This window comes from Anomalospiza imberbis, chromosome 1 (genome assembly GCF_031753505.1).
Source record: "Anomalospiza imberbis isolate Cuckoo-Finch-1a 21T00152 chromosome 1, ASM3175350v1, whole genome shotgun sequence".
Lineage (NCBI taxonomy): Eukaryota > Metazoa > Chordata > Aves > Passeriformes > Viduidae > Anomalospiza > Anomalospiza imberbis.
In genome coordinates this window covers 48,324,494-48,468,672 of record NC_089681.1, presented here as the reverse complement: position 1 = coordinate 48,468,672, position 144,179 = coordinate 48,324,494, and the positions used below count along the sequence as shown (strand labels likewise).

At 40.4% G+C, this 144,179-nt stretch overlaps 2 protein-coding genes and 1 long non-coding RNA gene across 4 annotated transcripts; 2 read left to right on the top strand and 1 right to left on the bottom strand.

Moving 5' to 3' along the window:
- The first annotated feature begins 27,958 nt into the window (after positions 1-27,958).
- On the top strand, positions 27,959-30,660 carry LOC137474475 (uncharacterized). The gene is made up of 2 exons (XR_010999371.1): positions 27,959-29,208; positions 29,945-30,660. It is a non-coding gene; the product is annotated as an uncharacterized lncRNA (long non-coding RNA).
- Positions 30,661-31,222: 562 nt separating this feature from the next.
- Positions 31,223-36,585, bottom strand: ADCYAP1 (adenylate cyclase activating polypeptide 1). Of its 2 annotated transcripts, none has more exons than XM_068191071.1 (5): positions 36,432-36,585; positions 35,010-35,117; positions 33,003-33,137; positions 32,416-32,511; positions 31,223-31,527 (listed from the first exon to the last, which is right to left on the bottom strand). In XM_068191071.1, exons 2-5 carry the CDS (start codon positions 35,108-35,110, stop codon positions 31,341-31,343), a joined length of 519 nt encoding a protein of 172 aa, XP_068047172.1. In that variant the 5' UTR covers positions 35,111-35,117; positions 36,432-36,585; the 3' UTR covers positions 31,223-31,340. The 2 variants fall into 2 exon arrangements, with proteins under 2 accessions (XP_068047172.1, XP_068047162.1); XM_068191061.1 differs by lacking the exon at positions 36,432-36,585 and adding an exon at positions 35,458-36,276.
- Positions 36,586-78,278: 41,693 nt separating this feature from the next.
- Positions 78,279-128,118, top strand: YES1 (YES proto-oncogene 1, Src family tyrosine kinase). The gene is made up of 12 exons (XM_068191048.1): positions 78,279-78,687; positions 111,861-112,133; positions 116,363-116,462; positions 117,161-117,259; positions 120,330-120,433; positions 120,619-120,768; positions 120,989-121,144; positions 121,417-121,596; positions 123,819-123,895; positions 124,225-124,378; positions 124,918-125,049; positions 125,812-128,118. Exons 2-12 carry the CDS (start codon positions 111,869-111,871, stop codon positions 126,018-126,020), a joined length of 1,626 nt encoding a protein of 541 aa, XP_068047149.1. The 5' UTR covers positions 78,279-78,687; positions 111,861-111,868; the 3' UTR covers positions 126,021-128,118.
- The last annotated feature ends 16,061 nt before the right edge of the window (positions 128,119-144,179 follow it).

Genomic DNA, 144,179 nt, shown 5'->3' with positions numbered 1-144,179 from the left:
TTCCAAAGTTAGGGATGATTTCAATCATGGGACTCCCAGGGCTCAATGAAATAAAACAAACAGATGTTTCAAGTATTGAAATGAGTGTAACAGCATAAATGTGTGATAATACTGACAAAGTCTAGCTTAATCTAAATATTAGTGGTCAAATTTTTATACTACATATTACCAGATTGTTTTTCTCAAAGTCTAGTTGAAAAATCAAATTCTGAAATTTACCTGTTTTATTTGTTAGATCCCAGAATTATGCAGGGTGAACAAATACCTTTAGGGCACATCTTTATTTATGCTTTTTACTCAAAACTGACTCTTTGCCTAGCACATCATACATGTCATTTTAGATCACAAAGTTTAAGGGGAAGATCCTTCTTTTTGTTTTCCCTCTGTTCAGTGCCCAACAAAATTGTCGAATATTTGTAGGTGTTTCCTAAGAGCCAGTATTTAGGTAAAGAAGACTCAGGGCTTGAAGATAGCAGCTAACCTAAACTTTATTTTGGCATTTATTCTAGTTATATTGTTGACATTGGAGGCCATACATTTGGGTGTCTAAACACCTCTAACACCTCCAAGGCTTGTGTGAAGGAAGCCCACCAGTGACCAAGGGCTCTGTCCTTGTCAGTCCAACCAGGTACAAGACATAATATTAGTGAAAATTACTTGGCACAGGTTTATTATTACAAAAATACCATCAAATTTGAAAAAGAAAATAATATATACTTGGGAAAACCACTCATTTGCATATGTATTCAAATGCTCAGTGGGGCTTGCAAAGTCTCAGTTTTGAATGATGGACCCTTGGAATAGCACTAATGAAAACACTTCTGTTCTATATTTTCTGTGTACTTTAATTTCATTTATGAAAATGAAGGCTTGATTGTGTCTCTTCCTCTGCCATTTGGTAGCCTGCCATCAAAACTCTAAGTGACATGACACACAATAGATTTATGCACCATGAAGCAGACACAGTAGGGGTCTGGCGTATTTGTGTTTTATTTCCAGTTGAACAATACACAGGGGGCTGTCACACTAACAAGGTATATAATGATTGACTTGCTCAGCCACTCTGAGACCTTTACTCTGATACAACTGAAATCTCAATAAACAGGAAATTTATATTTGAACAGCTGTTTATTTTGAAATGCTATGCTCTAGCCGCTTCTTTTTCTGAACAGTGCATATGGTTCATTCCTATTTAATTGACAAAAAGTAAAATCATTTGTTGAAATTGAGTTGTACAAATTAAAGCTTTTAAAGTGAGGGTTTGCTTTGTTCTTTTCACACTTTATCATGTCATTTGCCCTTTGATATTCACAGTTTGCAGACAATCCATAGCAATGTAACTCTCTTTTGTTGAAGGCATCATAAAAAAAAACATGAATATGGTCATCCTGTTGTCGAAAATCTGCAGAATAATTTATCAATCACATTATTTTATGAGCACAATAAACCTCAGGCTCACAGCCCCATAATGGTACCTATGGTCCTCTACTTCATACAAGAACCATGAGAAGAGAAAGTCTCTGCAATGATCGCCCCTAAAGCTTCGTTGGTTGTATTTCTTCTTGCAGCCCTCTCCAAACTGCTCTAGAACCGCCTGAGGGGTGTGTAAGCTCAGGCTCATCAGTACAAACAACAATCATCAGTAAACAATCATCAGAAAAAATTAGAAATAAGCAATTACACATTTTAAGTAAAGCACTAATTTCATCTTTTAGCCGCAAAAATTTTGATCCAGCTAAATAATTTTTGTACTCAAATTCTGAGGCATAAAGTCCTATTTTGTAAGTATTAGTTCTTATGCAGTATAATTTTAATTCCTTAGACAGTAGGGGTAGGCTTTTTGCTATTGGATCATGCCACAGTTTGGCTGAGTTTGGAAGGCACTAAATGTTTTTTGTATATTGAGGGCTTTGATCCACTTTAAAGTTGATGTCCTAGGCTAGAAATGATGAAGGATATCCATTATCAGAGCTATCATGGTCTTTTTGGAAAAGGCATCTTACAAAACTTCAGCCCATGGTGTGGCCAATGCCCACACTGCAAAAGATTTAACTCCATCTGTACATGTGCTCTTTGCAATTTCAGTAAATATAGTGGGCTTTAAAACTTGAAAATTCTGGCATTTTACTGTGCCCACACATTTTAGCCAAACAATGGGACTCTTTGAAAAATGACAACTCAACTACTGAACATTTCACAAGTACGGAAGCACAGGGCAAAATCCTCAGCCATGACAAATCCCTGATTTATATCAGCTGAAGCTCTGGCAGCACACGTCTCTGAGTAAAGCTACCACACTAGACAAAGTGCAGAGATACTTGCCACTCTTGCGCCATAAAAAGAGGCCCAGCAGTCAGCTTCTCACCTCCTAAAATTCTTTGAATTCAAACAGGCTGCTGGACAAAGACTTCAGGTTTGTTTGTCCCTGAGCAGTGATCTTTGTGTTGTGTCTTTGAATTGACATTAGAATACACAGGTAATAAATCATTTCTGTCATGTGAGATGCAGAACGTTCATTGAAATTCACTGGCAGCAATAGAAAAAATTTACTTGCAACAGGCGAACTGGATTAAGCCTTGTGGGTGAGGTCTCCTGGGTGTAGACACGCAGGTCTGTATCACCCAACACTCAGCAGGAAAAGACAGACCATTGTCTGGTTCTATACCAACAAAAACTGGAGAGAGGAAGGCATGAAGAAAATTGGAAAAGGTAAAACTTCGTACATAAACTTTCCTTTTTTGAGTCTGCCAGACTTTCCTGGGTTGACAAGGAAGTGAGTTTTCTTGGGAAGTTATAGTCAAACCAATCAGTGGTCAGATTTGAATATTGACACCTGATGTGACCACTGAAGAACATGGACACACCTCTGAGAACACAGGAGGTTAAAAGCAGAGAACGCCCGGGAGACCCCTCTCTTTTGTTTGGGTCAGTGAAGAGTTTAGACCTCCCCTGCCCAGCCACAGGCTGGGTGGGGGAGAGGAAGCCATGCGGCCTAGGAAAGGTATGCCAGGGTGTGAAGGGACTGCAACTGGGCCGGCCCCTGCAGATGGAAGGGTGGAGAAAATCTGAGATGTTTTTGTCCCCCCACCTCCCCCCAGAGGGAGAGAGAGAGAGAGCCTGGGCCACCTGAAAATTTCATATCATGTGCCAGCAGTATGCTGGAAGAGGAGAAAGTGAAGGGGGTGGAGGATGCCCAGTCATGGGAGTTCTGGGCAGCCGAGATTTCAGTTGTCCTGGGAGCCCGAGACTTTTAACCCTTTCTTAGGCAAAGAAAGCTTTGCAAAACACTACTACTACTCCTCCTCAATTTGAAAGAGAAGAGACACAGTCTGGGACCTGAGATGTCTGAAGAAGATGGAGAAGAAATCCTAGGTGGGAGGAGATGATGGAGGGGCCTTTGGCTGGACTTTTCTTCTATAGCCATAGACTGAATCAGTTGTCCCCAACACAGAGACTGCATTTAAGGGTATGCAATTACTTGAGCCAAGAGAGTGCAGGAGTGAGAGTGGCCTGCTTCAGTGAGTGATGTTATGTACAGGAGTGGAGTGAACAGAGAAAAGTTGAGGAGGGTGAGGTGGTGCCCTCACTCTTCAGGGAAGAAGAAGATCTCTGTTCTTGAGACCCTTGGCCCCAGGGGAGGAGAAAATGGGGGGACTGTTGTCCCAAAACGAGAAACTGTTGTTCTTTGGTCCTTGGTGAAGCATCCTCAAAGGAGCCCTATGAGCAGTCTCGGTCCATGCACGGTGGTGAGAGCACTGTACATGGAAGGAGGATGTCACAATGGCAGATTTTTCTTCAGGCACTGCCACGGGTGACATGGAAACATTAGAGGTTTCAACTGTGTTTCCAGTGGAAGACTATGGTACAAGAGAGACTCCTCTGTCCCCTGATAAACTGAGAATTGATTATTTGAGGGGTGGTAACTTGACCAAGGGTCCAAGTTTTTGTCTCACTGTGCTTTGGTGGAAATTGGGTGGGAGGAGAAGGAATGCTTTGGAAGGTTTTCATTCTGTTTGCTGTGTGTTCCCTTTATTATATTTGTAGGTTAATAAAGTTTTTTTTTTCTTTATTTCTAAGCTTGAGCCTGCTCTGCTCTGTTTCTGGTCACATCTCACAGTAGCCACTTGAGAAAAATATATTTTTATGGGTGCACTGGCAGTGTGCCAGCACCCCATGACACAGACCTTTAGCTCATTGATTATTGTCCTAGTAGTGGATATTTCTATTATAGGGGGGACACTCAGCACAGGATATAAAACTCCTCTAACAGCAAGTAATTTTTCCTTGGATGGCACTGACCCTGCCTGTAAGCTGTTTTTTGCTTACTTAATTGTTTGTCTTACCATAACATAGTTCACATTTTTGATAACAAAATGTAATTTTTTGTTTAAAGGCAGTGCTTAATATCTTCTCTGTATCAGCCACATATGAAAAAGCCTGTTCTTCAGACAGGCTGCAGGTAAACAAGGTGCTTTTCCTTAAACACATTTTGCCACACATGAGCAATACACAGACAACCTATGACAGTTGTGAATTAGCAGCAGAAATCCCCTCACATTTTGTTGGGAGGACAACCCACTAATTTCACTAACTTTTTTGCTGTTGTTTTGTTTTAACATTTCACTATCTTTGAAGGTGGCCAGTGGAGGGAGTTGGCAGCACATTCCCCCTTTCCGTGATGAACATGCCCTTGCAATTCTCCCAGTCCGTAACAGAGGTTGTAATATTCAGCAACGTTCTGCACAGGCAGCTTTGCTGCCTGAGGCACAAAATTAGGTTTGGTTTGTCTTGCAGTAAAGCATGTATTTGTGATCCAGTATTCACCTCAAAGACCATAGCCAAACTAGGAGCAGCGGATTCAGGAGCTGTCATGATTAAATCATTCACAAAGGCAAAAGAAATAGAAACAAGCTTATTGCTTGCTGAAGGAGCAACAAGAAATAAGTAGCTGTAGATTGGAATGTCCTAAGGTCTCTTTGTCAGTACTGGTAAATAAAACTGTGACCAAGTGCTGACTCCCTTTGCCTACACTTCAGTTCCCTCAAACAAGACAGCCTCAGAGAGGTGCATCTTCCTCCTGTGCTCTTGTCCATCTCTCTCTTGGCACCTGTGACTGCCCTGCTCTCAGCTCTGCAGCTCTCCTGAGGCTGTGCCTACTGTCCTCACACCTGAGGTGTGGTCCAGCTCCTGTGGGGCTGGGAGGCAGTGGGGACCCCTGCCCTAGAGAGAAAGAGAGCTGTGGGATGCTCAGCACACACCCCTCACATTTCTGGGGCATCACGAAGAGAATGGCTGGATAATGCAGAGCCTCAAGGTATGGGCTGGAGTACAGACCAGTGCTGCTCCATGTTTTCATGTTCTTCAACCATATTCACAGGAACAGCTGTGCTGTATTTTATAAGTGTGCTGAAAGGTTTAGCCCACTGAGAGAGACACATAAGGCTTCTCTGTGGCTTTTCCTGTTATCTACACAAAAAGCCAAAAAAGAGCTATTTTCTGTAGTTTATCACCTGGAACAAAAAATAGGCTGCAAGTCTGTACTCAGGTTTATCAGATGAATGTAATATTTGCTCTCATCAAAACTCAGGAATACTCATCCTCACCTTCCTGTGTGCCCCTGTCTTAAAACTAGGAAAAACACCTTCCAGATGTCTTCCCAGAGCTGTGGAGAAGGGATCAGGGGATTCAGGATATTTTCTTTTTTTTCTGTACTTGTATTGCCAAAGCTAGTGTCAAGGAAAATCACTCTGTGTGTTTGCAATTTCTTTGGACAGATATATGAAGTCTGACTTGCCTGACTTGCCTTTGCGTTCTGAACAAATTGTTCCCTATGTCACTTTCCATTATGAATATCTTGGGATGTTTGTTTGGTTTCTCCCTGGCTCGAAAATTTAAAAAGTAATATAAAAGGAAAAGCATACTTGTTCAAGCCATCCTTTAATCAACACCACACAAAAAATTGCTTCCCTAAGTAATTTAAATAGCAGCACTGCAATTCTTATATACCTTTAGATACTGAATTTAATCAAATAAAATCTGGTTAGCATGGGAAAATACTTCCAAAATAGTCTTTAATGACTGGGGACTTACCAGAATATCTTTGGGAATACACAAGTGCAACAAAGCACATTATTTCAAGAAACACAGTCTTAGGAGAGCCACCCAAACTCAGAGCTTGTTCAAATACTAAGAAATGCTGCACAATCTTGTCATCTTCAGGGAAAATCAGCCTTCAGGTCCTGCTCTGAGTAACACCCCTGTTTCAGTAGGGTGCAGCCACACACATTCAGATCCCACTGAAGTCAACAGCACTGAAATTATACTGGCCTATGGGTATATGACTCAGTGCTTTCCTGAACAGGTGTGAGTTTCATTTATGTTTAAAACTTTTGCCTGAGAGAGGGTTTGAATTAACACTGTCACCTCAGTCAGCAGCCACTGTGAAACAAACTGCAGCATCAGTTTTTAAGAATTCCCTGTTCCTGTATACTCCTCTTAAATGTACAAGAAATAAAGAAGTAGTGTTTAAATCTGCTGACATAAAGCATTCACCTTTATATTATACTTTGGGAAAGCATTAAACATATCTTTCATCCAAGGTCTCCATTGATTTTCCTTTAAAAATTCTTAGTTCTATAATTATTAATTTTCCTTGTTACTTTTATATTTGTGCCCTGTTGAATTCCAAATATCTGAATCAATACATCTTTATCTTTCAGCCACAGCAGACATGTAATGGAGCAAAGGTCCTGCCACTAAAACTTGTCTCTGCCTGTCAAGGTATCTGCTCCACTCTTGCATTACTGGTACAGTGGCTGAAATGTTTCTAGCTATCAAACTAATTCAGACATCTTTGAACTATCCCTATTCAGTAATTAAGTGTTATTGTGCTACTTTACAAATGGGAAGTGAAGGTCAAGGATCCTATGGAATGCACTGGATGTCTCAATGATTTACCCCAGCCTTCAAAGAAAAACAGTAGAGGGCAGGGACTTAGGGTCCTATTTCTGGCAGGAGTCGAACCTCTTCACCTCAACTGCTCAGGGAAGTGAGCAGTGTATTTATATTTAGTCCACACTAATCTAAATTTACCTCACAGCCTCCTAACAATGAGAACCTACATACAGTATAAGAGTCTGTCACAAAGGTTATCTGAAACCTCATTCACTTTTTCATAGATAAAGCTCTCCTAGTGGATGCGGCTTTGACATAACGCAGGCAGGAATTTCAGACATGCTTTCCCAAGTGTTAGTAAAAGATGCTTGAAACTTTGCTGCCAGAAGCAAGACAGGCTTGCAACTGCTTCAGAGTTGCAAATCAGAAGCAATCTCATTACCCCTGGTGTCACTGTTCTCCTTCCTACCAGTGGGATGACAGAGGTGCAAAATCAGTGTGAGTCCTGACACAGACCCATCCCTTATTTTAGTAACCCTCAAAAATGGATTGTAATGCAGTTGCAGATGAACTCTCCTGTGATGCAGTACATACAAAAGTATAAAGCCAACAAGTTTTATAGGCTGAAAAAATTACAAGAAGGCTGAGGTTCTCAAATGACAATGTTTCGTCCAGACTGAGACGTGTCCAGAGCTCCAGAAAATTATGAGCTCCTCTCTTATGAATAAAAACATTTACATCAAAATTCACAGACAGAAGATTCCAAAGTCAAAATCATTTCCAAATGTCTTGATCACAATATAACTTCTTGCTCTGTTCTCTCCTTAAGCCTGAGGACTGTAACTATTTTTGTGTGCATGCACGGACAGATTTGTGTTTGGATATAATGCCCAATTCTGTCCACTCTAGCTAGCATACACCAAGTAATAATTGCAGTAGAACAGTTAGAACAGCCTTGCCCTTTGTATTTTAGAAATACTTTTTTTGCTGATGTACTTAGACAGTTGGCCACTTTGCTTCAAGTCATTGCCTGAGGGTCTTTTTTATACCATGAGACTATTGATCAATGATAGTATTGGCCATGCTAATGCACTTAGCAGGGAGGAGCGTGCAAAAATTCCTTTCCTCCAAACTATTCAGACAGAAGAAAAACTAAATATAAACTGAACTTTTTAAGGCTCCATTGAATGTTTGTCCAAGTGTGAGGAAAAAATTCAGGTCAATTCACCTATCCCTCAAGCACTCTTTAGAGTTCATTAAAATTGAAAAAAAAAATAACCTTCTAATAGATATGACCATCACTTAGAAAGGACAAAAGTGTCCTTATAAGCTAATAAGACAGTAAAACATCACATAGGGAATTACTGATTCTCTGTTTTTCTTAGCTTGTTTCCTAGAGATGGCTAGCCATAGGAAATAAATAGAAAAAATGGCATTAATCTGTTGTTACATTTTACCCACAAGCCTATTTACTCTAAAATTTTCTTACTGCAGGAGCTGTAAAATGAAGAAGTTTATGGCTTGTATGGAGCTCAACAAGGATGATGATTCATCTCTAGAACAAATATTTGAACATTATAAAAAAAAAAAAAGGAAGATTCAAGAAATTATGCCTGCCTTAATATAGATCCTTTTGTGAAGAGTACTGTCCCTTCCTCCATCACTGACTGACTCAGCTCACCTTTTTACTCTGAGCAATCATTAGACCACTGGCTCCTTTTCCAAGTTTTCCTCGCACACGTAATATATAGTGTTGTAAGTCTTCTTCACATTGGTTAATTAAATTTTTCTTGGTCTATAGTCTGGCACTGAGACCTGCAGGCATGGGCTACCCTGTCCATGCTTTTAAACTCTCCTAGTCTCCAAGAGGCCAAACTGCCTTTGGGGAGTTACTAGCTCCTGAATCACTCTGAGTTGGCTGAGAGCTGTTATTTTCTGTGGGTCACAAGTGTGCCATTCGTAGGCTGTTGCAGAAATAACAGTACAGACAACCAGGTGCCTGTGCCCTGGGGCCCTCCCTGTCAGCACTTAATTTCCTGGCATAAATGTAGCTGTTTGCTCAGTCTATCATTGCCCAAGTTCATCATCTTTTCATACCTCTGAAAATCAGAGAAGTTTTTCAACAGCTAACTCTGTAGTCTACAGCGACTCAACCTCTTTGTGTTTCTGCTGACATTCCCTAAAAGTTTAAAGCTATTAAGGATTTTTTGAGTAAGAAAAACATTGTAAAAGAGACATCATAGCTCACAGATCTGACACCATGCTTTACATTTTCCAAGCTTTCTGTCCATGAAGAAGGGGCTAGCAGTACTATACATGGGATTTATTTCTCAGTTGCACTTATATTGCATTATCAAACAATCCCTCCAGAAATAAGGATCACACCCACAAAAAGTTTTAACTACTGTTGTGGGAAAGCTGGAAGAGTAAACATCAAGATAAGGAACCTTATATAAACCTCTAATAAAGATGAAAAACAGTTTTGGAAAGAAATTGCAAGAATATGAGAAAACTTTAGATTACTAAGAGCATCCTTTCCAATGGAAGTGAAATCTCATTCTTTTAATGGAGGAAAAAAAACTCTTTTAATTAGAAAATAACAGTGACACTCATCATAAATAAAGTGCCTGGCTTAGCAAGTAATTTGTTGCTGCTGCATCATCAGATCAATAAAGATTCAAAATAAGAATGTGCTTCAGACTTTTCCAGGATCACAGCAAACATTTCTAACCTGCTGAGAAATCGTGTAACTCCTACTCCTAACTAGCTATATTTGAGATGGTTGCATATAGATAGGTGCAGATAAAGATAGAGAGATATAGAGGATATAGATACAGATATAGATTATATAGCTGTGCATGTGTGTATCTCAGATGCTACATATTTATTCTGCTTTTTTTTCTACATGCAATTCTACAAATAAAAATTTAAAAGCAAAAGTATATAGCTGATTCAGTGTTGACCTTCATCACTATTATTCTGGCATTCATAAGAACTCTATTCAGAGTTTTCTTCAGTACATGTTTTCCTGTTAACTCACAGTACCTATTGATGCACGAAGCACTTCATAATTTCTTACTCATTGACTCTATTTAAGTTAATGCATTGTTTAGTAAGCTTAATATTTTTAAGTTCCAAGGATCTTCTAAATATAAATTTGTATACTATAGGCTCCACACTAACGAGATGGAATCCTGGGGAAAATATTAATGGGACCCACAGAAAATAATGTACTATGAGTGGACAATTTGAATTTTGAAAGGAAATACAAAAAAAAATAATGAGTAACATTAATCCTAACATTAAAAAGCAAGCCTCTGTCATCAAGCATTATAATGGCCACAGCATTATCAGAAGTATCAGAAGTTACAACTTTGTTACAGAACTCTATCCTAGTTATAAATGTTCCAAATTACAATCTTTTACACTCTTTCTAACAATTTTGAACTCATATCTCTGTCTTTCCAGCTGTCATAAAATCACAGAACATTTTTCCTCGCCTATGCTCCATATCTTGGTTAAAGTACACCTAATTCCTTTTGCCATGAATCAGCTTTGCATTTCCATTTGATTTGCTGGCCAGCTTTGAAGATTTATCTCTCTGCCTTGACAAATTACTATTAAACATGTCTCCTCAGTTTACCTTGTTCCCGTGTCCAGATCACAAGCACAGATACCCCTTTCTTCTGCTCTTCAGTGACTCCTGCTCCCTCTCTCCTCTCTTATCACATGCTCATGAAGTTCTCCAGACCTTGTGTCTCCCCACTCACACTTTTTTTTTTTTCCCCACCTTCCCACTGCAAGGTATGTCCCCCTCCTGTTTCCTCTCTTCCTCCTCTCCCCAGCCTGGGCAACATCCTCCACTCGGAATTCTTTCCCCTCTCCTCCCTTTCTCCTTCAGTTCCTTAGTTCTGCTACATCCCTACTAAAAAAAAAAAACCCTCTATGCTTCTATACTTAACTGAATCCCATGTTTTTGAGCTGACGTCTTACCACCATCCTCTATTAGTCCTTCAGTCATCTTTTCCTTTTCCTTTTCCTTTTCCTTTTCCTTTTCCTTTTCCTTTTCCTTTTCCTTTTCCTTTTCCTTTTCCTTTTCCTTTTCCTTTTCCTTTTCCTTTTCCCTGCTTCCCAACCATACATTTCTCCCTGTCAAGAGAATTGTCAGGTTTTTCAAAACTCCTTCCCTTCTGCAGAACATGCAGGACATATATACTGCAATATTAATTCTAAGCAGACAAGCATCTTATCTGCTTCTTTCAAGCTTGTCTTTTAATCTCACTGGCACTCTTCCACTCCCTCTTTAGTATCTCTATTTCTCAATTTCCTCAAGATGCTCCACCTCACATATAAATGTTCTTTTAAAAATAAACTATCTTTGACTCCACTCTCCTCCCTACCAACCATCCCACCCACCTTTTTTGTCTGCAAATGTATTCTGGAGCTCTTCCAATTAAACTCAGTCTTGAGCCTTCTTTTTTTTTTTTTTTCCCCTAACTTCTTCTCTTTGCCCTCCAGTGAAGAAGATACATTTTCACCAAAGTGCTTCACAAATCATTCCTCCCGAAACCCAGAACTGACACCCCTTTTCACCCTCTCCAATTTGCTTGCGAGACTCTTCTTGTAAAGCTGCTCTCCATGGACTTTGACTCATCTGTGTCTTGATTCTTCTCTTTTCCCTCTAACCACATTCAAATGTACATTTTAAAGGAATTTTCTCATTCTTCCCTCCAGTTTTCCACAGAAGCCTTCTACACCTGGACTCTGTATCTGTTTCTTTTCATGTTGTCTCCAGATAATTCATTTACAGACAATTATGCAAATAATCAAATTCCAGATAATCTCATCTTCAAAATAAATAAATAATGTACCTGCTCCATGTTTCAGCCATCTGCTTAAGAGTGGCACAGTCAGAGTAAGGCTCTTCATCTTTCCCTCTGTCATGTTCCCCTTTCTTGTCACTATGGAAATTCCACTATCTTGCCTCTTCTGCAGTTCCTCCGGTCCATAGCCTTGCACAGCCTTTAGCTGAATTCCCAATTCTTACTCCATCTTTTTACTTTGCAGTTACACATTATACACTTTTATTCTCATTCATAACGTAAAACCCTCCTCCAGGCTCTCACCATCTCCCATCTCAAGTAGCATCATCTTCTACAAATTTGTCAAATATAACATAGCTACCTATTTCCATTCATAACATTATGGTGAAGAAAAGTTTCCTACCCTTTTGCTCCAAGCATGTGATTTCACTTTTCACAGCCTTCCCCCTCTTCATTCACACCAAACATCAGCTTCTTGTCTTTATTCTTCACAGCTTGTCTCCACAGTATTTATCATCTTTCATATACTAAAAGTGACAGTAACATTTAACACAGGTTCCCACAGCACACTTAGCAGGAACATGCATTCAGGGCCAAAAGCAGAGGAGAGATGAATTAACATCCTTTGCATGAAGCCAGCAAGATGTGCCCAAGTACCAACAGAGACACTTATCCTGTCTTTTCTGGTAAGGAAGGGAATTTACTCATCTGTGGCCTGGGGAGCAAAAGTTTAATTCATGCAGGATAAAGCAGGAAGAGGCAACACTTCTGAGTCAGCCCCTCAGAAGGCAGTAGTGAATGGTGAAGACCGAGTTCAGAAGCAGAGGCATAGAGCCCCTAGGCTGACTTTGGCAGCCTTGTTCTGTACCCAGTCATAAAATATCCATTAGAAGAATCCCTAAAAATCTAAAGGTGGATATGACAGCAGCTCAAAGATGTGCTGGTAGCAGACAGCTCAGATGCAGAGCTCTATGGCGGACTACTCCAAACAATCTCCAAATATTTGAACACATCACCTCTGTACAGATAGCAGGCAATTTTTATCCAGAGTCAGAGCTGAGTCAATGCCTACAACAGAAAAAGTCTTGCAAAAAATTTTCTCCAAAGCAGCTAGTATATGAGCCTCCTAGACTTTCTTTCGAACTGTCCTCTTAAAAGTATTCACAACAGGCAGCCACCATGCATGAGGCAGCTGAAAGAAAAAGGCTCTTTACATCCCAACCCATTAGAGCCAAACTGTGCTGTGCACACAGCCTATCCATTCACTCATCCCTCCTTTCTCAGATCAGTGCTGTTCATCTGCCTGGGCTTCAATGTCTGCTGCATATCTGGGGAAAGTTCAGGGTCCAGTTTTGAGAGCACCTTTATCTCATCTGAACATGAACCTTTTATACCAATAAATGACAGCATTTGGTACTTAAGCTACTTAATCTGTAGATGCATGCAGATACAAAAATTATGAAAGCTAAATACTGTCATTTGACCTTGAACATTTTCTAGCATCAATTCTGAATTGGTTCTCCATTCATTTGCCCATTAATAGCAAATTGTCTAGGCATCTGGCTTAAAAAGCCTCATAGTCAGAAACAGGCATTTTGTCCAAATAGGGACTGAGCACACCTCGGAGGTTTTCCCTGCTTCAATTGTGATGGAAATGGTTTTCATTGAATTTATTTCTTTCTGCTATGTATAATTTTTCCATATGAAAGAATAGACAAAGACTAGGATTGTCCTTATGATATCCAAAAGATTGTGCTTTTCAAACCACTCTGCTCCTGTAAGCCCCCCATCCAATGAGACAGTCAGATCAAGATGCTTATAAATTTATAATTGTCAAAAATAAGTGAATAAATATCCCTGACTATGCCTTCATAGAAAGCTTAGGCCCATTTCCAACTTCCAAAGGAGCACCCTGTTGACAGCTCCCATAGCCCAGGGTGCAGCCTGCGGCTCTGGCCAGCTGTGCCCACAAATAAAGCCAGGCACCACGGCTCCCGCAGGGTGGACCAGACCAGACCCTGCCTCCCCGCTTCTGCCGGGTGATGAGTGAGGCCGCCTGCGAACAGCAGGACTTCCCGCCAGCTGAATCCCCCTTCTGCAACAATATCACACACACTCCTGTTTTCCAAAGTCTTACTGGTGGAAACACTGCAGTTTTAGTTCTCTCTTCTAATCTACAGGATGACCAGGAAGATTTATCAGCTGTTTAATACAGAGAGGAAAAAGGGCAGGGGCAGTGGCAGTCAACGTTAGGCAAGAGCACATCCCCCTACCAGCGTAATGCCTTCAGAAACAAAATGGAGAGCCTCCCTGCAAAGATCCCTACAGCAATTTAGTCTGAAGGAATATGCCTCCCTCAGGACTCTTCTTAAGGCTGCCAGAGTTATGAGGGCCATGTGCTGCCTCATCATTAATATAGTGTGTTTAATTAGCACACAAACATACATGTTTGTGTTCTTTCTTTTGAAATAACCCAAAACTACATGCATTGTGCAAACTCCCTTCATTAAAATGACATAGTAAATCATATCTTCTTTCAGGCAGAAATTTGTGAGGGTAACATGTTGCAGAAAAAAAGGTCAAGAACAAGAAAGAGAGGAAAATAAATAGGAAACTAAAATAAAGAGATAGTGAAGAAGGGAAGGAGTTAATGGAAGTCTTTATAGGGCACAAAAGAGTAAAGGAAGGTTTCAAAGTGTTAGCAGGGCTAGCATTTGTATTACACAACTGAATGCCACATCAGGAATCGATATGCTCTGAAATGTAGTAGAATTTAAGGTCATTGTTTTGTGTAATCATGGTCCTTTTGGTGATGTCCCCATTGGGATTTGTAGGGTGATAGTTTCTTATGGAGGGTTGACAACTTTTCTTCTTAACAAACAAGAAGGCTTCCTCAGGTCAATAGCAAGATAATGGGAAAGGAATATTTCCAGGTCCGAGGTTCATTAAAGCCTGAATTCTGTACCAAAGAGTTTTGCATAGCTTTCCTCACGTGAGGAGATCGTGCTCAGATGGATCAGCAGAGAGGTTCCCACTAGCCATCCACGCAGTAAATGTGGAGATGCTGCAGCATGAGGTCTTCAGTTGGCCCTTCCTTCCTGGCTTGATAGAGCCTGAATTTATTTGCTTAAGGGCATGGTTCAAGGTCTGCTGATAATGCCAGCATTTCTCTGAGGAGTTTTATCAGACAGGCAAGTTATCACTGAGGGTCTGATTGTGGTTTTATTTATCCTTTATATTGAAACTTGCTTTACATCTTTTGTCTGCAGCTGCATACGTGACCTCAGAGACCTTTTAAAATTAAGAACACCTTATTAATGCGAGTGTGGGTTCCTCATCTGTTTTTTCTGTTTATGCAGTTCCTAGCAAAGTGGGGGGTTTGAGTGTGGCTGAGCTCCTAGTTGCTATGGCAATACAAGTAATAAATAAATAGTAAAAATAATACATTGGAATAAAATATTCTGATTTTGTAAGCTGATCTCCAGAATTATAATAACGGCACTTACTTACAATTTAGCATTCCTGAGCAGCTGGGGTGTCCCAAAAACACTTGTTAACTATCATGCCCTGTACACACCAGAAAATGGTCATGTGGCTCTCTCATGTAATGCTGCAGCATTTTGGCAGTGCTGGTCATGACTGCATGTTGCCAGAGGTGTGTCTGGGAGGAGATGTATGTGTGTGTGGACATGCTAGTGCACATGCCAGAGCCAGGCATGTCCAAACTTGTGAGCTTGCACAAATGAAGGACACCAGTAGCTTCATGGGCTTCTCTTTCTCTACAATACCATGACACGTACACTCTCATTCAGATGAGAACTTTTTAACTCCTCCAGCTGTGCAAAAAAAGCCACAAAATACCTGTAATTTACATTTACACTCCCATTAAAGAATATTTTTATTTATTATATAACAATAATTAAGCTCACATGGCCAAGATGCAACACGAAGCTGTAGATTAAGAGTTATATTTGAAAGAACTGCAGAATTGATTTTTCCTGAATAATCTCCAAATTATAAGACTCTTCAATGTATTATTTTTTTGGAATGTGTAATAACATGCATTCCCATTGTAGATGGACATCAGTTTTAGAAATCAAAGCCATGCAGAAAAATAGCTGCTTTTCCTCCTGTTTTTCAGGGATAATAATAAATCTTGGTAAAATCTGAAGTGCCTTCAGATTTGTTTTTTTATTGAAACAAAATTATATTTAATCATATACGAATGATACATTAAGTTCATACAGAGATAAATAGGTATGTTCATATGCATGTGTATTGATTACATACAAACTACTGCTAGGTGTATTTAGAAAATAAGAAAGTATAAACCTTCATTATTGCAGTGACAGATATATCTTATAATATCCAGTAGCTCCAGTGGTCATTGAAATGTTTAAGTACATTTTGCCTGTTGACATATTTCTAAAATAGATGAAAAATTAAATGTTAAAAATAGAAAGAGTAAACTTTGCTGGCATGCAAAGAGAGCAAAAGTTAAATCTACAGCACTCAGAGATAGTATAAAGACCTGATGAAGTTGTGCAGATTTAAAATAAGCTCATGTTTCTAAAGACAAACCTTGAAAAATTAGGTTCATAATTCATTGCATATTCCTTGCAACATATTACACTACATAAGACTAAGGACCAGCAGTAACACAGACATGGGAATTGCAGTTGCTTACTACTGCAAGTTTTTAAAAAAGTGACTTACCCTGAAATAGTTAATAGTTACAGAAAACATTTCTGAAGCATTAAAGTACAGCAGTAACAATTTATTTTATTTTTTTATAGCAGGCCTCAGCAGGGAAGAATGGGAAATTAAAAAAAAAAAAAAAAAAAAAAAAAAACACACACCTACCTTTTCCCAAATCCTCTGGTTGTCTGGTTGCAGAAGACACTCCTCCACCTCACATCTTCTTAACAGCAGCACAGCAGAGAGTAATATGACTTTATATCATAACAAACATTCTTTGAAAGAAGACATTACTTGTGAGAAAAGTTAGATTGCAGTTCAACTACAGCCAAAGAGACACTGCTCTTTTGAAGACAGCACGTTATGAAAGATCACTCTGACTTTGCCATGGGAAAACAAGTGGCCAAAGATGCAACAGGGGAGAGCAGTAGGACGCAACCCCCATTTCTCCAGCTCACAGTTTAATAACTGGCTTCTGCCTGATTCTGTACCCTACAGGGGTGACATCCCTCACAAGCACACCTAACAGACAACACCCTGAACAGTAAGGAGTTGAGGTAACATCTGGTTTATGGATCCTGCCAAACAGCCCAACATTTGTTCATGTCAGGACATTAGGCAGTCAGGTGGAAATGTCTGCCCATAGAAAACGTCTGCCCACAGAAAACTGATGTGTGTTGCCAGGACAAGGAGATACACCAGTGAACTTCAAACATCTGTACAGCTAGGGGGGAGGTACATGAACACAGTGCTGTCTCAGGCACCAGGCCATCTCTTCCTCTTGATGTCTCCAGCCCTCAATGTCAAACCCTAGGGTACATCTACCACCAAGGAACAAAGTAAATTTATCATGACAACTGCAATGATCCGAGGGCATCCAGTCCCTGCTTTACCTCAGATCAAAGAGACAAGTGCTTGTTAGCAGCAGTAACCTGATGCACACTTATAGTGCCAACTTTTGCCCAAAATAGTCTTTCTGTGTATTGAAAATCCAAAACCAAGGGGGAAAATGAAGGCATACAGTGTAGCAAAAGAAAAGCCTAATACATCTTTTCTATATCTTTATCCTCCTAAAGCTCCAAAAACACTCAGTGCTGTTTAGGGAGTCAAATTTTGAGAAGGTAAATAATGACAAATTTAATATGCAAACCTATGTCATTTAAACATTTAAGCCTAAAAAATTAATATTTGGACTAGGATCTGCACAGTCTGTTCAGAGTTAGAATAATCAATACAAGTGGGTTCCTGCATCAGCTTTACATAGAGAATAACCCAAATTGTCAGGCTAAGCTGGGTTACTCTTAATCTTTCTGATTGAACGGAGCATGGCTTACCAAAGGGCTACCCACCCTCCCTCTACACCTTTGGCAAAAGCATTGGGACCACCCCTGAAGAACGGATCCACCGAGAACATTTCTAGGTTTCCCTGTTGAGACTTTATTAAAGGGAATAGCATTTGAGTTCAGTATCATTCTACATCAATATCCACATTAAAGCACTGTCTGCAAGTGCTCATCTGCTGCACTGGCAAGTGGCTTCCAGCCCCCTCCAGGCAGCAGCACAAGAGGGAAGCCTCACTGAGCTTCCCCTGTCTTCTACTGAACATGAACTTTAAGCTGTGCAAAAATGAGGGTTTGTGAAAAAATCTGTTGAAACTTTACCACAACTGGAAAGACAGATTTCCTTCACAGACTCTTCCATGTGCAGAGTGAGGAAAGCAGAGGGCCTCGCTGCTCCAAGGCTGATGGAGGCATACAAGTAACTGTGGGCACTGTGGAAAGGTATCTGATTTGGAGCTCACAGTCATTACCACAATTACTTGCAGCAGAACTGGAACTCATAACTCTCTCTTTACTAAAACTCTTGAGAAAATGCTTCTTAAAAAACAATCTGATGACTTTTTGCTGACTTGGAAACATAACCTCAACACCCAACTTCACCTCGGTATATCTGTCACTTTTGAATTATCTGATAGTAATTGCACCCTCTTTTCCACCAAGATGAAACACTCACTATAGAATGACAAACACTCTCTGATCAGCTTGACTTTTCCTATGTAGTTGGCACAAGTCACTCAACAAAGTGATAGATCTGTCAACACAAGACAATTTGATATGTGTGCGTCCCTATCAGAATGGACCCCAGTGCTGAAGCTCAGCTCCTTGCCAATACAAACCATTACCTGAAGTTTTCCCTGACCGTGTTGTCTATGTGCTGGCACCAACCAACTTTGCTGGCTGAGTTGAGTCCTCTTTCCTGTAGACATCTTCTTATTCTGCAGCACTATTCCCCTTTTTGAGCTACATGCAGACCTCCTGCTGAATTCATGGACTCACCTTTGCTCATGACCATGAGAGGCTCTTTGCTGTGCAACCTGCCCTGGTGGCAGCAGAGGTGGTATGTTGTGGAAGCATCACCAACATGGAATTATTTCTTGTCATGGGGGTAAAGAACACAGTCTGTTATTTTTTTTCTTTATAAACCCATCTGGACATCTTCAGCTCACCAGTTTTTTTTTTCTGATTAAGGCAGCCAGACTAACAAAGTCCTGCTGGCTTATGTCTTTCACCATGATGCAGAGTATCTTAATTCCAAGTGGTCAGAGAAAGACAGCCGCATTTCCTGCCCCTTTTGTATTCCTACAGCAATGAGCCTGGGCTGATTTCTCTGCATGTAGAAAGTCATTGAAAGCCAGAGAGAATATGTACTTGAAAGGGTTTCAGCCATGAAATGCAGCAAGCCCCAGCAGCATCCCTCTGTGAGACTCAAAGGAATATGTCATTTTTTGGGTATTGTGAATCTTGGCAGGTGTTTTAAGGGTATCTCTTTTTGCCCACATGTTACACTATAATCTCTGTACAATTGGGTGTGTATATAGATAAAAAATATTAAAAATTTCAAAAGAAAAGCAATTCCAGTTTTTGACCAAGCTGGTGAAAGTCTCAGACTGGGTGAAAAAATATGTGATTTCATCAGTATTTCACAGTAATCATTACAAGTTGTTGGACAAGATGCGGAAACACCCAAAACTGGTGTTCAAATATGTGGCTTTGTATTACAAAAGCATACTGAAGCACTGGTGGATTTTCTTGTGGTTTAGTTGCTAAAATTCACTCCTAGGTTTCAAACTCGGGCCTTGGAGCTATATGGAAAGCACAACAAAGCTATCATACAGTGCTTTCTCATGGTGCTCATTCTAAAGGCATTGTTAGAGAAAGAGAAGTCAGAATGCTCCTGAGACACAAAAAGCTGTACCACATATAAATGCAAAGTTTATAAATAGATTGAAAGTCATAGCAAGAAATTTTTAAAAATTCCTAAATTGTAGGGTAGGAAGAATGGACAGAATGGGGTAGGAAGAATGGACAGAAAAAAAAATAATTCAAATAAGATTTGTGTATTTTAATGAGCTGTGATTTTTTTTTCTGTCATCTCCAGCAGCCAGCATGTATCCTGTCTCAGAATATACAAGTAATGATACTTTGAATATAGATACTCAGACATGTCTTCAGAGGGTGGTTATGCATGTAACAATCTAATTTATCAAAGCACGAGAATTTATAGTGCCTAATTAAAATGGGATATTCATTGCTAAAATATTTTTTTTTAATGGACTTTAAAATGTAGCCACAAAATCAATGGATATGCCCCTGGTCTGTTAGACACCCATATAAAGGCAGCTTATGAGTAGCAAATACTTAATTTACTGATGGCCAGATGCTCATTTTGGCAAAGATGGCACTTCTGCATGCCCAGATTTGGAGACATTTTTGAAACTGTTGATGACCATCAGAAACAGGCTGCTGGGCTAGCCTTTGGCCTGGTCCATATGGAAGTTCTTATGGTCTTGCTAGTAGAGCAGAGCAAGAAAGCAATCCGTTCTTATTTCTCACAATTCAAAGGTGGAGGAACAAAGTTCTTCTCGTTTGGTGCCTTCTCAAGGCCTCTGCACACAGAGGCAGCAGAGCCTTTGGACACCCCCTGTTCCTGCCTCATACTCCCAGCTTGTGCCTGCCTGTCCCCAAGCACAGGCATGGTATTCATTGCCATTTAAAAAGTACTTTTCCACTTGTCGTCTACCTATAGCAGGGGAATCTAACAAAGTCCTGCTGACTTTTGTCTTCACTGTGTGTGCATCCTAATTCCAGGCAGAAGCATTTCACTGAGGAGTCAGAGGACGCATTATCCCTTTTTAACAGTACACAACCCCAGTCATAATGTATGCCCACAGGAAGAAATGTTTCCCGTGCAGGGAATGACTCAGACTAGGTCAAAGCAGCAATATAAGGAGTGTGGAGAAAAGTGAACAGTAACTGCAACTTATAAAAGGTAGCATTTATCTTAACAGAGTGACAACTGCATTTATCTTAACAGAGTGACAAGTTACAAGGGAGTATTGTGATCTTCTGACTCTGAATCCCACCCTTTAGGAACCACTGATCTGGAATATGAAAAGACTGTACAGGCTGAAAAAATCTTTTCTAATGTGACAGGGTCAGATTGTGCTGAAGCTCACTCAAGTCAAGTGGGCAGGCATTTTCCTTCTTGTTTTGGCCCCATTGACATTAACACTATCATTATTAGTAAAATAAATCTGAATGCAATGCAAATGCAATTGTGGTCCTTTTGCATACTAATGATTGATAACCAATAGATTTTAGTAGATTCAATAGATCCCAATGTTTTTATTTTTTCTGAGTGACTGGCTGTACTGGGAAATAACAACAGTATGAGGTCACCCTGGTAGACTCTCATAATGAAGTGAGGTGCAACAACTATCAGTCATGAAGCTGACTCTGTTTATAAGATTAAACAATGACTAAGCTTTAAAAAAATGCATAAACAGCGGTGTAATAAGTCTGTCATTGAAATATAAGGAATAAAATGAAACTGGTAAAAAACATAACTACATTTTATTATAGCAAGTGAAACACAGCTAGAAAACTGCTTCCTTTCAGTCTAATTGTTCCACCTGCCTGCATACAGCATGCTACACAAAGTCCTGGGCTTAATCACCTCTTAGCTGTGTCATGGCTCTTTCCTGATGGAAAGCACAGCAATGCACCAAATCAACTAGAGACACCAGAAATTATTAAACATGCGTAACCTTTGAGAGTCAGGCCAGCCTTTCTTAGTTTTTGTGTATTCATCAGCCCAAGAAAAAAAAATAGATAAAATCTACAGGAGCTGTACAAAAGCAGATTAACCATTTGATTTGTATCAGAGATGAGTTGTGCCTTGTAATATCTATCAGTTGGACTGTGCTGGGGACAGATGACAAAAGACTGGAGGGGAACCCATGAAACTCTAACCAATGTGGCACAAGAAGTGCATCCTGGGTCTGACACAGAGGAAAAAGACCCATAACCTGGGAACAGCCTGGCTGCAGCTCATTTACGAAGAGAAAGCATTGGTCTTCCCTTGTTGAGGCCATGAGTCTGGTTTCAGAGGTGTCTCTCAGAGGACAAATGAGCTGGATTCCTCCGGCTATGGTGTGCCATAACCTGCATGATACCCTTGGGCTGGCAGGAAACTCATTGGCCCACAGAAGGTCTTGGGTGAAAAGAGGCATGAAGAGAGTGACTGTGTGTAGTTTTATATTGGTCAGATGTGAACAGAGGTTGTGCTGACAGTGGGTCGAGTTGGACTGACTTTACTCAGCTTCTTTTTTTTTGTTTTTTTTTTTTTTTTGCTTGAGACTGGGTAACACTGCTTTGCTCAGGTATCACTTGAATAGACTTCACATTTTTCATTTATGCTTTTTAATCTCAGCACTCCTGAAACTGAAATGTCTCAAGGTACTATTTACAAGGTCATCAGCTAACCTGACTATAAAAACTGAGAGAGCTCATTAAATTAAACTCTCTGATTTACTATAAAAGTCTAAAGAACCAAGTGTACATTAAAAAATCAAGTAAGAAAAGAACAGAAATTAGGAAGAAAATTTCCCCGTTTTTAAGCACTGAGAACGAGAAAAGCAGAGATGTAAAGGGAAAAACTTAGAGCCAGAAGATCCAAACTTCCCCTTGATTCTAAACTTAGATCAGCCACTGGCCCACCGTGCAGATGACTCAGTGCACTTCCTTGAACTTAAATCATTCCTCTTACAAAACTTGTTAAAGAAAGACGTCAGTGTAAATTAGATGTTGTGTCTAAGTTTAGCTATGGCCAATACATAAATATCAGAAATATAATGTGTTCTCATCCTTGTCTGCTTAAGAAAGATGTGTATATACATGCAAATATGCATATATATATATATATATATATATATATATATATGCATAGCAAGGGAGAGAAAGACTTCTTTGGGCTATTTTTACAGTTTCATTTGCTTATATTGTTATTTTGCTGGTGACATAAGAGTTCATAGCTGATTAGAAGTTTAACTGTTTTCAGAGCAGCCTGACTGCCACAACGCCCAAGCACTCTTCATTATTTCAAACTGTCAGGAAAGTTTCAATCCCATCCAAGCAGTGAGAGCTGAGAGAGTACACATTCAGTATATAACATACATGATGGCTGATTTCTTGTGACACTAATCTTCACTCCTGGGGGAAAGGCAGTCATTTATTCATAACTCTACCACTCAAAAGTAACCATTCTTCTCACCATGGAGATAAATGTCAAAACAGAGACCATCCATAGGCTGAGTCTAATCTAATCTGTCCAAAATGAATATATATTTAGATCTGTTGTCAAATCTTGAATAGCAAACCCTTTAGCCTAGGCAGCTATTTCCTCAGTCTGCCCTCTCCATCTATAAATATGCATATCAGAATGGATATATGCTATCAGAGAAGCATATTAATCCTGCTAACGTGGACAGGATATGATGCTGACCAATCCTTCTGATACGAGCAAAGAGTCAGACGACAAAGCACAAGACTTTCAGAAATGTGTAACAGAGGGAAAAATATATTAAGTTTTGTTAAAATATCTCTATCATTCAACATGCACCTGAATTCAGCAGGTCCTCCACTCCCAAGTGGCTGGTCCAACAAATGAGAAGAACAGGGTCCTACCTGGATGTCTGCGGAAGATGGCAATGGAAATTTCCTTTCTCATAAAACTGTTAATTCTGATTGTCCCTCTCCTTTCTCCAGTTCACATTTTCATTTTAGGGATGTCAGCTGGAAGGTGTTTATTTATGCTACATCCTTTCCCATCAAATTATACCTATGGAGTTCCTCATATACTCCTGAAAATGGTTGTCACAATTCTTAAGAATGAGAAGGAAGAGCCCAGAAACTACAGGCCTGTCAAACTTGCTTTGGTGACCAGTAAAATCATGGAAAAGGTTATTCTGGAAGGTATGGAAAAATACCTGAAGGACAATGCAGTCATCAGTCAGCCAGCATGGCTTCACGAGGGAAAAGTCCTGCTTGTCAAATCTGATTTCCCTGTATGACGGGGTAACCTACTGAGCTGATCTAGGAAAGCTGGTAGATGTAATCTTTTTGGACCTCAGCAAAGATTTTTGTATTGTCTGACACAGAATCCTTCTGGATAAAATGTCCAGCAAACAGTTGGACAACCATGTTACATGATGAGTGAGTAAGTGGCTTACAGGTTGGGCACAAAGGGTTACAGCGACTGGAGTGATACCAGACTGGCAACCTGTCACTAGTGGAGTTCTGCAGGGCTCCATCCTTGGCCCTGTGCTCTTCAACATCTTCATAAATTACTTGGAAGCAGGACTGGAAGGGATACTAAGTTTGCCAGTGATACTAAGTTAGGAGGAGCTGACTCCATCAAAGGCGGGGAAGCCCTGCAGAGAGAGGTCAACAAATTAGAGACATGGGCAGTCACCAACTGTGTGAAGTTTAGCAAGGGAAAGTGCCAGATATTCTGCACCTGCAGATGAGATGGGAAACCCTGGTTGTGTGTATAGACGGTTGGAAAGCAGTGCTGCAAAAAGGGACCTGGGGGTCCCGGTCGATGGCAAGTTAAATCTGAGTCAGCAGTGCCCTGGCAGCCAGGAGGGCCAAGCATGTCCTGGGGGGCATCAGGCACAGCACCACCAGCCCGGCAAGGGAGGGGATTGTCCTGCTCTGCTCTGCACTGGGGCAGCCTCAACTTGAGTGCTGGGGGCAGTTTCAGGCACTACAAGATAAAAATAACATTACGCTTTTAGAGAGTGTCCAAAGGAGAGGCATAAGGATGGTGATGGATTTGGAGGAAAAGCCACACAGGGTGTAGCTTAGGTCACTTTGCTTGTCCAGCCTGGAGAGGAGGAGACTGAGGGGAGACCTCATTGTAGTCTTCAACATTCTCACGAGAAGAAGCAGAGGGGCAGGTACTGATCTCTTCTCTCTGGTGACCAGTTTCAGGACACAAGGAAATGTCATGAAGCTGAGTCAGGGGAGATTTAGGTTGGATATCAAGAAAAGGTTCTTTACCTAGAGTGGTCAAGTACTGGGACAGGTTCCTCAGAGAAGTGGTCACAGCACCAACCCTGAGAAAGGTCAAGAAGAGTATGGAAAATGCTCTCAGACATGGTGTGATTTTTGAGGTGTCCTGCACAAGGCCAGGAGTTGGACGTGATGATCCTGATGGGTCCCTTCCAACACAGGATATTCTGTGATATCCTGCTACTGAGACACTGGACAACACCATAGAAAAACCAGAAGTGACTGTCATTTTTCTGTCCCACTCATCTATTTCATACTACCATGCATCTCCATGAAGTTCTTTTTGAAGTGGAATGTCTGAAGCTCATCTCAGAGCCTGAAGAGAAAAAAAACTTCTTGCTGTGGTCCTCACAAAGGAATTATGCTGTTTTAGAGAACCATACCTCTATCTCTTGTAGATACTTCATTATTGAAGTTGCACAACAAATACTATTGCATAAATGGTAAACGTAGGTTACACTGCTTGTAAACTGTCCTATTTCTGGTGCTCAAATATCCTTGTTCAAAACTAAATTCCATTTTTACATTTGGAGGAATATTATCAGCAACCAATTAACTAATTATTTCAAAAGATGAATTAGGTTTCCCACTTATTCTACCTTAGCAGTTCAACCAAATTATCATTTACATATCATTAACTACTTTTCTTGTCTGTGTGTTCCAAGTGAGTAACTGAGCCATGGTTGTACCAAAAAGTACTTTCAAATGTCCCACATAGGTTTATAGTGAATGGGACCTCAGTTATGCCAGTATGGGATTGCTCTAGGAACCCAAGTGCTAAAGGAGATCTGGCCAGCAACCTGCTATGAGTCACTCTGACTTGCTCTGGATTTGCTCTTACAAGTGGGCCAAATCCTTGTCTGGAATAGTTAGACAGATCTGCACTGCAGCAGGATTGAGCCCATGTGTCACAATGCTCAAATACACAAGCATTGCTAGAAAGGGTCTACTTTCCAAAGGTGGCAGAAATGGGTGCCAGGTGACAGCTGAGATGGCACATAATGGTTTTTGTGCAGGAAAAAAATGGATGTTTTGCAAAGTAATAGCTCAGGTAAAATAACTGGAAAAAAAAAAGTGCTTTAATACAACATAAAACAATATTACAAAATAGGAATCAAGAACCATGGTGTCACTTCCAGGCCATGGCTTCTGTACATGTGAAGTAATCATCTGGAAAAGATGCTAGCTGTGGGAGAAGATTATGAACAGGTCATGATCTCACAGCATGGCAAAATGGCCGAGAGAGCAAATGCAACCCTTGTTAGCAAATGCAATCCTTGTTAGCAATGAGCAGCACCTGCAGAAGGAGGAGTTAAAGAAGTTGCTACTTTTTGTCACATCCTGAAGGTGGTCCTTGTTATTAATGGTATTGTAACCATTTCTAGTCTCAACACTTTAGCAAGGATGTTAATAAATACAAATGGTTCATAGATAGTGACACCTGAGGAAAATCTCCCTCATGCTGGGCACTTAAAGATCAACCTCACAGCTTCAAAGAAAGGGCATAGAGGAGAGCAAAACACTGCCCAAGACTACTTATGTGGAGAGGGAAATCTACAGGCATTAGAGATTCTTCAGCAGGCTGCAAATCTCTTGAACTCAAAAATGAGACAAAGAACAGAGTGCTAAACTGCCACGTTTGGAGCAACTTATCCAGTTAATTTGCCATCCCTGCTAGCCTTGGAATCGATATTGCTGTCATACAGAATAGCTCTTTCAGACATTAAATGCTGAATGAATGAGTCCATGAAATCCTATGCCCTGTATTATCTAAAACAGAGTAGATGACCATGAGTCTGCTTGAGTCTTAAAAATCCATGAGTGTAGTTCAGAGGACATGTAGCTCTAGAGGCTAAGTATGAGGCCCTTACATTTTTCAGGAGGAGTTTTCCCTGAAGGTTTTTCCTGAAGACTAAATTATTAATCCTATAACTGAAAAGTAAGCTTCAAAGGTATGAAGGAGCAAGTTCCCCAAAAGATCAGATTTGCTCCTGTTTTCCCATTTTCCTTAATTCTAGGTGAAAACAAGTATAGAAAATAGACAAACTTTATGTTTTGAAGAAAACTGAAAGGTTCTGCAGGCACGTGGAGAGGAGATCAGCACCCTCACAAGCAAATCTTGTGAAAGGCCGATACTGGCTGCATCTGAGTTTACAACAGGGCTCTAAAGAAATTAGCTTTTCATGTTTTGATGACCTATGTAGCTCTGTAACAGATGTGGTGTGGTACCGCATTTCCAAGGGATGGAATCTACAGCAGCTGCCTTTACTGTCTAACTGGATTTTATCACTTTGACTGAATGTCAGGAGGTTTTTACAATATGAGGCTCCAGAACCATGTCTTGCCTAGTCATTCTTGTTTCCTCAGCCCGTTTTATCCATTTCTGCTCCTAGCTGTATAGCAGCATACAGAACTCCAGTAATCCCCACAAAACTCATACTGTAAGACTCAGTACTGCACATTTTCCAAGAGTAACATTTACGATGGCACTTTAATTCACTGGGAATTGAGCCGAGCTTTTCCATGAAATTGTATTTGATTTGGTAAAAAGGAACTTCAGTAGAGTGAGGCTAGGACTATCTCTATTTGATTTACAGCAGAATTTCCATCTTTTGCACATCTTCAATAAATACCAGGACTTGATGAAGACCTTACTTTTCAGGTGGACCGATCCTAAGTTTCATCCTTTGGCTACCAATATGAAGAAGGTATCCAGATTGGTAGTCTTAATCACATTTTCAGTTTTGATGGGCAGGAAATGCAGTGTAGTTATGTGTGAACCCAGAATAAGCTTAAGAGCAGTTGTTTGCTGCATGCTTTTTTTGGGAAACAGTGGCTGGATTTTGTTATGTTGTAAGTCTGGGAAATCATTCACATCTCCCCCTCCCCTCAACAGGTATGTTCTGGGAGGCATGGGGGGTTGGCATTCTTCTCTGACCTGGTCTGCATTTAATCAACACTTTTATCTCACTTTGTAGTAACTCCTAACACATACCATTGACATCATCAGCTAAGTTCTCCCAGTGTTTTCCAGTTTGTCAGAAAAATACTGTCGTTGAAAACAGTTTAGAAGGTGAATTCTAGGCAATGAAGGTGAATGAAGGCAAAGAGGATATGGCCAGCCTGTCTCAAATCCTGGACTTGGATTTTGAAAAATAAATTGCTAGGAAATTGTAATTTAAATTCCTGTGCTTTGTTTTTGAATTGTACAGTCTCAGAAAGAAATAGAATTTAGTTTAAACTAAATTGCTGTTACTTTTCAACATCCTTGAGTAAAGTCCCGGAGATAAAAATAATTAACAAAAGCAGCTATTGCTAAGCTAAAGTGAAGATTTGGGTTCTGACCTCCACTTTGTACCAACAAACTACCCTGAGCCTTTTTGCTGTAGCCATGTACTATCCTCAAAAACTCAAGGAATTCTTTGTCGTGTTGCAGTGTAATTTTTTAGGACAGCTAGTACATCTTCAATCCGAAGAAAGATGCTGCCGTTGCCCAAGCCAGGTGATGCTTGAAAGCACATTATGGCATACAGAATGTTCATTAAAAGCGGATTAGGAGAAGATCTCATCAAACATACCAATTCCGCTTGAAATAAACGGCTTCTAAGCACAGGAATTGTTAGAGGAATGGACCATAGGCGCCGACTAGTTTGGTCTGCATATTTTATAGAGTGTTTTGAGCTGATGTGTGTGGGACTAGGCTCCTTACTCCAGCAGTTCTGATTAGTTTACTCGAACAGAGTAGAGGTGATAAAATGTGGAAACTTAATGAAAAAGATATCCCAGGCATGAAACACTGTAGAAGAATTCTGCCATATAATGAACTAATTAAAAAACAAATTAAATGAAGTGCAGCTTTCACTGTTAGGCTCTAGATTTCTCTCCCCCAAACATTAGACAAAATTGCATTGTTTACAAAAATTTATTAATACAAACTTTACACACTTTATATAACAGTTATCAAAGTCCTAGTTATAGATATCATGTGTGTAATAATATTTTGTTTAAGTTCTTTTTATATTCATTTGCACACAAAATAAGTTCTCCAAGACTAACATCTACCTACTATGACTGTATGTCAAATCTGATCAAATTTTGGTAAGGCTGTTGGCGTTTCTGGAAAAAAAAAAAAGAAATCGTACAAAGGATAATAACCTAGGTGATCACTTCATAATGCTTGCGACTAGCCACTGAACTCTAACTGATAAGGTTATAAACAAAACGTCAAGAGAGCCCTATGTCATTATACCACAGCCGACACAAACACAGCGCACTCTGCCCATGGCCAAAGAACAGAAGGACGACTAAAACGCAAGCCGATGTGTTGCAGCATCGTAGGGCCACTAAATGCCATCCGTGAACTCGTGGCGATTTACAAGGTGAAGAGAAGGCACGAAAGCTGCACACTGCGCCCCGCGTCCCTGCGCCCCGGGAGCGCGCCCGGGCGGGCCGGCAGCGCGGGCGGGGCGGCCGGAGCCGCCGGGGCAGCGCGGGCGGGCGGTGCCGGCAGCGAGCGCAGCCCGGACGGGCGGTGCCGGCAGCGTCTGCCCGCCCCGACGGGCTCTGCCCGGCCCGCTCCGCTCCTCCTGGCCGGGGAAGGAAGGTTTTACCCGCGAGGGTTTGTTGGGGGATTTGGGGGGTTGCTTTCCGACGTCTTGGATGCGGGGCTCGTTTTGTCTTTGGAAAGACTCCTGTAAGGTTTGTGTGGTGAGCTGGAAGGAAGCGGGTACCTACGTGTCCTCCTTCGCTCCCGGCCCGGGCGGGGGACGGGACCAGCCCCCGGGCAGACGGTAAGATAGGAGTCCGTACATAGAGAGATGAGGTGAAAATGGTTTATCTCGTTAGAAACCGGACCACAGGTGAACACTACACATTCTTTTATGACAAAAGTTTGTTTTATGAAATAAATTTTACTAAGCAATAAGCCAGAATGTAGAAAAATACATTTTACCTCCAAACTCAATAAACAAGGAACAAAAACTTTCGTAGTAGTGCATAATTCTTTAGTGGTAGCTACAACAGGGGTTCCTAAACTTGTACAATAAGAGCTTGCATAAAACAGAACAAAGGAGTGAGAGAGCGTTCACAATCTTTTTTTTTTTTTTTTCCAAAAAGAACATAACCCAAAAAGGTGACTCAGGTGGGTTAAACAGAGCTCGGAAAAGTTCGAAGAGAGGATGAGAGGCAGGAGGTCCTACAAGAAAAAGCAATCAAAGAAAAGAGCAACTCCGACCGAAAAATGCAAAGGCGAGAACCCTGCTCATTATTACACATGATGAGAAGCATGGACAGCACTGGAGAGTAACACACTGTACTTTGCATCCAGGTCCAGTACCGAGCTGCCCGGGGCAGTTGGGTAGCGGATCGGAGGTGGGATCGCCTCGTCTTACCTCGACCCTTACGGAACCGGCTCCGGTACAGGCTCCGGCCCGGGGCGCGCCGGGGGCCGCCCCCCGCTCACTTCCCCACTCTTTCCAAACGGGTCCTGTCTCTGCTTTGGCTTTGTTCTGCAACTCTGCCCAGACAGCCAGAAGAGCAGTGCACGGGGCTTACTACTCACTGCCCTTGCTGCTGGTTCGGGATTTTGGGGTTGGGGTTTTGAGTTTGGCTATTTTTGGTTTTGTTTTGATTTTTTTTTTTTTTTTTTTTTTGTTATTATTATTTTAGTTTTGGGGTTTTTAACTATTTCTCCCTCCAACAGGCAACAGAGATGCACAATTTGGATCGAGCTGTTGTTTTCACAAGATAATTATCCTCTAAGCTCATTGTTTGAGGGTACACTAATAGAGATACAACCGGAATCAAAGAAAGCAGGAGAGAAAAAAAAATAATCGAAATCTAGAAGAAAGGGGACGCTGCCCCTCCAGAGAGGCTAGTGGCAAAGGAGCCTTGAGACTCACCAGGGGAAGAATCTACTTCACCAATTCTCCCAAATCAATTTCCTCATAATCCCCCTGGGAGCAGGTCATCCTTCTCTATGTACAGTAGCAAATGGTGAAAATTAATGTCTTCGACCCTGTCTCGGATAAAAATACTATCCTTTTAATTTCTGTTACAAAAATAGGAGTAATATTCAAAACAATGATTGTCTCTTTTTTTCTATTTATTTTATATAAAAACATAAACAGCTCAGGCGAATTCTTGTTGTTGTGCAGGCTTTTCATGAAGAATTGTTCTTTACTATTCTTAGTAGTATTTATATATATATATTTATATATTATATATAACTTAATGATTGGTCCACAAAGTAGATCTGTGCGTTTCTCTAGTGCTTTTTGTACAAAAGAAAAACAATATTATTATCAAAATATTCATTTAATGGCTTTACTTCATACATAAATACATGTTTAGATAACACAGGAGCGGTGATTGTTCAGTCAGTTTGGAAATGACTTTTGTTTTTGTTTAGATTTTGTTGTTGTTGTTGGGTTTATCTCTCTCTCTCTCTCTCTCTCTCTCTCTCTCTCTCTTAGGACTTTGTATACACAGGAGTGGCTGGTTACTCACATCGCTACAAATACGCTACTCGGCGTCCTTTGTTTTTAACTCTTTGTTTATACCTTTTCCCCAGGACGGCTGCTAGGTATTTCTTGACAGCCATTTGTTTCCGGTAGCGGCTGTAGCTGTCCGTGAAGATGCCGTCTATGTGCCGCTTGGTCAGCGGTTCCGCATCGTCCCCCAGGCCGCCGCTGGCACCGCTGCAAGCACCGAGAAGCACAGCTGCATCAGGCGGGGCCGCTCCGCCCCCCTCCGCGCCCCACCGCGCCGCCCCCTGCCCTGCGCAGCCCCGCGCCGGTCGCGGCCCCGGCGCAACACGTTGCGCGGAAGATGCGCGGGGAGACAAAGGCCGCGCCGAAACCCGGTGCCGACGCTGTGGGCGCAAGTGGCGGCGGCGGGAGAGACAATATCTCCCCTCCATGAATTATTCATTGCCGCCGCGAAAGCTGCTCTCCTTGGGGCTTCATTAACGTGTTACCTTCTGCCGAAGGGCAGCCGGTGGCACCGGGCTCGCCCCTGCCCCGCCGGCGGCGGGGAGCCCCGGGGAGCCCCGCCCGGCGGCTGGGGGTGCGCAGGGCTTCAACCGAGCCTCCGCTGCTGCAGCTGAGCCCTCGATCATCGCTCTCGATAAGCTGCTCCCCCCAGCAAACCGTAAGGACTGCCCAACTTGCTAATTTTAAATCGGTTGATTATAAAAATTTATGGAGACAGCTATCGATATAGATATAGATATATAGCTAGATACACACGCATGTGTGTGAATATATCTATATCTATCTATATCTATATCTATATCTATATCTATATATCTATATATATATACATACATATATATCCGTATGCCCGAGCATAGTAACCCAAACCAACCTCTGCGAACACCCGCGCTGACAACCAGGCTCACGCTGCACCGGGAGCGGCCAGGGGCAGCCGGTGCTTGGGGAGCCGGACTCCACCAGACTCATCGTGGGCGCAACGCACTCCCGACCCCGGCCGGGGCAGCTTTGTTCCCCCCAGCCGCGGCCCTTCCAGCGCCTCCGCTGCAGCAGCACCAGCGCCCACCGCGAAAAAGAACAAGCAGAGAGCCTTACCCGACCCGCTTGGCCATCAGGGAGTGCAGATATTTCCTGGCAGATAACTGGCCCAGGAGTTTCCTGTAGGCTTTGTTGAAGATCCCATCGGCGTGCCTGGGCAGAGGGAAGAGCCCGCGGGTGAGCGGCGAGGCCCGGGAGCCGGCTGCGGCGGGTTGCGAGAGCCCGGGCGGCAGCGGTGACCATCCCTCTCCGCCAGCGAGCGGAGGGCGGCATCTCCCCGCGTCCCCCGGGACCCCTCGTCCCCACCCAGATCCCTCCCCGCCGCGCTCGCTCGGTTCCGCGCCGGCTGGGCATTTCTGCTCCGTTTGCGGGAGCATCGCTAGCCCTCCTCGGCGCGGGCGGCTCCCCCTCTCCCTCCCCCGCGCTGCTGGAGGTAAGGCGGCTTTTCCGTTTCTTCTGAGCTTTACACTGGGCACCGGGACCTGGGCAGTATTGTCGTTTGTTTGGGTTCGGGATTTCTATTTTGGTGTTGTTGCTGTTTGCCTGTCAGGTATCATTTCTATTTTTTCCCCCAATCGGTTCTGCCAGACCCGTTTTTCTCCCTACTCCAAAATCACGCCTGAAACCCCGCGAGTTGCAGTCACCTCTTTTCCGGTGGGTAATACAAGGTGTACATCTCGCCGATCATGGAGGACGGATTCGCTATACCGAGGGGCTCTTGGTCGTAGGCGAAGTCCTGCAGGGTGTTCCCGTCCTCGTCATAGACTTCATCCTCCAGCCTGGCAACGAGAGCAGCAAGGAGAAGGAGTCAGCCGGGCTCCACTCCCCGCTGCCGGCTTCCGGCTGCTTCGGTGGCCGCCCCTTGGCGTAGCCGACCCGGGAGCCCCGGGAGCCCCGTCCGACTGCCCCATCCCCTCCCTGCACCCGCCCGCTCCTCATCCCCGCCCTCTCCTCTGCGGGGCAGGACCGCGGGGGAGGGAACACACCCGCCGTCAGGCGTGCTCCAAGAAACCCCCCAAACATGCCCCCCTCCCCCCGCCCTCCGCGGCCCACGCCCCGGCCCGAGAAACATCCCCTCTCTGCCACAGCCGTGGCTGGTGCTTCCCAAGCGGAGCGCACGCCCAGGCGCGCAGGCTGCCGCGCACACACGCGTTTGTGTGCCAGGGGCTGGGCTGGAGCCGAGCAGCCTCCGCGGCCGAGACGGGGCGGTGAGCGGCAGCCCCACCGCCGGGGACCGCGCCCCGCTCCTCCCCGCAGCGCCCGCCGGGACGGGGGGGCTTCGCCTGTTGTTTTTCGTTGAATGGTGCCTCTGCCCTTTGAGATCTCGCCAGTTTTGTGTGTGTCCCAGCCCCCCAGCCCCCGCTCTCTGCCTCCCTCTCTGCAGTACGATGTAGGTCATTGCACGTTACAGGCAGCTATTTTTGTCTGTGAGCTTTAGCGGAGGTATTAATAATAGATGCCGCTAAAGTGTTTCACTCCTGCTAATTCAGGCGCTTGAATGAAGAAAGCCGACTTGCTGCCGGCTAATGGCCTCTCAGGCCACCGAGCCCGCTGCCCCCTAGCCGCACTGCCCAGGAAGATGACGGGGGCTGCTCCGAGCTAGCTCCGACAGGCTCCCGGTTACTGCAAGGACACCTCGGAGCCCCAAAAAAGACCCCCACCTCGGGCAACCTTGCGCTTCCGGAATCACACCCCCCGCGCCCCTTCATCTCCGCTCACCGCACGGCAGTGACCCCCGCAGGGCACCCCGGAACAGAGCCAAGCGCCGGTGGAGCAGGACGACAGCACCGAGCCCAAAACTCCCCCCAAGCCAAGCAGCACCGGTCGCCCGAGCAGAAGACAAGCAGGGTGAGAACAGGCTGCCATCGGCCGTCCCGGACCGGGTACCCTGAGCCCCCAGCCGCAGACCAGCGTAGGAAACTCCCTTGTGCTGGTGCTTCTGGGGGTCCTCCACTCTTGCCCCAAACACAGAAGAATTCAAACGCCCACGGCTCCCAGCTGGAAAGGGACAGCACAGGCATCAGCCTGCGCTGGAGCCCAGCAAGACAACTTCGAACATAGAAAACCAAACAACCTTGTGCCAGCCCCTTTCCCTCTTGAGAAGGGCTGTCATACACAGACAGGTAAACAGGGTAAGAGACCGAATCCCCACCAGCTCCAATACCAGCTTGACAGCTCTCACATGCTCGCAGGCAACGGCGCACCCGTTCCCGCGCCCCGCTCCCCCTGAGCCGGACAGGCGATGCTTGGCCCTTACCCTGGGCGAGCTGCGGGTAACCAGAGGTTGCCAAGGGCCTCGCAGGACAGGGGGCAGAAGGGAGAGAAGCTTTTGGGCCCCGTCGACATGCAACCGGGACCTCGGCCCGCTGCCGCCGACACGCAGAAGAACAGGTGCCCCACTCCCGGGGACTCCACCACAAGAGGCCGTGGGTTACAGTGCCGGGGTCCCGAGGAGAGGAGCTGGGGGATGCCAGTGCAGCTGGTGGAGGGGGTGGACACACAACCCAAGTGGAGGGGATTTCCTTTGGTAACTCTACTCCACATCCCCTCTCATTTTCCTCCCTGGTAAGATTCCTCTGCCCTTAGCTAAGCTGGGACTGAGGGGGGCTGAAATGGTCCCGACGGAGCTCCCGGACAGCTGACGGACCTACCTGAGCGCCGGGTACTGAAGTCCGGCCGCAGGTGAGCAGTAGACGCTGCAGTGCATTATTATGCCATAGACCAGGAGTGCTAAGATCGCTTTGCTACACATTGCCACTCTGTACGGGAGGGAAAGGAAACTGATGTAAAAACAAACAAACAAACAAACAAAACAAAACAAAAAACCCGAAAACAAATAAACAAAAAATTCACTAACAAAACCACAAAGAAACCACCCCACGGCTCACCAAACCCCTGGTCTCTGCTGCCGGAAAATGAGGCAGAGCGGCCCCGGGAGACAAGCGCCCTGGGCAGCCGGGTGCCAGCGCGGAGCGGCTCGGAGAGGAGCAGAGCGGTGCCCGGCGCAGAGAACTGCGGCCGCCGCCCGCCCCGTCGGTGCCCGCCCGCCTGCCCCGGGACCGCTGCGGGAAGGCCCGGCGAGCCACCTCGTGTCCTTACCATTAAACTCTAGACACCCGGCACTGAGAGCGTTTGGCTGCGAAACTAAAACGGCAGGTCTTGAGGGGAAAAAAAAATAAAGACCCAAAATGGGCAGGGGGAGAGAAATCGACCTCTCGCCCAAGTTGCGTCCAAAAGGAGTTAAAACCCTCGTGACATCGCCTCTCCTGTGGGCAAAGGACCGGCAGGATGCAGAAGATGCAGAAGCGGCAGCAGTTAGTTGTTTGCTGGTTTTAGGGCTATCCACTCCAAAAAGAAAAAGAGAGAGAGGAAGCGGGGAAAAAAGATAAAGGAAAAAAGTTTGCAGGTAGCAGCACAGATCTGGAGTGGAGTCTACAAGGTAATTGAGTAAGAGGGATGGAGCGAGATGTCGCCGGAGAACCGAGCGCTGGGGAAGAGGGAAGAGAGCGAGCGAGTCCGGGAGAGAGCGGAGGCGGGAGCTGCGGGCTGGCTGCGTGCGATGTTGTCTTCCCCAGATCTCTCCCCTCACTGAGCGCCTTCAGCCTTCTCTTCTCCTGCTCGGTGGCTCCAAACTTGACCAGCCTTCCGCAGCCTTCCGTCTGATACGCAATTAGCAAGAAAATCTTTGCAAACACCCCGCTTCAGCAAGAGCCCTCTTCGTAAACATTCGCCTGCTTGTCACCTTAGAGGACGGGCAATATTGTTTGTTGCCCCCGTAGTGGTGTCCGGATTTTTATTCATGAATCAAATGCCTTTTTTTTTTTCCTCAGTCACGTAATAATCGGGTATCAGAAAAGACGTCACCACCCCAATTCCTCAAGGAACACAGTTCTGTGTCGTCCTCAAAGATGAGCTTATCAGGAGTCATAAAGCTTCTCATAAACACCAACTCACACTTCCTCCCCCCCCCCCCCAAAAAAAAAAAGGAAAAATAAAACCTAACAATCAAACAAACACTCAGAAAAGCCCCACCGCGCAAACATAAAAGCGTGTTCGCCACAGTAAAGTTTTACCTGACGTGGGAAGGGAAGCGGAGGAGAGCAGTTAGGGGTGGGGCGGGGGTCCCCGGGCTTGTTGGGTTCCCCCACGGCTTTGCTCCGGGTCTTTCCGCGGAGCCAGCTCACCCCACACACAGCCCGGGGCCGCCGCTGGGCGCAGGCCCCCGCGGAGCCGCCCGGCTCTGAGCGCGCAGGCGGAGCAGCCCCGGTGCGGAAACCCCCACTTCCGCGGAGATTTAAGAATATAAGTGCTTAATTTTTTTTGTCCCCAGGCCCCCCTTTAATTTTTTCTTTTTTTTTTTTTCTTTGCTCTCTTTTCTTTGTCTTTTCATTTTCCTTTTTTTTTTTTTTTTTTTGAGGATTGCTAATATTGTTCCCATTACACAAGGCTCCCCCCCGGGGGAAGCCAGCAGCGCCATGACCGCTCTGCGTGTATTGAAGCCGCGGGGCGTAAGGGACAAGCCCCGCGGCCCCGCCGTAGGGAGGGTCCCACGCTCTGCCGGCTCTGCCCGGGGAGGAGGGGGCAGCTTTTCCCCTCACTCCCGTGGCCCTTCCCTTTCGTTTCTCCGCCTTGTGCAGAGACAGATGTGCGGCTCGCAGCGCTTGGCAGAGAGGGAGGGAAGAGCATCGCCATGAGGGAAAAAAAAAAGAAAAAGAAAAAAAAAAAAAAAAAAAAAGTTGATTTGCCGGAGGGACCGGGAAGGAAATCCCTTCTCTGGGGACTTCCCCGCCGCCGGAATAATTTTCCCCCGAAGTGATGCGCCGGGCGCGGGCCATCGGCGGTCTCCCAGCCGCTACAATTGCTGCTCGTCTCCGCAGTCCCCTCCCTCCGCGACCGAAAATGTGCCCTTCATTTCCGAGAATTACCCAAAGAAATACAGGCTTCAGGAGCCATTACTAGACATTTTAATTATTGGGATCATAACCAGAGCGTTCCGGAAGCAGCAATAATATAGTTCTCCTGTTTCCTATTTGAATGGGTTTGGTGTAACATGCTTGGATGAGTTATTTGAGCCCAAATCGATTTCTCAAAAACAACAACAACAAAAAACACACCATACAATTACATTCCTATTACAGTCATTTAAGGTTTCAATATTTTCCGGAGATAAAGGAAATTTGACGTGAATAAATGATTCCCGTAGAAATGGCCAACGATGCGATCCCGGGCGAGGGTGCAGAATAGGGACGGAGCAGGACGCTATCCCCGTTGTCATTCTGTGCCGGGCCTTTCGGGCCGGGATGGAGGGGGAACGGGGCAGGGCAGGGCGCCCGGCGGGGCTGCCGGGGAAGCGGTCACCCCGCCGCTCCCGCTGGGGAAAGCGTCACCCCACCGCTTCCCATAGTAAAAGGGGCACCAGGCGACTCCCGGTAGGAAAAGGGCCACCCCGCGGCTCCCGCTGGAGCAGGGGCACCCCGCGGCTCCCCGCGCCGGGCCCGCAGCGCGCTGGGGCTTCCCCGCCACTCCCCGCGCCCGCGGGCGCGCACGGTCCGTGAGCGGAGAGCGCCACCGCGCGGGCGGCTGCGCACCTGCGGCGCACTGCGGGCGGGCCGGGGCTGCCCCGTGCCCCGGCTGGGCCGGGCTGGGCTGGGGAGAAACCCCCGCCGCCCCGCCGGGCTCCGGCGCCCGGCTGTGAGAGACGCCAGAGGGAAAGGGCGGCCCGCTGCTCCCCTTCACCGGGACTTGGGGGCTGGTGGGGTTTGTGGTGGGGGTTTTTTGGTTTCCTTTGTCATGACTCGGCGGGAGCGGGTGCAAACGTGGGCTTTTCTAGATACCCGTGCGGCCAGGACTGTGTGAATCACGTCAGTATGAAGGCTTGACCGTACACTCTGCCTAAAGAACAGGAAAAAGCATTCCTTCTCTCCAAAGAGACAAGACACACACAGGTAATACATTTTAAAAGCTGTGGCTGTTTTCACTTTAGAAAAGCTACTTTCAGCTACTTTTGATAGATACAGCCACATTTCCTCTTCTCCATCCCCACTCCCCTAGATCCTTCCAGAAAGTATGAAGATGCCTGAAATAACAGGTATTAGCAGCACAGAGGTAGAGATACCCATAAAACAAACCTGAAGCTACAGACCCCATATGGAGACCCTATGCCACCCTGGTGGTATCATGCATGCAGCAGCAATGTCAGGATGGTTTGCAAAAAATGCATCTTCGAAGCTCTCATTTATGGTGAGTGAGTAACTCACACTCAGTTTGTACCAATAAAGGTTTCATAGCATCTCAGTCTACGTCACAGGCTGTGTGTGCAAAATGAATATGATTATGACGTGACTGCAGTTTAGGCTGAGGAAGGAAAGGTTTTAATCTGGTCTCTGCATACAAGTAAGTTTCTCAATAACTGTCATCTCAAGGCTGAGAGGGATTTAAGGTATATAATACTTGCCTCTAGGGCAAATTCCTGAGGCAGCATCTAAAGAAAAGCAGGGAGTTTTTTATTGGCAGAATTTCTTTCATCTTCCCTGTACCAACTTAAATTAGACCTTTTAATTTATCCAACTATTCTATTTTAAATATCTATTTTATTAACTAGAGCATTATAATTCTGTAGAAGTTTCTAGGGGAGCTTACATCCTGTGAGCCTTGCCAAGTCTGACTGCAGCTGACTGCAACTGGCTGCTGGAAACCTTGCTGCTATAGTTCTAATTCAAACGAACATATTTAATCGTGTACCATAATGGGCATCTTTTTGACTCCTCAGAAACCCCCTTTTTATATTTATGCATATTTTATAAAATATATTATGAGTAATTTATCACACTGTCAGGAAACTCTATTGGTCCCTAAAGCCAGATATCTTATACGCACTGGTTGGATGTCCAACCACCATATTCATATTTTTTCAGTATGTCCCAACCTAGCTGCATGTTTTTAAAAGTACCTGGAAAAATCTATGTACATGGAATACATAATTTTATCATGAAAGGACACATGTATTTCTGCCAATATAAAAATGGATTAATTATTCTTTCTCAAGAAAGAAGAGAGCCAAACCAGCTGTCTCTCTCTCTCTCTCTGACACACACACACAGACATGCACACACACATTGTGGCTTTATCATCTATCTTGTAACTCTGTGCCAGGCCTCCTTTCTTACTGGGGTGGCTTGGGGAACCTATTGCTAACTAGTATGCCAAGGAATACTTGTCTGCACCAGTTTCATAAACCTAACACCAGCCTTCACCTTTTCTTGCCTTTCCTGGCTCCTTCTCCTCCCCAAGGGCCAGCTCCTGGGAAGGATGAACTTGTCAGATTTACCCATGGGAGATTAACCTATCCATTAAATCATTCAGCTGTAGCTGTGGTCATCTGAAAAAGGCTGATTAGGGATAGCCTAATATGCCTGACAGCAGAACAGAAGATATTATAGCTCAAGCATGGCTTGGAGGGCATTTCAGCACTTCCAGCTGAGATGTGGAACCTGCAGCAGAGGTGGGAAAGCCCTACTTTCCTCCTGTAGGCTAGATGTCAATCCACTCAGGGACAGAAAGAGCTGAAGTATTTCATTCACAGAGTTGTTTTTCTTTTATTAAACCATTCCCTCTCATGCTTTCTTTAGGTAAAAGCAGCAAAATGCTTAGGCATGCTGTAGAAAGCACAAACATCTGTGTGCTTTCTCATGTCCATAGGGACAAAGCTGCAGACCAGACAAGCTTGGTCACACAGGGATGTACTGGGCAGAATGTACAAAGTACAAAAAAAACCCAGAGAACACCAGCTAGGGACAATATTGGGACTACAAGTCTCTCAAGAGATTATAGGGGTAAGCCTCACTCAGTGGCCAGGACCCTTGCCAGCCTTTTTGTGTAAGACCACCAAGCATTAGCAAAGTCTCTGTGATAAAAATCTTCAAGATAATTCCTTGCTACCTTTTATAACCTTACTTCCAAGCAAACAGTCAAAAAAAAGGGATTTTTTTTTGGTTTTTGTTTTTTTTTTTCCTTCTCTGAAGTGAGGAGGCAGAACAGTACTTGCCAGGGCAGCAGTGTAGGAGCACCAGCACTTCAGTCACTGTGCTCTTGCTGCTGCTTAGAACTCATGGTGAGAGACAAGGCCAGTGGATTGCCTGAGTCTTGCATAATTGCCCACACAGAAGCTCAGTGTTCAATCTCTCCCCCTGGGTGTCCTCCTCCCCCTATTCAGTAAATGAAGGCAGATGACTACGACAATACAGAGGCAGAGTCATTCCCATCCAAACACAAAGGCAAGAAAATCACTTTCTATATACATGAATGACCAAACAGTGGACTTGGTTTCACAAGGAGGTACCACCACGCTATGCCTGTGACAGAAAATTTCCTTGGATGAGCAATAGATTTATTTATAATCTCTCATATTTCAACCAAATAAAGTTGTATGCTGCAAGAGAAGAAAAGAATTGTCCTTGATGCTTTCTGACAGTGGTTCTTTGATCAATCATTTATGTATGAAAACTAGAAAAATAAATTATGAAAGGCAAAAAACAACAACAAATAAAGGTCTTCTTTTAAGAATTAATATTCCAAAGGTCTAATTTACACAAAAGCCAGCAACCTATAAAATGCCACTAAAGACCTCACTAGTCCACAGGGCAAAATAAAAGGCTTTAGCACTGGCAGCAGATCTATCCCCACTCTCATTTCTCTTTGGTCCAGTGCTCAGGGGTAGGGTAAACCTTTAAGCAGATTGAATATACAAAGTTTCACAAGTGCTGCCAAGATACAATAATTTATACTGGACAAATAAAAGCCACAGTATTTTTGTGTTCGAGGTTGCTTTAGATGCAGCCGTAGCCCAAGGTGAATGACAAGTTCTGGGTTTGTACCCAAATGTGACAGAATTTTGGGTACACCTTTAGAAACAGTGGGACTGCCATGTGCCTCTGTCCAGAACCAAAAATCCATCCATAGTTCTGAGGTATTGCTAATGGCATGGCTAAAGTTATTCATAGTTTACATTTACCAGAAATAGTTGGAACAAATTAATAATGAATTAGAACATTTCTTATCATCACAGGGAGCGAGAGGGAATAAATAGAACCATCCATATTTTCTTATTACAAAACAGTGTGCAGCCAATTACCAAACACTAATTTGGAGTTGCTTATGCTGGAAAACTGTTGAAGGGTCTCTGGCTCCTGACAGTGCAGCTTAATTCAGTCTGACGGGAGCAAGGCTGCACAGAAGCAGTCCAGGGCGGGCAGGTGAGGACCATCCCAACAGGGGTGAATCCCAGCCTGCCAGAGCCAGGCACCGCTCAATAATTCCAATTAACCACGCTAAAGATGATAGAGATGGGTCACGCAGAGCCCGGTAAATATCAATCAGAACCACATATTTTGATGAGAGAATAACACAGTCTTTCTCATTAAAGAAAAAAGATATTTGGTTGGGTGTAGAAGCCTGTCCTTGGTGGCTTGCTCACCCTGCAGTGCAGCTTCTGCCTTGTGAGGCTGCAGGCCCTGCTGGCCACAGCCAAAATTGCCCTGAGCATGGGAGCCCTTCACGTGGCTTAGCTCCCTGTTTTGTGCATGGTGAGCAGCAGGGAGAGCAACCACATCCCTGAGCAGCACAGGAGGGCCTGTGCTCCACCAGATGCACAGCTCCAGAAATGAGGGGTACGGTGTATGGTGGGACTGGGGAGCTCAGTTTTCTGGCTTGTGTGCCACGAGTTGGCTGGACAGCAGACTCTGGGGTCACCAGCCAGACATAGGAGCCAGGAAACAGCACATAATCTTTGTCTCCTGTCATAACTTAAATAAAGTACTCGAGTCTACTTAGCCTAGAGGAAAATGCGTGATTCTTATATTTAAAGTTTTTATATTTAAAGAGAGCACAAAGAATTTCTTGTGTGTGGCCTTATGGTCTGATCCATCTCTATCTTCTAATAAAATGCATTTCTGCAACAGCCGAGGCAATTAATCACTTAAACAGAATTGGATTACAATCTCCATTACTAGAAAATCTTTAAAGTCAGGCTTGCTATCTTTCTAAAAGATCTCAAGCTATCGAGCCATTCTTTGCCCTGCTTTATGCAAAGGTCAGACTGGATGTTCGTAATGGCCTCTTCTAATGTCAAAAATTGGTCTCTGACCCTTGTAATGCCACTCACTGATTTCAGACAGAACTGCACTGGATTTATTGACCCTTCTCATTAGGAATGAAGATCGTCTGCAGAAACTCCTATGTGATTTTGTTACTCCAGGTACATGTCTATTGAGCTCATTATGTAAATACTGATATCTTTTGTCAGTTTGGAATTTCATAGGATTTTGCAGAGTACAGCACAAACCAGAAATTGCTAGGACATTGGAAAACTGAACTCTCTCTTTTGACCCCCAAATCTGTGTTCAGTCTCCAGAGGTAACTGCACATGTTGATAGCAACATCATAATGATAAACTATGATACTCTGTAGACATGTTTAAATCCTGAAACTTAAATATGGTATCTTTCACTGTAGTGAAAATCCATTTCCTGGGGATTTCTTGCTTCCAAGTGCAAGTGTAGTACTGACATTGATACATATTTTCAAGAAAAAAAAAAGAAACAGAAGTAATTTGGGATGATGATCTGACATATTCAACTCTACAGCAAATGCAATTTTGGTCTAAATAACACTTGAGATTGCTCTAAAGTGTGTATTGGTTATACCTGTCTGTAAAGAATGTTTTACCTTTGCATAAATAACTTCAGTTATTTTCTCTGATGAAATGTCTGAGTGTAACATTAATTTGCTCTGAAACCCAACAGACAACAAGTTTGAGCAAAGAAATGCAGACATAACATCTTATCCTCTAATGCTAACACTTAAAGGTGTTTTGGCTTTTGGGTTTGGTCCTGGTTTGATTTTTTTTAGTAAGGACTCCACAAGGAGATACCTTTATATGTTTCACATACCTTTCTGGAATTAAAAAAAAAATATCCCATTCAAACATCTCCTCTATGGAAAATAAAGAACTCTGGTTTAAATACACCTCCTGACCCTTATCTCCTCAGATCAGTTCAACGAGTTCTGTTCTAAGACAGAGATAACTTCTGATGTACTGTTCATTTCCACATAGCCTCTCTTTTTTCTCCTCTCCTTCCTAATGTAGAATACTTTCATATAATTATCACAGAGGTAGAATGAGGTAAACCTTGTTTACTATATGATAAATACGGGAATAGGAGAATAAAATTCTGTTTATGAAAGGGGAAAATATTTGTTCAGTATTGAGAAAATGATGCTAAAACCCTCACATCACAGATTTAGAAAAAAATATCTTTTATTTTAGATGAAAACAAGCTGCATGCAATCTGGGTATAAGCCCACAATTAATGTGGGTTCTTTATACTTACAAAATATGCTACAATTATGCATTAGGTTTCATCTCAATGCATTACCACTAATCTCACAATATTCTTATGTCATATTATTCTTGTAAGAATTATAAATCATAATTCTTATAAGTCATAAATATACTGAATCTGTTTTATGCAGTAAAATATTAAATACAGCAAACTCAGTGACTTTGTTGGGACCACATAGCTAAAAAACATGAATAGTTCTAAAACAAATACCTGACCCCACTGATGTCAACGACAAAGATCCTGATTGCTTTAGTGGGGTCAGATGGTCACTTTTGGTAATCTGAATCCCAATTTTTTGCCTGTGTTGGAGTTTTACCACTTGGGAATAATACCTCTTGTGTCTCCAAACACTTAGTGCCACTAATCTATAAAGTAACTATCTGCCAGTGAGTTCTGTCATGGATTCAAGAGAGATTAGTATTTAGCCCCTAGGAAGAGTGATTTTAGTTGAAGAAATTCCTGTCCCAGCCCCCAAACTTGTAGTCACCACGAGATGGCCTCCACCAGTGCATGTAGAAATCAGAAACTCTTAGATGGCAAAGAAGATGTCTCCAAGAAAAAAAAATGTACAGTCATTGACATGAAACACTAGTGAATTCGTGTATTTGTTACTAGTTTGAAGATGATTAATAACTTTGAGCTAAACTAAAAAGATTTAAAACAACATTACTCATCCTCTGAGAACAGGGCAATCAAAGGAGACTTTGCAGCTGATTACAAATTGTCCTTCGAAAGAAATCTTTCCCCATCTTCCAGTGTTGATTAGTGAATAATACTGCTAGTCATTACACTCAATACAGTTGGTGTTCTTCCTTGATTTTCGTGGGGGAAGAAGAGACAGTAAGGAGAGCTGAATCACAAGTTTTCCTCATATTTTTTCTTAATGAACAATGGTGCACACAGCTGCTCTGGAAAACAGCGACAGGTAAATTCAGCACTGTCACTGAAGTGCACTAAAAAGATAGCAAAAGTTCCCAAGCATTGGCTCACAGATAAAAAGTATAAACTTGGTCTTAGGATGTGAAGAAAGACATAATGTCCAATGATTCCTCTTGTTTTCAACATCTACATTTAGTTTAAGTAGCTAAACCTATAGTAAATACTTTTTCAGGATTGCTCCTCACCATTTGTGTAGATTCCACAGGATGGGAAAAAAACTACCCCAGAATGCATGATCCATGGTTATAAAATTCAGGGATGTTAACTGGGAAAAGTGCTGCAAAACACTACATCCTGGAGGTATCGTGCGCTGTGCTACATTAGTCCTAAATGAGCCTGCAACAAAAGGGAAGCTGCACTTGAAGAAGAAAACATATTCTCTGCACCAGTTAGGTAATAAAAAACTGAAAGGTCACAGAGATATTAAATTCCAATTTTTTTAACTACTAAGAAATGGAGAAAGGTGAGGGGATGGTGAGGGTCTCCATTTAGGTGGTGTTTTGGAAGAAGCAAGGTGGATTGAAGTCAGGCACAGCTTTTCAGTTCCCCAGAGGTCTGTGAGCAGAGCACTTACAGTTGTTTTAGTTCACAGTTGCTGCCTTACTTTTGCTGAGCACTGCATATCTGCAACTCCCAGTGAACTATTACATGTCACTAATATCCTTACATGGCCTAGAGTCCTATTTATAAAAGCAGCAAGTTTTAAATATATGAATACAACAAATAGGAGCTCTCAATGTTTGTCTTCCTTGGGACTGGGCTGTTAATGGCACCTGCAGAATACTGGCTGTAGGAACTATTTTACAATATCTTAAACCTTTAAATTATCTTCCAGGTAAAATGTTAAGGCAGGGTATAAGGAAAAGTTTTAGGGGTGACACCTTCACACTATTTTCCCAACGGGACTAGCAGAAGCTGTACCTCTGATAGAAGTTCGTTAAACATTTTTTGCACAAGGCACCTGAAAGTAAATTATAAGGAAACCCCTGTCTGTGAATGAAGCAGAATTGCAGAGAAATCAGTGAAGTTCACACAGATATATTGCAAAGAAAATCTGTAGTGCACTTTTTAATAACTCGGCACCAGATTCTCTCTCTTTCTATCACATCCTCATCACTCAATTTTGCTTGAGCAAAAGCCACAGCAGCATGAGATGCATCCATCCATCCTGTCCTGTCCTTTCCACCCCCAGAAAGCCGTAAGTGTCACAGATGCATCATATACGACAAAGGTATCACAAATATACCAAGGAGGGGTTCGTCTGTGAGAAAACCCAATTTTATTCCCACCATAGCGTCACCAAGGTGCCAGTGCAGAAGATTGCGACAGACTCCTGTGTAAGTGATTTTCTCATTTTCCTGGCTGTTAGATCTGTTACAGACTAGGCTGAGAGCAGCAGGACTAGAAGAATTGAATTGGGAATATTTGCTGTTTGTTTGATCTCTCACGACGCTGTTGCATAAGACCTGTTGTAGCCACATGAGTGCTGGGAGCATGGGGTGCACTTGGGGATCTGACCATCTTAGCCAAGGGCTTGACATTTTATGTGTTTGAGAGGCATCTTCTGATGCCAGGGACTATATAAGACAAAAAGCGATGGCTGTCCTGAGGGGATCTCAGCGACAACAGGAAGGGAGGATTTGTGCGGGAGTGGGTGTACGCACAGGCTGGTTTTCCTTTAGCTAGACTCAGAAGCAGCACCCCAAGGACGTGGCAAGCCTGGCTTTTGCTTGAGCAGTCCTCAGAGGCCGTCCCAGGAGCAGCTCCCGGGCCGGGGCAGCTCAGCGCAGGGCGGGAGAGCGCGGCCGGGCGCCGCTCGGCGCGGGCATGGCGCGGGGAAGCGCGAACGCCTCGAGCCGCCTCGCGGCTGCTGGACTGCGGCTGGCACCGGGAACGCCGCCCCGCCTGCGCCCAGCCGCGCTCTTCCCACAGCAGCGCTTTGGCCTCCTGCGAGCTCTGGGGACGTCCGTCTCTCGCTCTCGGGCGGCTGTGAGCCCTCTCCCCGAGTATGAACTGCAGGCGCATTAAGGGGCCTGAGTCATGCCGAGGTGCGCTGGGAAGCAGCAAAGAGTCCCCAAGGCGGGCAGGGGCAGGCGTGAGTGCCGATGCCACCGGCTGCGCCTGCGAGCCCGATGGAAAATCGCCTCCCGGGCTGGGTACACGATGTTCTTCTAAGTGCGCTCTGTGACCGGCCATGGTGAGAAAAACATTTTCTTGTTCTCTCCCAGTGCATTATGAAAACCCACTAAAAGGTGCTTTTCGCACCACAAAACCTTTTAAAAGGATTCTGTCAACACAAAAGCAACATTGCCAGCAGTTGCCTTTAAAAGTACTTGAGTCTTCAAACTCTGAAATATGTTTCTTTTTTTTTTTTTTTTTTTAATTTTCCAGACTTGATCTACTACCAGGCTTCAGAGAAATGTTTTCTGTAATTGCATTACAGTAAGAAAATGCATTGTGAGATTAATGCACATAACTGTTATTAAAACAAATTGTAAACGTATTCTCCACAAAATGGATATTAAAACACATGGATCTTTGCCTCAGTAAGAAAACAAAATTGTTGTAGAGAAAATTCATCAGACATACTGAGAGGACTACGAGACCCATTTGCATGTGGTGCACATGGCCCAGATCATGTCACCAAGTAGTCACAGTTTTCTTCTGTATGTGTCTTCTCTTCTCCTTTCATGTGCATCATCACCCTGGCACTCCTTCATTCATGTGTATCACCATCCTGGCACTGGACAATAGGAAGCACAAGTCTGGTTTTGCTAACAGAGATTTTCCTCTACTTCTGACGATATTAAGAGAAAAATTGCCACACATAAAGCAACATGCCCGTCTCACACACTTCAAGTACACTGCTGCCATTTCTGTCTCTGGGAAAATGTATGGATGGGCCATCACTTTCACCCTTTCCTTTCTCAGCAATTAGAGAAGGAATTTATGATCAAATAGGATGGACACTCAGAGTTCTGTGTCACGCAACTTCTTCTTTGGATTTCATTCTGATCACATCATTGCTGTAAAACTTGTGTAAATGCTTCCTATAGAGCAATTTCGAAACAGAAATTTGCAAGTGAAATCAGTCAATTAGTTTATAAATTATGAATCTTCCATATTTTTGGAAACAACATATAGCTTTGGCCACTGCAGCTTGCAGTTAAGGAAGAAAAAAACTAGAAAATCTTAGTGTTGGTACTGCTGAGACAGAATTGTGTCCTGCAGTTGCTTTTTGTGCTGAGAGAAACAAGTATTACAGTAAGGAAGTATTCACTGTTTTGGAATAGTACCAAAGAGCAACTTATTTTTAATTTTAAAGGGTTTTTATTTGTTCATTCAATAGGAAGCATCAAAGATGCTAACAGCTAAAATTAATCTCTGCACCAAAATATCCTGCTTCCAGAAATAATCATGTAAGTGATAAAACTACTGGTCATTTGTTGCTTTGCAAAACTTTTTCAATTTCTAAGAAGATGGTAATCCACAGCTTGCATCAATACCTTGGCCAGCAGAGATTAGCCAACCTGGCTGGACAGCTAGTAAGAATGAAATTTCAGCTGTTCATAACCAATTCCCTGAAGACAGGGAGCTCAGGTTGGCTGCCAACCCTGACACCTGCCAGTAAGAGTTATATTGCAGTGCTATGCAGTAACAGATCCCAAAAGAGCTTCAATATTTTGACCTTATATCAGGAACTCAGAGGCGGTCACTGAAGAATATCCTTCAGTAAGGACAATTTCTGGTTATAAAAAATGCAAAATGCATAATACAAAATTCAGCTGTGGTGATTTCTTGTTTGTTTTTTTCTTTTCTTTTTTTTTTCTTTTAGGATTAAAACAACATGTCCAAAGAATAAACACAACTGACCTCACCTATGTCAATATTGAAGACCTATACAAAGACTGCAGTGTACTAAACTGTGAAGACTACAAAAGATCCATATGGAACATTCTGCATCTGCATCCATAATTCTGGATCCTGTAGAAATATCTAAAAGATGGAGGTGACTAATCTGGCCTCTTTAATTACTAGAAAAAGAAAACAATTGGAAAATAACCACCTTCCAGGTCTCACTTCGTGCAGTGACCTGGATAAGAAACTCTATTGGCACCAGCAATCAAGCTTTCCTGTATTATCTTCCCAGGGGGTTGATTACACTGTCCTAAATATTGGGTGAGTGCCTGAGGTCCAGAAATCTTTACACTGAAGTTATTTCTCAATAATCCAAACACAATTAGAAAAGCAGAAACATACCGTGGTAGTCAGTATCCAGTATGGCATTACAGTAACAACAATTCAGAATTGCCAGTCAGAAGGTGTAGCAAAACAAGGATATAACATGCCAACTGCTGACTTTAGGATTTTCAAGGCACCTTTCCCAACAGGAGCAAAAAAGTAGTTCAGAAAACTGGAAAGTATCTGTTTTTCCCAAACTGACAATTTTTGTAGTTAAATGAAAAAAAAAATTCATAGGATCATAGAGTCACTGAAGTTGGAAGACCCCTAAGATCATTGAGTCTAGCTCTGAACCCAGCACTGTCAATTCCACCACTAAACCACATCCCCAAGTACAACATCCATACCCCTTTTGAACATTTAAGGGATGACAGTGCCACCACTTCCCTGGACAGCCTTTTCCAATGTCTTTTCAGTGAATAATTATTTCTAATATCTGTTCTAAACCTCCCTTGGAACAACTTGAGGCCATTTCCTCTCATCCTGGTGCTTTGCAGGACCTGGCACTTCGCCTTGTTGAATCTCATACAATTGGCTTCAAGTACCATTCTCCAGAACCCATTCTCTTCTAATCTACTTTTAAGAAAAAGTTCTAGTTTTATCTGGCACACATGATCTAATCAAAGGATGCTTGAAAAGTAAACTTCTGAAGCCAGCAAAAGCCTTTAAGCATTCTAAATAAGTGATGGGTTCATCTCACTCACATATCTAACTTACATTAAACCAAACAAAGAACAGAATTTTTTTTTTTTCAATATTACCTCATTATACTGACAGAAAGCTCCTCAATGTTCCCCTCACATTTCTGTTCCTACTATGGTCAAATCACAATGTGCTGGCTAGTACAGGCAGTGCACTATATCAGGCACTGTATGCACTTGTTGAAAAAGGTTCTTACCCAGAGGCTTCACAATCTGAAAATAGAGGACAGGAATGAATAAGAAACTGTAAGCACAAGAGAGACTGCTTCCCTGTGATTATACAGGAAAAGTGGTCTCAAAGTGGGAAATAAACTCCACATCTGCTGTTCCCTTTCAGCACATTACTAAGAAGTACACAACTAGGTTTTTCTCTTCCTTTTTTTCATGGTTTGGGCATCAATAAGCCTTGGTCTCACTGGCAAATTCCAGCTAAAGATCACAGGGAATGTGTTCTGTTGAGTGCAAGTCCCCAGCCAAATTTGTGCCTGCTACCGAATCCTCAATATTACTGTGCCGATAATTTCTTCTCTTGTGGTTTTCACACTTGAAAGAGAGGTCAAATTGTATGGACAATTTTTTGTCTTCAGTGTGATAAGGAAGCATGCCTGCTGCTTGGACTCCTGCAGGGAATTCACATCCAGCACTATAATTTTCAATTCTTTAGCCCAAGTACTGTTGATGTTTCATTTTATAGCAGGCAGAAGAGCATGAAGTGGTTTTTTTTTTTTTGCTCTCAGAGGCCTTAAGGAGGAAAAATAATTAAGAAATGTAAGGGGAAAAAACAGTAAAATTCACATGACAATTGCATACACCCTTACTGCATCACCCATACACAGCAGTGGAGGTCAGCTGGTATTAAAGATGACATATTCTTATTTGCTTTATATGCTTTATATGCTTTATATGCTTTATATGCTAATTGCACACACTTGCTTATTATAAGGTCTGGAAAAAATACCCTTCTGTAACAAATTCAAATCTCAATCACATAGCTTGAGTTGGAAATTTTTCTCAGGAAACTTTGCTTAAAGTGCATGGAAGAAGTGCATACTTGCACATTTTATTGGATTCATGTTATTATAAGGATAAAGCTGAAGTGAGCATTTCTTCTGTTGAACTGGAATCTGAATTGAGTTGCTTTTTAGAAGCAGAGGTTTCACTTCACTTCTACTGAAAGCATCAACCCTGAGGTGATGAAATCACCCTGAATGCCACATGGAGAGAATGCCATTCAGTAAGCAGTGATCTAGTTGAAAAGATCAAGAAAGTAATTTGTGGCCTTTTACATCTTTAATGCAGCCCAGAGTTTAGTCATTTTGGACAGAGATAGATTAGATGTGTCTGGGTGAGTAACCTGAGGGCAATTCATTAATTAGGGAGAACATGCAGCTGCATATGGGCAAAATAGGAAGGAAACACATTTGTAGATGCCTGAATGACAGCATGAACAATTCCTTCTCAGTTTTCTTGTTTAAACTGTCATAAAAACTTGATTTTATTCTACAAGTTGATAATTTCTTTTTGGAGATTCTAGAAGTGCCTGGGTAAGTACATGTGAATGGATTCCATACAACTGAAATCCTGTTTCAAATTGCTTTAATGCAGCTCCTTATGGTTCATTTCAGATCTGCAGTGTCTGGTGTTTTGTTCAAATCAAATACTCTGTTTAAATGACACATGAAACTAGATTTGGGAGCTGAGTGGCTAAATGGTGATAAGCAAAATAAAAGATCAAACCCAGCAGTGAAAAAGAGGTCATGAAATGAAACAACTTTTATGAATCTGTAAATATCTGGTGCAGTCTTTCAAATTGCAAACTTCTGATTAATAGGAATGCATACCAAAGTCCTATTTAACCAATACTGCCAAAATAATGAACATCATTATACTTGCCACCATTGCCCTGTTCTCCTGGGAAAATTATTGTTTAGATACTACAGATTAAGGCAATTTGAAATCAGATATCCTTAAACATGATGGAAGAAGAGGAAGAAGTGATAGTGCAGTACTTTCTAATTTAAAAGAATATTTTCCTCTGTACATTATACTTCAAGGATCAGACATATCACTTTCATTTGCATTTAATTTCATTACTGACAGAATATACTGAGAGAGGAGAAAAACAGTTAAGCAAACAGAATTGCAAAATTCTCTGTTTAACACAAGAAATGAGGATTCAACATTTTGCTCCAAACACTTTATAAATGAAGAGGTCCCAGTTCCTACATTTAGACCATCTGGAATATGTTTTAAGGTTCTAAAATAATAAAAATAAAATATTTTAATATGCTGAGTTTTCTATTTCTATTTTATTTCTTGAAATTTTAGCCAAAGTATATTAATTGAAAAGAATAGAGAAAATTCCTCAGACATCAAGTGCAACAAGTAAAGCAGGCAAAGCAAAGAGCTTGGTGCTATTGTACTATTATTTCCTAAAGGGATCATGAGTACCTCTAGTTGAGATACTTCTTCAATGCCTCACCAGCTCAATTCAATTCCCATTCCTCCCCAGCCAAAAACGCTTGCAATGAAGATGGATGGTGAAATATAGAAATTAAGCAAATAGTGGGATTGGTGAGAAAAGGAGTCACAGCTGAAGGCTGGGTGTTTTGAAGGTCAGGCTCAGATGTGTTGACAGGGAGGGTAGGAGTTTATGCAATAGACTCATCTGCCCTGTTTGGTGAAAGGTCAGTGCTACTAACTCCTGTATCAGAAATCAGTCAGATGTAATAGAGGCTTAGACTGTCAGAGTTATAGGTGGTTTCTGTGAGTGGCAACAGACTTTTAAAAATGGAATTCAGGACTTATTTTGACTATTTTTAAGAATATTGCAAGTCAACTTTCTTTTATGGCTATATATCATATTTTAGGAGTCTGAGGTCAAAGAAAAAGTGCATGTGAATAGACTCTCAGAAATATCCATTTCTCACTTGGGCCTCAGAAGAGGTTCCAGGTGCTCACACACTTGGAAGTGGGTTCTGGTTTTATTTGAATATCTGGGCTAAAAGTACCGCAAAGGTGAGTGTTTAAGGGCTTGACAATCATTATCCCTTTGCAGGTGGGTGCTGAGTCTTTTTGATAATCCGTCTCTTAGTAAGTAGTCTCTTAGAACATTAATATGTTCTAAACAGTATGTCAGGAAAGATAAATAATAACACATTATTAGAGAAATAATTTGGCATGGCCATGCACTAAAAGCATCTGTGACTCTCTTAAGCTTCTGAACTGTCAAGGGTTAGCATTCCTATTTTTTAACCGTTTTATATTAATTGCATTATAAAAGCCTAAAATACATCACAGTAGTGTCAGTTAATATTGAAATGGAAGCCACATACTAAAAATATGTATAAATAATCACAAACCAGAAATGCCTAAGACAAAATGAGACACTACTAACAAATTACTTCTGTATGTGTCTGATGAGAAAGGGCACAAGAAAATGAATTATGTAAGTTGTGCACATACATACAGGAAAACAGGTGCTTACAAACTTTAGGACAGAAAACCAAGTATAAAATTCTTCAGCTACCATAGTTACTTTGGTACAGTTTGAATGGACTTCAAGTGAATAGTTTTGAACATTTTAGAGTGATAAATAAAATCCTTGGCAGAATGTAAAACTGTGATAGCTTAAAAGAGGAATTCTTTGAGGAAAAATGTGAGAGGCAGAACAGATGTTCCACTTTCCAGATGAGATGTCTTCAGCAAACCCATGTATCCACCGTAGCTGAATTGAAGAGTTGTTCATCCTACATTTTCACAAGGTGAAGTGAACACTTGTTTACTGATGGAAGGGAGTTACTTCTTCTTTTTCAATAAATATTTCATTATATAACTACAAAGAGAGACAAATGAAACCTCCAAACACCAGCTAATAGGTCCAAAGCTTAATGGTTCTTTACAAGGCAAAGGACACATGACAGTTCTTTCCCACATTTTCGTAAAACGATTAAGTACCACCATTCCGAGAAAAAAGAAAAATTGTTCTGGTAAATTACTTTTGTGACATCGGAAAAAAATAGACTTCTTTGCAGACACATAATAGTCACTAATGGCAAGATATTTATTTACGAGTAAATATAAACAGTCATTTTGGGGTTTAGTCAAGGCATACTTCATTTCAACTAAAAAAGCCAGAGAGGAGAGAAGAAAATTGTCATTGTCAGATGACAGTGTATCATGTCTAACCTTGATTTGTGACTTCAGAAATTTAAGAACCAGATTTTGAGAGAGGCTCTGCTTTCACCCAGGGGCTGCATCTCTGTAGTCATGAATGAATTTCGTCAGCCCACATTTTATTTGGGAATGAAGGACTGTGACTCACATCCACAGCAGTGAGCAGGAGGAACTGTGGCTCTGCTTTTAGTAGTTCTGATCCACATTTTTAACTTTTTTGTTTCACACCAGAGGAAAAAACTCCTTTGTTTAGTTTCACTTATTCCATATAATTTAGCTAAATATTGAACCAAATAACTTTTGAGTTGACTAAACCTCAATTTGGGCAAAGAAACAGATACAGTTCTGAGTTTGGCTTGAAGATATTCAGGAACATAAACTTGTCTCTTTGTCACAGCTTGTCCCAAAGATCTTAGCAAAACCTTGAAGGAAATCTGACACAACCTAAAGCTTATCCAGGCAACAGAGAGAAACATGATGGAATTCACTCCTAACTACCTGAAGAAGTCCTCATTTGGCATTAGTTTAGCAGTTCTTCATGCAGATACGTGGAGAGGTGACAACATATGAGTAACACACAGACAACTTAGAGAGGAAGGCAAGTGTCAAGTCTTCAGGTGTGCACAGAACTTATGCTGCCCAGCCCTTGCATCTGCTGCTCTGGCACTTTGCATGCTACTGGAACATGACCCATTTCAGACAAAATATGCTTATAAAGATGCTTATTTTATCAGCATGACATTTTTCAGCTCTACATATCTTGTGACACTTAGAAAGAACTTCTGAACAAGTCACCCTCATGTTTTTCAAAGTTGGATTGATTCACTGATAGCTGTGCACTGAGAAGGGCCAGGTTTCTGCTCTGTGGAAGTCAACTCTGCCTTGCAAAACTCAGATAAGAAGAGTGCACTAGTCATGGCGCTTCTGCCAAAGGATTGAATCAAACTGGTTAGTCTCAAAAGAACCTCATATCCACCAGATTTTTGGGCCCTATGTGCAGCTGGTTGAGAAGGATGGAAAGGAAGACAAGTTTGAAAATTCAGGTAGTGTCATAGCCCTGTGGCTCTGCCAGCCCTGCCTGTCCCTCTCCATCACTCCAGGGCTCCCCCTACCCTGCCCACAGCCCAGAACTTCATGTCAGCTTGTAATGGCCATCAGCCCCCTGCCCCAAAACCACAGCAGGGCCATCTCCAGCTCCCAGCTGCCCTGCTTCAACCTACAGGTCCACGTCTTGGCTTGTCCCCAGCCCCAGGGAGGTGCCCAATGCCCCTGGCTGTGGTGTGGGATGAGCCCCAGCTGCCAGAACATTCCCTGACAGACCCAGCACAGAGCTCTCATGGTTCCCAGGGAGTCCCCAGGGAGCCCTTGGCCCTGGCAGTGCCCTGATGGGATGGGAGATAAATTTTACTCCAGTCAGATGAGATGGATTTTCCCACAGTTTTCCCTGAAGAAAGTTACTATACAACTCTAGATATCTCCTTGAGCTGTTTCTGTGCTGCCACTTTAACAGTGTGCCCCAGCAGCAGCACAACATCTGCTGCAGATGGAGCCCATCCAAGCCCAGTCCTGCTCCTCCCACCCTTTCAGATCCTCCTGACCAAGTTCATTTTGAGCTTTTCCTGGTTTTTTTTTTGTTTTTTTTTTTTTTTTTTTTTTTTTTTTTTTTTTTTTTGCAAGTCTTCTTGAACAATCTGAACACACAGGGATCTTGAGGCTGCATCAGTGAGAAGTAGCAATGCAGTTCAGGGAGTGTCTCTGGTCCCGACAGGTGCTTCTGTAAGGGCTGAAGTGTGTCCTAGCTGGAAAGCCCTTCATGGTGCTGGTGGCACCAGGGCACTGTCAGTGTGTTGATGTGAGGTTACTGCAGGGCCTTATTTCTGGCTTTATTGAAAACAATGGAACACCTGTCCTATGAGGAAAGTCTGAGAAAATTGGAATTGTTCCACTTGGAGAAAAGAAGGCTCTGGAGAGACCTTATTGTGGCCTTTCAGTAGGGACTCCAAGAGAGCTGTGGAGAATCTTTTTACAAGGCTATGTAGTGATAGAACAAGGAGGAGTGGCTTTAAACTTGAAGGGGGTATGTTTAGATTTAGATATTAGGAAGACATTCTTTACTGTGAGGGTGGTGAGGAACTGGAAAGAGTTGTCCAAAGAAAATGGGGATGCCCCATCCCTGGAAGTGTTCAAGGCCAGGTCGGATGGGGCCCTGAACAATCTGGTCTATTGGAAGACCATGGCAGGGATTTGGAACTATGACTTTTGAAGCCCCTTCCAAACCAAACCATTCCATGATTTGCAAGAGGAGTGTGGGGCAAGATGTGAGCTGCTGTTCAGTGAAACAGGAGTCCTGTTGACCAGCTGGAAAAAGACCAAAAATAAACAATTTTGTTTTTCAGCAAAGATTAACTATGTTATATATGTGGTGGATTTTCTCATTGTGAAGACAATAAATCTCAGGACCAAGGGGTAGAGAAATTCTGAGTAACCTCTTTCATTCAAGGCATTCATTAATTATTTGACAAATATCTTTGCCAGTGGCCTAGATACACTTGATGCCTTTCAGCAAAAAAAATTAGATTAGAATATTTATTTAAATGCTTAACACATTTGATTTCTATGATTCCTATTTCTACTGCTGCTAGGAGCAAGAGATTTTTGTACTTTAGAGTTAAGAACAGTATTTTATCCATATTTTTTATGTATCATCTAACCACATGTGTCTTTTGCAGCATGAACCTCTGGTAGTCGAGAAAAAAACAGAAAAAAATGGAACAAAAACGTGTTTTGCTCCTGCCACTCTCAAAAAAAAAGATTGTCTTCGATACCTTTGCATTAAAACAAAATTGTAGAAAGCGAAGCAGGAGGTTTTGCCAGTGGTTACCTGCAGGAAAATAAAAACAAAATAAAATCCAGAATGAGAATTTGACTTATTCTTCCATTTAAAAAGAAAACTAAAAGGAAGAAGAAATCATCTCTTCTAAAAGTGCTAATACCAGAAGCATTGTAATAGCTGAAAAATATCTTCTTCACATTTTCTATGCAAATAATCTTTATCCACTTTTAGATAATGACATTTGGGTAGAGAAGAATAGATTTCCTTTGGGAACACTTTTATTTCATGTGGCATTCAGTTCCTGAAAACAGCAATTGATCTGTGGAGGTCAAATATACTTAAGATATGATTAATATTACCAGAAATTAGTCTCTCAATAGTCTATTTTTCAGACACAACACCAATAATCAGCTGGCTTCTTTTCCATGCATACATAACACACACCATATTGCTGTTACTTTGCAGAGCTCGTATTTAGCATTTATCCCATTTTGGGATTCACTCTTTTGTTGGTATTATCAGACATAAGCCCATTAACCTAATTTTCACCAGCATTAGTACAATTTACATGGCCCAAGGCCCACAGTTTTAGCAGTATTTTGCTATATTAGCAATGGGTCTCTTGTGAGAAAACTCCTGTGCAGAAATTTTACTGTGCTTATGTGACAGCTGTTCACCATATGTTTGAAAGGAACTATCAGGTGTGTTTCTAATTAAAGTGTTTAAAGAATCATCAACAGAAAATGGCAGCTGACAATATCTAGGTTTTCCCCTATTCTAAGCCAAAGTTTTGGTGAGAGAAATTTATTTCAGAAACAATTGCAGACATTAACAGCAGTTTTCTGACATGTAAGTTTGATACGCTGCTCTGATTTTCTAGGGGCACTCTGGCATTTGCTTGTACAGACACAGGAGGAAATAAATACACAATACCTTACAGATGCTATAACTTTCTGTGGGTTTTTGGTTTTTTTTCTTTTGTTATAACTGTTCTGCTTAGAATACTTGTATGAAAAAGCATACAGCCCCACATTTGAGGTGTCGTTTTGCAATGCAGGACACTCAAATGGAAGTCTCTGGGACTGCAGGATCTAGGATTTCTAGATGTAAAAGCATAACAACTGCTGTATTGTCCCAGATCAGTGGTCCACCAAAACTGCTTGCCTACCTCCAACAGCAGCTGCTAACAGATGCTTAGGAAAGACCACAAGAACAGCACATGCCTGCATTGACTCTTTTCCCCCAGGCACTTACAGCTTGTGCCTGTTTGTGGCTTAAGGAATTAAGTGAATCCTCATTCTGATGTTCTGTCCTTGTTTGACTTTTCCCTATGAATGTGTCTAATTGCATTTTGAACAGTTTTATACCTTTGACCTGCACCAGCTACGTGAAACGAGTTTCACAGCTCAACTGGGAGTTGTGCCAAAACCAAGTGTCTATTGAGGGCTTGACTTTAGGGTTTCTGTCCCCTCCCTGCCCATGCTGCCCTGCTGAAATCTTACTTCAAACATGACTAGAATTTCAAAGTTCAACACCTAATAAATAAGAACTTCTGCCCATTTCATCCCTTTGCTGTGACACTCTGGTATACTGGACAATTTGAAATTGCAGTCTGTGGATGACAACTATGTGTTTCATCTACGTATTATCATTACTGACTTGTCCCTCAAACATAACCAGAGGCCACGGTGAAGTTTGGAGACTGAGTACTGCAAAAGCTGGGTACTGCAAAAGGGTACCTGCAGGAGCCTGAAGACAAACATGCTCAGAACTTATTGCCAGGCAGCTTTAACTTAAACTACAGCTTTGCAAGTGAGACAGATGTGAAATACCAGAGCACAATATGTCCAAGCATTCCACACTGATTGTGGCTACACTCACCTTATCAGGCAAGAGGAAGAGATAAGATAATTGTTTGATCAGGCTTAGCATTCTCAGATAATACTGAGTCAGCAATGCCTGTTTATAAGCAAAATTCATTCAATAGTGTAGATTCTGGACTAGTTCTGGACTAGTCAGCTGTGCAAATGGCAAAGAACTGCATCTGAGTTTTTAGGTCAGAGCAATACATGGCGCCTGCTCTTTGCTGGCAAGTCTGACACCCTGGAACATATCCAGGCGTCTCTGAGACACAGGAATTCCCCACCTGCAATTTATAAAATGTCCTTGGAAAGCCCAGAGTTGATGTGAATCTACCCACTGTTGTTCAGGTAAGGATGAGGGTTGAATAATATTTTTCAGATGTATTAGACTATCCATTTCAATGTCAATGCTGGCTAGAAAGGAAATCATGGCCAAGAGGCACATGGAACGAAAGTAATAAAAAGTCCTCAGGCCATATCTCACCCTCTCCTGAAGACCCTAGCACAAGGAACATTTCAGAAGACATGGATTTTGGTTTGTACAGGTTTTTCTCTTATGCCAACCATTCCCAGATATTTCAGCAGGCAAGAAAGGCAAATGCAGCAGAGATTTAAAAGAGCCTGTATAGGTTCTGGGTGGCTGGGGAGCAGCCTTACTGAAGGGTCCTGGTACACAACAAAGGCTGAACATGAGTCAGCAGAGCATGGCTGCAGCAACAAAGTCAAACTGGATCCTGGGCTGCAGCCACAGGGGCATTACTGGCAGTGATGAAGATAAGACCATTCCACTCAGGGTTGGTCAGGTTGCATCTAAACTGTTGTGTCCAGTTCTGGTTACTACACTTCAAGAAAGAAGCAGACTGGTGAGAATTCAAATAAAGGCTGCAAAGATGATCAAAGGGCTGGAGAACCTGCTCCATGAGGAAAGGCTGAAAGAGTTAGATCTTTCATCCATGGAGAAGAGAAGGCTTACGGGGATCTCGTCACGGTGTTCTAGTACTTAGAGAGCAGATACAAGGAGTACAGAGACTCTTTCTTCACAAGGAGACACATGGAAAAGACAAAGGGTGCAAGTTGTACTAGGAGATGTTTCATCTTGATATAAGAAAGAAATTTTCTACAGTGAGAATAATAACTCAGTGGAACAACCTTTTTGGAAAATGGTCCCATCACTGAAGGTTTTCAAATTGTGAGTAGTCAGGTTGTGAGGCAATGTTATTGAGGCTCCCTTTCCCAAGAAAACTTGGGCCCTTTGAGGTCCCTTCCAGCCTGGGCTGTTCCATGGTCCTGTGATTCTATGATTTAAATTAGGGCAGGGGTACACTGCACATAGGGTCACTTCAAGTTCCAAGGAGATTAGAAGGACCAGACTGTGTTTGTGCCATTTCCCCAGTCCTGCTCCAAGAGGACATATTGCCTGAGATGCACTGGCCCCCACATTTCACATTTGTAGCTGACATTTCGTTGCCTAAGTGCTGCTTTGTTTTGATGCAGAGTGTGCAGAGCTGTTACACCTGGGCTAAGCATTAATTGTACAAAATTTTCAAGGAAGGGGACAAAATTTACCTCTGGAAGGCAAGTGAACTGGTTAATTGAGCTTGTTAGGTAAACAATGTCAGAACAGAGAATTCACTTTCCTTATCATTGACACATTTGCAAAATAGCATTATTTTCTCAGTAATTTCATTCAATAAAGGGGAAAGGAAAGGGAGAGGAGTTATGAAAATTTTGCACAATGTTGTTTTGTCACTTGTAGAAACATTCTGAAGTGTTTTATTCTCTTTATTTTTCTTCCTCAAAAGGACTGTTCATTTAATTTTATATTTTATCAAAAAATATTAAATTTCCACATCTCAAAACAAAGTATCCAGGTCAACCTGACACTAATCCTTTATGAAATACCCTTCTGCATAGAACTTGTGGAGTTACTGGTGCCATAGCTAATGGGGATGAGTGGGCAGTCTTTTGCCAAATAGAATTTCTATCTTCAAGTCTCTGCTAATAAACTGTGACTCCATGGGGTCTGAAAGATCATGTTCTTTTTCATTGCACTCTTCCAAGAATAATTTCCTCACCATGGATAACAGCAGCTTGAAGACAAGTGATTGCTATACAGCCTCAATACCAGATTGCTTGGCCTGACACAACTTCTACTGAATGATTTCGGAGTTGGTTTCTAGGAGTTACCTTTTGCTGCTATTGTTGTCCCCAGCTCACATAGCATAGAGCACGTCTGCTGTCTCACAAGGTTTTTAATAGCAAAGTATGGTGGTAAGTTTTGAACTGCATCCATCGTTTTATTACTGGTAGGTATGATGTCTTCCATCACCCTTTCACAATCCATTCATTTTTCTCCTTCATTTGTTCTAGCTTGTGTCATATCTGATGCTCTATTTGAGGCACGTACTGTCATTTTCCAAATGCATGGGCATGGCACCAACCACAGTAAAAGTTCAGGCCAGCTGATAAATGTTGTTACATAATTGCTCAATAATTGTAATTATCATCAGAGACAGATGCTTGTTACTAATAATAAAAACATCTACCCTTCTCTTTCTGCTTCCCTGTTGTGTTCCTTTTTTCTTACTTGCTTTTCTTTATGCTTTTTTCAATCCACTTTTTTTTTTTTCTGAACAGACACTTTCAGATAAAAGGCTTCCTCAATGAAACTCTCCCTCTGCATTGATCTGGTAAGAATGCTGACAGCATCCTAATTCCACAGACTGTCATAAGTGAGGTTCAGGTGACTGGCTAAATGATGTCCATTTCCATAGTGACACAGAAATATTACTGTGCTGGAGTTAAAGACGAATGTGCTCTCGCTTGTTGTGCTTTTCCTCATTTCCCATGCTCTGCAGTAAACTGCATTAGTGTTCCTTCCTGGAGAGAGGTGGCTGCGAGCAAGGAGACACACTGCTAGAAGGCCTCGGCTAAGAAACATCTGCCTGAGCCAGCTGCAGCAGATTTCATAGGTCACTCACATACACGGCTGACAACGTCCCACATGTCACCTCCACAGCCTCACATCTTTGATCTGTCCTAGCTCAGCCAGGCTGCCCTAGCTCAAAAGGCCCCTTCAGACAGACGGATGACTCCTACTTCCCTTATTCCCTGTAGGTGAAAGGAAAACTAAACGCTTGTGGGACAGTGGAAGTCTATCACGGCTCAGCCCTTGCAGACTTCACTCTGCATGCTCCGTGATTTTGTTTCGTGACCACAAGATGTCTCCTGTAATCCACGGAAATAGCAAAAGGCTGGCAGATGCACTACAACAGGCAGACAGGCTAAAGAAGCGTAGGGAAAAAAGGGAGCAGCCTCCAGGAGACGCCTGAGAGGAGCTTCCCGATGCACGTCCCATCTCCCACCCAAGAGAAGAGCATCCCAGAGAAAAATGATCAGCTTTGAAAAAAGAAGGAAAATTTGATTAAACTTCTCCTTGAAGTAACAGACTAACTGGAACAACCTGTAAACATTCCCAGTTTATAAACACCCTATGTGCAAGCAGAGACCAAACGACTGACAAAGTGCTGAGAAATGGCTGTGAAATACAATGTGCACAGAAACAAGAGCTTCCTTCAACCCCGTTATTTCCAGAATAGAAGCTTCAAGAACCATCCTTAATTTGTTTGGGCAAACATAGCAAGTCTCAGGCTTTACTTTTCACAGACTTTTTTTTTTCAGGCTTGTCCAATATTGGTTGTTGTCTCAGTCCACAGTGGAGCAGCACGGTGTGCAGCCTGCAGTCATTGGTTCCCTTCATTTCCAGGCAGGCCTGCAGCATGTGGCAGGCTATGGTTAATGCATTCCTTCATCCATACTCTAATGTCACACTAAAGAGCAGACTCGCCCTTGCACTGCTCTGCTTCTAGTTTTGGTTCTCCCTTTAGGAATGTAATTGCCTATAACATGGAATGTAACTGGATTTTTCAGTTGGAAGTTAGAGCTAGTCAGGATGCTTGAGAAAATATATTTCTAAAACTTCCCACTAAAAAGGAAAGGGGGAAAACCGTCATGTATTTAGAAATTCAGCAAACTGTTAAAAAAACCAAAAAGCCAAACCACCTGACATTTTCTCTACCAACATTTTTTCAGCTTGAAGTTTGGGGAATTTTTAAAAGAAACTAGACAAGTCTTTAGAAATCTCCTAACAAATATTTTTGCCCTCATCAATTATCATTTGCTGGAAGAAACTCATACTGAAACAAGTGCTTATAATTGAAAGTATCTGTCATATTAAATGATACACTCTTGTAAGTATGTAATTTAATTTATAATTTCTAATTGCAACTTGTAAGGCACAAATGCATGAAAAACAAAATTAAGTAATATTAATTGCTATATTCAGACTGAGAGGAGAACTCCCATGACTTAAGCAAATCACAGAAATGGAGGAAACCCTGCTCTTGGGATTACCAGTTGTGTAGTAGACCAACAGACCTGCACAGACTTTCAAATCAGGTTTCCCACCTGAAATCAGCGTCAGGGTGGTTGTCACAGCACTTCCTTGAGCAGCAAAGGAACTGCTGCTGCAAAGGAAGTTCCTACCTCTGCAGGAAAGGAACCCTAAGGAACCAGCAGATATTGGGGATGGTGGCCTGCAGTCTAGCTCCCAAAGGCTGTGCTTAAAGATAGAGCCACTACAGACAGACAGCAGGCTAACTCGTTACCCCTCCTTGTAGGCACTGGAACCATGCATTAGAACACCTGTCCCAGCAATTGGCTTTTTTTAAACTCCACATTTAAAGATTCCAAAGGCCCCCTTTATTTTATGCACTTCTCTGCTATTTAACTCTTTTAAAAGAAGCACATGTGATATATGTAATGGTATATTTGAAGGCAAAAGTGTCAGTTGCAATAAGAAGGGTGGAACTTAACCTCAGTGCTTTTTCCATGTTCATTTTTATTAAAGGGTATTCTCTTTTCAGCAGCATTTTCTCTCATGAGCAGCTCCACTGAGGTCAGTGAGACTGCTTTTCAGGCTGTATGATTTACCTCTTGATGAATATAACCCAAAAAAGACAAGTAGAAAATCCTCCTGGCTTTTGAATAAGGTTTTATAAGATATCTAAATGATACCAGAGGCTGTCCTGAGGTATAATACATAAACTGACTTGTGGTTTTCATCTGAAATTGAATAAATACCTCCAAAGTATATTATTAAATATTCTAGTATGAAAGATCTCTCTGAGCACTTTTGTAAATTTATATTCTTGAAATATTGATTCAATAATTTTGAAGAACCACTATGGCTTTCTACAAATACCAAATCAAGCTACCCACAAAATTTGTTGTATGAGTGCATAGGCTACTGCATTCCTCTATGCAATGTGCATTATGGAATTTATTATTTATGTATGTTACTCCTTATCCATCATGAATAATCTGAGATGAGCTCAGTTGATTAGAGCATGGTGCTGATAACACCAGGGTTGCATATTTGATCCCCATATGGGCCATTCACTCATTGGACCAGGTGACCCTTGTGGGTCCCTTCCAAACCAGAATATTCTGTGATTCTGTGATTGTTAAAAAAAGATGCAACTAAAAATACTTAGAAAAATGGGTGAATGGTTTACTTTCAAATTAACTGTAGAAAAGGTATAAATAAATTGGAATTATGACTATCTGAGTTCTATGATGGTAACTATTGTACTTAATTAGAATTTGAGTGATAGCCACCATCTTTGGTAAAATTGATAACTAGGCCTTGAGCTGAAGTATTATTTTTCTGAAACCTTCTCACAGTGATACCTCATTTCCTACAGCCATACATTTAACCACATATATGTGTGTCTCTGTGTGTCTGTATGTGCATTTCCTGCATGGGACACTGAGAACACCAGTTAATGTTTGATTTGTACATACACTTTTTATATAGGTGTGTTCGTTTTTCTGCTGGTCGTAGCCAGCATACCTGACACCTGAGTAAAACCTTTGAACTCTCAAGTGTCATTTATTGGTGAAGTCAAAGAATGTTTACTCAGCACTAGCTCTAAGTTTGTCAAAATTGGCTTTGAACAACATAATCTATTCTTCCCCAAAAATACCATAGCTGAACTTTTATTAGGAGGCCCCTGCCTCCTTTGCCAGAGTCAATATAGCCAGAAGCAAGCACTACCAAAAAAATCTTGAACTAGTCTAATACTTCTCATCTTAGCATCTACACTTACCAGGTTCATCAATAAACTAAACCTCATCATAATACTACAGGTCTTAGAAGTTTTCCTGAATTCTTCAGATTCTTGTGAACCAAACTCTACCATTAACCCAACCACAGAGCTGACAGGTATCCCTGCATCAACAACCCAAACAGTGAATTAATTTCCCTGACCAGGGTCATCTGCACATCTGACTGAACACATCTCTTCAATCCAGCAGTCATTTAACCCCTCAGCCATCTTAAACCCTGAATTAGGATCAAACTCTAACCCTCATTTTAATCAGAACTCAGAGTTTAATCTGCAGTTGTGACAAGCATCTTTATCCCCTGCTACCTCTCTGGATCAGCCCTTCCCATCTGAACCTCTAGCTGCAGCTCCAGCCTTCACTGAAAGGACCCACATCCCATCCTGTCTGGTTACCCTGAATTGTCCCCTACCAGCCCTAGTCCCCATTCTAACTTTAATGTTTTTGTAGGAATACACAACAATCACAGCTTTTTCCAGCTTTCTTTTGCAAAACACAAATCTTTGCCCCAGTCCTAACACTAGGCTCAGAAGTGAACCTTCTCAGTTCATCCCTGTCACCTCCAGCCATGTCCCATTTCTGTGACGGCAAGGAATGAAGAAATTCAACAATATCCTGCAGCATCCATGTGGAGAAGGGCTGAGGTTACTGTAGGAAAGAAGATTGTTTAGGTGTAAGGAGTCAGTGATTTTGGGCCCATGGTACAGGGCACAACTACAATAGTCTCACCAGCAACGCTGAGACTAATGAAGGACATACATTCTAGTCTCTGCAAAGTGCATGGTGTTAGGTAAGAACTTCTGATGTGAGGAATGAGTCATGCCTGCAAGATTAGGTAGGCTGCATCTAGCAGAGAATGTTTAATACTCAATTTAATGCTTCAGAAGAAATGAGCTGGGGGGTGGGGGGGTTGCTGATTGTTGTGATTTGCAAAGTTTAGTACTAGGAGCACCCAATTATCTTAACTGGATGTGGTGGTTGGACACCAGCTGCCATCTAAGTCCCACACAGCTGCTTGCTCACTTCCCCACAGTGGGCTGGGGGAAAGAATTGGAAGAGTAAAAGTTAGAAAACTCATAGGTTGAGAAAAAAGACAATTTCATAGGTAAAGCAAAAGTCTCACACATGAGCAAAGCAAATCATTCACCATTCCCCATGGGTAGGGAGGTGTCCAGCCAACTCCAAGAAAGCCAAGCTCTATCACACTTAACAGTGACTTGGGAACACAAACTCCATCACTCTGAGTGCTCCCCTGCTTCCTTCTTCTTCCTCTAGCTCTGTATGCTGAGCATGTTTGCCATATGATATGGAATATTCCTCTGGATACGTGGGGTCACCTGTACCGGCCGTGTTCCCTCCCAGCTCCTTGTGCACCCCCAGCCTGCTCACTGGTGGGGTGTGAGGAGCAGAAAATGCCTTGACTCTGATTTAAGCACTGCTCAGCAACAGCTAAGATATTTCTGTGTTATCAACACTGTTTTAGGTACACTTGAAGTGTGGGATAAGGGGCCAGTGCCAGGAATGTGGGGCTGTATTTGTTACAGATGCTCAGGATTATAAAGCAAGGGATCAATGCCAGGAGTTGGAAATGGCTTTATATTATTTGCTAGCCATTCAGGAACTGTTTTAGGTAGTACTTTGTAATGTAGTTTGCAGATCCTTGGTTTTCAGCAATGAGTTTCTTTTTAAATAAGACTGAATATACTCCTTTCCCCAAGGAAGACTGGGAAATCATCTGAAGTCATGTAGAGACATGAGGCATGGCTACAGTGGTGAATTCTGGGTACGTGAGCTTGAAAGAAACTTGGATTACAGAGCACAAGGTGATGTGCCAGGATTTCAGCAGGGAAGCAACCTCCGTGGCAGGCACCCAGGGAAACAGGCAGGCTGGTTCAAGAGCAAGGCAGTGCAGTGTGGGATCATAGCTGAAGTGCTCAGAGTGATACAATTCACTTGAAAGAGGGATGCAGCTGCATAAACTTCACATCCATACTTGCCCTAGAGAACGAGCAAGCTCCTGTGGTTGAAGTGTGCTAAGAGGATTCCTCCTGAGTTTGGCGGCACAAAGTGTGTACACAGAGGTCCAAAAAGCAGCTTTTTCATACGTGAGGATGCTTGTTAATTCTTTTTCCCACCAACCTGTGTGTACTTCCATGCCCTGTGGAAAGATGCAACAAAATTATAATGTCAACAATCATGAGGGTATTTCACCAGTGTCTTTCACTTTGTGATAGCCCACAGAGACCAAAGTCAGCCAGGCCGTGTGAGCCACTCCCTCTGGAGACCTGCAACCACAGCTGCTCCTCCTGGGTCAGCTGGCACAGTGTCAGGCTTACCACTGTTCTGCCAGAAATACACAAAGTGCAGCAGATAACCAACAGAGAGAGTAAAATGAAGCTTTATCTTCGTCTGGAGTAAAGTACTATATTACTGACTGCAGAAACATGTACCCTCCCAGGATGGTAAAGGGTCCTTTAAAGCACAGAGCAAAAGTGCAGCAGAGAAACAACCAGAAATACAAATTTCAAACATTGTGGAACTTCAAAAAGTGCAGAAGTTCTGTCACAGGTAGGAGGACAATGTCAGCATCAGACCAGGACTTCTGAAACTCAGCTTCAGACCATCATATTGAATTGGGTTACCCTGCCCAAAGGTGTCGGTTGGTTGTATTCCACCATTCAGTGAGACATGCTGGCAGTGCAAGAACATGTTCAGACATAAAAATGCAAATCAACTCACCTCATTAAATTCTACATAGGAGATACATACATGCTGTATGACAGTTACTTTCTTTGTTTTTTGTTTTGCTTTGTTTTTTAACTAGCCATTTGCAGAGAGCGAGACTAATTCTTCCATCTTTTCAACTGACACCAAAGCAGACTGTGGTTAAACTCTTTGCTCTGAGAAAGAGTAGCTGTGCTGTAGCCCCTAAAATGTAGTGCTTACATTGGACTTTAATGCATTTGAATACCTTGTTACCTTGTGTATTAGAAATGATACAAAAATTTTCAGTATAATTTTTTTTTTAATTACTCGTGGAAAGTGATAATTTCACAAATACCTTGTTACTTTTGAGGCATTTTTACTCTTTTGTCAGTGAGTGTCTCTGCTTATGAAGGATATTTTTTAACTGTTTTTCCTTCATTTTATTTTAGTTAGAAAGTCCTTGTGTTCACACTAACGGTGAAAAACAAACAAAAAAAAAGTTTGATGCTTCTTTTTCAGGGAAACTTATTTTCTGTAAATAATTTTTCTTTTTTTTAACTAAGGTAAATATTGTATGATACTCTGTGCAAACCCATATAATGCAGAGTAGGAGGTGGATATGCCAATATACTTGCTTCATCAGTTAAAGGAGTTCTGGCTTCCCCTGCCCCTATTCCTCACAGAGCACAGTACAAATGCATTCATGAGTTTAAAGGCATTTCTTTTATCCAAAGTGTCCGCAGCAGTTGCATGAAAAAAATGACATGTTGAGATTTACAAGAGTTCAAACTAAAACCTTCTTTGTGCAACCTAACCTACTCCCTTCACAAGTGTATTTGTCTTCAAAACCATGCACTATTTCCATTAGCACACACAGACAGACTGACATCTGTACTCATGGATTTGTACAAACAGAGGAAGAATATAAACTATTGTTCAGGTCCATGCTGGATACTTATATTTAATTATTTTCCTCAGACTTACTTGTAAATGTACAATTTCTACGCATATAGCCATACCAACTTTTTCTCTTGAAAAATATAATATGACAGAGATTCCCACAAAAGCCACGTGCAGGAAGGTCTCCCAGGGTGCCTTTGAAGGTCTTCCCCACAGAAGTTTGTCTTCAAAGGTTTTCTGAGTTCAGGCATTCCAAAGTTGCAGTTTATTCTTTTGAAGTTCTCCATGAAGCTTTGTTGTTGTGTGGCCTTAGGACACTTCTGCTCTTTGTTTTCTTTTGACTAGTTCAGAAAAAAATTAACCAGGTGGTACCAGGAAACCGAAATAATCCAATCAGCAGCTTCCACAAGAGGGTGCAGTTGCATTTTGTTAAATCCAGAGCCAACCACAGTTAATAAACTGCAGCAACAGCTGCCAGGCTTCCTACAGAAATGACTAATGAAACAATTATAGAAAAAAAAAAACATCAAATGTGGTGAAAAATGAGAAAAATTATATTGAAACACAAGTAATGTATTCATAAACATCAGTGTCAGGTGATGCTGAATAAAAATCCTGGCCTTTCAAACCTCTGTGGGATCCATTTGTAATTTGATTTCTTTGAGCTGGTGCCACAAGCTTCCTAAGGGGAAGCCCCCAGCTATAAAATCCACTTCTCTGTTTTAATTTGACTACCCAGATATTCCCAGAAACATCATGAAGCAAATAGAGCATGTACTGATTTTACCAGGATAAATCTGCAGTGATCCTGGGCCCTTCAATAGCTCACCCTGAATTCCACACCACTGTGCTGTGGTGAAGCTCAGAGTTGTCAGTGACCATTTTGCATATTGGACTAGCAAAGGTTGTTTATCTTACCATGTTCTTTTGTTATGAAAGCCCCTAACAAACCTGCTGTAAGGACCAGTGTCTGACTGTGAAAACTGCACACACAAAGAACATTAAAAAATTACACACTCCTGCAAGAACCAGGTGAAAGTTCACATAACTTCACTGACCATGTGCCAACAGGCGTAATGCCAAAAATCATTTTCAAATGCCCATCAGGCTTTGTTTGTTGCTCTGCTCTCCTTGCTTGTTGGTCCCTTAAGCCTTTTCTACCTAAAACTCTGCAATCCCCATCTCTAAAAGTCTTCTATCCCTATGGGACGCTTCTGCCTGGCACAAGAAATAGGGTCCAATTGTGGGTGAAATTTGAGTAGTAGTGATAGATATTCAGAGTTTTGAATTCTTTGAATTCTGTGAATAGATATTCAGAGTGCTTGAATATCTGGCTGGTCGGTTGGTCACTCCTGTTCTTAAACTTGGTGAATCACTTGTTTCTATTCAGAAAAGCTTGTGATTAACTTGGGTAATGGGGAATAACAGGCTCTGTCTCCTACCCACTCTTGACAAGATGAAGCTTGCCCTGACATAGAAGCCAGCACACAATTTGTCACATTTAAAGCACAGGTTCCCTTAACAAATAAGCGTTGAGATAGCCATGAGTTCTAGCAAGTCAATGACTCATGGCCACTTTTATAAGGATATAAAATGTCCTGGCAGGTTACCCTAACTACATGCATCCTAAAAATTCAGTAAGACTATGGCAACCCTTATATTTCCTTAAAACACTTTGCTGTCATTAAAAACAGGTTTGTGCCCATTTTTTAAAACAAATTTAAGAGTATGCCTCTGAACATTAAAAAATTATTAATTTAGCTACATATTTTTAAAGCTAAAAGTATGTTTTTAAACATACAAATTTTTGCTTGGTGGACTTAGACTTTTTTTTTAAAAAAGCAGTGTTCATTTTTTTAAAAATGCCCAGTCCTAGGAAAACAGTTGTGAAATCTCAGATGTGATTTTTCATGTCAAAGGCCCAAGCCTTCCACCAGAGCTCTTTCATATTTTTACAGTTCTCAAGCAACTCTGTGAAACATAATATTTCAAATGTGTTGAACACACCAAGTTATGCCACATGGATTTCATAAGGTTATGTTTTTTGTCTAGGAAATAAACTTACCTTCAAATGAAATTCTTATTGCTAGGTTGGAGCAGTCGTAAGATTCTCCTGAGAGGACATTTTCAAATGCACTTGGTTTTGGATTGACTATTTCTCTCTATTGCTGGTCCAGAATTTTCTGTTCATAGTTTTTAATAGAAAAGTGTTTTCTGTAATATTTTTTCCACAGGAAAAAGTTGGTTGTGTCAAAACAATGTCATGTCCCTTTGGGAAAATAAAAAGAGAATCCAAAATGTTTTGAACTGTCAAAAAAAATCTAAATGTTTGGCTTCACAATGGTTTGTCATTACTCATCATGAGTTTGTCATGGTTTAGGTCCCTTATTTCCCCCCATCATCTGGGGTTTCTGAATGGATTGCATTTTCCATCAAGAACAATAATATCCCTTCTAGCTGTTATGATAATGCATCAAAGATGTCCAAGCCCACAATTTAAAACCAAAATACTTTGGAATGTTCTGTGTTTTGTTTTTCTTCCCAATTAGAAAACAAAAGCAAAAATGTGGGACAATTTTGAACACACAGTCTAATTTTCAAAAGGCTCCATTTTGAAGGAAAGAGGAGTAGGAAATTCTTGTGCTTTGGAAAATCCCACTTTAACCAAAAGTGAAAGGAAAAATAAGCAGAAGGAAGCAGCAGAATGTAATCCTTAATGTCATATATCTTTGTTTAGCTGGTATTTTTTCTTCTTTCATTTATCTACATTTTTCTGCATACTATTAACTAGCATCGTCCATTATGAGAATTAAATGTATCTTTTTATCCCATCATTTACAACTTATTCCATAAGAAATGAAATACCAACATGCAATGGTATCTGGCTTCAAGAACCTGTTTAATGAATCATATGAAACAAAAGAAAATAGTGGAATATGACGTTACTTTGGGGAATATAAAAAAAGCAAGTATTTTTACATTCCCTCCAAAGTTTTACAGTTATCTGAAACAACAGGATAATTACCTGCATATTCAAAGAAACAGAGGAGGGGAAAGGACTATTTGCCAGCTGCCTTTCTTAGAATAATTCAAAATTTATATAAACATATGTTGGTAGAATCTCTCCTTTCTAAATAAATTTGTCATTTCTGTAGCTTGCAGTTCTGAATTCATGGCATATACTTAGTTCTTCTAAACATTTATAGCAGTCTTTTCTTTTTTCTTTTAAAGAATATGAACAAAAACGTTCTGGGCGGCTGTGATGTACCATCACCAGCTTCAGCACTCATGAAGGCAGGCTCAGGTTTGGTTCTGTTCTGCTCCTTTTTTTCTCCTGAAAGCCAGATGCCCAAAAAAGCACAGTGATAAATAATCAGGACAAATCAGGAGCCTGCAGAACAAAGAGTAACTCAAAAGCAGTTTTCCTTCTTTATTCCTGTATATATTTTTCTTATAGATATAGGGGTGGAGAAGGTTAGAGCTGCTAACATTTTCCCACAATAGTTGTTGCATGGTGGGAGGTATGTTCCAGCTCTTTGTTCCTATCTAATTGTAAAGAAATGCTGGCTTAGCCTTGGAAGCCTTTGAACACAGCATCTCCAACCTCCTTGGCTTGTAAGAGGAAATGCAATAGAGTTTTTGGAGAACTCACCTTAGATCTACCAAGCCTCTACATGAGAAGTGAGACTGTACAGAGGCTTACTTGCCTTTGGGTCAGGTATGGATGTACTATGAACACCTACTGCAAAATGCATATCCCTGACATCTGCGTGGGAAACTTGAGACATTTCAAAGGGCTGTGTCCAGTTTGGAAGCAGAAGTGTTGCTCTGCAACTTAGCTGGCAAAGTTGCTTCCTTCTAACATGAGAAAGCAGCAAATTTTCACTTTGCAAATGCCAGAGTAGTGAGGCAGGCAATTGCCAAGAACAATCTTTGCCTAGAAAAAGTGAAACTTGGGTGGTTATAGGCAACTGAAAACTCTCACACTCAATAATTAACAACAATGAAAAGAAACAAACTTCTTTTAATAAACCTAGTCTTCTTCAATTTCTTCATGTCTTTTTCAGATGTTAAGAATCAAGCATTCTACAAGTGCAGCCTCTTGAGTAGCTGTTTCCTCAGCTGGCTGCATGACTCCCTCATTCATCCCCAACAGAGATTCTCAGGGAGGAATGGAAGAGACTGTGGCTGCTTCAAGGGAACACAGCAGATAGTGAAAAGCAAACCAAAAGGTATTTACCTGAAGTGAGGTGGGAACTGAAAAACATCCATGCAGAACCTTACAACAGTTAAACATCAGGAAAACAGAGCCCTCTAGTCTTCCCTATTCCTCACCACTGCTCTCTCTTCATCTATTAATGCAATCACATTGGATTTTCCTAAATTCTGAAATTTCAGAAAATTCAGACTGTTCTGGTTGTAGGTGGGATAAGAAGTCACTGGTGTCCCTATGTTATTACCTCTTTCCTCATGCCAGTGAGCACAACAATGTATATATATCATTCCCTAGTAAAATTGCCTCAACATGTTCTTGGTTTGTAGAAAATTATCAGGAAATGTTAACTAAGATCATGTTGGCAGAGCTGAAAAACTATAGGAAAAAAACTACAGTTGTAGTTACGCCAGCAGACCTGAGGGGACTGTAACCTCCACCTGAAGGAATGGTGATGAGAAAATTAAAGTCATGAGGAAAACAACAGAAATAGAGGGCATGCTGAAAAAACAAGCCGACATATCTGACTGATGTCCAGTTTTCTCAGATCTCTAAATGGTGCACAGCAGTTATGTCCACCTCTAATGGTGAAAAGCCCCATCCTGATCCAAGCTCCATTCTAAGGATTTGTTTGACATCACAGATTGAGGGGATGATTTTGCGCCTGGAACTATTCCCAAAGTAATAAATTTCATCACATTAATCTCTAAATCAAGGAGGAAGGCTTTCTCATCCTCAAGGTTGTGACTAACAATTATCCTCAAAACAATAGGGCAGGAAAAACAACCTGTCACAAAAGATCTGTTAAGCAACAAAGTATAATAAAGGGCACTCACACAGCCTGAGGGATTTGTTCATCTTTAAGAAAGGTGGTAGCTGAGAGGAAAAGACCATACAGAGTTCTGAGAAAGGTTTAACTACTGATGATAGGAGAGTAAGATTTCCTTTTTTTTTTTTCATTCTATTTCACTTGGCTTTGTTGGTTGAATGAAGTCATATATAAAAGCACCACAACAGCATGTATGTTCAACAGTAAAAATTCAGGATGCCCTGGAAAAGAGGAAATTTTGATGCAGAATCCCCTTCCAGTGCTCCCTAAATGCCATTTTAACTTGGATTCTGCAGCTACTAACATTATTAAGCATTACTCCTAGAATAATGTCTTAGGTAGTCACTTAAAGAAAAAAAAATACATATAATCAGTATGTAAATGTGCAAGTCTCCCAAAGTCAGCAGAAATTGCTTCTTTAAACTAGCTATCAAATGAGGTCAGAAGTCTCTTAAAGGCTATGAATGACTCTGGCAGTGATGTCAAAACCAACCCCAGTTCAGGTCAGCTTTACTGCACAAACTTCTTTTCCTCCTACTCTTTGTCCTTTTCCAATCTCCCTAAGAGTACATAACCTGCTTTGTGAGGAGGAAGGCATACATTCCAAATCTCTCAGAAGAGCACAGTGGCACAGGTAAATATATTATTTTTTTCTGAACATGTATGATTTCACAGGTTTCAGATTTTTCAACTATTAAATGTAAATGAAAAAATTTTTTTTAAAGTGTGTAATCTTCCCAATTAAATCATGCAAGAACCAAAGACACAGGATGTGAAGTTGCTGTCAAAGCAGGGTTGAGGGTTAAGTGTTCATCATATATAGCACTGCCCTTGAAACAAAAACAGTAGTTATTTTAAGTAACCATAAGTAATACTCATGTGCAATTCAAAGGAGATCGGATATAAAGAGATAAAGATTAGAGTACAGCAATAGGGCTTTCATTATACAATGTAATCCAGCGTGTCTGATGTAACTGGATGTGACACAAATGTAAATAGCAACAGGTTTGGGAATACAGCGGTTTCGAAGTCTGACATGCTTTTAAGCATAACTTTTAGTAAGTTCAAAAACAATCTTTAAAACAATGTTTTTCAAAAAGAACCCTCCACATACTTGCTAGAAGTACAATAAGCATAAATAATTAGACATGTTTTGCAAGATCAAACAGAAGTGCTACTTGAGAAAGAACGGAATACTTAATCTCACAAATAAATGTGGGCACCAAACATAAAGATCCTGGCCATTTGGAGACGCAGATGCATTTTTAGGCAAAATGGGACAAGTTTAACATGAGGCTTAAATAGGACGCTTGCTTCAGAATAGGAAATAATTACAGATCAACCACATAGTGACTTAGCATTCTATTTCCTTACTGAACTACTATACTGGTATGTAATTTGCATTATATCCAAGGAAGATGTTTCACTTTTAAACATCAATGATTTTATTAATAGCTTCTGGAATATTAAATAGAAATTAACATCACAAAAACTACTCACTTATTCAACTAACGCTTAGAATATTCAGATTCAAAAGAAATGTATTTGGGATTAAAAAGAAATACCTATGTTTTGCTAAACACCATGTTCTTAAAATAGTGATCCAAGAGCTTCAAAGTAAGCAAGTGATTAATACTATTTCCAAGATGAACTGCTTTTTTGTAATATGATCACATAGTACAATGAACAATGGGAACTTTGCACATGAATTTTAGGAGGTGCTGCTATAAAATACCATTGTTTTCCACACTTTCCAAGAGCAAGAGCTAGGATGAGGCCTTGACTACCTCAGTTATTTCTCAAAAATAAGGAATTAATTTAGGTCCAGAAATTTTTTTATTCCTTTCAAAAGAAAAAAATTGTTTGTCCATGAACCACTGTAATGGTTTTTTATTTATTCTGAATTGTTAGAAAGCAATCCCCCCAAGTGTTTTCAAGAATGTGTTGATGTTTTCAGGTTACTACCGTGTGTACCATAGATGTACTGGCAAAGCTCTTCAGAGAGTCGATCTGTCCATCTCCTTCAATATCTCAGGATGCAAGTCCTGTATGCCCCAATTACAAACCACTGAACCCACATCAGTGTTTGAAATATTTTAGTCTGCCTGTCTCCATCTCTATTCCTCTCTTCCTCCTTCTTCCTGCTCTTACACCTGTATTCCCCCATATCACCCTAAAAATACTTTATTTGGCATAATATGTACTTGATCCTATCATACATTTTTGGGTTTCTTCAAATTACTCAAACACATTAAGGATTGTGTAAGTATAAATGACCACTTTAGAAAGAAATTCAAATATATGAGAATTTTCAAAGATAGTACATGGAGAATGCCTTCCTAAACATAAGCTATTTGCATAAATCTTCAAGATTAAGTTAACACCAACTAACCATGCAACAAAGAATTAGTGAATGCTGAGCCTGTCTGGGGGGGTATTTGGCAAACTGTGTTCAGCAAATGGCAGCAATGAAACCCTGCATCAGTAGCTTCTTACACTATATTCCAGCCATGCTAAAGCATTCAAGGGCAGCTGCTCCCTCCTCCTTCCCTCACAAGGTCAAAAATATTAATTTAAAACAAAAGAATGAAAGAGAGGGGAAATTCCTAGAAGTGGGCACTGGCCTTGCCTGACTAGTAGCCAAGACTTGTGGCAGTTTTGGCTGATCCACTCAGTCTTCTGAGTGAATACCAAGCAGTGTCAGTCCAGCTGCACTGCAACACATTTGAGAGACCTCTCAGGAGCGGCCGTGGAAAGGGAGCTTTACCCAGGTATCATGTGGCAGACATTTTGCAGGCTGCCTGACTGGCAGGCAAAATGTGGCAATGACACTCCAACTCCCATCCTGTGCAGGATTAATCAGGCTGAACTACAACAGTTTGATCATTTTAAGTCACCTGTTCAACATTTCCTTATAAAAGGAATGCTCTGAGGAACACTCAGACTATCAGTGACAAGTGCATGACAATTTAAGAAGCAGCCAATTTTTCCACTGCAGTGAAAGCATGTCTAGCCTCCAAGACTCCTGACTCAAACCCTCATCTATTCTTTCACACCCATATGGTGTGAGTCTGAGCTTTCTCTCAACTATGGGACTGGTCAGCTCGTCTTCTCCCCAACTGCTCTGCTATTTTAATCACACTGTGCTTGAAATTAAGCGTGACAGTCTCTCCACTACTGAGCGAGTCAATCACTGGTGCAGCCCCAGTAGTGTCTGTGGCAGCCAATAGCACACATACATGTAAGACAGCAAAGGACACAGCTCATAGCTCAGCCTTTCAGAACCTCACCAAATCATTTCTTACGTTGATCTTTGGGAGAGAAAGCAACAGGAGAGGTGTGATGAACTAAGAATCCCAACAAACCTTTCAGTACCACACAGGCGTCGCCAGGTGCCATGAGAAAGGACTACTGTATAATCCCATCCATCAACACCGAACCTGAAACCCAGACGTCAAATTGCAACGACAGCTGGCAAGAGCTAGTATGTCTCTAATGATGAAGCTTTAGCCCAATGCTGCAAAATTGCTTAAGTGAGTAATTTTGAAACATCGTGAAGATGATAACACAACTAGGTCTCGTATTTTTCAGATATGCAAGTTTTACCATTGTGCTGTAAAATTAACCAATCAGCAACACTTGCCTGTGTATACAAAACCCCACAAATGATACTGGAATTCAAACTTCGCTCTCACTCAAGACTACCATAAGCCCAGTTGGAGTTTTGAAGCCATGACCAACCTAGAGCTTCAACCAGTCTGCAAACTGTTAAGCAGTTCATTGCCAAGGTCAATTTGTAAAATTTACAATTGCTGTTTAAATTAAAAATCAATTCTGTATAATGTGAGTTAGATTTCTGACTGAAAAGGATATGATGAATTCCACCACTCTAAGAGGGCTACATGAGAACAATTTATGGTATTGAGTCTCCAAATATAGAACACTTTTGGTTTTTTTGTATTTTGCTAACTGTTTAAGTGTATCTATGGTCCTCTAAAAGTAAATACACGTATTTGCTTTATCTGAATTTAAAAAACACAAATGGCTTTACTCTGCAGCATTGCCTGCAAAATAAACTGGGCATCCTGACTCAATTCTTTTTCTTAAGAACAATCTATATTAGGTTATCATTAGTGATCAACACAACTACTGTTTTCTGATCAGCCTTTAAAGAAAATAAAGCGGGGAGAGATGTAAATTTGATTACTAGAGAGCTGGGAACAATAAAAGATAATGCTGAATGAGAACTGCCGACTTGCCCACGTAAACTTCGGCTCTTTAGGTTCATTTTTTTCATGTTCTTTCACTCCTTCCTGCAGTCTGCAGCTCTGAAGGCTAGATGCATTTGAACCACCTTTTTCCATGAAGCCCACCTTGACACAAATCCAATTTTTTATTTCTAAAAATACGAAACACTGACTTATGGAACCGCGATGAGTGGGAAACGTAAAATTCCCCGGAGTTACTGATGCGTAATTTACAGGCTCGTTCTTTGCTCGGTGTTCGGCGACAGGTCTGTCCCGCGGTGCCGCCCTGGGCATTCCCGAGCTGCCGGCGCTGCTCCCCGCGGCCGCTGCAGCACCCGCACTGCCGGAGGGCCATCTTGCTTCTGTTTGACCCACAGGAAACCAAATGTACCGAGCCTAAGCCGTGGCCCACCTGAAGAAGCCTAGGCGAAGTTTTAAAGTTATTTTTGTTCGCTTTTCCCGCACCACGCCGAAGGGCTCCGCTGCCGGAATCTTTCGCGTTCAAGAGAGCCTCACCGAGCTCACCGGCCCGGCCCGGCGGGAGGATCTACCCCGACCGGGGTCCCCGCCACCCAAGGCCGGGAGTAGGCGGCCGCCCTCGGGCGAGCGGCGGGGCAGGGCAAGCCCCGGCTCCCTCCCCGCCGCCCCCACGCCGCCCCGCATGTCTCCACCATGTTGTCTCGGTGCGCGGCGGCGCGGAGGAGGGACCGGCGCCGCCAGCCCGCCTCCGCGGGGGCCGCCCGGCTCCTCCCCGCGGCCTCCGGTTCGGGCGCGAAGGCGCTGCCCCGCCGGGAGGCGCGGCGATCCCGACCCGGAGCGCATGGAGGGAAACGCGGTGCGGAGGTGGGGCCGCGGTGCCCACCGGAGATCCCGGCCATAGGGGCGGGGAGTCTCCTCCTCCTCCTCCCCCTCCCGCAGCGAGGCTCCAGCTCCCCGCACGCACCGGAGCGTTCGGCTCCCTCCTCCTCGTCCCTCCTCCCTTCCCCTCCTCCCCGCTTCCCTCCCCGGGTCGCCGCGGCTCCGGGAGGAGCGGGGGGGCCCCCGCTTCCTTCCCTCCCCCCCTCCTTCTCCCACCCGCCACGCCGAGGAGAGGCAGGTGAGGCCCCGGCCGCGTCCCCGCTCCGCCGCCCCACGGGAGCGGCGGCCGCGATGGCGGCGGTGATGGAGGCGCTAGGCCCCGGCCGCCCGCCCCCGGCCTCGCCCCGCCACCGCGCCCCGGGGGCGGGGGACGTCCCGCACCCCCGGCCCCTTCTCCTCTGCAGAAACTTTCTCGGCAACTTTCTCCCGGGCCCGAGCCCCTGCCTGCGGGGCCGAGGGGTCGGGGGGGCGGGAGCCGGGCTGGGCTGGGCGGGCTGCGTGGGGCGGGCTGCGGGGAGTAACTTAGTGGGGGAGGGCCCCGTGACCCCTGCTTGGCCCGGGTCCCCTCCCGGCCCCTGCCTCGGGCGCTGCGGGCCGGCTGCTCGTCCCCCGGCGGAGGCGGCGTTCACCGCCCGGGCTGGTGCTCGGCGTGAGCCGCTCCCGGCTTCGCTCCCGGCGCGGGGCCGGAGGATGTAAAAGGGCAAAACTCAGGAGTCGCCTGTAGCTTGGCCTGCGTGGTTTTATATTCTCTTAATTTTTCTTCCCCCCGCCCCACTGTTCTGGTTTATATCCTATTATCGAGCCCGGAACATGACCGCTGTATATTTCTGAGTCATTAATTTAAATGTTCAATCATCACACTTCATCAAGGCTTCTTGTCTTCCTTACAGTTTAAGAAAAAAATGTGTTGGACACACACAGGCCCCTGTTCCTGCAGAGTCTGCACATAACTTTCTGCTCTCTGTGGACCCGCAGGCTTTATGTGCTTAAAGTTGTCTGCTCAGACCAAGGGCTAGTGTGACTTCTCCAATTTTCACTATTACAAATCTGTGAAGTTTATGATATGGTTATTTATTATATTAATATATGGGCTTCTGCGTGTCTTGTATGCATGTGGGTATGGTCCACTTGGCACTGGGAAACTAGGGCAGAAATATTTCTGAAGCTCGTATTGTAAAGGTGTATTCAGATGTACCTGCTGGATTTAACCCTAGGCAGAGGCTGGTCATTAATTAAAAATTAGGTGTTTGGATTTACCTAAAGTGGAGAATGTTCCAAAACCAGTTTTGAAGCTTGGAGTGTGTTGACAAAGAAAGTGTATTGGTTTTCACTTGTTACAATTCATAGATAGCTGAATTATATTTCAGGCAAATTTTGCAAATGAAATTGATCTTAAGTCGGGAGGCAGATACAAAAGTTTACTTCAGGGTCTTTTTCCTTTTTGGAAAGTAAGCATTGAAGAGGGATAGAACTGCCTTGTCAGTTACCTTTGCAGTACTTCTGTTTGTAGGTATAGCCCAGCCTTAACCATGTTTTTGTTGGCTTCACAGGAGTAAGAATGTTTCTTCTCCAAACAACAAAACCTCACACTTCCACTTCCCAGTAAGCATAAGCGCAGAGTGGAGACTCTGTGTGTGTTCTGCACAGCCAGGGTGTTGTGGTTAATTTTGGGACAAGGTAGCATCTGTGATGGCAACAGGGACAGCAGCATGGGCACTGTGCTCCTGCTGAATTTCGAAGAAAAACTTCCTGTGGTGCCAGGTGTGGCAGTAGTTAGTAGCAGCAATTGCCAGTAATTAATTATTCCACGTGCTTTGTTAGCTTTATTTCTTTAACAGGTGCAGCTCAAATAGAGCTATAATCTCTGTGTGCCTTCAGTCCCTCTAATAACTCTTTTGGCTGTTAGAAGATTTCAAATAAATTTGGCAGCAGAGGTCTCCCAGGTGGGCTGTTTCTACAAAATTTCTGGAAGTGAGGAAGCCAGGTAGAACGGTGCTTTTAACCTGCACACCAGAGAATTCATGGTAACGCTTACCTCAAGCTGGAAATTGCTGCAGGAAATGGGGCCTCCCTGGTTTTGCTGCTTGCAGAGCTACTGGTCCAGTTTTCAATAGTTATTTAATAACTGAACCCCAGTACCATTCTATCTGGAATGAGACTGGTGAGCCCAAGGTAGCTTTAATCTGTATTTTGTATTATAGTGAGAGATTTTCAAGGAAATACTTGTTACTCAACAACTGTTCTTTGGGTACAAGACAAATGAGTGGAACTGAAAGTGTACTTAAATTGCTGCATTATTTTGAAATAGCTGGAAAAATACGTAATACGTTTTTGGTGTGCTGCATACTGTGTAAGGCAATTATTGAAAAACTTCACATTATAGGGGTTTTTATCAATATTCATGCAACAGAGCAGAGAACTAGTCTTCTGCACCAAAGAAATGCTCTTTATTTTGAGCTTTGTGCACTTCTGCAGCCCCTGAAGAGCGAAATCATCGCTTTGTTCAGTCTGATAAATCATGGCCGTCATGTGACAGTGATGCAAAAGTCTGCAGTGTGGCACACGTCAGATTATGTGGTCAAAGTTTACTTTTTGAACAACCTGGCTGCGTGGTTTTACTTTTCCATATGCGCTAATTGTGGACAAAAGCTGTACATTTTCAATAGATAATTCCTTATGTTCAAAAAATTAGTTACAAGAAAAATGTTCTTTCATTCATATTCCCAACTTGTATCCAACTGTTTTGCCATATAGTTTGAGCACAATTTGAGTGAGGTACCTTGATGTTAATTCAAAAATTGGTGTCAGTGCTAACACAAAAATGACTTTAAGAACGCGTCCTTATTCTGCTGTGTTGCATCAAGCAGATGTTTTCAGGTAGGACACGTTCTGTGCATACATACACAGCCTGTGGTTTCTGTGAAGTCCTCCTGAAAGGTTTCAGGCTTCTAGTACTGAAAGTCCTGTGCCTGTTGATGAAACAGATTGATCCATGAGGAAGAACTGCAGTTTCTCTAACTACAGTAGCAGAATGGGTTAGTTTTTGTCTTGGAGGAGCCACCTCCAAATACAAGTAACTCAGTCTCAGGATTTATTTCATTTCTGTTCCAGATTGTATCACCAATTGCCAGGTTTTGAAGGTAAACCTGGACAACTTCCCATGTGTATGCTTAGTTTAGTAGGGAAAATGTAATATTGAAAAGATGCAGTCAACTAATTGTAGGACAAGTTTAATTTTAGATTATAAGAGATTGTTCTTACTGCCTTTTGCACTTATGGGGATTTATACTTGATGGTGCCAGTGCATCAAAACAGAAACTGACACCAAAGTAAGTGATTGAAATGAGGGGGCTGTACCCTTAGGTAAAGTTAACACGCATGGCTGATTGCAGGATCAGCGATCAAGATGATAGTAACTTTAATGCCAGAAATTGAGTAAGTAAACACTATTACTTATGCATGAGTTTTGTTCCTTTTAAACACATATTCTTTGAAAATGTAAAGGGTAGCTGGAAAAAGGATAGGAAATGTTCTCTGTTGTCATTTTGCATAGGCACTGCGTAGAGCACTGGGTTTCACGCTGTGTCCAGTAAGTCAGTGGACCAAAGCCACACACAGCTGAAATCAGGCCCTCGAGCTGGACTTCTAGCTAGCCCTGGCTGGTATCCGAGCCTCACAGCTCAGTGGGCTACTGCTCTAGATATCATCGCTAACAGCATTTAAGGCTCTGACTGTTGTGGCCTGTGAACAATTTTTCTTTTCTGCAATATTAGGTAATGTTATAGAGCATGGTTGGAGAATGCTGAGGAAGTAAAACCTTGGACTGGAATAATTAGTATTTTAGCTTCTTGAATACTGTTAGTTGTTGAGTAGGGAATTGGATAACTTTTTTTGCTAACCTGGCTGTATTTTATCTAGGTATTTTTGGAAGGTAAATGCTTTTATAGTAGTGTTACATGAGACTTCAGTAAATATCAATATTGACTGCACCTATATATTAAATGTTTATGTAAATTTTGAATTCTGGTGGTGATCCTGAACATCAAATAATTTGTCTTTCGACTTGTCACTTCAGGGAGATAAAAAACTTCTCTGGCTTAATGTGTTTCTATGGTTTTCTTCACACCAGAAGTCTAGAGAAGTCTGGGAAAGATAAATGATTCTTCAGAAGTGATGAACCCTTTTAGCTGAAATTTTAGGATTATCTAGAGGCTTACAAGAATGAACAACTTTGTTTAGTTCCATTGACATTGAAGTTAACACACCCACATAAGTAAATCTTTGTAGATCGGGGCCTTTAAATTTGTTTTGGAGAAACTTTCAGGAGACTTTTGTGGCATTAATCACACATTTAAACTCAGTCTTCGTATTGGAGGAGTTTGATTTAGTAGGGTTAAGTTCCTTTGCACATGCTCAGAGCACTCTGTAGTGTTGCAAAACCGAGGCAATAGTAGTGTTTTATTCATGATGTGAATTATGGAGTATAAATGCAGTCAGGCCTTGGGTATGCTTCCCAGGACTGACAGCCCCTGTAGAAAAGAAGGGTCGGAGTGGAGGATGGTGTTCATGTTCCAAATGTTTGCCCATAGTTCAGGCAAGCATTTTGATGGTGCATGCAAACTTCAGAAATAAAATAAAGTATCTGGGCTAAAGGTTTTGAGATTTTTCAACCCTATCTAATGGCCTCACAATTGTAAGAAAAGGCAGTGCTTGTTCGAGGTATTAAAGAGTAATTAGAGGGTGCTATGGATCTCTTGTGTATTGCAATTGTATAGCATTATAACTGTTTTGGCAGTCAGCCAGGAAAGGGAGACTTAAAACAAATTAATAGTGAACAATCCAGTTTTAATAAGTTATTTTAAGTATGGTTAGATGACAACATTAATATTTATGCTTGAAGGGCAACAAAGAAAAAACAGGTCTCAGTTGTTAAGTGTATCTTCTTGCTTTTCAAGAATATTTTATTGGAAACTAAAATCATGACTGACACTTGTAACCACAGAAGAGTAGAGAAAAAACCCTCTAAAGTCCTTCTCTTTCTTTACATACTTTTCATGTCTCTGGTTGATTTTTACCAGCTCAGCCTGTTCAACATAAATACTTTATTTTGCCAGTAATAGTACCCCAAAGTCCAGAAGCTAAAAGACTGCACCAAGGACAGCATGGCCACAGACTTTCCTAATTCTTAGGCTCCCTTCCTGAGCATCCAGTATTGCCCAGCATTTCAGATCGTGGGGGCCCATGGTGAACCTCTGGTCTGACTCAGAGGTGTTTGGGCTTGATGGGCTTCTGGTCTCATTCATAAAAGCCGGCCTTTCAATAGGCTTAACTTAACATGTGCTTCACAGATGAACAATGCTTTTAAGGTTTTTAAAGTATGCTTCACTGAAAAATGAATATAGGATTAACGTCTAGAAAATATTCTTGTTTGTAAAGTGCACATTTATCTGAAAACAGCATTTGTTTGCCAAACTTAGTAAAGAAAGCAGCATCAAAACTGAGATTGGGGGATGAAATTTAAAAATAAATACAAAATTTCTGTATTTTCATTGTAAAGTGTTAAAACCAAATCACCATGATTAGTCATACATCTTTTTAGTTCTATCATATGTCCTTTCTTTGCCTTGATTTTGATCTGTTTTTCTGGAGGTCTGCAGTTTGAGATTAAAACCTTATATTACTGATTCACAAACTGAGGTCTTCAGAAAAATATTAACAGAAGAAAATGTGTAGTGCTTCAGTTAGAAGTTGATCAGACTTAGTCTGTGAGAAACACAGAGCTAAATGTAACATTTCTGTCTAAAATTTGTATGAAACAGGGGTCTCCAAACATCTTTAAAAATTACAGATCTGCACCAAACCTAGTAGCAAAGTTCACATTTTAAAAATCTGTAGAGATGTGGCATTTATATTCATGTGAAGATCAAGCAAGGGTCAGGTGAAATGGGAGGAAAGCTTATGGTGATAAAAGCAAGTGGTTTGTGTCCTTCTTCCGGTACCTTGAGCTGAAAACAGAATATGCCAGCGAAACATTTTCCGAGTGCTGGTGTTTTGTTGATACCTGGTATTTAATGTTTGTGACCAGCTCCGATTGTGGTAGTCAGTTGAAATACTGCACATTTCCATAGAGGTGTGAACTTGGAGCGATGCTCTGATGAAGCTGTGAGCGTACTTAGTAATGCATCTTAGGAGCTTGTAGGTAATCTCTCCTAACAGAAAGTCCTGCAATACTTCAGTGACAGGTAAGCAGGAAAATACAGATATTTGTCTTCTTTTTTCCTAATGCAAATTTATGCAAGGCTTGAATAAGTTTTGCCATTCTCTGCTCTGTGTGATGACTGGCCCAGGTGATTTGTGTATCATTCTTAAAAGAAGCCTGTCTCTTACTGAATGCAGATGGAAAACTTGTAGTTTTCTTTTGTTTGGGGTTTTTGATCCTAAATCTGAACAAAGATTCTCTTTGATGCACATGTTCTTTAGCTGAAGCCTACTAAAGAGCAGTTGTTATAAATCAGACCGGAAATCTATCTGGGCAAATATCATGATAAATTCTGAATGTCTCAAGTAAAAATTATTGAAAGTTTAGTTAGAGGCTAATTTTCAGAATGAGTTCTTTAAGCAACTGATGGTACTTCTCATTCTGCCTGTCCTAAATAAAAAGTATTCAGGTTTTTTCCATCAGCAATGCCTTAAAATGTAAGTGTGCTCTCTGGCTTCTGAGATGTGATATGTGGGATTTTTGCCAGAGTATTTTCTTTGGTTTTGTTTTTTTGGGATTCCCCCTGCCATACATTTGAGAATATAAGTTGCATTAGAAAATGACAAAGCCCTTAAAGCAAAGAGAGGATCAGTTTGTTTAGCTGATACTGGTGTTTAATATTTGTTTAATGGATGACTAATGGTTATAATAGCATTGGCCACATCAGCTCATCCATACCTAACTGAAAAACATTCACTGAGGAGAGAAAAAGAGTATATTAGTCTTGCTGTAGACAGCCATGCTGAATTCTATTTTCATAGTAAAGTTAAATACTCTGTTCAGGAGCATTTAGAGCATAGAGCAAAATACTATTCCTTTTGAAAACAAATGTCCATGAAGAAAAGAGAAGGGAAAACAAGGATAATTCCTGAGATGTTACTACTAGTCAGTTGGGGAAATTTTCTTGAGTAATATTTGTTTTCTCAAGCCTGAGAAGTAGGCATTGTATTAACATTCTGTAGTTGGTGGGAAAAAAAAGGGTTATGTGTATTTGTTTTGTGGGTTTTAAGGGGTGTTTTTTGGCATTTGTTGTTGTTTTTCTGTGGTTCTGAGTGAGACAGCAAAATGCAAGTACAAAATTTTCAGCTTCAGATCACACAAAAATTAAATGCTAACTGTATATGGCTAGGAAGTGATAGTAATATGGGTACTTTTTTATTTTTTACTTTCAAATACAATTCTGTACTGTATGTTAAGCACAGTTACACACTTGAAATGCAATTCATAAATCATAATGACTGAGGCTATTTAAAGTGATAAGCTTTCAAAATATCTTGCTGAATAATTGCATATTATGTAATTTGCTAAAGATATAAATCTTTTTCATTTTAGGGATTATTTCTTATCTTGTACACTGTAGAAACCATAGAACTGATTGATTCAGGCTATCATGATGTACATAAAATGAGACAAGTGTTAGTTTATAGATGAAAAATTATTTCCCTGGAAACGTTTGACTTGTTCATGCATAGTAGGTGTATTTAAATATTCTGGAATTCATTTGCATTGGTTATGAAATCTAGGGCTCTTTGATTACCTCCCCTTCCCTTTTGCTTAGGTCTGAAATATCATCAGAATACTATTTAAATCTGGTGCATACATGGTGAAGTCATAGCCAAGTTAATACATGACTTACATTAACAAGCATGACACCTTTATTTTATATGGTTACTTTAAATTAGTATTTTACCTCAGATTTACACTTGGGCTTCTTCGTTCTTTTCCCAGAGAAAGAGGTTGAGCCTTACTAGTCGGTAAAATATATTGACTCTACATATTAGGTTTACACTAATTCTGTTAGCTTTTTGCCAGGGGCATAGATTTTCTGTGTGTATGTTTAATGTAATAGTAAAGTGTCTTAATTCTCTTAAGCTATATACATAATTTTTTAAGCAATGATGGTGCAATTTCTATGCAAGACATTTTTATTTCTTCCTAGTGTGTGTTCAGTGGCATTTGAATGGAAATTCTGATTGAAATTCATATAAATAACCAGTGTTACATTTTAAAGTAGAGTTAATATGTTGCTTCCTAGATAAGGATATAGAGGGCAATAATTCTAGTGCAAACCACATTTTACTTTAAATCTGGTAGATATATTTACAAAAGAGAATATTAACTTTATTTTGTGAATAATTTTTGGTCACTACAACCTCTAAGGCATTAGAATGGATAGATCCCATATTTCCAAGGTTTTGTTTTCTTTGAAAATAGGAACAAAAAAATCTCTCCCCTGTCATTTAACCTTGTCTTCCCTAAATGTGTCTAAGATTCAAGTGAACCAGTATGTAGATGACATTGAGGGGTGGAATATTCTTTACACTTGCAACAGCTTATGTTACTTTAGATATTTGTATATTCAAATTCTGATTTCAGGTGGTTATGAATTAGCTCTGCCAATTTGGTTATTTAAATTTGTTTGAAATTTTGATGGCTAACAACATAGGTTGAATATGTTTTAAAATTCAGTATAGATTTTCCTAAAAGTAAATCTCTGTCTTTCTAGGAATTTCAGTTAAAAAAAAATTCTTTCTCTACTTTAAATATTAAAAATATGCCATCAGAAGGGTAGTTTACTATTATAACTATATATGATATGTGATCAGTCTGTATATGACTTAATTGGGCTTCATAGGTCTGTTGTACTCTATTTTTGCTGTTACACAAATAGTTAGAAGTAAACATTGTTTACTGCATTATGTGCAGTACAGTGTAGCCTGGTAACCAGGTAATTTATGTGATGGAATCAAATCATATTTAGGCCAACAGAGTAACCTGCAAAGACTTCTGAGCCTGTTGATTTATCACAGCGTAAGAAGTTCTTGAGGAAACCCTGATTGCTCTGATGGAAAATTGAAAAGTTTGCTGGTCTTACTGTTGCAGGATTTCTACAGCTTGGAAACCATGCCATGAAACGGTTGCTTCTCTTAAAATATTTCCTAGATTTGATGGATTTTTACTTTTCCCTCGAGTTCCCCTGAAACTGAAAGCCAAGGCAGATGCAGATAGTAGAGTTTTACAGTCAGAATGTCTGAATGGGATCATTCTCTTTAAAAACATTGCCATGTTAAATAACTTCTCATATGCTTTAAACTGAAATGGAAATTAGATTTTTTTGATTTTTAAAAGGTTAGTTTTAGGATAGTTTGTTTGTTTGGGGCATTTTTTGGCTAATTAGGACTAGAAAATCTGAACTTGTTTTTACTCACAGATATTTTAGCGTAGCTATTCTAGGATATGATCCTTTTTCACACTGAAGTCAAGTGCAAAATTCCCCTTGACTTCAGGGAGAGCTGGATTAGCTGTACACAAAAGGACTAAATCGTCCTCTGGGATAAACGGAGGCAACTCTATTGAAGTAGGCTTCATTAGAGTATAAAATGAAGACAAAAAAAGTGTTGCCTGCCTTAACAGGCAGTGAAATTGGATCTGTTAGCTCAAACAGCTAGGTTAATTTAGCAGTTGAATAAAAGATTTTTGCCCTTTTTCAATTAGATTGTGGTTATATTAGTTCACTGCACTGAGCAGTGAATAACAATGTCACTTAACCTTGACTACAAATAACTAGAATCTCTATGAACCTTTTTTTGTGGCATAAGAATTATCATGAGAAAAACACTTGGTAAACGTTAAGCAAACTTTTGAGGAGTTTATCCTTAAGTAGATGAAAGGAATCTGTTTGATTTGCTGTTTAAATCTAGGCTTTATATGACAACTTGTGTGAGGTTTGGGGAGCCTTGTTTGTATTTTCAGCCTCAGGCTGGCATCTTGAGTGTCTTTATGTAGTCTTGCTGAGGTGAGAAGTGGGTAATTCATTTACACGAAAATTGAACTGGATGTTATCTCATGTGTTTGCTGGTGGTGTCTGGAGTAATCCCACTGAGTTCCACGTAGACAGTAGTGCCTTTGGCTTCTTCCACTAATGCTTTACACGATGGTGTCTGTTTTGTGTACACAAATGATGAAGAAATAATATTTGACAAATGAACTCAAATGTAGTGATTACCTATGTAATACTCTGCTATACTTCTTGTATACATATACTTCTTGTATACATATACTTCATGTAACATTTGCACTCTTGTGTATCAGGTTTTTCTTTTGGTGCTTCTGGTATCTGTTGGAATCATTAATTAATTCGATTGTGTGATTATTATAACCTAAGCACTTTCTGTACGGGTTTCTTGTACTTCCTCTTTGAAATTTCACAAGGGGAAGGGGGATGGGAGTATTGTAATCTCCTTAGAATAATTTGAGAATGGGCCCTTAAATGCGGGCCCGAATTTCTTTATTAACATTTCAGGGGTGAAATAAAATCAGCTCCCTAGGAAGCTTCACAGAGCTCTTAGCTGTTTAGCATACACAGCTCTGGAAAAAAAGCCCTCCCCAAATAATTGTTGCTGCAATATTTAGATGGTGTTAAGGGGTTAAGTAGTAAACTAAAATTCTCTGAAACACTTGAAATGCTAAATTTACAAAACAAGACATGAGAACTGTTTTAAGATTAGTCATAGTTAGGAAGCTTATTGAAGCACCGGCATCTTCCTGGATACATCCTGTACTTTTGTGTCTTCAGCCTGCTTCATCTATTCACGGTCCTGACTGCTTTTTGGTTTTTAGAAACTCTTGTTGCAACTTCTTTGTGACTAAGATGCATTGTCAATCAGTCTGGTCTTCCCCATGCCAGCCAACTTCCCCCTTAATGCAGCAATTCACTTGGATGAATAGTGCTCATACTTTAAGGAGACAATTGTCTACCAGAGAGAGAGAGTGCCAAGTTGATTTAACTTTGTACGGGTGTGAAAGAATTTTTAAATGGGTTCTGTCAACTAGCATTGGCCTAGAGCATCAGCTGCTTGAAAATTGTGGTAATTGTTATAATTTGATTATATGATCTGAACAAATCAAAATTTGTTATAAAATATTTTAGTCAATCACAGGGCTGCAGAGAGCATTAGTACCCCAGAAGTGGTTGTCAGACAATCGCCCGTGGTCTGTCCAGAACTGTAGCAGACGTGTCCTGGCTGGGTGTACAACACGGCTTTTAAAATGGACTCCTTTTTTGGCAGTGCATCATTAAATTGGTGAAAGAATACAGGATTTATGTTGTAATCTGCTCTTCCAGTTCCATTTAATGCCACAGTGTGTGTTTGACACACTTAGTTGGGTGTATAATACCGTGTAAAACCACAACTGTAGCCTGTCATTACTGTAGTGCCTACAGAGCTGAGCTACCATTTAGCCAAGCCAGCTACTTGGATTATCCATTACCTGGAATTGTTTAAAAGTGGACAGAATTTATGAAAATTGCATCGCTTCTTTGCTGACTAAAGTTTTTTGATGCAGTTTTAGTTTTAGTGGGGGTTGAAAGGATGCTTACCTTTTAGGTACACCATCACTTGAGTGCAGAGGGTTTCGTGCTGTGCTTTCTTTCATTCTTGATAGTGTAAGGATAGACCTTTCCTAAGCATAATTTGGGCCCTGATATTTCTTCACTGCACTTCTGAAGGGAAGAGAGGGTGAAAAAATTAAGAAAAAAACATGTGGAGAAGATGCTCTCTGAAATTCCTCATGTTTCTTTTTCAGGGAGGCCAGGAAATCTGAAAAAAATAGTTATTTCTGTCAAGAGCCTTACAAAATATGGTTATTATCCTAAATGTGTAGAAAGGATGCTGTTAACAAAATACTCAGTTTAAAGGAGAGAGAATTTCTTATGGGCACGGTAGTAAGTAGTGAGTATATTTGGGGGCAGGGAGGAGGGTGTTTTCCATGTCTCTGAGGTCATTAGGCCATTACAGCTGCAACAACATTGCTACTAGCTTACATACATTTGTGGAGAAAAAAAGACGCATTGTTGTTTCAGTGCCTGGCTGGAATAAGCAGTTTGTTAAGCAGTGCTGTGAGATTGTTGTTTTAGGGACATCTCCATTAGTAGATGTGCAACTATTAGTAAGTGTATTGTAGACATCAAAAGAAAAAAACTAAAACAAAAGCCTAGATTGGAGAAGATGAAGAACAGGAACCAGAATATGTTTTAAATATGAAAGACAAGATGTTGATTTGAATTTGTCAGCATAGCATGGAGAAGAAATCATGTTAAACCACCCTGTGTGATGAGATTGGCTGGGTAGATGAGAGAAGAGCAGTGAACATTGTTTATCTTGACTTAAGTGAGGCTTTCGGTGTGGTCTCCTGTAGCATCCTTATAAACAAACTGATAAAGTGCATGCTGGGTGAGTGAACAGTGAAAGCAACTGGAAACTGTCTGACCTGATGGGCTCAGAGGGTTGGCATCAGTTGCACAACTTCACAAGTGGCTCAAAATCTGGTGGCCAGTCACTAGGGGTGTACCCTGAGGGTCAGTACCAGAGACAATCCTGTTTAACACCTTTGTTACTGACCTGGGGGTCCCACAGAGGTGCACCCTCAGCAAGCTTGCAGGAGGAACTGATAGACCAAAGAGGGCTGTGCTGATATCCAGAGGGACATCGACAGAGGAATTGTCTGATGGGAACCTCCAGAAGTTCAGTAAAGTGAAATTCAGTGATCGTGGGGAGGTTCCAATATGTGGTAGAGTCCAATCAGCTGAAAAGAAAGTGCAGAAAAGGACCTGGTAGTTTTGGTTGGAAAGATGTATATGAGCCATCCATATGCAGTTGCAACAAAGAAGACCAGAAGTGTTCTGGACACGTTAGGAAAAGTTACCAGCAGATCAGGGTGGTGATCCTTTCCCCCTGCTCATCACTGGTAAGGCCATGCTTCAAGTGCTGTGTGCTTCTGGGCTCCCCTGTACAAGAGAGACATGGACATACTGGAGAGAGTCCAACAAAGGGCCATTAAGGTGAGTAAGGGTCTGGAGAATTTCTCTTACGAGGAGAAGCTGAGAAAGCTAGGATTGCTCAGCCTGGAGAAAATAATGCTTGGGGGCACTCTATGTGTGTAAATAACCTGATGGGGTGGGATAAAGAGGATAGAGTCAAGCTGCTTTCAGTAGTTTCCACTGATAGTGCATGAAGTAATGGGCACAAATTGTAATACAGGAAATTCCTTTTAAACATCAGAAAAAAAGAGAGGTTTTTTATGTTAAGGGTGATAGATCGCTGGGACAGGTGGTCCAAAAATGTTTTGGATTCTCCATCCTTGGCAATAACTCAAAACCAGCTGGACACAGCCCTGAGCAACTTGCTGTCATTGACATGCTTAGAGCAGGGGGGGTTGGGGTAGGCATCCTCCAGATGTCCCTTCCAGTTTCAGCTGTTCTGTGATTTTCATTTAATGATTTAAGAGGGCCAAACTAATAAGTGTGGCAGTTGAAATGAAATTAAATACAGGTGTTGAAAGGCAGAGTATTTTTGTTTGTATTCACAGACAAGTTTGTTTGTTTATTCCTCCCAGCTTTCTTATGACAGCTTGGGAAGAGGGGAGAGAACTCTTTGCAACTGCATTGTTCTCTGGGGTGTCTTAGCTTTCTGCTATTAATATCAAGGCTGTGTATGGCTTTATTGTCAGCTGTGTCGTCTCACTCCCGCAGCAGCAGCAGCAGTGAGGCTACTGTTAACTTTCCTGCTGCCCAGAAGACTGAGCAGCACCAGAGGCTTTAAGACAAGGAAAAGTTTCCATCTCATGTCTGGAAAGCTGTTTTTTCAACATCTGTAATTAGGGTAATTTTTTTTTTCCTTCTTAATACTGTAAAAACATAGGATGTGAACACTATGCTTGCTCCAATGGTCTTTTTACCAGTCCTCATGATGTTTTTTTTTTTTTAATTTTCTCCTTATATTTGATTTAAACATACTGAATTGATTCATCCATGCTGATCTTCTGTTGGTATTAGAATTACACGCTTCTATTAGACTGATGCAAAACGCGGAGGTGAAAAAGGAGATGAAACAGTTGCATATGGATTTAAACATTCTGTTATATGTAACTGTAACATCCTGCCAGTAGAAATACGGTCACAATGAACCTAGCATTTGAGCTTGCACCACAGAAAAGTACTTTATCAGTTTGTAAGACTAATTTTCAACTCTTTGTCTTTGGATATGTGATTTAAAAGAGATGAAAGTTGGCACTATGTTGAAGGGAATTTGTGTGAATTTAAACCTGAAACTTAGCGCTTAAAAACTTTGTGTTGTAAAACTTCAACTTCACACAAAATTAGTGAGCCTGAAAACACTTGTGTACATTGTTTTAGTCCTAATCTCAAGTTGCTTGCTTGTTAGTTGTAATTTCCACAGAAGTTCTCCAATTCCAGAAAGATGTTGAAAGTTTTACTTCTCTTTAAATGCTGTATCATTTGCAAATGATTAAGTGTGTCTTCACAAGCTCATTTGTGTTTTCTGGTAATTAGGACAGCTATTACATAGTTGAATGGCCACGGCTGCACAGGAGCATATATTTATGGAACTATTATTTACAGACTGGAAAGATGAGAGAGACTTTTGATGCAATTAAATGTTTGTAGTATTACTGTTACAGTAAATTTTTATGATGTACTGATCTTCCTAAAGATAATGCTTAAACCTTCTGTGGAAAAAATGAAAACCAGTTTCATGTATTTAGAGAGGCCTGATTTGCACTTTAGAAGAACTTTCCAAACAGCAAGCAAGCAAGGATCATTGTACTGTAGACAATAGGCAACAAACACGACACCTAACTAAGACATAAATTTGTGTGTGTGTGTGATCTATAGTGTCCTAATCTGTATGTGATACTATTTTTTAAAAAGCCTTCAGGACAGATCTGGGGAACTATAGATTACTAAGCCTGACATCTTTTCCAAGTAAATCAGTGAAAATAATAATAATGAAAATAACGTGGTTAAATATGATGTATTGAGGAAGAGCTAGAAGCCTGCTGTGAAGAGATGTCATGTTTTGCAAGCTCGCTGGAGGTTTTTTGAAAGCAAGATCTGACAGAAGCAGTTTCCTTGGATATCCAACAAGCATTTGAGAAGGATCACTACCAAAGAATTTTGAAGAAACCAAGCAGTCATGGGACAGGGGGAAAGGATTTTATGTGGTTAAGTTAATCACTAAAATATAAGAGAAGGTTTGAAGTAAATAGAGTAGAGAGGGGCTCCAGGTAATAATTCTCCAGGGTTTATGTTAATGGAGCATGTTCAAGTTAATAAAGTGTATAGAAGAAAGGTGAGCTCACAGTCTTCACTGATGGGTAGCAGATGCAAAGGCAGACCCTAGCATTACACAGGGACCTGACATTGCTCAGCAACCAGACATTAAAATGGCAGATGAAATTTCCCATAAATTGCTTCATGTGTTCTATTTGGAGGTGGAGAAGAACAATCTTGCCTTCTCATCTAAAAAGATGACTTCAAAGCTGACTATTGCCACTAGAAATGGTTAGGAAAGAAAGGGAGAATAATGATTATAACTTCTAAGAAATTTAATCATCTTATGCAGTTTTGCCTTGCTTACACCTATTCCTGTCATTGCTGTAAAAAGAACATAGTTGAAGTTTCAAGGAAGAGAAAATCTGAAATATGGAACAATTTCTGTAAGGGGAGCAGCATGAATTTGCAAAGGTAGAAAAGGTGACTGAAACTGGTGTGACAACATCCTGTTAAGTATTGAGCAACTAATGAGACAAAAATAGGGGGTGTTTATTCACTGTCTTTTTTTAGTGCATGCACACTAAGAGGTATCTAATGAAAATAGCAGCTGATGAATTGAAAACAGACAAAAGGAGGTGGTTCCCAACAGAATGTGTAATTAAGCTATAGAATTTCTTGCCTCAGGAATTTAAGGAGTCTAAACATTACATCAGTGTAGAGGGAAACTGCTGTTTCGTGGAAGAATCATCAAATACCTACCTATTCCTGTTCAGGAAATCCTGCTTCTGCAAACCATTGGGGGATCAAAGAATATTCTTGGGAAACATTCTGTGTATTTATTATATTCTTGCATGCTCCACTCTTGGCTGCTGTTAGTGGGAGGCTATTTGAATGGACATGGACCTCTGGATCTTGCTTAGTACAGCCATTACTTTGTTTCAAAGCCTTCCCCTTTTTTATTTTTATTTCTCTGTTATTAGTTTTCCAGAATCCTTTCTAACAGTAGTACTCAGACTTTGGCCCACAGTGGGGTGCTAAGATATTTAAGGAGGGTTTTAAGGCCATTGGTTACATATTCTTTTCTTTGTGAGACCTTGTGCATGCCATCAAAATATAAAATCTCCAAACTATAAAATCTGATCGTGTTCAGACCAGGGATAGGACTGCAGGTACATGTCAGTCAATGACTTAATTTCATAAGTCTGGTGAAATTCATAATTTCACCAGTCTACTGCTGGTGCATAGAACATTTTGGTCATGTAATGGATATTCTAAGGAAGAGATGGTTTTGAGTTTGTATAGGTCAAACAAATGCATGACCTGGGCTGACTGTAGGCAGATTATTTCTGCTTTCCCTTCTGACTCCTTTGCAGGGATTTTTTTATTGCACTTCCTCCTCCTCCAGACATGCTTACTTGTAAAAATGTACTTCTCTGTGTCTCTAATGACTATTGAAATAATCAAGATATCTTGCTACTAGTAAATTAAGAAGTAATACTGTGTTGGACAGCAATACTCCATTTGAGAATCTTCACGCTATTTGAAACAAGAGACTGCTATTTAGTATAGCTGCCCTGTTCCTTTTGTGAAGGTGGCAGCTATGCAAATAACAGGTTTTAACTGTTTGGTTCAATCATAATGTATTATTTTGATTTAGTAGTATACTTTACTATGTAACTGATTATTAAATCTTTAGTTCCTGCTTTCTGTAGAAACATTTTTGAAGTTCAGGCTGAGGTTAAGGAATTAGTAGAATATTCATAAAATATTTTCATCCAGTTACGCATTGTTATCTGAAGATACTGATTTCCTGATAGCTTTCCTTATATAGTTGCCTTATTTTAAAATAATTATTTTATATTCAATAGATATCAAGATTTGTAGAAAGATGTCAGAAGCATGTGTAATTTTATTTGAAAGGTGTGCTAATTTTTCCATGAACAAACCCCTATCTGTTGTGCAGGGGGAAAATAATGGGTACTAATATATACATACAACTTAGGCTAATTCCAGTTGCTAATTTGTGGCAGTGCTGTTTCTCACCCTGTTCAAGGACAACTTTTCTAGCCTGGTTTTTTGAGACTGTGGAAGGAGATGACCATTAGGCACGCCATGCCACTTAAACTTCTGCATTAGCTGTCAGGAGACAGGTTGGTTAATGCCAGCTTTGGCTGCCTATACATGAGCTGGTTCTGTAGGCTCCCATTATAGTCAGTGGAGAGAAATAAGCACTTTCACTGCATGATTCATCTCACCCCCAGATGGATGTCTAAATTTGGAAGATGAATTCCACCTGAAGTCCATTACTGAATATAAATGTCATTAGTTTAAACTAGGGAATTATTTTTAAAGGATGCTGGCTTGACTGGCTCAACAATTGAGTAGAAGTCTTTTGTTTTCCTACATGAATTGTGTTTCAGAGGTTTAAAATCAGCACTCTGTAGCCTGTTTCATATTTTGTCTTGTTTGGAGCTGCACTGCCTTTAAAGCAGGTTTGAAAGTTACAAGTCAGATATATTCACATTGTTAAGTATCTAACTCTGCTAGGCTGTCTGACTCTTCCTGACAACTGGTTTGATTGCTGGTGTAAGGAGATGACAACAGGGTTATGTGCCCTGCTCTTCTCATTATGCTAGTTCCTGTTGTCAGAAAGATGTCTTTCTGCTTGGAACTTTCTGCTAAATGTTAGGTATTAAAAAAAAAAAAAAACAGCGTCCTTAAAATCATTGCTCCTCTACAGGAGCCTGTGTCTCTACAATGGTTATACACAAAGTTTGTGTGAGGTGATCCAGCCTTCAAATTTTCAGGTACAAAAGGTAGGCAGTGCAAATACCGTTTTTGTTTCGGTTTGTCTGGAACAGACACTTGGTCTGACTGGTGTCCTTTTAAAGTACTTTTCATGTTGTGCCATGTTCACACATGCACGGAACACCTCCCCCCCCTCCCTGCCATTCATTTTTCCTGTTTGTAGGTCTTGATTCCTGTCATGGGCAATCTCTTAGTCTATTCTTTTTTTTTTTTTTCCCTTTTGGAAACACTGCTTTTTGTATCATGATTTGTGGCAACTTTTTCCTCATGATCACACTGATCAAGTCCTGCCATCAGATTCTATGCTAATACTTGAATCAAATATAAAGAATTATTAAAATCCCATTGCTATTGTACCACTTCTAGTTTTCTATACCATTTACTATTCACTTATATATTAAGGGTGGTAGAGTTCTGTCAGGGTTCTCTTGGATTTGGGGTGTTTTTTGCATTGAAAGGAGCATTTTTTAGTTTCTACATCAGCCTGAAGGTTCTAGAAAAATAGTTTGGGGTTACAAAATAACTCACAAGAACATTTGATATTTTGTATATAATAGAAAAGTGTATCCTTTGAGCATCTTACTCCACCAGATGGAGTAAGATACAACCATGGTGGGGAGAGGAGTTCCTCACTAGGAGCTTAGAGGAAATCAGTGGCTGGAAACTTGGACCCAAAAGGTTATTGGTGTTTCTAACTGGGAGGACTGGATGTTGTACTGATATTGTATGGGCTCCTTACTTGTACTGACGAGGATATAAAGCAGTTCTCAACTCTCTTAACAAGAATAGCAAAAGTCAAAAGTAGTATGTCAAGCTATGGAAAGATATGCAGGCAGGTAAAACACATCACCAGCCCTTAGCACTAGTAGAGAATTTATCAAATAGAAATTGCCAGGCACTTTTAGAAAAAAATACCCCCTCGAAGAGGGGACATAAAAAACCCCATTGGTCTCTACCAGCTGGGAGTGGCTGGGTAATTCTTCCCATTCCTAACCTGGCAATTTAATGCTGGGTGTTGTATGAGCAGAAAATGCAAACCTGTCAGTTTGTGTGATAAGGAGCAGTTGCTGAGTTGCATCTCCATTGGATGTTGAATAGGACTTTGCTTGGGGACAATATCCCTTCTCCCTGTTGAGTTGCAGCCAGTACTCGGTAGAAATATGAAGTACTACCTACTGCTCCCCTGTAGACAGTTGCAAAGGGGTTACTCCCTTCTGTGTATTTCTCCTTTCTTCTTACTGTGTATTTGGGGTTTAGTGTTGTATTGTGTTGATCTTACCTTAGACCAGTCACCAATGAACTGTGCCACTCCTTTGGTGGCTGCAGGTACAGGTATTTACCTCTAATTCTGCTCAGGCTCAGAGTTATCCCTCTTAGTACTACTCCTTGTGAATAGCAGTAGATTCTGGTGAGCAGTCACAGATTGTTCCAAACAGCTGAACCCGTTTTTCAGCAGATCCGTTCTGTGTTTAGTCCAAAAGACAGTGTTCAAAAATAGGCAAAATTAATTCTTAAAGCTAACCTGTGGAATGATAGTATTGCATTGCTTCCTGCTGGAAAGATGACATTTAGAAGTATTAAGTTTATAAAGCTGGTAAGGACTTAAGGAATTTTGGAAGTTTAGGAGCTTAGCAAAGAAATCCTATTTCTGCTGGATAGGGATGACATGTAACACTCTCTCAGATACATTTTGCTTCTTCAACTTATGAGAAGTGAGAAATGCAAGTTTTTACACATCTGTAAACTATCAGTATAAGAAGAATTAAAACACTGAAATAAGTAAGAAAGCTACATAAAAGGACTTAAAATATGTCTCCCCAACCTTCCAGAAAAGACATAGAGCAATGGGAAGACTTTTTCCTTTTTCTTGTTTTATAATGACATGATAAGATTATTATATAAGTTATTTTAAATGCTTATATTTTTTATTTTGTTTTCAATAAATACTTGGGCTTATTGAAATTTTTAGTCGCACATTCAAATCTACAGCAAAGTGGTTTTCATTTAAGCTGTTTTAATCATGCTGCTTATTTTTGAAGATCAGCAGTTCTGTCATTGAAATATCTGTATCAGGCAATATTAATTCTTTTTGAATAGTGTAAATTTGTTGTTGCCTTGTTACTCATGACTGAAATCATTCTGACCTGTGACCAAATTGTAAAAAACTCAAGCATGTTACTGAGGAGTAATTTGTTTGTCGTGCATGCTTCTGCTAAATCCCTAACAACTTCCTTCCACCCTTCAATTTAACATTTAATTGAAATGGAAATTGTCCTTCCTTCTGGCAGTACTTCTAGAGTTAAAAGAATATTGCTAAAAACCCTGCTTACTGGTTATGAATAAGAAAATTTGTTACTAAACAGCAGTTAATTAACCTGAAGAGACTTCTTAAACATACATTGTTTACTCCTGAAAACAAGGTACTAAAGTGATTGAGAATACAAAATGGCCAAGGCCTTACTTACCTATTTATAAAAACATTGCCTGAACTGGTCAATAAAAACTGAAGAATGTCTTTGTGCTGTGGTGTACCCTTTTGGAAGTTAACTGTATTTACTAACATGAAATGTATCAAAACTATTTCCTATTGCTCTTTGATTATTAGTGGTTTGTTTCTCTTTTAAAGATAACTTTCAGCCCTCTAGGTGTTATTCTAGCATCTCCTTTCTCCTTTACTCACCCTTCTCTTATCTATTGTTTTATTTGATATCCTGTACCATGGCTAAAACTTATCAAAGTTATCTGTTGTGTTCACTTTGCTCATGTTCAGGGAGTGGTGACTGATGATATGTGTTACATGTTGTTGGCCAGTTCATGCTTGGAACACATATTAGAGGGAACTATGTCAGAGAGAATGCCCATTGACTAATATGGAAAACCTTATTTTAAAAGGGAAACAAAACTGATGTCATCGCTAAAATATCATTAGAATACTTCAACATTGTTTTTGAGCTATATGTTGATGAAGCTGCCCATCACGGGAAATACTAAGATGGTTTTCCTCTGCTTCACTCCATCAAATAAGAACACCTTCAGGAAAAGTTTGTCTTTGACATCTTTTGCAGAAATGCTTTTATGAACTGAGTTTAAAGCCCTTTCAGTGGTTTTAAGTGGTAGAGTGAAAATCAGCAGAAGGTGAGTCAAAACAAAAGCAAACAGAATAGGAAGCAAACACTATGTGGTTCCACATTACATGCCATCATTGCAGGCTTGGTATGCTTGGTACGAGTCTCTCTGCTGGTCTGGAGCTGGAAAGGGTTGAATATTTTAATCCCTTAAGCAAATGAAACAACATGAATGTAAGGGAAGGTAGTATCCTAGTTTTAGAAAGAAAGAATGAATATTATTTTTTTTTTCAGTAACAAGTTAATGAAGTCACTAGTGAAATGCCCACATTTGGAACAAAACTTTTCCACTGGGGACACAGGATACACCTACTTTGCAGGAGCCAGCCCTTGTTTAGGACAAGTGGCTGTAACCTACAAATAAACTAGTCCTGCTTACAAAGACAGGAAGAATGTGAGTGCTTTCCTGTGGTGATGTGCTTGCTGAGGTGCAGCAGATATGTCTTCATCCTGCAGAAGCAGATTAACTCGGAAGGTAGAACTGTTGCGTAGCTGATATCCATGCAAGTTGCAAAACACAGTGTCAGATGCTTGCAGGGCAGATGATGAACAAGGTAATGCAGGATTGGCCATAATTGTAAGAAATTCTGGATAGAGTAGTGGTGAGACTCTTACTGTATCCTTTTGTCTCCGCTTTCAGATAAGTGGTAGAATTTTGAAATTTTTTTTCCAAATTTGTTTTGAAGCTCCAGGATTAGAGTCATCTGGATTAACTGAGAGTCATGTCTGTTTAAAACAGAAAAATTATTACTTACTTTCAGCAAGAAGGATGTGCACCATGCTTTTAGGATATGGAAAATTCTGTTCAAGAGCAGTGCTGAAAAAGACCTAAGAATCATTATGCTGCTGTCAAAATAAATACTAAAGATCTCAAATGGGCCCAGGGAGCATCATGATTTTCCACAAAGTCGAGTGCAAGGTCCTGTTCCTGGATCAGGCAAATTCCCAGTAGCAATACCGACTGGAGGAGGAATTAATTGAAAGGATCCCTGCAAAGAAAAAGGTAGATGTTGGTGCATTAAAAATTGGGCATGAGGTGACCATATCCTGGGCAGCATCAGAAGTGTGGCCAGTAGGTCAAGGAAGGTGATTCTGCCCCTCTGCTCTGCTCAGGTGAGACCCCACTTGGGGTGCTGTGTCCTGCTCTGGGGCCCTGAACATAAGAGCAGTGTAGAAGTGTTAGAGCAGGTCCAGAGGAGACCACAAAGATGAGCAGAGGGCTGGGGCATGAGGACAGGCTGAGAGAGTTTGGATTGTTCAGTCTGGAGAGGAAATGGCTCCAGGAAAAGTTACTGTGGACTTTCTGCATATAAATGGAGTGTGTTAGAAGCATGGAGAGAGACTTTTACCAGGGCCTGTAGTGACAGATCAAGGGGTAGCAGTTTTAAACTGAAAGACCATAGCTTGGTATCAGATATGAGTGAGAATTATTTCAGGATGAGGGTGGTGAGACACTGTAACAAACCACTCAGAATTGTTGTGGATGCCCCATCCCTGAAAGTGTTCGCAGCCAGGTTGCATGGGGCCCTGCACAACCTGAAAGATATCCCTGCTCAGGGTCATGTGGGCTGGAACTAGATGGTCTTTGAAGATCCTTCCCAATGCTAAACAGTCTGTGATGATATGAAAGAAGAATTAAGGAATATCCCCTTCCTTGAATGCCATGTCTGTTCCTGGTGATCACTGTTAACGGGAGTTTCTGAAAAAACTGAGGGATCTTGGAGGAAATGAGATGATTGAGTGACTGAAGAGCCACTTGATAGACTGGAGCCTAATGGGACTGCATGAGTCTTGTCAAAGGGAAGGTTTAAGCGAGCTGTGATCTTTATTACACTGGAAGCAGGATCAGGGTAGTGGTAGGGCTCCAAGGAAAAGGTGTTTTCTGGATATTGGCATTAAATTCAGATGGCATGTGAGGCATGTACTTTTAGTGGTTACTGTGCTCAAAATGTAGGGCTTGTCCAGACTGTGGGTGAGCTTTCCAGAACAGTCGTGTCAAATGAGTTTGGGCATGTGTGTACATTCAAGACCGTAAAAGGAAAAATTAATTTAGGGCAGCCCTATGGCCTCTATTGTGCAAGATGCCTGACAAGCTAATTAAGATAATTTCTCCTGGTCTTCTTGCCTATGAACATTGTTATATCTGTCTGTAGAGAAGCAATAGAACAGCACTAATGATAGCTATTAGGATAATAATTCTTGTTTAAAAATCATTCAGCTCTTTCCTTTTTTTAAGGGTGTTATTTAGAAGGTGACATCTTTTTTGTTTGTTTCATTTTAAATTTGTTTACAATTTAATTGTACTTTTCATTTTTTTTAATGTACAAAGGAAAAGCGCTATTGATTAATGAAGAACAATGTACATGTGTGTTTGTAATTGTTTATACATACTTTCACTTTTTGTTTTAGTGCACAGGTTGATATTTTCCAGCTGTCTTCTTGAAATCTTTGCTGTTGTTCAGCAAAGAGCTAATTGAAGGAGGTCTGGGTATATGGTCCTTGAATAAATGAGCTGCAACATTTTGTCAGTAATTTGACTTAATAATTGGACTTAAACACTTTATTTACTGATTTTTCTTAACATGGTAATCATGTCAAGTATATTAGGATAAAACAGCATTGAGAATAAAGGAGAATTTACTTTCAGCTTAGGGTGATGTTTGGCAAAGAGTCAATGGGAAATTCATGTCTGCAAAGCAGGAATGTGCAAGAGTAAAGTACAGTGTATCAAACACACACCAAATTAATAATGTCTTAAGTTCCATGAGATTTCTTATCAGTGACCTTGTGCTATAATTTGGATGGATATAACATTATAGGGTCTTTAATTGATATATCTCTTTAAGTTGCTGCAACTGTTCCTTTCCTTTATATTTCTAAGTTGACTAATGAAGTTGCAAGAGGATTCTTGCTGATACTGAATTCTTTTGTCATTTTAAAGTATGCCCAGCTGACAAGATGAAAATGGTTCATAAGAACTTCAGTATCTGAGTTTCTGGGAGCTTGCAAATGTTGTCATTCCTTTTTCATATGTAGTTCGTAGTTGAACATTGAAAGAAATTGCTTCTTAAATTATCTTTTCAGAACAAAAATGCATTTTGTTCTTCTCCAATATAAGTTTTATGTTGGTTTTTCTGTAAGATAGATGTCCCTTGGGAACATGTTTTGCATGCTTCATGCTGTGAGACCCAGAAAGCCAATGTTAGTTTAATTCAGTAAACAAAATTTAAAAGTGGCTTTTAAAATAACTTTTGGATACTTTTTTAAAATTCTAAATATACTTAAATAGGATATCTGAAAACTTGATTGTATGAAAATAGTCTATGATACCAGGCATAGGTTTGCTGTTTTCCAAATAAAATTCAATGAAAACAAGATATTTCTATTTATAAACTGATCCCGACATCCTGTCTAAAATATCCTGGATATCTTTGACAAGGTATGACATGCCTTAGAATCTGAGACAATCTTTTGGCCAGACTTTTTAAATATACCAAACTTTTAGCTTTTAAGATACTTGTAATTATTTGCAAATTAATAAAAATAGCCATGACACTAATAAAAAAACACAGCAGAATTGGTCTTTCCTGCATTTATTTATTGACTAGCTACTTAAATGTTCAAGACAGTGCAGCAGCAGCAGTATTGTCTAGACAATATATTGGTTGTTTTGTCTCTAGTATAATCTGTTGTCAGAGAAAGTGACTTTGTGTGGTAAGGGCTTGAAATTGTATGGCTAGACATTGTTACTCTAAATTTTAAAAATGGTCTCATGTATATGTATTATATATTTCATCACATAAAACTGCTTTTGCAATTCTGATATTTTAGTTAATCTCTCCCTTGTGATCTTGATTGCTGGAATAAAGAAAATTAATCCACCAGTGATACGTATTTTGCATCATCTGCCTTTTCACCCTTTCTGAAAGTGAAAAATATGTTGACTTCAGTCAAAATTCAGTATACATCCTGAAAACAAACTTTCTTTATGCAGAAGCTCTATTTGGCAGTTGGTGGGGGTTTTAAAAATTAATTTTAACTATTTAACCTTGCCATATTTTCTCTGCTCTGCTTTGGAAGTTAGAAACAGCTCCCTCTTGATGTCAGTCAGGTACCCCAGCTAGGCTCTCTTGCTGCTGCACAGGCTTTGGGGTGTTAGGCATTTTGTTGTTTGCTTAGGGTTTTTTCCCACCCAGCAGCTTCTTTCTTTTGCGCTTTCCATTGTCTTGCACACAAGGTAGGCAGCTTCCAGCTGAAGTGGAGATTGCTCCTGTGAGCAGCTGGAAGACAAGGAGGTTGATGGTGGGAATGTGCTTTTTCAGATATTGAGCAGTTTGAATGAGGCAGCCTTGCACTGGTGTATCAGACTAAAAGTCAGGCTGCTGCAGTTGCACTTGCAAGGTGTTAGTCCTGGCCTTGGCTGTGACACTCACCCCCTGTGGGTTTTCCTAAGCTTTGTTTAGATCAAAATGTTTCTAATGTTGAAGTTAGTGTCAGTATAGTAATAACTACTTCTATTTTCATGGGTAAAATTATTATGACTTAAGCCAGTAAGCGTAAAGCAATTCAAGTGAAGACATACTAGAATGCAAATCCTGTACAGATGTTGCATTGACATAAGTACATTAGTTTAAATTCATAAGTTGGGACATATCTGTTGAAGTTTTCTTCAGGTACCTGAGTCCTTAGTCTTCAAGTGGAATTTCTGAGCTACAGGTTGGTGGAGGTCAGACCAGTCTGCACTCATCACTCATCCTGCTTGTCTCATGTTCCAAGGCATCTCCTGCTGATGTCTCTTTATAAAAAGAGACAGCCTTTTTTTTTTTGTCACAGTCCAGACCCACAGTGAAGGGTAAATAATAAACTAGGTCTTCTTTGACTAGAAGTGTGTTTAAAATTACAGTAGGCTTGCTTTCTTCCACTTCTAGTCTGTCATTCTTGGCCACTTCCTAGACTGATTGGAAGAGCCACCTTTTCTTGTGTATAACATCTGGTCAAAGAAAACCTACTACCCTAGATAGTGTGGGTGAAACTCTGACTATAAATAAGCACAAATTTATGAATATGTATGTTTTGCAGAGCCAGCTGCGTATCATCCATGACATGGTCATTGTCTCTAGTATGCTTTTTAAGCCTTTGCCTGTCTCTAAAGTAAAAGACACTTTAGAGGTACACAAATCTGTACCTCTACAGATTCAGCTGTCCAGGTACAGAGTGAGTGGGAGGAGATCTTATATGTGTTTGACCCAGATTTTTATCTAAGAAGAATGTAACTGAGATAAAAAATAGAGAGTGTTCACATCTCTCCGAACTTTGCCTCACTGATACCCCTTAATTCCACTTTTGTTTTTAGAACTTTTCTTTGCCATAGTCAATTTTTCCTTCAACTTTGCAACCTAGCATCCAATGGGACCTTGCAGTTGGATTGCTACAGCCTGTTGTGCGCTGGTATGAGGGTTGTACTGCCTGCTGGGGCAGTTCCATCTCCTGTGTGTTAGTTCCAACAAGGACAGTAAGTGTTTCTTCAGTAGAGAAGCCTTTGTTTGGGATGATCCAAATTGGAGGACTGTAAATCCTTAGACTCTTGCATAGGTACGACGTTCAAAGTCTGATACATCTGGGTAAATCTCCCATGTCTAAGCCATTCAAACCTTAGAGGAAACATTGAACTTCTTCCATTCCAAAAAAAAAGTAAGGAAATCAAGGAAGGACGTGAAGGATTGAAGGACCTTATTCTTTTAGCAATTTCTGCTTATCCTTGTTTTTCAGGTAGCATTTTGGAATCTCGTATTCCTTCAGAGCACAGTTGTTGTGATCTTGTAAGCCAGTTAACTGGTTCCTCCAGTAGAAGTATCAATCATTAATTTAAAGCAAATTCAAAATTCTGAGTCCTGTAAAAAAACACAAACCAGAATAGCAATATGTAATATTTCCAATATCTTTTGACTCTGAAATGCAAAGTGTCCACCTAAAAAGCATTTTTATACTCAGTTTTTTCTCTGTACAGAATCCTCTGTTTTCCACAATGGGTTTGCTAGCTGTAGCTTTATTAGAAAACAATCTGGAGTCTGTTCTGTTGCTATGAAATCAAAATCATTATCACAGCAGCCCCAGATTTTTTTGTTTAATATGTTTGTACAGTCATGATCAAAGAAGCAGTAAGTCTGTACAACCATTAGGATTCAAAAGTTCAGACTGCCTTAGTAATAAAGAGCATGGTTTTAAATACCTATTTTAGTGTATGGGCAAGATGAGGTCTAATAGTACTGGTTTATAGTTACTTTTTGGTGTAGAACTCCACAAAGATGTGTGGTAAACATTGAAATTCAAGTAAAATAAATGCTTGCTTCAGTGGGTTTTTTAATGCTTCTTCCTTTATCTTCACTTTTTGTTCCTTATTAGATTGTTAATTGCAAGGTCATGTCAGTTGCACTTTAAATGCATAATGATGCAGACTCTCTAAGGCCTCATTACACTAATGTTGCTGCTAATTATAAAACTGAATACAGTAGAACATCATTCTTTGAAATGTCATGGATTGTTCATGGTAAAATAAGCAAACCCTGCAATTTATGACAGCTCATAAAAGATAAATTATATCCCACGATAAAAACCGCATAATTTTTAAAAATTGCATGTACTCTGCAAAGAACTCAGGGCAATTCTTTAGTTTACTGTCCTTTATAAACAAGGCAGGTTGTTTTGTAGACAAGAAAGCCTACTCTTGTTTTCATACCAAAGCAGTGTCCTGTGGACTGAATTAGCTGGATGTTATAGTATTTGCTAAAGACACGTTAGCCTCTTTACTAGTGGTTTTCAATTTTTTCAGTCTGTGTCACATCTAATAAATGATTTTTCAATACCACCAGCTGAAGCCAGCTGTTTGGCAGATGCTCTATACTGTTTGCCCAGTGTACAAAAAGCCACTATAGGTTCTGTGTCTCCAGTGACATGTGGAATCAGCTCTATACTTGTTTGAGCAAGCAGACAGCTGCCAGCTAATGGATCCATTAGCAAACTTCCTACAGAATATCTTCTCTTTATCACTGCATGAAATTTTAATAACTTTAAATCTTTACTTTAGTTGAAAGTTAAGAAGGTCTTTTTGTAGACCTTTTTGTAAGGCATTTGTTTCACAGAAGTGAAGGCATGCCTTTTCTTGACAGAAACAATTGTTTTTATGCTAACACAGAGAAGTGAAGCTACAGCAGCAGTGGAAATCATCAATGTTTTTTTCATCTTTTTATTAGCCATTTGTGAACCTCAGATTAAATTATTTTCCTGTGTTAGGTAGTATGGGGAGTTACTTTTTAGTTGGAGGATTTTTTGTATGTTTTAGGTGGGAAAACATTTGCAGTCTTGCCTTTTCCTTCTGGAAAGAGACTTTTTGCTTGTTCTAACTTGACTTACTCTTCGTAGTAAGAAATCACTTCTGTGCTCTTTTTTGAATGAATGAAACAGTTTCAAATTTTGAATGTATGAACAATTTCAGTAATCAAAAGTAATTAAATCAAAATATTGCAAACTGCCCTTCCCTTCGTGATTTTCTTAGAGGTATAACTAAGAGCTATACCTCTTAGTTATGGTACAGTACCCGGTTTATAGGAGAGGTTGAAAAGAGAGGAAGTCCCTAGAGCATCTTTCCCTTTGTGGTGCATTGCAACTGCTACATGTGAATGTCACTCCTGGCCTTACTCAAGATGAAGTCTCCAGAAGGCAACTGGGATATGCTGCATTGTAACACAAGAGCAACATCAAAGGAGTATTCAGTTGGCCCCAAAAGGAAATACCAGTTTTCTTGGGTGTCTTTGGTTGTTTTGTTGGTTTTTTTGGGTTTTTTTTTTGTTTTGTTTTGTGGGTTTTTTTTTGTTTTGTTTTGTGGGTTTTTTTTTGTTTTGTTTTTTTGTTTTGTTTTGTTTATTTAGTAGTGAATGGGTTTTGTTATCAAATGCATTTTACAGCAAGTGAAACAAAGATGAGTCTCTCCCAGCCCTTAGGTACAGGGTTTCAGATGCTAACACCTAGTCCTCAAAATCTCGGTGCTGATGGCAGAAAGGGAACCAGTGTTTAGAGGCCTTTGCAGGCTGCTTTGCTCTAAGGCATGTGGCTGGAACAGTCAGTTTATCCACCCGAGCTGAAATCCCCTCTTTCAATAAAAACTTTATCTAATCTTCCTTCATGCCAGTGGAAGACCTTCATTGAAGCACTCCTAACACTCCTGTGTCGAAGGAACCAGGGAGTAACTTCTGTAACTACCAACTAGAAGGAGCAAAGACACATTAGATAAACGAGTAGGTTCTCTGTGACACCCACCTCTCTGGGCTGGATGGACAGGGCTGCAGACACCCTGAGGGAATTTGTCAGTATGCTAAGATACAATGGCTTTAGAAGAAAAACTTGTTTTTCTTGGTCTGGTAGCTCATCCTTTAAGGAAAGCAGAAAAATGCCAACACAAAGACTTTACTGGCCACACTTTTCAATTCTGGTTGAGCAAAGCTTTCCTCTCGTCTGGCACTCTGCTATAAAAAGGAGTTGGGAAGATAAGAGGGCAGCATTGACTTTCTTGGAGCTCTGATCTTGTCAGAGTGCTTATTAAAGGCCTTCTTCATTGTCTGAGATGTTTGTAGAGTATTGAATGACAATTATCTGTTGCCCTTTATATGACTTCTCCAAAAAGTGCAAATCCAGTGAGATGCTACTAAAATTTCATTTGATTCCTACTTCATGGGGTGCTCTCATTCTTCTGTTGATTTCTGTGGGCATCCTGTTAACCTACGACTGTCCTTAACAGTGACCATTTTAGCTTCTGTTTCTACTTGAAAACATTCTAACATAGGTTTGTTTTCATCTAGAAGGCAGGACAAGACAGCTGGGCTTAATAATCCATGCCTTTCTGAACATGGAACATAGACCTCCAGCAAGCTGACTGCCACCCTCTCCCACCCAAAACGTCTGGGCACAGTGATCAAAATCAATAGGTGAATGTTTGTTTCAAATAAAGAACAAGATGCAGAAGTTACTCAAATAGATTGCCTCAGACACCAGTTTGGTGTGAAATAATGATCTAACTAGTGGGAAGTCAGTGGCTTGTGAATAAGATACCTTGGGCCAGCATTTCTTTAAATAGATGGACTTCTGCAGTGCAAATAGGAATTTCCTACCTGAATCTATTTCTAAAGAGTTCAGTGCGTCGGAAAGAGAGCTGTTAGCTTTTTACAACAAAAATGTATTCCTTAATATGTTTTTGCTGGTTTTTATCAACCAGGCAAAGGTTAATAAGAATAGGTGTAAAGTTATTTCAGTTACATACATTTTTGATAACAAATGTAGTACCAGAATAATCAAATCCAGTATTGCACACCAGCTGCTTAGGGATTTTTTGTTCTTTATCCAGCAATTTATTGTAAGACTAAACAGTACTAAGTCGTTGGGGGTTTACCCCCACAGGATGGGCAGTCAGGGATTTTTTTACTACTCATTTTTGGTTTATGTCTTCTTCCCTCCCCCCATGCCTCTAACTCATCCTCACAAATCCATATACAGAATTTTACTGCAGCTCTCACCTATATTTATTTTTGCTTTTGAAAGCTAAGGAGTTTGCTCAATTTTCTTTTGTGGGTGTGCAGTTATAAAAGTGGTTTACATTTTTGTCTGCTTATTTCTGAATGTCTTTCTCTTTGAAGTGCTGATTGAATCTCTGCTGTTAATCTCTTTAACCCCTGAAAGAAGATTACCTTAACAGTGAAGTGGCTGGGGAGGGGAGAAGCAAGGGAGAGGCTGATTCTGTTTTTCTAGAATGATTCAGGTCTTCGGTAAGGGCTTTTCTTTGTGACACTCCAGCGCCCCAATAGTAAGTTCTTGCTGCTAACACAGCCTTAGGGGATGAGCACGGGATGATAGTAGTTATCAGCCATTTGATCAAATCAGCAATTCCTTGGGCAGAATCCAGCAGGTTTACTGGACTTGGTAAATGGTTTACTATCTATTTTTTTACTACTTTTTTTTTTGTTTAATCTTGAGGTCTTATGAGCCTGCTACAAGTTAGACAAATGGCAGAAGGAAGGAAAAATATTTGTGATGGACATTTGAACAGATGTCTGTGTGCTTCCCTTTTAATCTGCTTGATTAACATTAGTAGTGTTTCTGGACTTTTGAATTGTGTGCTCAACTTCCAGCCAAAGGCAAGGAATCAGTGCTACTAGAAAAGACATTTTTGTAAAGGTGATTGGATTTTTATTCAATGCTAGCAGAAAACAGAATTCAAGTTTTTCAGAAATAGTCAAATAGGCCTCAGAGGAAAGCAAGAATTCACAATAGGCAGCCACATGGCCAAAAGAAAGTATTTTGGATTATAGTGTCTGTTTGCAGTGGTAAAGAAATTAAAAAGATGTGATTCTGAATGTTTGACTTCTATTGTGAATTAATAACTGGCTTTTCTACTGTAGATAGCAATGTGGTTTTTGTAAAGTATTTACACATTGCATTCTTATTCACATATTTGAGCCTTGCTCTGTTAACATTTGTTCATAGTTAATAAGCTGGCAATAATAGTATAAGAACTAAAAATAATTGAAAAGGTGTGCTTTGTGATGATTCATTATACTGTGGAAAACCTTAAATGCAATTTGTAAAAAGGCAGTTATTTAACTTTGTTGCTGCTTCTTTCTGCATCAGTAATTGTATTACATTGCAGTATTAGGGGCTGAAATGGCAGGGTGAATATACTTAATCATTATATTTTATAGGGTGTTTCACTGTCTGTGGACCTTGTTCTTTCCAGGAACTCTGATTCATGGTTCTTGAGGAAATTACAGTATCTTTATTATTGCAATGGTTAGTTATACGGAGGGTGTTATTTTCTCTCAGTGTGACTATATTACAGCAGTATTTGTTTAGTAAAATTTACTTTGTTCCATATTTCTGTGTCTAATAGTTAACAAGGTAAGAAGGAATGGAGAAGGAAAAAAAGAGTTAGACACACATTGGGAAATACTGTGTTTCCCTAATTGTAAGTTAGAGTCCATGAAATTGTTGTACTTGTCAAAATATGTGGTTTTCATACTTTCAGGCTCCTGCTGTTTATTTTTTTAATTGATTCATTAGAGAATATGGAGCAGTTGATTTCCTGTGTCTGTAGAGGTTTTACTTTTGTAGTTAAAGTAGATTTTTAAACCCCCTCCTGCAAATAACACAGGGATTTTAATGCCTAACTAGTCCTGCGTCTAAGAGATGCTGCTGTTTTCTTCCTGATTTGTTTCCCAACTGCAGTAAGCCAGAAAATGCCTGCTACCTGTTGTCCACCACCTGATAAATGACAGGTGGTGACTTCTTAAGGCTCAGTCGGTGTTAATTGCTGATGGCAGGTCTCCTGATTCCCTTCAGCAGCAGGTAATAGGTGCCCCCACGGTGAACAGCTCTGGCACTGTCTGCCTGTAGTGGGAGCCGGTGGCAGTCCTGGGCCATCAGGGATATAAATTGTCACCTGTCCGTGCACGGTTCAGTTCCTAAATCCCTTAGGATATTGTAATTACTCTTGGGCTTTTTGCAGTTTTAGTTACTCTAGAGCTTAACCCTATCCTGTGGCTGTGAATGTCTGAGGTTTGTTTGTGAGATGTATTTGGGGGGCTGGCAATGGTTGAAAACTTCTCTTTGTCTTTAAAGATGTGGCGGTTGGTCAAGACTTTATTGACAGATGCTTAAAAAAGAAAGCAGGAATGCCCCATTCGTTTTCTTTGTATAATTGCTTTGGTTTTGCTTCCTATAATTGAGTCTGGATTTGTCACATCTGTTTCCCCCTCCACCCCGCTATAGAAGACTCCAGTGTCTTTTCCTCATCTGTCGCCTGATTCCCCCTTTTTTGCTTTGTTACCATTTACAGTCTATCAAGTAACCAGGACGAAGAATAATCCAAATGTGCTGTTATTATGTGAAGTTGTAGAGGAAAATAATTAGGGCTTCTGTGGTCTGGTAATAATTTAGGTTTTATTCCAGAGCACTTTTTTATCAGTTTACACTCTGCATGGGGTTTAACAGTAATAAATTCAAATTTGGATTAACATTTTGGGAATATCCCGTGTTAGCTATCTTAAGACAACATGAAGGTGAATTCTTTTTCTTTTTTTTTTTTTCTCCTCTCATCCTCACAGAAGCAACAATGGGGTGCATTAAAAGCAAAGAAGGTAAAGGCCCAGCCATGAAATACAGAACTGAAAATGCTCCAGAACCTGTTATTTCCCATGTCAGTCATTATGGATCAGATTCCAGCCAAGCAACACAGTCACCGTCAATAAAGGGATCAGCAGTTAATTTTAATAGTCATTCCATGACTCCTTTTGGAGGGCCTTCAGGAATGACACCCTTTGGAGGAGCATCATCGTCATTTTCAGCTGTGCCAAGTACATATCCTAGTACTTTAACAGGTAAGTGTTACATAAAATGATACTGTTATTATTTTGTATTATAGCCGCTTGGCAGTCATAGTAAAAAAAATACTGTGACACCATAGTAAAAAAAATACTGTGACAGAAAGAAATTGCAAATTTAAAATAAATTGCCTTTTAGAGATTCCTGATTTTCAGTATCTTTACTGCTCATGTAATAATTCAGCCTGTATTCACTAGTGACTGGGGCATGAAGGTTGAGTGGTTAGGCTTTTATTTTTGTGGAGACAATTAGGATCACAGTACAGAGAAATTTAAGAGTTACTAAAGACAATCATGGGAATAGTTGATAAAATTACATTAAAAGTTGTAAGCTGTTGAAAGGATGTGTATGGGACAATGGCTTTTAACTTGGAGAGATATACAAAATGAAAAACACTTCAGATTCAGGAAATTGAGTTTTTAAACTGGTTTTAAGTCTGATTACTTTTAAATTACATTAATGCAACATTGAATGAATCTATAAAGCTAAACAGGATTTGCATTATATTCTATGTACTTTACTATGGGAACAATATGTGTGAAATGAAAGAGTAGAATTCCCATTTCTGGTGGTCATATGAAAACCAGAATGAAAAATGTAAAGATAGAATTTGCAGCATACAAACACCTTTTTGGCTGAGGTTTAGAAATTACAACATCTTAAAGCAACATGCACATTTGATGTTATAAACCCATCTTAATTACAAAATTACTGATTTTGTCCACATAACTAATTCCATCATGTTGATGGATATTTTTGAGAGGAAGCTGTGATTTATTCTTTTTTTTGAGAAACACTAAAAAGACAGACTAATTTATTCTAGAAGCTCTGTACAGACACTTCAGACAACAGAGTAAATAATTCCTTAATAGTCTATTTCTAGTTTTCCCACAAACCTCTAATGTTGGCACAATTACAGTGCTGAAGTGTTTGCATAGTTCCAGTGGCATTTAAAGTCTTTTAAACACAAGAAATCTGAGATCCATGAAAACACATTCTGACCTTGGCAATTCAGGAAACCAAGTATGAATTGTCAGGTAATGATAACCTTGTAGTCCTTTTCTTGGGAATACATTAAAAACCAAATAATTAAAATGAACATCTAGCCTGTATCATTTATGAGTCAGCTCTGAATCCCTCTTTTGGATGAAGATATGCAGAAATTAAATAAGGGCAGCATTTATTTATTTTCATTACCTCTGCTGAAGAAAGTTTATTGTGTTTCATCTCCCCCAAGAACATTGGAATATTTCTTCTTACTAGATCTGGTTCTTTGGTCATGTAGGAATCTCCAGCAGTGCATGCAGGCACTCCTGGGCATAATCAGACATCAGGGATGTAGCCCCCCACTGGGTACCACAAATCCTTTGCTGCAGAGACCAGAAGGGATGTTCTCTTGCCTGTTCCTGTTCCTGCTGGTTGTTAAGCATGTTATCTCTTGAACCAGAGTCAACAAGAGAGATTTCTCATGAAGAGAGTCTGATATCTCATCAGTGTGAAATCATTTATCAGCAGGCAGGCTGATTTGTGTGAATGCTCCCATTGTTTTGTAATTAGTCAAAATTATACTGCATATGAAATTATTCCTCCTTGTTCTGTAAAACCAGCCCATCCACAAAAAACATACATACATAAATACATACATACATACATAAATAAAATTGCACTAACATTTATTTGGTACATTCAGTACTGCCTTTCAGATCAATCAAAATTGGGTGTTTTTGTGAGCAAATGAGATGACAGCCTTCATCTGCTGTAAGCTTTTTGTATTTGTGACCAATGAAACGCCGGATCACATTCTGTCGACCTTTGCTTCACAAGAGAGGAGAATAGATGGGTTTGTCAAACAGCATGTAAATGTCAGTAGTACTTATCCAGTTGATCAGTGATGAGTGACAAGAGGATGATATGGTTGTCATCATGGCCTGTAGTGAGGCTGAAAAGTTGAGCCATCTTTTATTCCTCTAGAGCAGAAAAGGAGAAGAAATCTGAGTTAGTCTCACTGCTCCTGTATTACACACTGTCTTCAGATACTTTGAATTCATAGAATATTGCTGAAAATCAAAACAGAAGAATGGACTGCTGTTCTTGCCTTCCATGAAGCTATGCTAGTGCTCTGTAATCCCCTTGCTGAACAAGAAGGTAAAGATTTCTCTCCAAAACTAGTCATAGATTAGAGGATGGCATACTGACCTAATAAAAGAAAAATCTTTAAGGGAAGTCTTGTGGCTACAGATAGTTTGAGCAGCTAAACTAGATCACCTCACAGTGGTTCACAAAGAAAACAGCTACAAGAGACTTGAAATATCATTTGACAGTATCTTTGTTTAAATCAGTCTGTGCTGATGCCATTCTCTTCAAGTATTTTATTACTCTTTGCTATGAAAAAATAACACTTGTGACTGAAAATAAAAAGAGGTTTTATGGTAGCTGAAATTTTTCTAGTTTCTTTATGTGCAGTTAAAAACTTTTGTGATATTGTGACTTGAGAATAATGATTGTTTTCATCTGCTGAAGAACTTTCTGGGGATGGTTTATTTCCATAAGACTTGCTTTCTGTTTGTGTGAATACAGTTGGTATCATCACTATTTTCTTGCTCCACATATCAGTTTGTGTCATCAAAATAATGTAGTAATAAAGAGAAAAATTGGTAGAACTGTTTTGATTTTTTAACTTAAATTAGGAGCTGCTAACTTCTAAGGAACATTTTAATTCATTTTGAGTTCATAAATCACACTTAAAAAAAAAAACCTCAATTACTCTAACCTCCTGTGGGGCTTTTGTTCTGTTTTTCTTAACGGAACTGTAAATTCATTTCCAGCTGAAGCCTGCTGAGAGACTATAACCACAGGAAGACTCCAAATCAAACTTTTAGGTGATTAGGCGCTCTTATAACAGAAAGTGTACATTGCAAAAGAATGTTACTTATAGACTGTCCCCATTGCATTATGTATTCTTCCTTTCTGATCACGGTCATGCTAATTTTAAGGCCTAAATTAGATGCAACATGTTTCTCTTGATTATGTATTCTTCCTTTCTGATCACAGTCATGCTAAATTTAAGACCTAAATTAGATTCAACATGTTTCTCTTGGTGGACTTTCATGTATATCCTGATATGTACATGTGCATATCAGAGATGCAGTATTATACATTTAAAAATAGGTTATTGCTTGGATGATCATTAGGCTTCCTAAATGTTAATTAGACTACAAAATAGCATTTCTAGGGCCTAAAAAGTCTTTCTGAATGGTTTATTTGCGATTTTCTATTTTAACTTTCTCATGGTTATGGTACATGGTTCTTTATTTTTGCTAGTAGCTTGTCATCTCAAACAGCCTGTTCTCTTTCCCCTCTTCCTCTTCTCCCTCTTCCCAATTTTATAGATTAGTTCTTTGAAGTATAGAAAAATGTTTTCTGCTGGTAAGTGTAGAAGCCTTCCTGTCATCCACCTCTCTCACATCTGCCCTATTTGGGGACATGTTCAACAGCGTGCGCTATACCAGCAGTGGGATGGGAAAGCAGATTCCTTAGTGTTGGTGGAGTGCAGCTGTTCCTCTTATGTCCTGTCTTGGTCCTTGTTCTCTGGAATAATGCACTGATGGATCATCCTCGCAAGGGTCTGCTTCATGGGTGGGGAGACTTGGTGGCATCAAAAAAATCATTAGTGCTAAAGCAGAGGAATGTCTTTGTCCCCAAGAGAATACTTTAATTTCTGGTTAAGTTTCTTAGGTAGGTCTTGATGTGTAACCTCAAAAAGTTGAGAATGCATCAGTTATTTATAGCTAAGTGCAACAGGAGCTTTCACTTCTGTGAAAATTAGTGGCTGATGGTTCACCATTGTGGTGGTGTCGGTTCTTCCAGAGTTGCATTTCTTAACAAGAAGCAAGCTTAATAAAGAAGCTATGGGTTTGTGTTTCTTTACTGATGATGCGTCATGCAGGTTTCTGTATATAAGTGCTGTAATTATTAATGTAGTTCCAGTGATGTGTCTAGTGGCCTTTTGTGGTGTGGAAGTATATTTTCAGAATGTCTGTTTATAGGCATAGCTCTGTCCTAAGAAATTAGCAGGTTATTGATCTGTCTTCCAAAATGAGATGCAACCCAGAGTGTTTAGTTGCTTCCATATCAAAACTGATTTATTGTTTCATGGACAACTCCTTAAATCAAGTGTTGCAACATTACTGATTTATTATATGGGATTTTTTTTCTTTTTCCTAAGGTGGTGTTACTGTATTTGTGGCCTTATATGATTATGAAGCTAGAACTACAGATGACCTTTCATTTAAGAAAGGTGAACGGTTCCAGATAATAAATAACACGTAAGTGTTCTCATTCACAGACCTCACTGGGTTGTTTGGAATAATTAGATCCTTAGTTCTTCTGGAAATCCATGTATCCTATTTCAGTGAAGGGTAGCTTTTTTTTTTAAAATACATTCAATATTCAACAAGCATGGGGTTAAAATATATACATTCAATATTCAACAAGCATGGGGTTAAAATATCTAATACTGCTAAGACTATAACTTTTCAGGTTGAGATCAGGGTTTGGGTGCAGATGTAGAACTGTAGCAACTGTGGTAACCCCAAGCCACTTCTCGGTTGGGTGACTTCCTTCCCCTCCCTGTCCCAGCAAGGCACAGCTACCCCCTTTGGGGCAGCACAGGTGGGGACAGGTACTGCTCCATCCCAGACTCTGCACCTGGAGTTACTCTCTGATCTGGAGAGGCAGATGAAGAGTAGACAACTCAGAAGTTTACTTACACATCTCTGCCATAAAGCATTTTGGTTTTACACTAAAAAAACAAGTCTCAAATTTTTAAAATATTAAATTCTACTAAGAGGCATTGGTGTTGCTCACAACATAAGATGTACGTAGGTGCAGCACAAACTATTTGAGATGCCCCATAATTAAAATAACATGTTACCTAAATTTACCTGCCTTTCATATGTGAGTACAGGTGCTACTGAATTATGTGTTGTTTATATGTGGAAGAGGTAATGATGTTTCATTGCAGGGAAGGAGACTGGTGGGAAGCAAGATCCATTGCTACGGGAAAGACAGGCTACATCCCAAGCAATTACGTAGCTCCTGCAGACTCCATTCAAGCAGAAGAGTAAGACATTGTATCCTGTCAATTTTCTACACTTCCTACCTTGTGGTGATACTGTTTATTAAATTCATTATATGTAACATTTAAGGGTAAAGTAGGGAAATACTGTTAATGAAAGGATAGCAGTGCTACTTGGATTATGTCAAAGGTGTAATTATTAGTAAGCATGAGGTGGACACCCATGCAGATGTTTTCTGCCTGCTTGCTACATGCAGAGAAAGGATGGGAGAATTCAGTAATTATAACAATTGGAGGGCATGCCTTGTGTATCATATAAAGCAAAAATATATGGGTTTTAGCTAAAGAGTTCACACACCATCAACTCTAGGTTTTTATCCCTATTTTTGCTTGCCAAACCATGAGTCAAGATCAGCTATATACTTGGTCGTTACCTAACCTTACATTCTAAAAAAGCATTTGTGTGCACAATTATTGTTAATCTATTAATCTGTAATAATTTTTTGGTAAAATTGTTTGATATGCTAAGGGCTGGTATGAATTTCGAAAATTATACTGCTTTGTGTACCAGTACTTCCTACATTTATTTGGTAACATCCTGGAGTGCTTAGACAATCACATAAAATGGCTGTGGAACCTGTAGGTTGGAGTAGAATTTTGAGTTATCCTTGTTCCAAGGGATTATATTGGTTGTACTAGAAATATAAAGTTGCACAGCTCTTCTTTCAATATACAGGCATGATACTGCCAATCAGCATTTCACTGATACGTGATCTGTGCACTTCTGTTTGCTACTGCACGTCTGGGAAAAGTGCCTATGTCCAAAATGTTCCCTGAATCTCAAGCTGAGACTTTAGTATGTTGCTGCTACTGCTGCTCTCACTTGGCTCTGAGCTATTAAAAAATTACTGCATCAAAGATGCTCTGTTATTTTACACCCTTGAATTTGATCTGGTTTTAAAGTTATTAACTTTTGTTTATTTTTTGGGGTAAAAGGTCAAAGATTTTATTTTTTTAAACCATGCAATAAAAGCTTAAGCCATTAGAACTGCAGTGGTGGTAAAATGGAAATTATAACCCTTTACAAAGAAAGCATGGCTCCTAAACACTGGCTAGAACAAAGTGGTGGGATTTTGTCATAGGTTTATGTGATGACTAGAGGTGAGAGTAAAGGGTTATGAATGAGGAACCTTCTAAAAACTGTTTATTTTAAAGAACCAGTGCTAATTTTATTAAATATCCCCACAGCATTTGGAATGCAGTTCATTTGCTTTAGAGTTTGTTAGCCCTGTACTTTGATAGAGTTTGTAGATTTTGTAGTGACTGCAATTAGAGATACATGTGCAAATGCCATACAGAGCCCCAAGTTGCCAAGATTTTGTCTTTGGCCTTTTCTAAGCCTGGAGGCATTTATAGCAGAAACTGCTTTTGACAGGATCCGTATTATTTGTGTGCTTTTTTTAATGACACCATAATATAAATATTTAATTGTCTCTAAAAAAGAAAGCAATTCAACCCTGCTATTATTTTATAGGTAGTGAAATAAAACAACACTTGACAATATAGTTTGTAAATTGTTGTAGTCTGGGGAAGAGGCATTTTCACATGAAGTTATGAACTAGCATTCAAGTTTGCTTCTGTAAGATTTTAGCTTACATCCAGGTTGTCTCCAGCGTGTATACTCTCATATCCATTTCTAACTTTGCACATCTCCTTCAACACTCAAACTTGCAAATATAACAAAATGTAAGAATAAGTTTCAAATTCCCATGTGATTGCACAGGCTATTCTGTTCATGGCCAACAAAGTGATCCCTCTTTATCTACATTTTTTCCCCAAAAAATATTTCACCCACAAAACCATTGTTTTGCAGCAATTTACAGTTCTATTTTTCCCATCACTCATGAAGCCAAATTAGCTTGACGATAAGATAGTGACAGACAAAATGTTTGAAATTTACACTTTACAACACTTTGTAACTTCTGAGGCATTTAATAAAAATAAGATGTAGTTAGAAATAAATCTTATTCCAAAGTCTGGGGATTCATATGAAGATGGACTTGAAATTATCACTGGCTCAGGAACAGCACTGTGTGCAGGCTGTTCACCAGGATGGGCACGCTGTGGGAGTATGGAAGAAAGAACTCCTTATGTGAAGGAGCTGAAGGCAAGAAAAAATGCAAATCTTCTAAAACATCTGTGTTCTTTTTGGTATCGGAATAACTCAGCAATTTGGAATGTTACTAACAGAGAAGTAAATGACCTTATCACAGGGTAGGGTCCTAAATGATCAATAGAAAAAGGTCTTAACTGTCTCTACTGAGGTAGAGAAAGATGGGAGGCAACAGAATTTGAAACAGGAGAGTTTCCAGCTGAACATAAGAAACACTTTTTATCCTGTGGACAGCCAAGTAGGGGTACAGCCTGCCTAGGTTGGTGGTCTGTCCTCAGAGTTTCCAAGCCTGAAGAGGACTATATCCTGAACAGCCTGCCTAGGTTGGTGGTCTGTCCTCAGAGTTTCCAAGCCTGAAGAGGACTATATCCTGAACAACTAGGTGTGACATCACTGCTGACTCTGCCTGCAGCAGGAGGCTGGACCAGAGAACTCCAAGGGTCCTTCCAACCGGAATGAATCTGTCATGCAGTGATATTTATGCATACTCACTTTGCATTAATTATTGTTTTCTAACATAAAGCAAAAACTTTTTAAAGAAGGGAGTTTCAGCTGCTGAAGTTTTGAATATGCTACCAAAGTGTGTTATCTGATTCATCTTGGCCTGAAAACTTAGCCTAAGGAGGGTGATCCTTTCATTGTAAACAGTTGGTGTCCATTGTTAAACCAGCTGAAAACCATAGTATATGCAGATACAGGCCTCTTTACATGTATTTTGTAAATAACAGAAATGAGAGTCATATAGAAATAGGTCATCTTAATCTTTTGTTCATATGGATATCATTGCTTTTGTTGATCTGTATCTGCTTTGGGATACTTGTAGCCCAGCAACTGTTTTGGAATATTAGTGGAGTCAATGCTTGAGATTTCTAAATCTTTTGCTTATACGAGTACCAAAGCATAGGAAGCTTTCATTTACACATTTCCTTTTAAATTTTCTAGGTGGTATTTTGGTAAGATGGGCAGGAAGGATGCAGAAAGGCTACTTTTAAATCCTGGGAACCAGCGTGGTATTTTCTTAGTAAGAGAGAGTGAAACCACTAAAGGTATGTATGTGTCTGTGTATCTCTTCTCTCTCCCATTCCTTGCTCTCCCCAACACCAAGGTGAACATTTTTATGCCTGTCCTCTGATACACATGAATGTGCACACCATGTACAATGACACTTGGGGAGCTAGGTTAAATATCTTTTTATATTTTGGTGAAGAACCAGATGTGACTTTTTTTCTAGGTGCTTATTCCCTTTCTATACGTGACTGGGATGAGGTCAGAGGTGATAATGTAAAACACTACAAAATCAGGAAACTTGACAATGGTGGATACTATATCACAACCAGAGCACAATTTGAATCTCTACAGAAGTTGGTGAAACACTACAGAGGTAAGCCCAAGTTCCAGTGTCCCAATGTTACCCTGTGCCTACTGTGAGGAAGGACCGCGTCCATAGCTTATTCTTAAAATTCACAACTATAACATTTCTTTCTGATTTCAACAAAAAGTAAATGGACTAGTTCTTTTTTATCAACATTAAGGCATTACTTTTGTTATAGTCTTACCCTTGCTTAACTGTGAAGTTGTTAACTACTTTTTCTGTTTTCCAGAACATGCCGATGGGCTGTGTCATAAGCTAACAACTGTGTGTCCCACTGTGAAACCACAAACACAAGGACTAGCAAAAGATGCTTGGGAAATTCCTAGAGAATCTTTGAGGCTGGAAGTTAAGTTGGGCCAAGGATGTTTTGGTGAAGTGTGGATGGGTAAGAGCTTAATGTGACACATTTCAGTTGTTCTTGTGAGTGTTTTATTAGTATTTTAAGTAAATCGTTATTGGGATCTGAAAAGATAATATCATAGAGAAATGAAGGGAAAAAATACTAGTTATGATCATGCATGTAATGGTAAAATTAATGTTCAGTATAATTCTAGTTTATGATTATTCTGTTAGCTAAGAAAACAGAAGAAAAAAAAGTTTCAGCAGAAAATCTCTTTAGTATTACAGTGAGGAATAAAACCTTCTATGTTTTTCTAGGAACATGGAATGGAACCACAAAAGTAGCAATCAAGACACTAAAACCTGGTACAATGATGCCAGAGGCTTTCCTGCAAGAGGCTCAAATCATGAAGAAACTACGACACGACAAGCTTGTTCCACTGTATGCAGTCGTTTCTGAGGAACCAATCTACATTGTCACTGAATTCATGACAAAAGGTGTGGGACAGAATAGTTAGAATTACTACATTTCAGAGGTTATTTAAGACCTCAGCAACAAATCAAATGTTTAATTAATGTTACATATAAGCTAACTGGAGTATAAGTGTTAATTTTGATTAAATTAAAATGAGCAACGGTTGACCTACTTGGAACAGTTCTGATTTAGATTATGGGCAGAGGCATGATTTTTTTGCATATCTGTGTCACCCTTGCTAATCTTCCAAGTACAGGATTGGGGGTTTTTTTCTCCTTATTTTTAGTGTGTACTGTCCATCACATTTAAATGGAACAGCATAGCTGGGAGTATTATTATGAGAGTATGTCTGCCTGTAGACAGGTCATGATAACAACGAAACGTGTTGAGCTTTGGGTCTTTTATTGTGTCTTTCCAAGCAGTGTAATAGTAAATTTTAAAAAGGTTGAGTGGGTTTTTTTCCAGACTCCCTCCTTTATCCCCTTGTTTTCAGTCTTTGATCCTTCTTCCTTTGCTCTATGTTATTTCCCCCTCCCCCTGCTGCTGAAACAGAGATTTAGAGATTTAGGCAGAATGTAGAAATAAACATCATAAGCATATGACTGTTAAGAAGCAGCAGATTTCCAAGTCAATTATTCCATTTTTTATAAAACGCAGACTTCTGTTCAACTCACAGAGAAATTTTGCTATCCTCATAAGATACAGAAGGGAGTGGCTAGTTGTGTTCAGTACTACACTACAAATGCATGGGTTTACTTTTTTCCTGTTTGGATGGGATTTTTAAAGGGTTGTATAAGATTAAAAAGGTAAAAAGGAACAGAAAATGTAAAAACTTCCTTCTGCATTTTTGTTCCTAATAACACTAGACAGCCATGCAAAATCAGTTTTCATTGTTCAGAAATCAGGCTTCAGCAAGGCAGTAAGGAAAGAATATTTATAACTGTCTAAAGAAAAGCAAAGTTCACTACCAGAAGGGGTTACCTTGTAAAAGCAGAAGAATTATAATTTGTCTAAATTATGGATTCAAAATGCTGTTGGAAGCTTCTTTTTATAGCTTTCCTTTGACTTCTCATATTTTACAAAAAACTCATAGAACTCCTTTGTTCTAAGCTAGTAGAACAATTTATTTTTATTTCCCCTTCTACAAGGAAAAGAAGTAGGTACAATTGCAAAGTATCCAACTGGTTTTTGCAGTGTGGACAGGTTACTAGAAATCAGTGTGAAATTTTTGCTCCTCTTCAGTCCTTTGATCTCATGAACCAAGGTCACAAAAAGTCTGTGCAAATACACACAGCAAACAGCAGCAGCAGTGTGGGTCTGGCCTGCCACATTTTTACTTTCACTGTGCAAAAAATACAGCAAGTCACTAAAGATATGTTGGAGAAATCTAACTCAGAGTTACTGCTATGAACTGCTATGAATCTACTTCAGGATATGCAGTCAAGTGATTTCTTTCTCCACCATGGCCACATTTGTAATTTTGTTACTGTAATTTGGACAGTGACAAGAGTGATTAGGTACCAATCTTCACCAGTTTCTTAGGAAAGAGGTCATATTCTTACCTCGCGTGACATAATACTACCTGTAGGGAAAGTGTTATGTAGAGACAAAGCTTTACTGCACAAGTAAAGGTTGGAGTCTTAACAGAAGCACAGGTCCTTGGAACTGATTTCAGATACTGCTCATGTAATGTTCTGGGTATGATTGCATTATATAAATGGGAGAAAATAAGATCTCGTAAAGAATGGAAGATAGTTTTCCCTGTAGGAAAGAAAAAGCAACAAAATAAAAGCAATAATTTCAGAATAATTCCTCTAGTATATGACTTGAGTCTGGCAGAAAAATATAAGTAAGGTATAGAGGTTTTTTTGTTCTGTAATTATAAATCTCACGGTGGGAGAAAGTCCAGCTAGGAGGAGCACTGATACCAACAACACTGGAAAAATTCCAGTGTATTGCCAGAAACAGCAGTCTGTTTTATTAGTGTTTTGTTATTTGCATTGTTGAAGTGGATTCCAAACCACTTGGATAGAATTGCACTAACTAGGTACCAGTGCAGAGGTAACTATGGGCATGATCATTGGGTCACATATTCTAGTAAATGATGGATTTTCAAATACAGATTTCATGAGATAAATGTGTCAATCATAATGTCTAAGAAAAAAATCTCATTTGTGTTTTCAGGTCAAGTTAATGTTTATGTTTTTTTCTCTTTTTTTCCCCCAAAATGTGTTATGTTTTACAGGCAGCTTGTTAGACTTCCTTAAAGAAGGGGAAGGGAAATACTTAAAACTTCCACAGCTGGTCGACATGGCTGCTCAGGTACCAAAAAACCTGTATTTTGTGCTTAGAGAAGAGGTATCACATTTCAACTAAACATAAATATCAACTGATCTGGCTGTTGTATGCTGCTCTGTGTTACACCTTCTGTTGTGGGTTTGTAATTTGTCAGAAAGAAAACAGTCTGGTTTGCAATTAGCAGATACTGCACAGCCAGACACACTAATCAGTGCCAAGCTCTTGGTTGCTACGCTGTAATTCCTATACTGACACAATGGGAATGGAGCTAAAATAAGGGTATGCAGCTTAATGCTTGGGAGAAATGTATATAATCATGAAAAATAACCTTTTATAACACTTTTCTTTTTGAGATTGCGGATGGCATGGCTTACATTGAAAGAATGAACTACATCCACAGGGACCTCCGGGCAGCTAACATTCTTGTAGGAGACAATCTTGTGTGCAAAATAGCAGATTTTGGTTTAGCAAGGTTAATAGAGGACAATGAGTACACCGCAAGACAAGGTAAGGCCAGTTTATTTATTTAATAAGACCAGTTGCCTTTCAATTGCTTAGAACTATTACATTTAGCAGAACATGTCTGTGTATTCTGTGTTCATGGATAAAGATCAAGCATGGAAGTGTGCTTTCACAGCTGTTTAGGTGAGCCCCTCGCCTAAGTGCAATCCTAGTTAACTTCCTTTGTTCAAAGTTATGTGGCAGTTTGTTTGTGTTTTCAAAAAGCACTCCTAATTATTTTTGGGGGATAAAACATGCTACAGTTTGAAGAGAGATGAGATTTCAGAGAAATTGTTCATCAGTTTCACTTTTTGAAACATATTTAAGTAAGACTCTCAAATGTCTTTAGTGCTTTCAGATATTGTAGCCAGTAGTTACTGTCCTAGTTTGAGAAATATTAAAATACTATACCACCTTGAATTTTATCAATAAAGCAAAGTATAAAAATATTTTTAGTGCAATATTCTTTCCAAAATATTTTGACGTGTAAGCAAACTATGGATTAGCAAGGGAAAATTGAAAACCTGTCTTTCCAATGTTTGTAGGAGCTAAATTTCCAATTAAATGGACCGCTCCAGAAGCAGCGTTGTATGGTCGGTTTACAATCAAGTCGGATGTGTGGTCATTTGGAATTTTACTGACAGAGCTGGTAACTAAGGGGAGAGTGCCATATCCAGGTAACAGAAAGATTTAATTGATTTTTCTTTTCTTTGTTGTATTCTCTGCCTCTGAAGTTACCTTTTGTACGTTTTCCCTTCTTTCAGAGCCCACAGTTGACAAGCAGAGACAAAAACTTAATCACACCTTGCTGGTTCCTTTCACAAAGATACTTTGGTTTATTTTCAGATTAAATATTGCACATTTTAAAATGTTTTAAGATAATAGCACTTCTAAATGTGACTGACAGTTTATTTCATATTAATGGGTATCCTTACATTTTCTATCTGTTTGTTCCTGATTTTTCTACTTTTGACATTTTCCCAGACTACAGAGAGCATCACTACACTGAACCTGCTAAACCAGTTTTTGAAACTAAACATTTTGCAGCACATATTTTGCTGGATCTGGAATGTGTAAGGCAGTTCTGTTAGGGATATATAAAGCCTTTTTCTTGACCTGATTTCAAATTAAGTGGTCCTTGAGTGGAACCTAAGGCAGGGAGAAGCTATTTTTGCTTGAGTCTCCTCTCTGAAAGGACAGGTCCAATGCAGTGGGAAAGGGAAAAGGACCAGGTGTTGAGGAATCACCAGTGTACTGAAATATTTTTCAGAAAGTGTATTTAATGCAAAATGTAAAAAATTCATTCACTATAAGGTGTGTTCATTAAAGGTTCTGTTCTGATAGAACCGGATGCATTGCAGCTGCAGAGGTTCTTGGAAAATCTTTGGCAACCTGTTCTTCACATAATATCATTCAGAGCTCATATGCTTTCCTTTTAGGAATGGTGAATCGAGAAGTTCTGGAACAGGTGGAACGTGGCTATAGGATGCCTTGTCCACAAGGCTGCCCAGAGTCTCTCCATGAGTTAATGAAACTCTGTTGGAAGAAGGACCCTGATGAGAGACCAACATTTGAGTATATACAGTCTTTCTTGGAGGACTACTTTACTGCTACAGAACCACAGTACCAGCCTGGAGACAATTTATAAGCCAACAGTCTATATAACATGCACAAATCTGCCAAATGTAAAAGACTTGCAAAGAATTCCTGAACTCTCTAAGGAATCACAGGAAAGAAAATCTTGGCTACTTTGCATGCTCTTAATGGCAAACTGGAATTTCATAATGCAGTTGCACAAAACCACTTTTAAAGTGTTATACTCTGATTTACCAATGACATTATTTTTTATTTTTTCCTCTTTCCCATCTTATTTTCAGGGTCCAAAGGAAGCTTACTGAAAATACGGGGCAGAAAAAATTAGTGTTGGTGTGAGCAATAGCAGAAAAACCAATGTTTCAAATCCTTTATTCTCCTAGTATTTGCTAATCATTCTACTAATGAGGGAATTGTCTGGAATTAGTGATCTTGGGGTAAGGCCTTTTTAAAGCAGGAGAACTTTGTGGGACCAAGCAATTCTCTTCCAGTTCAGTAAAACTCCCTGTGTTTAAAACGACATATATGTGCACCCCACCCCCGCAAAACAAAAGCTGGTACAACTATATTTGATTTATAGTCTCAATCTTTAAGCTTCCACTTTCATGGACTTAATTAGGGTAGGCAGGTAAAAAGAGAAATTGGAACAGTGAATGAGAAACTTGATCTAAATGGTAGACCTCAATAGTGAGATTAGAGAGCATAATGCACTGTGTTAATACTTGTGTTAATATAACTGGAACGTAGCATGAGAGATTTTTCCTTTTTTCTTTCTGCATAGCTAATTAAGAGTAATGAAGGTAACTAGAAAATGAGGTAATATTTTATAAAATTGTGTTGATAAAGTATGATGATATTTGAACTTGAAGCTATGTAATACAATCACAGGGGGAAAGCCTTTTATCTTTTAAGCTCCAGTGGAACAGTAAGCTTTTGTATGGGAAGACTACCTGAACAAAGTTACAAAGTTCACCAGGAAAGCAAGACTGAAGCTGGTAAATGGCCACCTTTTAGTCCTTTTTCAGACAGGTTTGGTACTGTTGTATGTGGCTTGTAAGTGTTAATGAGGGTGAGAGCCACAAGTGCTATATGTCACTAGTTCAGGGATTTGATTGCACTTTTGCTTTTCTTGGCTATTAAGACACACACGCAGTTTATCTTCCCACTTCTGCCCTTCCTACAGAATTATTTAACTAAAAATAAGTGAAAATGTGAAAGTTTAAAAAGTAAAGGGATAAAATATATTTAATATTGTCCAAGTAATGAAATTTGCTGGTATTCAGCCCAGCTGACACTACATCTGGATTTATTTTCTTTGGCTACTGACATATCAAGCAATAACATCAAGTCTTTTACTCAACAATTTGCATGAGGTTCTTGAATTTCTGATCAAGTTTATATACTTTAATTTTGAAACACTCTTACTTAGTTACTGGCTTGGAATTCATACTATCATTGTAAAGCTATCCAACAAATGAATTCAGAAAAGCTGGTAATACATTTCTGGTACTAAACTTAACATTCATGGGTTTACACTACATTGAATCCAACTACCAAACAGATCTGTGTAGGAGCAGTGCCATCATTTTTCATTTTCCCTCATCATTGCTCATCAACTGTACATGTGTGGTTATCAAATTTTAAAAGGGCTTTCTGTAAGAAAAACAAAAACAAACAAAAAACACGTACACAAAAATACTCAAAAAACCCAAAAAATATGATGAAATTATAATTTTTCTAAATATTTTAAAATTAATAACACAATCATATGAGTTTATGTATTAATACAGTCATAACAAAAAATGCCAAAAATGACACTGGCATTGTATGGATTTTTAATTACTGAATGGAACAGTTCATTGTAATAACACTTGTATAGTAAAGGAATAAAACACTAACTTAATGAACGTGTTCATTGTAAATGGTTGTGTATTATAAAACTTCTCCAAAAGAGTTTGTATGTTTATGAAAATTTATTTGTTTCACCTGAAGACCTTGATGTGGTTCTTACCCTAACAGAGTTTAAAATTCACATTCACACTTTTTATATAAATAGTAATAAGTTTAATTATGTAACTAAGTATTTTTATAAAGTATGGCATTGTTGAACTGTTTTGCAGAATTGGTTCAAAATAAATTTCACCTTGATTGCATCTGCTTATTTGAGGTGGGGGGGGGGAAGAAGGTGGGAGGGGGACAAAAGCAGAATAGCCTTCACATTGAGGGGAGAAGGATGGGAATAAAACATTCATGGTTCTTTTTATCCTCTGTAAATTGTACTTCCATACAGGATTGTGAGTTCATTGTGCATTATTGTTGTTAAAACAGAGACATTTTCTAGACCAGTTCACAGGTCCTTGGCAGGAATGGGTTAGAACAATTCTGCCTGGGCTTAAAACAAACACCTGTAATGGACAGACAGATGGACCTGGGATCCTTGTGAGAGCAAGTCCAACTTAAACTCTCAGCTGGCAGTCACTGTCACACTGTAAGGCAAGCACATATCCTCCCTCTTGTTTTCTCTGGGATTAGCAGCCACTGTTCACTTCTGTCTAATTTTTCAGGGAATTTTATATATTTGTTCTTGTGATAGCCAATGTTTTATCTCAACCTCATTGAATGTTACCTGTCTCAACAACCAGTACGACTCAAAGTGCAGATCCTGGCATGTATATACAGTGCCACTATAGGTCAAGGAGCTAGTGCTGTTTGAGTTTCAATAATAACTAACATTGCACTAAAACCATTCTTCTTACAGAACCTACAAACTGCAAAGTTTACTGTATTTTTAGTATTTCATGTAATGTAATTAATGTTTTTCTATTTTTAATGAGAACATTCATGTAATTTCTGGTAATCTGTACTCCTCCCTGTTGTCCATCCAAACCTTGTGATTCCCATTCTGCATGCTAGGCCTGCAGACTGTTTGTCATGCATTGTTTCAAGCTGTAGTATTTTAAGAATATTTTCATAGTGTTTTTGAGTAAACTTCCAAACATAAACATGTGTACGATCCTACTATTTAGATAAAGTGCATTCCTACTTTAGCATAAAGCATTATGAAAAGAACCTTATGTGTTCTTATCATTGCAACCACTGAATTGTCATTTCACTAGACTTGGGAGTAGCCCTTATGACTGAAAAGTAGCTTTGGAAAAGTTTGGAGGGGTTTTGTTGGGTTTGGTGGGTTATTTTGATTGGTTGGCTTTTTTTTTTTTTCTTTTTTTTTTCTTTTTTTTTTGTTTTGTTTTGTTTAAAGAAAGACTTCTAGAGTTTGCTGATGGGCAGAAACAAGGGAGAATGCTGTCTTACCCACAGTCATCTACAATACTATTTATTCTAAAACACGTTTTCTGCAGCTGGAGTGAGTATAAATGAGTATAAAGAAGTAAACTTAATGAGCCCCCACTTTTGTTATTTATTTTCAACTGTTCAATAAACTTCTCAGTTTTTAAGTTTTCCATGGAGATGCTGTAGATGATTGTATTTGTGGCAATGTTCCCCTGACATGACTTCACTTCGAGCTATGCAGTTACGTTGGGTTTAAACCACAGAAGCACTCAACATAAGCTAAGCAGGAGACTCAAATCCTCACACCTGGCTGAAGGAATTTAGGGCTAGATTGGAAAAACTGATCTGGCCACCAGAAGCAGGTCTGCTTGGATAAGTGCCTGAGTCCAGAACTGTGATTCACCCAATAACTATTGCCTCGTGCAGTAGGTACTTGGGCTCTGTGCAAATGTGAAAGTGCAGGTGCCTTCATAGACACATCTTGTTCCCACTTCGCCTCATTGTAGTACAGGAATAAAACTGACCTTCCAGGCACTGCAGGAGAGTGACTGTCAGTGTGGGGCTGGGAGCATCCCCCCAAATATACATCTCTGAGAGACACCTTTCCAAGATAGGGTGGGAAGAGTCAGGAGACAGAAATGAGGTGGTTGTATCTATTTTCGATGTAACAGCCTGGAGTGTAAAACCTGGGTTCTGATCAAGAATCCTGGCTAGCTGGGTGTCAGCTGTGAGAGACTGTTATGAGGGTGTTGAGAGTTGGAAGCAGAGCCCACAGAAGAATTATGCCCTCAGCTGCAGACTTTAGCATTTCCTCAAGAACCAGATTATTTTCTTTGCACTTTTTCCTAGTGACACAGAGAGAGTGTTAGCTACAGAAACAGCAACAAGCTGCTCTGCTTCTTTCTCCCTTAGCACAGGAGAGAAAAAGGGGGCGAGTGGGATAGAAGGATGGAGGCAAGCAGTTGAGGTACCACATTCATCACTGGGCAGAGGGAAGCAGGCTGAGTGGTGTGGCGTGGCAGATGTCATATATTCTTGTCTCTCATATTTTGAAAAGGAGGTAGAAATGCAGGGGAACTGAAGAGCATCTGTTCCTTGTGCACAGTGGAAATGGAGCAAGGTTAATGCCAAGTGCTGCTTCTCTTCTCTGGTGGTTCTAGGCAGCTCACCCTGACTGATTTCTAGAAGATCTCCTTCACATTAATTGGGGAGTCGCAAGCATTGCTTTGTTCTCAGAAATTTCTAAGAATGAACCTTGATCAGCTCTTAGGAAATTTAAAAAAACAAAAAAACAAAAACAAGATACCGAGAGCCTGACCAGAGAGTTACTGGCCCCTGGATCCCAAATAGACAGCATATCAGACTCTGGGAGGTAGCTTAGCATTCCTTTCCTAGCGAATGTATGTGGATGTAGGATTTTGTGTCAGGTTTCCCTCCTCTCCATATATAGGTATGGTGTGCCTAGAAACTTCACAGAGCTGAGACATTACCCATAGGACCCATGTTCTTCTCTGGTCCTACTCTTTGAGCTTATTTTCCTTGTTAGTTCTGCATGCAAATGTGCTTTTTGTAGGTAGTACATTGATACTATTTTTTTAACATTCTCTTTAAAGGCATAGTTTTTGTCAAATTGTAACAACCACTGTTGTCGGGGTATCAAATATTTTTTGTGTATTTTTACAGAACACTGTCCATCTTCTCTTAGAATTTAATATACTGTAGGCAAGGAGAAACGTGTTGGCCATTGTGTTGTTTTTGTTTTGTTCTTAAAGATAGGACAGATACCCAGTTATACTCAGCAGGGTCTGGAAACAGACTGGAAATCTAAAAGGGAAACCTGAATACAAGCAGTCTTGATGAATTAGTCATGTACCAACTGGAAAGCTGACGGCTGTGAAAGCATTCCTTTCTTTAATCAAAAAGCTACTGCTAGTAGGAGCACTTCCTTTGTGCCCTGCTGCTAGGTTATTGAGTCTCTAGCTGAGGCTGCTGGTAAGTACATGCTGGGAAATGGATAAATCTGTGCGTTTTACCTTTGTCCCTGAAAATCCATCCCAGGCGTGCTAACAATGCACCTTTTTTTCCTGCACCTCCACAGGTGCCAGCTGCTGGATTCACCATTCATTCAATATTCCCCCAAACACACACATTTATTTACATTTGGGGCAGTCTTCCAGGAGCTTAATGGCTGTTGATCCTTCTCTTGGCTTCAGTGTTAGGCAATGCCAGGGGTGTATTTGCTGAAGTAAGGAAGGGTAAGGAAGCATTTCTGCTCTTTCAAAAACAAAATATGATAAATCTCAGTTCATTATGACTCCTATGATAAAAGTACCACACGTGAAGAGAACATTTAATCATTTGACTGCAACTTCATGAGAACAGTGAGGAGTTTTCCCTGCTTCTCCAGCAAGTGTAGACAATGCCACACAGGGAGATATTCATAGTGTGCTGTGGAAAAGGGAATAACCAGGCTAAATTTCAACCCCTGTTCAGTCCTGCCAAGGAGGCCAAGTCAATGATTCTGTCCTTCTGGAGAGTTCCCAGGAAAAGTCAAGAGTGTTGGTTCACATTCCTGAGAGTGAAAGCTGATGACTAGATGACTTGGGTTCCTTACATGCCTCTCTCCACCTTCCTCTCCTCTCAGTTCTAGCTGGGGTGTTTACAACCAATCAGCTTTTATTTCTCCATCGTGGCTGTGCAGTAATAGCATGGACACATATGAGAATTCACAGGCTGGTATTTTCTCTTTTTTAAGTGGAGGGTGCCTGGCAAATTCAGCAAGGTTAGATCTATACCCCTTTCACTGGAGTTTTGATTTTGTTCTGTATTACCCTCTTCATTTCTGGAATTACTCTGTCTTTCAAAGTGGCTTATGACTACCACAAATGTATATTATTTCCATTGTGCTAAAAGACTAGAAGTACAATAGAATCAATTTCCATATTTACATTTTAGTCTAGTGTTACTTGTTAAAGTGACTGCATCAAAACATGTCCATTTAATTTTCTTGACATCTTTATCAAAAACTGCCATTTGCAAGGAGACAATTTTTTTTTTCCACATGGAAGTGAAGTTAAATCAATTGCTTCAGTGATTTAAAGGTTAGAATGAGCAGATTACAAGTAGGCTAAATATGAGCTCTGGCACCACTGTCATTAGAATGGCCCCAGCCTTTTCAGACTGCTACTAAGTGTTCTGAAGAGCAAGTGTGTATATACTTAGCAATAGATAGGCCCCTGATTTCAATTGATCAGTAAAGTAGGAAGGAATGACCCTTTTGACAACCTGGGGATGACAAAGAGCATTCAGGAGGATAGTGGGATACATATCCACTATGAAAGGTCAGCCTATCTTGTGGAAATGCTCTTGACCTATTGACAAAATAGCTTGGGCTTCATTTGTTCTTTGTTCCAAGACAGACACTGTTATGCCAGTGTCTGTCTACTGAGAGGCAGCACCTCTCCCAGGGGTTTCCAAGGCATTTACCATCCTATCCAAAAACCGTTATTGCCTAATACATAACATTTCTCACACACTCTTAAACAAATGAGATCAGTGTCATTGTCTCTGTCATTATCCTTTATCAAGGGGAAAAGGGGTGTTTTGACTCATCCAGGGTCAAGTTGAAGACAGTGATCAAGCAGCAGCCAGAATGTAGCATTTGGTTGATTGAACATTTCCTTTCAGATGGGCAACTTTTAGCATCACCTACCAACCCTGACACCTGGTCTTGAGCATGGAGAAGAAAATCTGCCATAATTTCCCATTATTGCTCACAATGGACACCTGAGCTACTGAAAAAGAAAAAAAAAATAGCACACGAGAGAGAAAGAGAAACTTGTATAAAACCTGTGGGCCCAGTCCTGCACAGCAATCAGGCTGCCACAAAGCCAGTGTACCAATCACTTTGTCATGAAGACAGCATGGAGCATGTATCTCTAGCTTGAGGCTTGCCCAGGGGTCCTGGGATGAAGCTGGCCACCTTTCAGACAGCCCACATGTGGGTGAGAGCTGGACCTTGGCCTCTGAGAAAGGCAGTGACTGTCAATGGGATCTGCCTTCCCAGGTCACTGAGCTGCCACATCTCAGACACACGACCAGGGGTCAGGTTTTTGTTAGGCAGTTTGGACAGAACACAGCTTGTGTGACTGTTCCACAAGCACTGCCTAGTGAGCATTCATGAGTTCCCCTATGGTTCTCATTGCTCCCTTCTTGTACCTTGGTGTAGGTTCCAGACATCATTGGTTTGCGGCAGTGCCCTTTCAGCCCTACACCATAGAATGAGCACTTCCTTCTTTGCCATTCCAGTCTGTTTCACTGACACAGCAAATATGTCAAAACCCTCTAAGCATTCAGCTGAACACCCACAAAACCTCTGACTTGATGATATCATGCCTTTTCCTCCTTCAAGCTACCTTTGCAATTGTTTCTCACAGAAATGTCTCATTTGTTTTTTTAAATTCACTTAGAATCTAGCAAGTACGTACTCAGTTATTTGAAGCTTATTTAGGAACAAACCATTATCTTTAGTCAGCCTAAGACTGGAGTCTGTGTATCACCTGTTTTGTTATAAGATGCTGAAAATCCTCCCCGTCGTCATGGGTGAAATGTGCGTAGTACAACCTGCCTAGATACATAAATGACCTCAGGCACTGTGGTACATGATTCACCACATCCAAGAAAAGTGGGATGGGATGTTGTTCCCACAATGCAGGTGGGAACAGCAGAGGAACAGAGACACAGGCAAGGAAAATGTCTTAGCCAGAATCACACAACGGAGTTCTCACAAAACTGTTTCAGACATCGGTTACTCATACCTCAAGCAAATAACCTAAGCAGGGGAGAACTTACAGAACTGGAATCACTGTCTCTTTAACTCTCAAGACTATTTATTCCATGCTGCTGAAGAAAATGATGGCTGGCACAAGGCTTATGCTCTGTCTGTCCTTACTATGACATTCTGCAGTTTGCTGAAGAAGATTGGCATGTGGTTTACCCTGACAAAAACCTTTGCTCAGAATAAATGTTGACATTGAGTAGTGGTATGTGGGACTGGAAAAAAAAACAATTCTGGTATGGCCCTGAGTCCTGGGGACTTGAAACAGCTGGAGCACAACTGCTATTACCTCACTGCCAGAAACAGAATGCCTTGTGAGGAAATGAGAACTTGAACGTGACTGCAAGTACCAAAACAACTCAGGGAGATGCAGCAGTGGCTGGAAAGAGATGGTATGTAAAGGCTGCCTAATTTGAAGAAATGCTGTTTTCCTCACAGGATAAGGGGCTCTGATGGCCTCTGTCCCCTTAATAGTGTTTTGGACTGCCAGTCTAGGGTGGCTGGTTTCTTCCTCTGTGGAGTGGGAGGTGATACAGAATAACTTTCATCTTGAAAGCCCTTTGTGATTTTTTTTTTTTTTTTTTTTTTTTTTTTTGTGGGGTGAAGGGGTAAGCATCTGAAAACAGGAAGTATAAGATGAAACATGGCCACTCAACTAAACAGTGGCCACCCAGGTCTGGGCACAAAATGAATGGTTCCATGCTGGTACTTCAAATTCACAGACTGTCTGAAAAGGTTAATTCTCAAAGTACCAGCTGAGAAAATGGCCCACAATCCTTCTGTTATAGGCATTTGGATGTAATGAAGCAGTAAATTCGGCTATGCTTGGCAGACATATGTGCTGTCAAGGCTTTCTTTATTCATGTGGTCAATAGAGACATGGGAGAAATTGTCAACAACTTTGAAGGCTTCTCCAGAGAGTTTATCAGCAACAGGCAACTCTGCTGTAAGGCACATTTTAAGGTGCCATTGTGAAAAGGATGGTAACAAACATGTAAGTTGTGAATTTTCACTAAATAGTTCCATTTGCATTCTTAGAAATTGGGAACACGTGTTGTTCTCAGCAAGCCGGTGTGAAAGTGACCGGTCAGAATTCCAGGGGCGTATTTGATGCAAGTTGCACATTTCTGCACCTTCTCTTTTTTTGTAATTTTTAACCAATATGACTTGTTCTTTTTTTTTTTTTTTTCATAGTGACTTTTCCGCTTGCTGTGCTATCAACAGTGCAGTCTTTCAAACTGCGGGGAACAAAACATCATTTAACAGAAACTGAGACACCAGTGAGTATCAAACCACTGTGGATGACACTGAGGGCTCTACATTTTTTTGCTCGGTAGATTGGACCAGAGAAGGGCACTGTCCACTTGACTTATAGCTGTTGTCCAGAAAACTCTGTGGGCCAAAGAAGAGGGAAAGGTGACACCCATGGGACTTCAATGTAAGAATGCTCATTAACTCAGAGAAATTCCAGTTGCCCTCATTTGCATGTGGTCTTGACTTTGAAATAATCTATACATGCGATTTGCTTTAAAATATCAAATAAAATACAGTCATTGCTGAGTTCTTGGAGAGCCTGCCCATGCTTAATTTTTGCAGGATGGAAAATTGTAGCCAATGCACAGTGCTTAGTGCTGGCTGGAATTGGTTGGAACATTACAGAGTAATTTTGTGGAACTCTGGCATTTCTGAAAGAAAATATTTTTGCTGAGTCCTGTTTCTTCATATACCCTTCTTTTGATTTCATCTTTTTTACTCACATATCTTAATCTGAGATTTTCACCTTTTAGCCGCTACCCTACTGAATATGCTGTTGATCTGGGAGTCAAATCTAGCATACGTAACATGTTACTATTTATTAAAAATAGCCTTTTTAGGCAGTGATGTGCCATCACTGGCAGCCTGGTTAGGAAGGAAAATTAGTGAACAAAAGATATGTCTGCTCAAAAAAAAAAAAAACTGACATAGAAAGAGCTGCCTGGAATTGTGAGCCTGAGGACCAGCCCTGTGAACTAAAGAAAAACATCCTTGAAAAGGGCAGCTGGCCTCTTTGAAGTGCAGCTGAGGTACGTAGAAACCAGAAACATCCACAGATACCACTGATAAGCACCAAACAAGGAGACTGTAACAACGATTTGTCAAGTGAAGGTGGAAAACAGTTTGAAAAAAATAGTATCTCTGATAGAACTGAAAACAGCATCCCCAATTGTCTGTGAAAAATAGAAATTAAACAGGATCTATTGGCTGCTCAATGCCCCACACCCTCTTATGACTATGTTCTATTAAAACACTTTATGTTTATCCAAAAATGAGCCTGAGAGCTTCTTGGTTGAATCCCATACAACCTTTCTATGAGCATTTGGGCTCTCCCCAGGGACACCTGGCTAAAAAAAGTCTGTGATACGGATCATTTTGGAAATGGGACTCTACCAGCTCTCTTACTGTCTAGGTCTGTCCTACTCCCTTTCAGGAAGGGTTGGTCCCCCAGCCTGTTCCCACCTTTTGAGATGTTTTTTCTGCTTTTGAAATCTGGCAAATTCACTTAATATCAACAGCATAAATATTAATATAAGTAAATATAAAAAAATCTGCTGTTCTATCATTGATAAATTTGTTTCATTCATGATAAACAGTAATCTAAAATAGTATATAGCTACTTGGCTGCTGCTGTCATTGGTTGTATGACAATACTGATTCACGTTATTATTGATACCATGCTCTTGTTTGATAATATATATTATTGATGGCAGATATTAATTTGAAATAACCTGATATATATTTATTTTATTAACAATAGATACGTTTTCTAGTGGCAATTTTTGTTGTATTTGTGGTAATCTGTAATAAAGGAAAGAAATTTAGTGGGCAAAGCTTTCATATCCTCATGTATTACAGACTCCCACAAACCACAGCTATTATCTTGCCACACCTTTTTAAATAATCACTCTACCAATACTGCTTCCATAATGAAACCAGGTTAATAAGGATGCTCAATCCTTAATGATTTTTAGGAGAAAGTGTCAGATGTTCTTGCTTGGTTGAGAACCGTTTTGCTTTGGTGTCAGGAATTAATTTTGCATGCCAAATGTAAATGTTACTTGCATTTTGTGACATTTCATCATAAAGAAAAAAACATCCATGTGTTATGGCATCACTGTGGTTCCAGTTACTTAATTTGTTTTTTATTTTTTCTAGTTTATGTGAAAGTTAGAGGTCAACATGGTCAGAAAGTCTAAAGGAACTGGGCCCTATTAGAAGAGTACATGTTTTACCTGGCATCCAAACTAAAATGGTCTTACAGCTCATTTCAGACAGAAGCTGTCTCACTGGCAGGGAGTGCTGCTTTCTGCCCAGAGAAGTCCTTCCCTCCTTACATGCCCTCTTCCAGTGTCTGTTTGGGAGCAGAGATGCAAATAGCCCCTTTCCCAGGGAAGCGCTACATCCTGTCTTTTCCTCTCATCGCGTAGGGACTGATGTCTACAGCTATAGGAAGCTGTGTACTTAAAAATTAGGTGCTTTAATCTGTAGGTCTTTGTTTAGGGTTTGGACAAGAAGCTGCTTTTAATTAAGTCTGGATAATTGTGAATTTGTTTTCATTTTTTAAAGGCTGGGGGCTTTTTCACAAAAACAACTCCTTACTGAAAACTACAAACTTGGTAATTTAATTGCCTGTGCTACCATTGTCTGCTAGTAAACATTTGGCCTTCATGTGTTGATCTCTTTGCTAAAGTGATCAGTCATTCTGGGGGGGATTTTCTTCAGTATTAAGATCTAAAAGATCTTAATATAAGTTTTATATATATCTATATATATATGTATGAATGTATATATATAGTTATCTTAAAATAACTAGGTATTTCCTTTTCTGAGAGCAGGAGGTATAAGAATAGGGGTGTTCTCTGTTTTAATTTGACAGCTAAAATAGTGTGACTTGGTCTTCCTGATTAATCTTTTACTCCTGCTTGGATAGGGTTTGAAAAGAAGCTGAAAAGGGCTTATTATCAACTACTCACAGCCATGAAATTAGGCAAACACACATTTGGCAGTGCAACACAAGCTGATGAGGGAGGGGGGTGTGAAGGTTTAGAATATCTGCTGTTTCAATTCCCTGCTTGCTTCAGAAAAATGGGGAAAAGATTGACAGGCAATCCTCAACTGACTAGCATTACTTAATTTTTTTTCATCATACTGTTTTATCATGCTATGGGTTTTTTTTTATTTTATGTGTCATGCTTGAAGCAGGCTGCCAAGCATTTGCTATCTGCATGAAATACAGATACATTACTGGTGTGCTACCAGAGAAGGAAGCTTGTGGCAAGTCATCCTTCCTTCAAAGCTGGAGTTTTGGTACCCTCCATTTTCCTAATCCTGGACTTGTCTCATCAGTTTTGATGGGAGTAACTCTGTCAGGAACACACCATCAGCCTGTGAGACCGACAGGCTGGAGGAACAATGGTAATGATGAAACCTGGAGTGTGAGGAGAATTTGATCCAGTTCAGTGTAATTTGATATTCATTCTTGTTCCCCTACAGAAATACTCCAAAATGGTCTGCTTGGGAAAAAAGAAAGGTGTGATCTTAAGTACATCTGTACTTGATGAAAACAGTTACTTTGCATCTCTTAGAGGGAAGGGGACTGTGTGAAATGAAACCTGTTGTTTGCTGGCATCTTCTTGTGTGTCCCAGGAGTGCAATGTCAAACATCAGGTTTGTGCCGCAGTGGGGATGTTTTGCCATGTAACTCTTTGCATTGGGTTAGCAAGGAGCTTGTGCCGATCTCTGCTTCTTCCAAGGATTTATCTGCTTTGCAGTTCTTTTGCAATAAAATAGCTAGGGAGAAGAAGGAAGGGCTTATTTGGCCAAATTTATCTATTTGATTAAAATGCCAGGTTTTGGGAAAAATAAAGAAGTAAAGAAGTAAAAACATCCTTCAGTTTTCCCAAAAAATGTTCTTTGATGCATTATTTAACAAAATAATACGCTGTTAACTAAAACACAGCCTGACTTCTAATTATTCTTATCTGTTTCAGAACAGAAAATGTTAAAGTATGGATATCTGACTTATTCAGGATCCTATTCCTGTCTGGGCTACTCAGACCAGCAGTTAAAACAGGTTTGAATGTTCAATTTTACAGCCGTAAGATTTTAAATAGTATGTGAAATGGGAAATGCTAACAGATGATGATCAATTCTCACTGCTTGCTCCTAAACACAAGTTTTGCTGATTGACTGAACATTACCATTTGGGGAGGTAAAAAAGTGGCCTTAATAGCATTTCAGTGATTTTCCCAGTTAGGCAGAGTTTAGTCAGAGTTTATGAATGAAGATATATCTATGCAACTAACATAGAAATGGAAGTTTCTTTGTTGGTATATTGTGTGTAACAGTGAGTTTGCATGGGTACAGCTGTTGTTGGTTTATGCAAGGGGCTTATGCACATGGGGATTCTCAGGGGAGTGCTATGAATTAACCAAAAGTATGATCATTAGGAGTGTTAGTGAAAGTACAAAAAATCTGTGCTTCGATAGCTACATTGAGAAGCACAGTACCCTTATCCTGTGGTAACTTCATGGATGAGAAATGCAGATGCCTTCTTCAGAGTCAACATGAACCTCAAAATTTGATAAATGCTGGTTTAATCTAGAAATTCTGGTTGCCATCACTTTGGGGGATACTCTGGAACTGTCAGTAGCAGAGGGCCCTTGGCTTCCTTCATAAACAGCATCCCTATTGCCAGAGAGAGCTGCATGTGCTTGACTTCCTCAGTTTATTGGTGTCAGATCAAGTTAATACTGGTATTTTTCTTTCAGAAAATATACACCTTGATATACCTAGCAATACTGTTGCCAAGTTAGGGGATGTTCATACCTGGATTAGAAAAATTTATTATTTGTTACAGTCAGCTGGGGTGAGGAGTTTGGTTCAGCTGTATGTTAGCGATATATCTGATCTCATTTTCTGACGGTTTCTTCTAGCTACTTGTGAGGAAGAAATAAAAAGCTTATTCTAATTACATGTAAATTAATATTATTCTAGATGCAGTGTGATGGAGTTATTTGGAGATGTATAATTAATTGACTTAACTTTGCTTGCAGTTGCACAAATAGGCCTTGAGACAAGGCTGGATAATATATAGTAAACTCTTGAACTGAGTGTTCTACTTCTGTGTTTTATGCTTTGAAAGGACAAACTGGGTTTAGTCTAACTCTTGCAGGTCTGTGACATGGGCAGCGATGACTTTGCTTCTGTATCTCTCCCAGACACTCCCCCCTTTCACTACTGCATAATGCTGCATTGCAGGGAAACAGGAGTGGTGCAGGAAAGCTGAGGGCTGATCACAAGTGAAGATAAACATGTTTCCGTTGACTTATAAAACACCATCGCCGCTTTATTTTCAGAGTAGGATGAAGCTTACTCACAAGGGAGGAGAAGCAACAAGGAAGTTCTTTCTGTAAGACAGACATGCTAAAATTGTAAAATCTAGTTTATGGTTTCCAGTTTATGACCCCATTAATCATTCAAAAGTGATCTATTTCATGTTCCAAGTATGCATATACGTTCAAAGTAAAGGTGGGTGCTTATCTACAGGATGATATTTACAGATTGAGATCTATACAAGAAATGATTGGCCAGACAAAATAACTGTCAATATAATTTTTTGCTACTATACTATGTTATTTTCTATTTAAAACCATTAGGTGAAATATCTCTTATATGCATTTATTGACAAATATTGGATTTTTCCTTCTTCAAATCTTGAATAATGATATCAACAAATGTTGACATATTTCAACTAATAGCAGTATTGGATATGGCTGAAGTATGTTTATTACTAAGAATTTTAACCTGCATTTCTGTGCCAGAAATTCGAGTCTATGGGGGAACCCCACTACCAGGATTGTCTTCTAGAAGACTTAAAGTGCCTTTTATATCCAGAGAGGCTTCCTGTTAATAATTTTTAATGGATATTTGGCCAAAAATAAGCTGGAAAAGAAATTATTCAAACTAAAATATTTGAGTGAAAATGAAAAATTAGATGGAAGTCACTCATTTTTATTTTGAAAGGTTACTCTGTTGACTGCTATGGGTCAGATTCTTTGCCCCATATGTTCACTGACACACTACAGCTGCTGACCTACTCTGGGTGCTGCAGTGCAGCACAAAGATTTCATGGGATGCCATAAATCATGGAATGCTGAACCAGGAACTCTGTCAATACAGAATGGCAAGGACCTGAAGAGCCTGCAGAGGAATTATGATGTAATTTTCAGATGATTCATTTTTTATAGAAAAAAAATTTCCCTTGTGTGGGAGAGAAATGCTGCTTCAAAAACTCATCTTATTTAAACTATTGCACTTTTTTTTTTTTTTTTTTTGTCAGGAAGCTTTTCTGCTGAAAATTTCAGGCAGCCATGGCCATATTTTAGGGTGCTTTACTTAAATATATGCTGCCAAAGATATACTCATTCCCACAGAAGACTGCTCTACTTCCTACAGGTCCTGATCTGCTTAGTTTGAACCTAGTCTGGATATTGACACAGTCATTGCGACACTGCTTAAGTGCAGCTAAAAGTACAATACAGACAGAACAGCAATTACAACTTTTCATTTGCTTTCTATTTCCTGAATTTCTAACTCCATAAAATTTTTGCAGTTTGTCAGGAAAAATAACTCTCTAGAAAGCCTCACTGTATTTGACTCTTATTTTTCTTATCAGCATTCTTATTCAGATGCTGAATGCAAAGCAGAATGGGAAATAAAGGAAGCAATACAGTGGGTCACTGAACCAGCTGGGTTTAAAGCCTCATGTATTAAGGAGCCAACTTTTCCAGATGAGGATATACATATCCAGATGAGACATGCAACTGTTTCAAAGCTTGGAGGTTTAATATTTTATTTCAATAATACTACAGTGACTCCAGTACTGATGTAATGTTGATACTGTTCCTTCACATATTCAGAGTTCAGTTTGAGCTAGTGATTCAGAATACTATTAAATGTACTTGCTACAGGATCTTAATACGTATTCGGCACCTGTATTCCCTTAAGCTTAAATAAATAGTTTCTTTCTAAAAAAATATGTAAAAGGACTGCAATGCTTGCATAAGGAAGGCAGCCAACATTTAGCATGAAGTGGGAATGGACTTTTTTTTAAAATGTATGGTTTCCAGTGAAATTGGAAGTTTGGTTCAGAATTTGTGTTCTCAACATGCTATACTTAGCAGCACTGTTAAAACCCCAGATCTACTGTATGTGGATTTCTTTACTGCTGCACACACCCTGTTATATAATTCTTTACATTGCTTATGGACAAGAGAAAGCAGAAAAACAATCAATAAACAGTTTTATAACATGTTACATTTTCTATAAAACACATAGAAAACAGTGTGCTATTATTCCATCCTTTGTGCTACTGAGTAACTCCACTGGGAATTCGGAAAACCAGAAGCAAGGCTTGAATGTTTTTTATTTCCTTGAAGGCCTTAACAGTGCTAGGAATTGGTGCAGCAACCAGAGAACATGTGAATATATGTATAAGTACTTTGGGCTTTTTCCTAATTACTGTTTGTTTAATGAATCTACTGCATAACCTTTGGAGCAGGTACCTAAACTCCTTTGTGTGAAGTAAAACACTAAAGCTGCCAATGACTTGGTCTCTATTTCACCAATTCCCTACCAAGGTTGCCTCTCTTAATCTTATCTCCCTGGCTTATTCGTCCCTATACAATTTCTGTGAACAACCTGGAAATATCTGGGTTTTTTTTTTTCCCTAGTATTATGAAAGTAATTGCTAAAATTTCATATTCCTACATAAGTGTGAAATAAGAAAAAATGCCTCCTGTGGTTGTGATTGCCCATAGGAAGGGTAGAGAAGCAAAGATGAAATCCATGCTGCTCCGTGGAGCACACTGCAGGTCCATGAGACAGCCTGGATAACACCTGTGCAGAGCAGCTCAGGCTGGACCACGTGCTCTGCAGAGCACTGAAGGGCTGATGAAGCTGATATCCCCTGTAGCCCAAGGATGATTATCCAGCTCCCATTTTCATTTTGCTCTGTGGGTTTGGCGTTTCAGCCAGTGTTTTGCTGAAGCAAAACACTGCACAGCAGAGCATGTGTAGACATGACTCTGCAGTGGCTATATGGAGTGGGGTTTAGAGGGGAGAGGTTCCAGGCTCCTCGAATTGCACGAACTCTATTTGGGCTGCCCTAACTCAGCTGTAAATACCAACATTCCAGGAAATCATGCTGTTAGCAAGCTGCAAGTCATCCTCTCTGTTGTACCAGTGGCACTGCCAGGGGTGCAGGAGGGCTGGGGAGCCAGGAGCATGGCTGGCAGGGCAGGTCTGAGGGAACAGCCAGAACTGGGAAGGTTACCAGACAAGGCTATGGTGCCAAGACAGCTCTGAGGACAAGCTCTTTCCCAGTGACAGGGACCAGGGTCAGACAGAGCCCAGGGACTGGCAGCCTGTCCATGGTGATGAAGTCAGGCCCAGGTCAAGCAGGGCTCAGCCTGTGCTTCAGGGTCCAGACCAGTGAGGTCCATGGCTCTGCACAGCTGCGATCACACCTGGGGCAGCTCAGGCAGGGACTGGGGCCATGACCTGAGCTGAGATGGGTCCGAGGGCAGGGTTGATGGGGGAGGGCTTTTAGTGAGGCTGGGCAGGGCCAGCAGGGCTGCTCCTGCCTGGAGCTCCCTCCAAGACAGATGTATCCTCTCACCCAACAGAGAAGTAAGTGGGCTCTGATGGGATTCCTCTGAAGGGGAATTTAGTTGCTGTGGGGTGTAGGGGGCATGTCAGGGGACACAGAACCAGGGCAGGGACATGGAAATGGGAAAGGGACAAGGATTGTTGGAGCCAGGTAGAGGGCTCAGGCAGACCCTGCATTTGGGCAAGGTCCATGCTGTGGGAGGGTGTGCTGGTTTTGGCTGGGCTGGAGTTCATTTTTTCACAGTGGCTAGGGAAGGGATATGTTTTGGATTTGTGCTGAACACAGCGGTGATAATATAGAAATGTTTTTGTTATTGCTGAGCAGGACTTGCTCAAAGCCAAGGCCTTTTCTGCTTTTCATACTGCCATGCTGGCAAG

What these genes read in the sequence shown, in the direction of transcription:
- ADCYAP1 (XM_068191071.1), bottom strand. Translation starts at nt 35,110, where the DNA reads ATGTGTAGCAAAGCGATCTTAGCACTCCTGGTCTATGGCATAATAATG. An exon ending in CTTCAGTACCCGGCGCTCAG is followed by an intron (nt 33,138 to 35,009) that starts GTAGGTCCGTCA and finishes TCTCGTTGCCAG; the next exon opens with GCTGGAGGATGAAGTCTATG. An exon ending in CTGATGGCCAAGCGGGTCGG is followed by an intron (nt 31,528 to 32,415) that starts GTAAGGCTCTCT and finishes CGGTGCTTGCAG; the next exon opens with CGGTGCCAGCGGCGGCCTGG.
- YES1 (XM_068191048.1), top strand. Translation starts at nt 111,869, where the DNA reads ATGGGGTGCATTAAAAGCAAAGAAGGTAAAGGCCCAGCCATGAAATAC. An exon ending in GTTGGTGAAACACTACAGAG is followed by an intron (nt 120,769 to 120,988) that starts GTAAGCCCAAGT and finishes TCTGTTTTCCAG; the next exon opens with AACATGCCGATGGGCTGTGT. An exon ending in TTTTGGTGAAGTGTGGATGG is followed by an intron (nt 121,145 to 121,416) that starts GTAAGAGCTTAA and finishes ATGTTTTTCTAG; the next exon opens with GAACATGGAATGGAACCACA.